Source organism: Hoplias malabaricus, chromosome 11, assembly GCF_029633855.1.
Source record: "Hoplias malabaricus isolate fHopMal1 chromosome 11, fHopMal1.hap1, whole genome shotgun sequence".
Taxonomy (NCBI): domain Eukaryota; kingdom Metazoa; phylum Chordata; class Actinopteri; order Characiformes; family Erythrinidae; genus Hoplias; species Hoplias malabaricus.
Genome location: NC_089810.1, coordinates 22,484,557 through 22,623,645, shown reverse-complemented (window position 1 = coordinate 22,623,645; position 139,089 = coordinate 22,484,557). Strand labels below are relative to the sequence as shown.

Sequence of the window (139,089 nt, the reverse complement as noted above, 5' to 3'; positions counted from 1 at the left end):
TAGAATTTTTTACTTTTAAAACTCTTGACAATGTTACAAAATTTTATAATGTGATAATTACTGATAGTAATCAATCTATAAAAATGTTTTGTGACAGAATTTATTCGTATCACTCAGGCCTAGGTGCAGGGTGGTATTTCTCCCAGAATTCATGGGTTGCTGTACATCTTAACGCCACCAGGTGTCTCCATAATCTGAGAACAGACAGCAGCGCCTGCGTCGTTGAAGAATGTAATGAACCGTTGAACAATATTGTAATCGTTGAACAACATGCTTAACATCCATAGAAAATTTTACAAACATTTTAAGGCACTCTAAGACTTTACCATTCCGAAAATATTAACTTTAGCTCCCTGGAAAATGACCCACATTTTTAAACTCGCTCGTGTTTGGAGAGTTTCATGTGCAGAGAAGCATTAAACAATTACTCAGTAACATATCTGACAAACCATGAGAGGCACGTGCGTTTACGAACATCTGTTGTTCGTGGAATTCTTCTGGATATCCTGGAGTTATTTTTTTTCTGCATAACTCTGAATAGGTCTCTTGAGAAAAGCTCTAAATCCATGATTTACAGCTTCTATTGCTGACACCATTACGGTGTAGAAATATAGAGCATGATAACGTTGGGTTAGTGTGTAAGCATGAATAAATGTGTTACTGATCAAGCGAGACTTGGAGCTGTTAATGGTTGGCCATCTCACACCACGCCGTTGTACTCCAAGGACACGATGACTGGGTTCCTCTTACACTCAGATTTTCCATAAACTCTTCCTGTCTATCAGAGACTAAAAATGTTCCTAATCTAAATATAATCAACACACAAATTTAGACTCAGGACCTTGGGGAGCAAATACAGAATGTGAGGTTAATTTGTCAGTCATCAGATACCGTGAGGAAATTTAATTTCTTGTTTAAATTGATCAAATGGCTGCAGTTTATCTCATACAAAGCATGGAATGACAAAAATGAGCCTGTGAGTCTATATTGGTTCACAGTAATTGACTTTGGCCTGTGCATAAATGCCATTACCTAAGATGCCCTAAAGGTGATGTAACATTTATACACAAATGAGTTGAGTCAAGGCAGAAATGTAAGATTGCAATTTTTTTTAAACAAATAAAGCACAGGGATCAAATTATTTTCCATTTCCTCATCACAAACAAAGTTTCCAATACAAGCCAAACAGACAATTTTTTTAATCTGCATGGACTAGAGAACACATCTATTTTGGCTGTGCTGTAGTGTGGCCTGCATCTCCTGTTCTGGTTAAAGGTAATAGTGCTGACCTGACCTTGCCCTGTAAGTATGAACATACAGTACAGTAGGTCAAGCTTGCATCTGCAAAGGCTAAGGGTGAACTACAAGACTTAGAGGAGGTATGACATTTTACTGCAGTTGTCTTCTAGTACGATGTTTATTCCTTTTTCACTCATTTTTACAGTATGATTAAAAGCATTCTATCATTTTTGGAGCATGCTATAATTAAACATGGCGGCACCTCACACATGGCCACGTTATGTCTCACATGGTAGGCCTAAGCATATTTGAGGTTGCAGCAGAGCAGTTAAGGTTAGGGGTCTGCGCCATTTTTTACTCCCATTTTGACAGACACGTGACTGGAGTTAATGACTAAAACCTATATTATTTTATTAAATATGCTTTTAGTTTACTCACATACAACTATACACACCAGTTTGTTTCAGATTCATAGTGTTTCATCAGCTCCATAAACATAAAGTTGTTAATATAATGACCACTGAACAACAGGGTAAATGTGAGCTAAAAGTATACAGAGCAACAGATGGACTACAGTCTGTAATTGTAGAACTACAATGTGCACTTATATGTAAAGTGGAGCTGCTGAAATGAGTGTAGAAAAAGAGGTATTTTAATGTTATGGCTGAGTAGTGTATTTTGCAGAAACCAAATCTGAAAAAAATAAGTAAATGCAAAAATAAATGCCATTAGCTAACAGACAAACCCTACATTGAACTTTACATCAGCTGCTCTGGAAATAAGTACAGGCCCAGTGTCATACCTAAAGCTGGAGTTGGGCAATTTAAATCCATGTGAGACAGGGGTGGGTATAACAAAGAAAAAATACGTAAAAACCAAGAAAGAGTGTGAATAATGAAAATAATTCCCTGGATGTAAGGCCGGACCACACACTGGACAGAGCGCCAGCCCATCACAGGGCACCCCACACCTGTGGACACTTTTTCACAGCCAATCTATGTACCATCATGTGTTATTTTGGACTGTGGGAGGTGACTGTAGCACTTGGTGGAAGCCTATGCAATTTGAATAAGATAAAGTGTTCACAGACAATGTAGGAATGACTGAATAAATTAATCACCAAAGCTCTGTCAGTCTAGGAATTGTGCTAGTAAATCTTCCCACTACATACAGTGCATTCCTAAAATACTGCTGATACACAATGGGTTTTCAGTCCCTGGTATGTTAATGAATGTTAATATATGCTACTGGCATGTATACAAGCTTTAGCTATGCAGTAAGCTGGGTTTAAAAAACTATTGGCTTGAGTAAGACATGAAGATAGTATATCGGGACACTGAACACTGAATGACCGACTGATCCATGTTTGAGTAACAAAACAAGAAACTGGTTGTTTATCAGTCCATACCCTGGATCGCCAGGTGCCTGTTCTGGTCAAAACAAGTATTACTACAACAACGCAAGCTGGACATAGTGTACTTAGACCTGAATGTGAACAAACAGTATCAGGTTTGCATGTTTTCGCTCTGCTGTGCGAGACCCTAGCAGATTGCATGTGTAAGGTTGACATGCAATCGTGCAATTAGGCCAATCATAAAAGCAACATCTATTTCATGTAACTGTGTCCCTTTGGCTGACTGCGCAGTGAAGGCCACAGACGTCAAACGGTGATGTAAATGGAAGATTCTGTACATTCCTAAGGAGTGCTCCTCTGATGTATGTCCAAAGAAAACTGCACTGTGCAATAGAGACCTGCTCATTACCAAAAAGCAGAGTGCTAAAGAGCACGCGCCATTCCTGCGCAGGCGCACATAAACGAACGCATCAATCACCACTTTTTCTTCATTTCAGCTTTGAGTTCATGTGCACTTGTCTCTAATCTAGAACATGTTGGACTTGGAAAATCTGTGGAAAATTCCCTCTCAGTGACCCTCAAAAGCGATTATTCGCACGACAACAAACAACACGCGCGAAAATGTGCATGCCACGTGCAAACGCGAGCTCTGCTTTCAGCTTTACGCAACGAGCTGCAAGTGCACGCGCTCTCGCTCCCTGTCCAGCGCCTGCATCCCATCATGCCTCCCTGGGCCCCGCCGGCTCCGCTGGGGGCCTTGCACACATTCCGCAGGCCTGATGCTGATCTGGAAGCCATCGGCCAGTTCCGCCGCGTGTACAGTACAAAAAAAAAAAAAGCCCGCGCTTACACGCAGCTGTGCTGACAGAGGGAGAGAGACAGAGAAAGACAGGGAAGGAGAGAATGAGAAAGCGAGAGGGAGAGGCAGAGAGGGGTGCTGGAGCCTCTTTGGAGCAATGTGCTCCACTTCAGCACCTCTGGAATGTGGCGTCTGTGTTGGAGGAGACCAGTTCTGTGTCCAAAATCACATACTTCCACTTTAAACATTACGCCAGATTAGTAGCCTACTCCTCAAAGACAAGAGCGTCCAAACACTTCAAATAACACATAAAACCTTTCAGTCCTTCACTGGAAATGGAATTAATGGTTAGCATCAAACTTCACACACATTTTAATGCCATAAATTGAATCTAGCTTTGTTATCATCATAGCATCACTTGCTCTTCTTGACTTTCATTTGGTAAGTAAACGAGGCCAGCACGCACAGCGTAAACAAATAAACCCATTTCTTTATAACAAGAGAAATCAAATAATCAGCTGCAAAATCATGTTTTCTTCAAATAAATCAAGAGAGAAAAGCTCAAGTGCGTAAGCTTCACTTAGATCCAGTTTCCTTATGGATCTAATGCAGAATTAGCATGTTCCTTCACATTCTTTTACACATGTAAAACGGGCAGTTTCATTTCTGTATGATACAGATCTCCATGACTAAAAACAAGCAGAAATTCACAGATTGTACCATTTTCTGCAAACTTTGTGAATCACAACCGTTTTAGTGTTTTTACCGTTTCTCTTTGGATTTTGAAGTAACAGCTTGTTTTGATTTCTCATGATGGAAATATGAAGAAAGTTCTAGAGAAGCACTATGAATGCAGCCAAACTGTTGACTGCTCAAACAACTCAGCTTCCCCCTGGAGTCACAAAGATCAGTCGATCTTCGTAAAATGTCAATATTCCATAATTAAAATGAATCATTTTGAACAGCCACTCCCCATGCCTGGAACTATACATTCCCATATGTCATCTATGCCTGGAAGAGTACAGTCAACATGCATGCATTATTTATTTACACAAGCCTGGCCTGTTGTAGTTGGGCTGTGAAGAGGACCCTGAATGTCACCTTAATGGAAATGTTTGTTTCATATCCCCTACCTAGTGCACTACACAGGAAGTAGGGAACCATTTGAGATTCAGCCACTGTCTCACGAACATCTGGTGTGAGAAAAAAATTGGATGCTTCATTTCAGGATGTACGACCTCTGGATTTAGCAAGCTGTGAATTAATCATCATTAGGTAATGGTGTCTTATACGGTTAAATATCATCACTGTAAAATATAGGTGCAAGTTATAGTTGATGTTGGCAAACAATCTCATTTCTCCTTATCATCCTTCAGGAGCACTGGATTAAGGCAAAGATCAAACCCAAAAATTCTCTATGTGCAATGCAAGGCTGAACCATTTTCAAAGGAAAACCTACAGGGCACCAAAGCCACCCTTTTCAATTGTTCTCTTTGGTTATAAATGTGCTCCAGGACCACTCTGACCTTTCTAATAGAGTTAAAAAAAAGTACTGGTGAGACAAACAATAGAGAAGTGGGGAAACGGTTTCATGAAGACAGTTGTGTTCTATAACTTGACTCCTCTATCTGTCTGTGATTTATCAGCCCCAGAGGAGCATATGCATGGGACAAAGAGGACTTATGCAGGAATGGTGTATGTGTCAATAAGAAGGAAGCGTGTTATTAGCTGCAGTCCTACTTCATCCCTGTTCTTCCTGCTCCAGCACTGAGGAATGTGCGGAAATGAGCAAATATAAAACACCAGTGCCTCAGCAAAAAAAATGTTAAACAGCCCCCCATGGCTCTAGCATCTCCCTCGCCAACTCACCACAATCTGTGTCTCCTTAGAATTCCTCTGGCTGGGTTGTCTTGTCTGGCTCAGCGTGCTGGAGCTCAACCAGAGCATTGTTTACCAGCATCCTTTATGAACAGCTTAAAATAGCAAAAGAGAAAGAAGGAGAAAGATTTTTATTGAGGTTGTCTGTTGAAAAGGCATTAGTTTATTGAGGTGAAAGGGCATTAGTTTGGTAAAGAATGAGGGATAAGGAGTCTTTTTCTAAATATTCAGATACCCTTAAGCCAGAAAAGGAATGAGTATAAGCCACAAAAACTCATATGAACAGCATGAAGTGCAGGGTAAATGTTTGCAAATCTAAGCATAAAATACAGTATTTCTATTTTTCTAAACCTGCAACGCATTAAATATTTACTGATGTTTTCTTTTTCTTTTAAAATGGAATGTATCTAATTGTGTGCCTGGAGTGATCAAATACTTTTCTTATTGCTCACCATTTTACAAGCTTCTAATTAAGACAATGTGATTCCTCTGATCTCTCTCAGATGATGACAAAAACAAATCTCCATCATGCAATAGTGGCATGCAGAGTCCTCTCTGACATTTCAGTGAGAATAAATCACTCCCTTACCCCATATGGACAGATGTGGAAGAGAGCCCACTCCTGACCTACTGAGGAAAGCCTGGACAGGCTCGTGCTGTGTCTGTACAATGCAGATAAATCACACTTTGAATGTGGCCGAGGCCCCTAGCATGGCCTGCTCTTTTGGGCTTAGTTTTTATGACACATAGGAGACCTATCGTCCCCTTCTATTGCAGTTTAAAGCTTTAAATCATGATCCAATATATGTAGAATGTGGGGCACGTTTGTGACTCCTTCTTTTAGTAGAGAGAAATAGAGGAAAAACAAACAGGGCACAGAGATTTATAAATTAGCTGGAAAATGTTGTGCAGACTTTGGTGTTTTCCTGGACTTGAGGAAGATTTCATTTTGGTCTCAGTGGCTTTGATATAAGAGACTCCTTGTGCTGCTCTGATCCATATTTTCCCTCCCTCTGACCCAAAAACAGCTCAAGACGAAACACAGAGAAATGATGCTTTAACAATCTGTAAGATGATCAAAATAGTAGATCATTCTCACCATTCAGAGTAAACTATTGGGATCCATTAGAGTAAGGCATTTTTCTTTGCTCCTAGACACTGTCCATGGTGCTGTTTAATAGGTGGTCTCGGTAAAGACACACTGATTTGAAATAATCAGAGTATTCAGTTGAGTTTCATGCCCTGTATAACTACAGAAAACAAGTGAAGTAGAAGGAAAAGCACAGCGCTGGGTTATCGAGTTCAATTTGACAAGTCATGCACTGAAAATTCAACTGGTTATAAGAGAATAATTTAAGAATTTGTGACCTTAATTAAAATCAGCATAAAATATATGAAAGATATGGCATTGTTATTAACTTTTTAATTTTGAAACCAGGCCACAAAACGTATTGAATATGTAGACATATTCTAAAGAGGAACTCACCAAATACCTTCTTTCTTTTTATATTACTGACAATTAGCTGATGAAAATAATAATCCTTAGTACTGAAAATGTACACCAGTAAAACCCAACATTTCACCGGAAATGGCTATGCTACTAACATTTATAAAAATATAAGGAGGGATAACACCCCTCAGCTTCTCTGGTAAGGTCTATGCAGGGGTAATAGAGAAGAGAGTTAGTTAATAGTTGAACCTCAGATTCAGGAGGAACAATGCGGATTCCACCCTGGTCATGGAGCACAGAACCAGTTCTTCACACTCGCTAGGATCCTGGAGGGGTGCATGGGACTTGTGTGTGCTCTGGGAGTATGGGGTACTGGGCGCTTTGCTATAAGCTATTCTGTCCCTGTATAAACAGAGCAGGAGTCTGGCTCGTATGGCTGGCAGGGAGGCAGTTGAAGTTGGACTCTGTCAGGGCTGCTTGTTGTCACCGATTCTGTTCTTAACTTTTATCGACAGAAGTTCTCTGTGGATCTTTCTCTAGGGTTAGGAGTTCAGATATCCAGGATAGACTCGGAGTGGAGCCGCTGGTCCTCTATGACCAGAGGAGCCAGTTGAGGTGGTTCTGACATGTCCAATGGGGAGGATACCCTGGGGAAGGCCCAGAACATGCTGATTAAATTTTAGACTGGTCTAGGAATGCCCCTGTATCCCCTCAAATTGTGATAGGTGAACAACTAGGTTACTGCATCTCCAAAAAGGCAGGTCTTTTGTGGTGTTTCAGCTTTGCAGTGATCAGCATCAGGAGAAAGGACAACCAGTGAACTGGTGAAAGTGACATGGGTGCCAAAGCTCATTAATATGCACAGGGAATAATGGCTACTCCATTGAGTCTGATTCCACAGAAGAGCTTTTATAGCACAAACTGCTGAAAAGTTTAATGGTGGTTCTGACAGAATGGTGTCAGAACACACAAACCATTGCAGCTTATTGGGTATGGGGCTGCAGAGTGTACATGTATCTATTGTATTGTATTGTCTGTATTGCTATTCATTGTCTGCAAGCGCTTATCCAGTTCAGGGTCGCGATGGGTCCGGAGCCCACCCAGAATCACTGGGTGCAAGGCAGAAACACACCCTGGAGGGGGCACAATTCCCTCACAGGGCAACACACACTCACACATTCACTCACACCTATGGACACTTTAGAGTCGCCAATCCACCTACCAACATGTGTTTTTGGACCGCGGGAGGAAACCGGAGCACCCGGAGGAAACCCACACGGACAGTCACCCGGAGCGGGAATGAAACCCACAACCTCCAAGCCCCTGGAGCTGTGCGACTGCGACACTACCTGCTGCACCACCGTTCCACCCCAATATATAAATTGCCTAGACTTAATTATTCGAAAATCCTGTTTTTCAGGTAAAGTGAAACTCAGTCCTGATGTAAAACGTTTGTCATCAAAACAAATTTAGGATGCAATTGAATACATTGCTGAATGTGCTTGGAACTATGTATTTATAGGATTCTGCCCAGTTTTGGCAATGAGAATATTGCCATAACTCTTTTCCCTTTTAGTCACCAATGCACTTTGTATTAAGCATCTCTTTTGCATTATTGGATTTGAATAGTTTTTGCATTTATTTTTTCTTCTATATGTGAAAAAACATCTAAGAGGAGACAGAGAATGGACACTCATTTGTTAAAAAGTTTGTTTCAGTTATTACTTCAAATATACATAAATTAAAGCACAGGTAGTGACCAAATTACTAAAACGTCACATTAGTGCTAATCATGTCCCACTGCACATCACAAGAACTTATCTGGCATGGAACGGTCAAAAACATAAATCTTAGTGGTCTCCTGCTGCAAGTGATTAGGAATATATTAAAGATGATGAATAGGGGAACTCTATACAGGCACCTCTGGCCCTCTGTGGGTCAGCAGCCAGCTGGCCCAGGATGAGTCTCATTCAAGAACTGGAAATGCCTAAAATATCCCACCACTTCCAACTGACCTCCAAATTCTGCTTAAGGAGAAATTTAATAATGACAGCTATTTGCTTGACTTGCAAAATTCAGTAAACAGCGACTAAGGAAAAGAAAAAGAAAAAAAAAACGCAGCATCTGTTTTTAACACTGGACAAAAAGCAGATAAAATAATAGAGTTGAAATACAGCAGAGAGGAAAACAATGTGCTGATATTGTCACTTGTCACAGAAAGATTTTCCTATTGACTTTATCTTAAATTGAAATATCTTAACTGAAAACAGACATGCCAATGCTTCCATTATCATTTTTGATGAGATGAGCATATTTAGCACAGACCTGGAGCAAATATTCACTATGATTGCACTGATTATGGAACATGGTTGAACTCACATTTCAGTATGATGTATAAATTCAGCAGGTGCAACTGAGATGGTTGGCTTCCCAGTCTAAAGACACTTAATTTTCCAACGTAATAATGATCCCAGAGGCAACAAAAAAAGCACAAGTTTTTAAAACAAACACTTCAGTTTAGCATGTCACCCAAGATCAATCTTAAAGAGAACCTTTGAGAAAGCATAATGCAGAAAGTAGAGGAGCGCAACATGTCAAGCATAGTGGCGCTAAAAAAAGCCTGAAGAAATGGGGCAACACTGGCATTATTGAGATAAAAGAGGCTTATTGCTGTAACTATTAAAAAAAATAATTAATTAAATTGAGCATAAAAAATAAATATCACTGGTGAAAGTCAAGAGTTACATTTGTGGCAGATCATTTTAAGTTTAAATTTATTTCAATCCAATGCACTTTTGTTAAAATTCAGAAAATATTTCTCATGGTTCGATAGCTCTGATCTGTTTGTGCTTCTGAAAAATGTCTGGTGTTCATACTCAGTCCCAGCTCTATAAGTGGAGTATTACCAAAGTGACTCGGACTGAGAAACACAACATAGAACTTCTGGAAGAGCACTCAGGGTAGGGTTGTCTTTGCCTTGCTGTTGTAGTTTAAATATCAACAGTCATCCTCTATTATATTCAGAGCTTTTAATATATGAACTTCATTACAGTTTCACCAGTTGCTTCAAAAAAAAAAAAAGTTGCTTCAATCATTTCCATTCCACTGATGTTTTACTCACTATTGTAGTAAACTCTATGTTTTGTATTCTTGTTTAAGCAAGACAACAAGGTGGGCTAATTACAGTGTCAAACAGTCTGTTTTGCACTTCTCTTCTGACCTTGAGGGCCTTGATTTTGTGTGTGTCAATGTTACAAACTCTGTCCGACTTTTTTCCACAGTTAGAATGGTGGCTATAAACAACAGTGTAAAGGACGCAGTCTTGGACACAGTCATGTCAGAACCATTTAGGGTGTTCTGGTATACACAGACCTCCATGTGTTTGTAATCCATTTAAACTGGGCTTCAAAGATAATTGACTGCTAGCCATGTTCCAACCACCAATGCATTCTTTCTTAGCAAGAATCCTATTTAACGTACTAAGAAATTATAGAGTCCAACACAGTTTTTTTTTTTTTCTCCAGATAAACTGTGTTCACAGATTATATTCGGTTTGCTTAATTTCAATTAGCTACAAACTAGGAATGCATCTTCACAGTTTTTCCAAATGGAAAACCTTGCATTTAGGGATTCTAAAAAGTGTGCTCAAATTCTCATAAACTGACTGGTAATTTTTAAAGCTGGGACTATGCTCATGATTTAATCTGATTTTGGTTTATGGTGACATGACACATCATTCATTCATTCATTGTCCATAACTGTTTATCCAGTTCAGGGTTGTAGTGGGTCTGGAGCCTACACAGAATCACTGGGTACAAGGCAGGAGCACACCCTGGAGGGGGTGCCAGTCCTACACACACACACACAACCCCCCTTTGCATTTTCTTTGCCCATTTCAGCATCCAATATATTTCAAAGTTGTGCCAAAATATGTTCTAGATAAACCTTATTTTTTTCCAGAGAAGGGGAAGCACAGAGCCTAATCCATTTGTGACATTTTGTAGACCAATAGTTATATAGTGATCTGCCTATATCTGAAACATGATGAAAAAAATTAATTAATCTGACTCTGTGCTACACCTTACATAAAAAGAGAATACATTTTATTGAGTGTTTGAGTGTCTTTAAACACAGAGCTGGAGCTCTGTTTATGGTAAGAGTGCAAAGACACTCCCAGCATCATGAACAACAAAAACACTCATGAAAAATTCCTAGAAATATTCTACTAACAAATCCTGTTATAAGAACCACTGAAACTGAACCTTCAGTTAGTGATGATGGATACTAATAAGAAGGTGCAATACAAAGGAAACTAACTTGTCGCTTAACACGTCCCTTCTGTTTCCTAAGACAAAATTCAACAGTTTGCACATAGTTCCCCAACAAATAAAATCTGGTTTCTTCGATCGATGTCCTGTTTATGTGTAGTGGAATGAGAAGTAGAACTGGAAACATCCTGTGGTGGTTCTGAAGGATCGGAACAAGATAGGGCTGCAGTCGGTCTCCCAGCGGGGCACTCAGCTTCTGCATACTTCACATGCCTGTCCCTCTAGCCCCTCTGACCGCCAGCTCACTAACCGCTCTGGTGTCACTTGTGTAACAGTGATGGGACAGCCTGGTGTAACAGCACTGACAAATTGCTTCCGCCTTATCACAAGTGATTCAGGGTGCTACTCACACTTTGGTTTCCCAAAGATTCTTTCATCTGAGAGGTTTCAGAGCTTTTGAAGAACAAGTTTTCTGAGTCTGAAAAGTTACTTCTGGTAACTGAATTAGTTTTTTTAAATTGCCTCACTCCTTAATTGCATAACTTTTTAATAAGCCAATTTTTTTTTACGCACAACAGATGCGTATTTGAGTACCTAAAAAAAAACAAAGAAAAAAAAAACAATAAATATAAAAGTGCCAAGGGACATGTACTAGGCACTTTGCCACTTTAGCTAAAATTAGATACATTTTGTGTGGTGTAATCAGCAAACTGGATAAAAACCAAATTCTTGGCAGACAGATAAAGGTCATTCACATAAATTAAGAACAGTAGGGGCCCCAGTATTGACCCACGAGGAACTCCGCATTTAACAGTCTGTAAATCAGTTGAAGTTTGCCCACATGACACACTGTTTTCTATTTATTAAGTAACAAACCCTGTGTTGCCACAGTAGTTCAGCTTCTCTACTAATATGTCATGGTTAACTGTGTCAAATTATTTGCTTAAATCTAAGATACTTATTGTTGTCAGATGCCTTTGAAATATATTTCTATTAGCTGAATAATAGCTGTAGACATGGAGTGTTTATTAGTCAGGAAATATACAGGTGGTTAATGATTGTTTAATAATCTGAAGTTAAGGCTTAGAGATATTTCTGAAATATATCCTGAGGATGTCTGGTCTTAGATCATTAGGGGAACTTAAGATTTTTATTAGGTCATTCACCTCCTGTAATGTTGCCTGATGGAAAGCAAATGTATTAAATTAAGTCACTGAGAATTCCGCTAATTAGCAAGGACTCTCCAGTCACATGGCGCTACAAAGCTGGGTGGGTAAAGATTAGCAGCTTTTTATTAGATATGCAAATACTAACATAACACCTATGTTAGTATTTGCATAATGGCTAGATTAATGTGTTTGGAAAAGAACACCAACTGCCCAGATGTGCCATGCCAGCCAATAGATCCATTGAAAGAAAGGCCTATTCTCCTTTTTCAACTCCTGGTCTTAGAGGCATCACTGGGATCAAACTGGCAATCTCCCGATGATGAGGCCAATGTTTTGACTGCATCATTTAAGAATAGACAAAGATAAGAAACAGACAATGTACTATACTACACAGTACTTAATGTGGTTGTAGGTTAATTTTGGTAAAATCTCATGGGTTCATATTAAAGTGAACATTTACCACTGCAGCGAAATGCAGTTCTCTCAGGTTTTTTTTTTACATTCAGAAGCTCCACATTTTTAAAGTGGGACAGTATGTTTGATGGAAAAAATCCACTCTCGTTTGTACATGGGTGAAGTTTAACCTTTATGTAAGTTTCTATTCACTGTTTGATTCACCATGCGTTGTTTAGTTTTGTGGTACTTTTGGTAACGCAGTTAGCTGTTTCCCAAATTTGGAAACATTTCCATATTAAATAATCCAAAACCACAAAAATAAGTCAATATTACCCACATATGGGGCAGGAATAGAGCAAATTCCTTATCTCAATTTGTGCTTTTCAAAAGAGTGAGAGAGACATAAAGAGAGGAAAGCCTAGCATACCAGACTGAGACCGTTTATTTTATTACTTATTTACTGACACTGAGGCTTCATAAAGACCATTAGGATGGCTTTGGGTTGAATTTTACATAAAGTGTTACTTGATTACGATCGTAAACATCACATTTAAGTGTCTTTTTGACACCACAATGAGGTAAGGGTAGATTTAGGTCTAATGCAAACAGCTGCATACTCATGTTTTGATTATATTTGATTTATAATATGTTTTTTCCCCTCAAACATACAGTTCTACCTTAAAAGACACAGAGCTTCTAAACATAAGTAACTGAGAGAACAGTGTTTCCCCACAATAATAAATGTTGCCTTTAAACAGGTACTTTTAAAAACGGTTTCTTGCTTTTGAACAAAACCGAGAAAATGTAAAATAAGCCCTGCATGGTAACAGTATGCATTTTAGCCGTTTAATCATAAGCCCAAACACATGTCAAAAAATGGTTTTCAGATTATTTAAGATATGAGAAGACATTTAAGATGACTAAACCACCCAAAATGAAATAATGGAATAAATGTGTTTGCCTTATAAGCCCATCTTGTGGTTTTTGTCATTTGAAAAATAAGCTCTGTTTATCCAAAACAGCTGCAAAAAGCAGGGCCAAAATCATATTTATGACCCTGAGAGATAACAGATCCTTCTCAGCCAAAAGTAAAGAAACTGCAAGAGAACTAGGAGAAAGAGATGTACAGCTAATTTGTTTTCCTTCATTTTTAAAGAAAAGACACATTTGAACTATCAACCAGATATTCCTTTTTTTTTCTTTAAATTCATTACTTTTGAAATAATATTATCTGTAACTTACAAATGTATATAAATAAAAAGATTAGATAATAGGAAATGAAGACAGAATTAGATAATAGGTGATATTTTTTCTGGAGATGGCTGCATATATTAAGAACTATATTCTAACCAATTGAGGAGTAATCACACGCTGAGTTCAATAAACTCATTTATATTCTCAAACTGATCCAGTCCATTATGTGGTCAGTTTGTGGCATTGTTTCGATGAGAGACAGGACCTGATTTAATGCCTCTAAAATGTGCAGTGTCATGTGACCACCAGCCTGTCATAATTAGACAGCAGAATACTTCCCTAAATAGCAATGTAATGATGTGAGGTTACTTTAGGACACTATGAGTGGTTTCTGCAGTTCCTTGTCATATTCCATTTGGTTAAGATTTTTTTCAATCAATGAAAATCAGCACAGCTAGAATGTACTCTCACATTACTGTCCTCATTGAAGTCAATGGTTAAATCCTCACATCAATCTCAATGACCTGTTTTTCCACATATGCTTGCAATGAGAAAATTCTAATCGATGATGTATTACCATCAAGCACAGCATGAAGAGTCAAGGCTTTTGTAAAATTTTATGAGAACAGTTAAAGAAGTACTAACATACAGTGTGGCAGACAATGTGTGTAGTGCTGAAATTAAAGAACAACAGATTACTATAATAAAAGTAGCCCACTGACAAATGGCCATAAATCTCAGATACATAGCCATGTGTTTGGCATATTTAAATCAATAAAATATTATTGCAAATGCAACAGCCCTTGTGTCATGCTGTTGTAAAGTCACACATTTTTACCATTAAACTCATTTAATTTGGAATAAGCATATAGTATTTTGCTTATGACCAATAAAATCTGTGGCACATCATCCTAGAGGTAATCATACCTGAAGATTCAAAGCCTTTTAAACTGCTTTAATATAATATAAGCTTACTTCCAAATGGATAAACAAGTATTAGTCCTATTTCACAGTAGCTACATTCTTCTTTTGCATAGTGTGGCCATGCAGAGCCACATGAGGCCTGAAGCATTTTTAGTTCAGAATTTAACATTTTGTCCCTGGCACAGCAAAACTTGTCTCTACAATGGTAACTTTACAAGAGAAGGAAAAGTTATTCATAAATTCAATGAAACGATGCAGAGATGCAGATGCTATGCTTTATTAATTAAACCAAGTCATTTTGGTGCATTTCTACCGGTTCGGTATTTTGACACCATGTAAAAGGCAAACAATTACATTTAAAAGTATGAGCATCCAATCATTTAGATATTAATAATATAACTTTTCAAAGAAAGACATTCCCATTACAAGCCTACAAATTCAAATAGTTTGATCATATCAGATTTAGCTATCTTGATAGTTCACATTCATAATTGTAAGTCTACTGTATCTGTCTTTAATGTGAATGAATCTGTCTCTGAAAAGGCATGCATGCGCACATTGATGAGCTCATGTGTGCATTGCATTTTGCCCAGGAGGACAGCAAACAACTCAACGAGATAGGATGAGGAGGTGAAAAAAAACGTTGTCAGCTTTTACTGCTGTGCCAAGAGATTGGCTGAATCCCAACGTTCTCCACACACTAGTTGTAGTGCAAACTGTCATAAAATAATGGTTTCTGCACTCATATTTTGTGTTGTATGTCGAGTGTAAATGTTCCAGTACAACTAGTGCCCTGTCTGCGTGTAGTAGTTTTTAATAATCCTATGTAAGGAATTTGGTACTATTTGGGACAAAGCCTATAGCCTCTGCTCTACTGTTGTTTTGCCACACTACCGGCTGAGGAAACAGCTCTAGCCACATACATACAGGCAAAAAAGACTGTTAACATTCGAGGGCGGCATGGTGGCGCAACAGGTAGTGTCACAGTCACACAGCTCCAGGGGCCAGGAAGTTGTGCATTCGATTCCCGCTCCGGGTGACTGTCTGTGAGGAGATGGTGTGTTCTCCCCGTGTCTGTGTGGGTTTCCTCCAGGTGCCCCGGTTTCCTCCCACAGTCCAAAAACACACGTTGATAGGTGGATTGGTGACTCAAAAGTGTCTGTGTGTGTCTGTGTTGCCCTGTGAAGGACTGGCGCCCCCTCCAGGATGTATTCCCGCCTTGCGCCCAATGATTCCAGGTAGGCTCTGGACCCACCGCGGTTAACCGCGGATAATCGGTTACAGACAATGAATGTTAACGTTCGTGTCGAAACAGATCTGTTTTCAAGCTAATATCAAAATTCTGGTAAATGTGAATGTAGTACCACACGCTACAGGGTGGCACGGTGTTGCTCTCACACAGCTCCAGGGTCCTGTGGTTGTGGGTTTGATTTAGGTTACTGTCTGTGTGGAGTTGTGTTCTCCATTTGTCTGTGTGGGTTTGCTCCTATAGTCCAAAAACAGGTTGGTAGGTGGATTGTCCATGAAAAGTTGTTCCTAGGTATGAATGAGTGTGAGAGTGTGTATTGTACTGCGATGGCCTTGTTCCTGCATTACAATGGATGATCCTGAGTTGGCTCCAGACCCACCGCAGTCTTAATCTGGATTGAATAAGCTCTTACATACAATAATTACATAGATTACTACATGCTAGGGCTGGACAGTTAATCGAAAAATAACCAAAACTGACATTCAGACCCTCTAATCAACATGATCTTGCCTATATCGGGTATTTTGGTTTTTAAATTATGTTAATCCTTTTCCTGCAGTGCGTGTTGATGTACTGTCCCTTTAAGAACACACTACCATGTGTCTAGTCACATGACTCATCACCATCCAGCCTTCAGCTTCAAGCATCATAGAGGAGAACTTAAATAACAGAGTGCGCAGCTTGTACCAAAAAAAATGTGGTGTCTGTTGTTTGGGCCCCTTTTGGTTTCATAAACCAAAGGTAACCCTAACCCAAGGCAAGAGACTGACTGGTGTCCAGCATCAAGCAACTTAAGAAAGCACTTAATCAGCAGTGCTCTTTTGACATTAATACCCTTGGCATTATTTAAAACATTGTTTACAAGAGATGCAAGTAATTTTGTACTTTTGACATGACTTAAAATAATATTTGTTTAAGGAGATTAAAGGTATTTTCTCATTTTTGCTAGCCGGTATGTAAAATTAATTTTGTTTAATTTCGCTTAATTTTTTGTTTACAAGTAATGCAAGTTATTTATATTTTTATATTTCAGAGATATTAAAACTAAAATGTGAACTTTTACAGAAGGTGTTTTCATTTCAAGTGATGTGTTCTTTGATTACATTCATTCATTATCTGTAACCGCTTATCCAATTCAGGGTCACGGTGGGTCCAGAGCCTACCTGGAACCATTGGACACAAGGCGGGAATAGACCCTGGAGGGGGCGCCAGTCCTTCACAGGGCAACACACACACACACACACACACACACACACATACATACACTCATGAGTCGCCAATCCACCTGCATCGTGTGTTTTTGGACTGTGGGAGGAAACCGGAGCACCCGGAGGAAACCCACACGGACACAGGGAGAACACACCAACTCCTCACAGACAGTCACCTGGAGCGGGAATCGAACCCACAACCTCCAGGCCCCTGGAGCTGTGTGACTGCGACACTACCGTTTTATTAGAAAATATCAGCTTTAATATTTTAGCACAAGCTGTGTTAGTAAACTATGAAAAATCGTTCATTATTCATAATCTAGGAAAAAATGTTCAATTAATTGTGATATTGATTTGAGGTCATATTGCCCAGCCTTACTATATGCAGTAAATTACTCATATCTTTCACATAATTCATATTGTTAAATGGTCCATATTACTATGTAATCCTACATTACATGTCCATATTTTGTTCTGAACTCACTAAAGTTTGCTTGGCTAATTGCCATTAAAAATTAGCAACAAAGTCCCAAATTCTCAGCTAAAGTCTACCCAGAGAATTTAGGGCTACAATGGCAGTAAAGGGGGAACAAACTATCCTTTAAATACTTGATTTAAAAAGCAGGTGTTGGGTAGGTGACCACAAACCTTTGCAATCCATTATATATTATTGCTGTCCAAAGAAAAACATGAATCTCCATTTTTGTAGAATTTTAGTTTACTACATCATTTGAACACAGCAGCAGTCCTTCACATTGTGTGAAAATGTAATGATGAATTGACTAATAAAATGTTTCAAAATTACAATTCTTTATTCTTCATAAAATCTTTTAGCATTAGATTCAGTAGAAAGCTCTGAGAAGATTTTAATCTTCTCCTATAAACTTACTATTTTGGAGATAGATTTATATGAATATATGGATTTGAGCTCTGCTGGACAATTCAGTGCTGCAGGTAAGTTTCATAACATTGTTTTTCGGTTTTGTTGTTTCCAGACCATTAACGAAACAGAACCTCTACTGGAAGCCAAAAACTTTACTTTCATGTTGAGAAAATGTGCAGTCCCAACCACCCATGTCACCACAAGCTCCTCAAACTGGAGCTGTCACTAATTATCACAGTCATCAAATACAGGAAAAAAAAACTACTTCTTTATCATGTTACATAAGTGATTTTTGAGGTGATGACAGTCATATGCTAAAAGACAAGAAAAAATAGATCTTAGGTCAACAAAAATAGAAATTGGAAGCATGCTATTTGGAATGCTTGAAATACGCTTCACGTCTCAAGTGAACTTTCATGAAAACATATCCTATTATCTAATGCTCTAATGTGATGATGAGCATCAAGAGGAACATTAATATAAAATTCTACATTTATTTAAATTACATTTGTGAAGGTGATCTGGATGTTATAGCAAAACATTTAAAATGAGATATGCTACTTTTTACTTCAGCTAAAAGGATAGAAATGCTTATTATTTTAGTATATGCTGGGGTTTAAATGTAATGGTAAACATAGTATAAAAAATACTTAGATATAAATCAAAAGTGTCTGGCAACTGGTAGTGTAGGGTGACTGCTAGGAATGCCACTATCACACATTGAAAGACATTTTGCCCAGTTGACAGACTTTGAGAGGATGTGTATCATGGGACTGAGAGAAGCATGACTACCATTAAGGCCATCCTGACCAAACTGTTAAGAGGTGCTGGGAGCAGTGGTGTCATGATCAGTCACCAATACACTCTCAGAAAAAAGGTAAAGTACAGGTGCTTTATTGTCCCTAAAAGGTACAAACAGTGTAAACGTACACTGTAAACCCTGAAGTTGAAAAAAACAACAAAAAAAAACAACAGGATTGACCAATTCAAAAATAAAATATATTAAAAAGCTTAACTTTTAATATATTTAGTATTGAATCGCTCAATCCTGTAAATTATTTTGATCTATAGGGTTTACAGTGTACATTTACATATTAACTTTTTAATTAATATATTAATATTAAGTTACACTCAATTTATGGGGACCAAAGTAGAAGCATACACGTTGCGATCTCTGTCAAGTGATATTTTTAATATCGCTTGCGAATTCTACCAAACACATTTGAAGCTGAGCCAAAAACAAATTATGTCCAGAAGCCAAGCAAATGACAGTAACCAGTCAGCCCGGACCAGGAAGAGAGGCCAATGCCCACCCCCAAGGCCATCCCTGACCATCCCTGAACGCTGCAGGACTGTCTGCAACTAAAGAAGAACTTGCTGCAGTAAACACCATAACCATAAACACCCCCGTCCACGAGTGGAAGGCATGACTATCCTCACAGAAATACCACATGAGAAATATGGAAGCGTCATGCTAGAAAAATATGGAACAATCAAGTCAACATTAAAGAACAATGAAAACAACATTGAGGTCCTAAAGGCTAAGTTAAGAGGAATTATCATCATCACCTTTATTTACAAACCTATACCCAATACCTTTTCTATCATCTGGGAAACCAAGGATAGTGATTGGAGACTTCAACAGCCACAGCTTACAATGGGGATATGCCAGTAACAGTGCAGATGGAGATGCAGTGGAAACATGAGACAAAACCAGTCATCTCAACTTGATCCATGATACCAAACAACCAAAGTCCTTCAATAGTGGATGATGGAAAGCAGGCTACAACATGGATATCGTGTTTGTCAGCAATAGTATATCTGGACTGAGCAGGAGGTCTAGTACTGGAGCCACTTCCAAAAACCCAACACCACCACATTAACCTTACAGTCAATGCTGCAGTTACCCCAGCCACAGTTCCTTTCTGGAGAAGATTCAACTTTGGGAAAGCGGAAGATCTTGAACGCGGAAGATTGCTCACCTTCCGGGGAACCCCAAAAACTATGAAATCTTTATCAAGCTAATGCACCAGGCAGCTCGAAAGAACATCCCAAGAGGCTGCCACACTAAATACATCTCTGGCCTCATTGCACTAAGTAGCAAACTATATGAGAAATACCAACAGCTCTATGAATGTGATCCCTTTGCTGAAAACACCAACAAAGTTGGTGAAAGACTCATGACATCACTATTAAAAGGCCGCCAGCAGAAATAGCAAACTCTGCTGGAGACAGCTGGTAAGACAAAAAACAGCAAAAATGTATGGAGCCTCATCCGGAAAATTAGTAATGACCCAGCAAGCACAACAGTATGCAATCATGGCCAACCAAGTTGCCCATCAGCTGCTGCTCATTGGGAAATCCATCAACAAACAGCCAAGAATAAACATAGACCGACTACAGCACCTCCAAACCATCAGACTGACTGAGTTGTTCTCCCCTGAAGAACTAAATATCAGCATCAAAGCCCTCAAGAACAGCAAAGCCATCAGCCAGGACATTTTTACAGAGGAGATCAAGCGTTTTGGGCCTCTGATGCAGAAGTGGATCCTTGAACCAATAAACAATTCTATGCTGACAAAGAACATCCCGAATATCTGCAAGAAAACCAGAATCATTGCTCTCCTTAAACCAGGTAAAGGTCCAGCACATGCAAAGAGCTTCCACACAATCTCTCTACTATGCCATCCCATAACAATCTGGATTCTGACCTGGCAAATCCACACCAATCAACTTCTGAACACAGCAAATTACCTCATCCACCCAGCTCACCTAGAGATCCAGAGCTTCAAGCTAAACCTCCGTACCACACAGAGGTCAGTGACATTTTACAGTCCATCGACAGCAGATTGAGAGGTCTTTATACAAGAATCTCGTTTGTCGAAGCTCTCCACAGGGAGTTTAAAGCATTATGTGACAGTCTGGAGTTTAGCCAAGAACAAATCACTGATCTATCCCAACAAAACCCAATGTTACAAAACTCGGCTCAGAAGCTTGAAGCATGAGAGAAAATCCAACTGAAGATACGGAGAAAAACATTCAGGAATTCTTAATAACTGAACTCAAACTGCCCCAACACAACTAAAAGCATAACACTGTCTCGATAGAAAAATGGACAGAAAAAAAGTCCAAGACCCATTGTTGCCAAAGTAGAATACAAACACAAACAACTAATGATGAGCAAAGGAAAGGAACTCAGAGGAACTAAGTTTTCATCAATGACCAGTTCCCTCACAAAATATTGTACAGATGCAAAAAAATCTTAATTACCAGGAAACAACTGATTAAAGAAGGAAAAAGAGCAGTTCTCTGTTGACAGACAATTATTCAGAGACAAAGAAAAAAAAATGGGCTGACTAATCTAATCTGACCAACTAACAACCTGTTTCAGATTGTTCAGGTTGTAACAACCCTGAAAGGCACAAGGTCTCCAATATGAGTTTCACCAAATATCCTCTTCATTCTCCTTTCTTTTCTTTATAAATACACCTCTTAATTACCACCTTTTAATTACTATTATTTTTTAAACAATGAATGTTTGCTGTGTCTCACACTATAAACGCTCAATCACCTATCAATATTTAACACCAACATATAAATCTAACACCTCAAATTCTGACTGGCATATGATATCACACACACACACACATTCAGACAGTCAAATATTAAGATGTACAGGTGCTGGTCATAAAATTAGAATATCATGAAAAAGTTGATTCATTTCAGTAATTCCATTCAAAAAGTGAAACTTGTATATTATTCTCATTCATATACACACAAGCTGAAATAAAAGTGTTTATTTCTTTAATTAACTAATGAAAACCCCAAATTCAGTATCTAAGATAATTAAATTGCTTAAGACCAATACAAAAAAAAAGAGATTTTTAGAAATGCTGGCCAACTTAAAACTATGAAGTGTTGAACTATGAAAACTATGAGAATGCACAGCACTCAATACTTAGTTGGGGCTCCTTTTGCCTGAATTACTGCAGCAATGTGGCGTGGCAGAGAGTCGATCAGTCTGTGAAACTGCTCAGGTGTTATGAGAGCCCAGGTTGCTCTGAAAGTTGCCTTCAACTTTTCTGCATTGTTGGGTCTGGCGTAATGCATCTTCCTCTTCACAATAATCCGTGGGGTTAAGGTCAGGTGGGTTTGCTGGCCAATTAAGAATAGGGAGACCATAGTCCTTAAACCAGGTATTGGTAGCTTTGACACTGTGTGCAGGTGCCAAGTCCTGTTGGAAAATGAAATCTGCATCTCCATAAAGTTGGTCAGCAGCAGGAAGCATGAAGTGCTCTAATACTTCCTGGTAGACAGCTGCTTTGACCTTGGACCTCAGAAAACATAGTGGACCAACACCAGCAGAGGACATGGCACCCCAAACCATCAATAACTGTGGAAACTTTACACTAGACCTCAAGCAACGTGGATTCTGTGCTTCTCCTCTCTTCCTCCAGACTCTGGGACCTTGGTTTCCAAAGGAAATGCAAAATTTACTTTCATCAGAGAACGTAACTTCGGACCACTCAGCATCAGTTCAGTCCTTTTTGTCTTTAGCCCAGGGGCGAGACACTTCTGACGCTGTCTCTTGTTCAAGAGTGGCTTGACACAAGAAATGCGACAGCTGAAACCCATGTCTTGCATAAGACTGTGCGTGGTGGTTCTTGAAGTATTGACTGCAGCTTCAGTCCAGTCTTTGTGAATCTCCCTCACATTTTTGAATGAGTTTTGTTTCACAATCCTCTATTTTAATAGGGTTATCCCTATTGCTTGTAAACTTTTTTCTACCACATCTTTTATTTTCTTTCGCCTCTCTGTTAATATGCTTGGACACAGAGCTCTGTGAACAGCCAGCCTCTTTACCATGATCTTTTGTGTGTTGCTCTGCTTGTGTAAGGTGTCAATGGTCGTCTTTTGAACAACTGTCAAGTCAGCAGTCTTCTTCATGATGTGTAGCCTATAGAACTAAACCGAGAGACCATTTAAAGGCCTTTGCATGTGTTTTTAGTAAATTAGTTGATTAGAGTGTGGCAGCAGGTGTCTTCAATATTGAATCTTTTCACAATATTCTAACTTTCTGAGATAATGAATCTGGTTGTTTTCATTAGTTGTCAGTTATCATAAAATTAAAAGAAATAAGCACTTGAAATATATCAGTCTGTGTATAATGAATAAGTATAATATACAAGTTTCACTTTTTAAGAATGGAATTACTGAAATAAATCAACTTTTTCATGATATTCTAATTTTATGACCAGCACCTGTATAACCTTCACATCACATTCAATAAGTGGACATGTCACAGCTAAAAATGAATGGAATTGGATCTCAGGAATAAAAATTAAGTTACAGAATTACCTTGATTACTTAAAAGCAGATATATGTCTATAGGAAACCCACTTATCTAAATCTGACCAAACAAACTAAATTTACTTATATATTTTCAGTTCACTATAATTCTAAATAAAGAGAGGTAGCCATTTTAATAAACAAAAAAAAAATTCATTCATACATAATGCCACTATTGCAGGCCCTGAAGGCCAATTTATCATAATAAATATTCCCATTAACAACTGTACAATTACTATTGCAAATATCTACGGTCCCAATACAGACAACCCAATATTCTTTCAAAATGTTTGTGAACAAATCTCCAAAGTTCTAGACTCCCCAATTATAATTGGTCGTGATTTTAACACAATCATCAACCCATTGTTAAACAAATCATCCAAATCAAGAGCTACATGCAAGGTCTCAGAAACAATAAAACAGTTTATGAGTGATTCTGGTCTTGCCAATGGTTGGTGAATAAAACACACAAGTTCAAAAGAATTCACATTTTACTCACTGGTCCATCATTTATACTCATGCGTAGATTATTTTCTTATCAGCAACTCAATAAATCAAAACATCACACAAAAATTCACCCTATTATAATAAGTGACCATGCTCCAGTATCAATCATCTGGAAAGAAAAACAAAACAAACCAGTTATTAGATGGCGTTTCAATACATCCTTTCTTACTGATTCCGAATTTTTGATTTTTATCAAAAGAGAATGGGTATCTTTTCTAGAGATAAATGATTCCAGTCTACAACTCTATGGGAAACTGTGAAGGCAGTAGGGCTGCAACTAATGATTATTTTGATAATCGATTAATCTGTCGATTATTTTTTTCGATTAATCGGTTATTAATCAGATAAAAAGGAAGACAAGCCAAATTTGCTTTCCTGTATGTTACTAGCATATTCAGGATACCATCAGTGAGAACAGCTGCTTGCTGTGGTGTGTAGATCTTCTTCAAAACATAGTCAGCAATGCTGGGCTGTTTTTATCTGAGGTGAGAGAGAAAGTGTAGATATGAACATACACCTTTTCTTAGTTAATAACTACTGATTTAAAAAGAAGTGATGCTGCCATGTGCTGAGAATAAAATGGAAATTCATCTAACACATATAATCAGACATGGTTAAGGTATTTAAGATTTTGTAATTTTAAGATTACAACTAATGTTGTAATTGTATAAGGAACACACAACCTACCATTATTAAAAATTAGCGTTTACATGAAGAATTAACCCAACCATTACATTAATTTTATATTTATCAATATTTAACACAGTGTATGTAATGTAATATACACTTATAATGTAATATACACTTGGCTGTGATACTCAAACACTAACACGCAATGCCAGTCAGAAAAGACCTTGAAAAAGGCTTTAAATATATTGTTTTAAAAAATGTTTGGATTTTTTTTTTAACTCTGAATGTAACTGCCGCCACATTTAAGGTGGAACGGAAAACTCGCTAAATACAAGATTGATATGTTTACTAAAAATGAGACATCTTGTTTAACTACTCTAGCAGGCTCTAGTGACATTGAGTGAGAGAAAACCTAACGTTGCTAACGTTACCTTGACTAAAACTACGGCTTGTTTTGGAACTGCTGGTCGAGCTGACACATTTAAGGTGGAAGAGAAAACTCGGGGCGGATGCTGAGGCTTGTTCTCTAAACGCGAGTGTAATATCAATGTACTAAGAAAACAAATGTTGTTTAACTACTCTAGCAGGCTCTAGTAACATTGAGTGAGAGGAAAAAGTAGAATTAACTTACTATACTTCATCTCTTTCACACATAGCTCCAACAGGCTTCATTTTCAGATGCTCATGGAGTGATGTGCTGCGTGCCATGAGAGATCAGCTGTGCACATGTTGCACCTAACGCTGTTCTTTGAAGGCGTTAATGTAAAGTGTTCCCATACTTTTGATGACTTGGGTCTAACATTTTTCTCTCTGCTTGTGCTAACATTATCCTCTGCTGTGACCGCCTCCGCCATTTTTTAAACCCTTCTTCCAGAGTTCGTCACGTGTAGCAACTGTACCTATGTGTATAATAACTTAGACCCAACTAATCGATTATTAAATTAGTTGCAAACTATTTTAACACTTGATTTTAATCGATTTAATCGATTAGTTGTTGCAGCCCTAGAAGGCAGTTTTAAAAGGAAAAAAATATCATATTTTACATATAATAAAAAGAAAAACAAAGAAAAATGAGCAAAATTAGAGGGGGAAAAAATCAGTGAAATAGAAAATATAATAATAAACAAGCCCACAGAAGAAATATGCAAAGCTTAGAAAGAGCTTAGAAACTACAAATGCCAACTTAACAAACTGACAAATAATAGAACCAAGTTTCTATTACAAAGACTAAGGCACAAAAACTTGAATACAGTAATAAATCTAGCAAATTTCTAGCAAATCTCATCAAAAGAAGCAAAGAAAAAACAGTAATACTGAAGGACCCAATGGGAGAAATTATACAGAAATCCAGAAGAAATAAACAAAACATTCTGAAATTATTCTGGAAACCAGAATGTGACCCAAAACTGGAAGACATTAATACATGTCTTAATAATACATTACAAAAACCAACAAACATTAGAAGAACCAATCTCAGTTAAAGAATTATGTAATTCATTAAATCAGATGCCAAACAATAAAGTGCCAGGTCCTGACTGTTTTCCTGTTGAGTATAACAAACACTTCTGGCCAATCTTATCCCTTTTCAATAAATTATTAACAGAAATCAAGCAGAACACGAATCTTCCCAAAAACATGAATACTGCAACAATTTCCCTCCACCTCAAACCTAAAAAAGATCCCACCATACCCTCTAGTTACTGTCCTCTATCACTTAATACTGACACAAAAATTATATGCAAAGCACTAGCAAATAGAATAGAAATAGCAATCGCTTACCTAATCCACCCCGAACAAACATGTTTTATCAAAGACAGAAATTCTTCCACTAATATGCGCAGACTAATTAACATAATTAAATATACTATCCAACAAGAATCACAAACAGCCTTCATAACTCTAGATGCAGAAAAAATAAAGTAGTTGATAAAGTAAGGATACCCTCTCTCTCCTCATTGGTTTGTTATATTCATAGAACCATTAGCCTCAGCAATTCATCAAAATATAAATATAAAAGGAATTCAGACACCACATAGTGAACATAAAATCAGTTTATATTATAGTATTATGACATCATACACTTTGTACAAAATCCATTATCTTCAATAAATGACATTATTAAAACTATCGAGATTTACTGTCAAATTTTAGACTGTTCCATCAACTGGTCCAGATATGGGTGTTAAAATTTCCCCCCAGCTATCAGAGTTGTCCAATCTGAATTACACACCCCTTCTCCAAACAATATCTGACAATCTTCAACGATGGGCAAACCTCCCGATTTCCCTCATAGGTAAGATAGCCATAATCAAAATGTCAATATTACCCCAAATTAACTACTTATTCTCAATGCTTTCTGTCCAACCCCCATCAACTTGGTTTGAGTCATTAGACTCCACCATGTCAAAATTATATCAATATATCTTGTCCACATAAATGTCTATCAAAAATATATAAAATAATAAACATACCAGACCCAAAAATAACTTTACCAACCAAACAATGGGAAGATGACCTTTCCATCACCACAACTATAGACTTCTAGATAAAAATATGCAAAAATAACTTCCACAAATACCTCTAAATACCAACCCAAAGCTTATACAATATAAAATTATTCATAGAACACACTACACTGGACAAAAGATGTTCAAGATGGGATTCACTACTTCTGAAATATGTACACATTGCATGCAGAATTTCACTGATAACTACATCCACATAATGTGGCACTGTACACCCATAAACCATTTCTGGAACGAAAATAGTATCATGCTTAAATGTCACTATCCCTCTATCTCCAGAATTATGTCTGCTTGGAGCCATATCAACTCTCTGTTCTCTGTTCTGCTTACATCACCAAGAAAACTATCCTCAGAAACTGGAAATCAAGAAACACCTTTACTATCAGTCACTGGAAACATCTATTAATTGACTATATATCTATGTGGAAAATAACAGCTTCAATAATTGAATTCCTTCAGCAATACTTTTCCAAAATTCAATTTCCCAATTGAATTGATAGCAGGTACACTAAGATCCAACACCAAATTCCCAAACCACTTTATATATGAAAAACAGCAAACGATACCTTTTTCAAGTAGTTATCTTTCAGCAGCACATATACTATATTGTCTGACATAATATAACTATCCACACACCTGTACATAACTATAAATAGTTGGTATTTTTTCTTTTCTTTCACCCCCCCATCATCCTCCCCTCAATCCTCAATTAGTATTATTATAAATGTAATTAACATTACTATTGTGTAGCTATTTTTCCTTTTTTTCATATCTGTTTCATTTATGTTTAAATGTCCTCTCTCACAAATTATATATATCATAAATAAAAATAAAATTTTAATAGTCCTCCAAAGAGGGTGTGGTGGCAGGCAAAAAAAAAAAAAACAGCTAGCCACAAGGTAGTGTTCTGGCCCAACTACTATATGACATCTTCACAAATGCCCAGCCAATGGACTGGAACACTGAGTGGTTCGTCTATGCTGATGACCTCGGTGTAACAACTCAAGAGAGTACGTTTGAAGCCATAGAAGCAAATCTCATTGGATGAGCTACATATCTACTATGACCACAACCAACCGCACGCAAACCCTGCGAAGACCCAAATTTGGTTGTTCCATCTCAGTAACCGGGAAGAAAACCGACCCTTTTACATCACATGGTCAGGAACACCTCTTGAGCACTGCATCAACAACCCTGTCTACTTGGGTGGAACATTGGACCGTACTCTCTTCTATAAGGCACACATCAAATATACCAAACTGAAAGTTAACTCCAGAAATAACATCCTTCGGAAGTTGATCAACTCCAAATGGGGACCCATAGCACACACGGTAAGCTCTATTGTTGTGGCTGTATGCTACTCCTCTGCAGAGTATGCGTGCCCTGTCTGGGAGAGATCATCTCATGCCAACTCAACACTGAATAACACCTGCCGCTTAATCACTGGTTGCTTGAAGCCCACTAACATAAACAACCTGAACCTCCTCGCTGGCATTGCACCTCTGATGTGAGACTGGAAGTCGCCAGCCAAGTAGAGATGACAAAGGCCACCAGTGATAAAGGCCACCAGTGATAAACGCCACCCCCTCTATGGATGTGTACCCTCGGTCCAATGGCTGAAGTGCAGAAGTTTTCTCAGCCATATCCAGCCCCTACTAGCATCACGGGAAGGAACCAAAATCCAACTATAGAAAAAAGGTTCAAGGATGACACTCCTCCCATTAATATGGGGATCCTCCTTCTGAAGCCCTCCCTCTGGGCTCAGAAGCATCATGGGTCCAGTGGAAAACGCTCAAACGCCTGAAAACAAGAACAGGGCAATCAAAAGCTACCAAGGCAAGATGGGGCTTTGAAACTGGCCAAACCACCTGTGAGTGTGAAGAAGATCATACAATGCAGCACTGCCTTGTCTGCCCCCTACTACCTAATATGTGCACCTCCAAGGATCTCGCAGTGTTCAATAAAAATGCAAAGGATTGCGTATCATATAACCAATAAGCTTCAGAATCAATTTAATAAATCAACTATCTTCAACAATCTCTTCTTTTTGAGTTTGTGAAACTGTAGTTATTTGATTTAGCAGAGTCTTGTTTGTTCAAATTAATTAACTGGATTCAGTGATTCTAACTTCAATATATTGAAAAGTTGCACTCAGTTTAACAGTTAAATTGTCTTCAAAAATATCTGGGGTTGTTTTGAGTTTGTGAAACTGTAAAGTTTTTATTTAGCAGAGTCTAGGTTTCACAGGAATGTCTCTGCCAGATTAAAACACTTCCTTGGTCTTCCTGGTCACCAGATTTATCACCAACCATTTATTACCAGTATTTATGGGACTAGCTGGGACACCAGCTTCGGCAACCTACAAATAAGCAGGATACGCAGGCCAAGCTGCAAGAACTGTTGGCAAATGTGCCGCAGGATGCTATACGGAATTTGAATGTCTTCAAAACATAAAAATGTATCATGATTCAGTCATTAATTATAATTTTTTCTTTGTTAATATACCATATATTTATTATAGAATACACATTATATTCATATGAAATCTATAATAAGCAGGAATTCTCACTGTACCCACATGTAGTAGATATGAATATGTTTTTAATTGCATTTCAAAAACAAAAATGTTTTTTTTTTTTATGGTGGTGTATTAGACATGAAATAATGATACATAATGACTAAATTTATGACACATTTCTGTTTCATCATAATGGGATATTAATTTATTTATTAATCACAAATGATGGTGAGGAATAAGTAGTAAAACCTAAATTCTAAATAAATGTATAAGTTGCTGTGGAGACATCTCACATCTTAATTTTTGTTCTCTGCTGTAATTAAAACAGATAAACGGCAGTAAACTCAATAGAACACCAGACTTTTGCTATGGCTGGTCAAAAACACTCCCTGATTCACAACTCACCAATTCTGGAATCTAGTTGGGAGGAAATAATCGTATTTGTAATACATCAAAAAACACACTCTATCCATAACCTGTTATTGTATCCAAATGAAAATTATGATTAAAATCAAGGATGCTCCTTACATTTTTTTTTTGCTCCAGAGCTGAGCAGTACTGAATCAGGAGCAACAAGCCTAATGGCAAATGACAGCCACATTCTCTTACCCCGGCCCAATGTCTTCAATTACAATGTGTGCACACTTACGCAACTGAACACACATGTTTTGCTTCAAGCACAAATATTTTTAGCAACTCATGAGTTGTGGTGGTGGTGTCTGAATGGTGCACGAATGGGGCAGGACATAGAAAGACTGCAGGGCATTACTAGAAGTGCGATTGTATGACACAAGGCCAGAGTTCAGTATGGGATTAATACTTGAAGAACGCAACCAATCAAAATGACTTAACATGATAACAACATGATGAAGTTTAATTTGTTTGGTTTATTTAAGTTATGCGTGAATGCTCCATCTAATGCCAGGGGTTTTATACAGAGTGTCCCTGCAGTGTTTGTGCACTGTCTATTTATGTGGAGAAAATACCATTGTTACCAGCGCACACACTAGAAACATCAATTGGAAACACATGGAAGCATCCCTTCTGTATGAGGTGGTTAAACACTTCAATCTGCTGTGCAAAATAACAAAAGTATACGCCAAATGAAAGTACAGCATTCCAGGCCCAACATTTACTCATGCATTTTTATTTCATGGCAATTTGGCTGATTATAAAAAGAGATGGCTCTCTCTCGTGGTTTGGTGTGTTGGAAGCACATGACAGTGTCAATGCAGGGGAGACCAACCATTACTGACAGAGTGCTGGTTGAATGCGCAGGAGGAAATGGGTGGGAAAGAGAAAGACAGAGAAATAAGCATTACAGGTAGTGGTTCTTAGTTTATTCTGCCAGCTGGTATTATCTGAAGGTTAACTGTAACTACATTGGTTTAGTTGTTTTCATGAAAATTACAGTTAATGTTAGTCCAGTAGACAGGAAGCACAGGTCAGTGTAGCAGCTTTTTTTGTTTTTGCTTTATCCAATGTAAGTGTCTCTCATCTTTGCTTGACTGTACAGTCCACGCAACAATAATGGTCTGACGCTGTTTCTTTCCAATCCACTAACCATGAGTCATTGCTAAGGGTCTGTTATGCTGGAGGTAAGCACCAGCCACTCAACTCAATAAACCACAATGTAGATGCTCAGGCATGAAGTATGCCAGTCTGGAAAATGATTCCTATCCCTTTTTGTTGCTGTGAGAAAAATAATGATGCAGTAACATTGAATATACAAAACCAGGGTAAAATGAATTATGAAAAAAAAATAACACCAAAAAATAAGGGGAAAAAAGTTTTAAATATAAAGCCAATTTCAATTCCTCATTCTCATATGCATAACTACACTGTAACTTAAAGTGCTGGAGATAATTCTTATTGTCATTACTGTGAAAAGACCCACCAGTTATATATTTAATGTGGTTTTAAAAATAATTTAGAAATATAAAAGATAAAAAATAAAATAAAATCAGATTTTCATAATTTTATAAATTATTTTTTAAAATAACTTTTACCAAATAAATTTATAATTATTGTGCTGTCAGAGATTTGCACTCTTAATAATAGCCTTAAACAAATAATTTATGGTAAGCCTTAAAATCAGCCAGATATCCTAACTTGTTGTTTAAAGAGTTATGTAATGTTGTAAAAGGCCTCAAGCATATGTTGTGAGAAAGACATATGAGAAAAATACAGATATTACTAGTCACTTATTCTAGTTGAATAACTGCACTCTTTGACTTTTAGTGAACTCATTAGTGCACGGATAGCATAACAATGAGTGCACTTTGAATCACTGTAAATAATGCTTAATAAAAGGAAGCAGGAAAATCCCTTGAATGCTAACAATATTCTTATAAATCAGGTGAAGGGGAGAATGTCTTTGTCCTTGGTCTCACCTTGGTGCTGTGTGTGTGTGTGTGTGTGTGTGTGTGTGTATGCGCGCACACTCTCATTTATGTTGTGCCTCCATCCTCCCCCGCAGTCTTCTCTGAGAGGTTGTGATAACCACCCACTGGCAGGTGCTTCCTCTCTGCACATCTGAGCAGACACACTATGATTAGGACTTATCTACCCTCACTTTGGCATTTATTTTCAGCTCACTACCAAGTACTGCTGCGGTGCTTTCCGTGAAACACAAAACGGGGAGCACGCTCATTGTCGCTCCCTATAAACAGTGATGAGAAACAGTGCTTCAGCAACAAACACAGAGGACAAAAACATGAGGAGGTCAAACTTTAGGCTACATTAAAGTGCAGTGGGTGTCAGATTTCTGGGACAAAGCCAAACAAATGCATGGTACAGCTCATCCTGTAAAGCTTCAGGAAGGAAGAGAAGGGGGAGAAAATAAGAGAAACAGACTGAGAGATATCACTCTCATGTCTTTTCTCATTGGGCCCAGAAGAACCTAGCATTCTGAGTGCATACATTTGTCTCCTTTTGTCTTATTTTTCCCTTCATGGAGCTACATTCAACACTGAATCTCTAACTGTAGGTTGGCTGCTGGAAATGAACTGAAATAGGTGAGGATTTTTTAGGGTATATACGCTGTCAGTTTCATATAGAAATGTAGACTATGGGCTACACAATGCAAGCACAGAAATATGGCATAAGGCTGTAGCACAAGCCTGTGAAGGTGTAGCAAAAATGCAGACTGACATTTCGAGAATCAGCACAGATGGAAAAATCTGGAGTAAATTGGCACAATCCCAAAAATAGTTTTGCTCAGGCCAAATACTTGCTAAGGAGGTGTGGTTAGCCAATATTCAGATTAATTCCTCTCATCCCCTTTAACATAACAGTGGCACCAGCAACATAGGACAGTGACCGTTTCCTCACAGCACCAAAAACTATTCAAATATTAATGTCATTCTTTTTGCATCACAGATGCAAAATTGGCAGATGTCTACATCCCATTATATAAAATCTCCTACTGAGTTGATTATTTAATATATATGTGCCAAAAACCAGGTACATGTAGCAGCTGTTATAAGAAAATATTATTTTTGGACTTATAAAATTAATATAGCAAATACAGACAAGATGGCATACAAAGGTGCAGCCCTGTTCAGAAATGCTAATATATGCAAAATACCCACATATGTTGCAAAGAATGTCCTACATCCATACATAAAAGTATGAGCTTTACCCTCAATGTGTGCTAAACATGTCAGTGAATCCATAATGATGTCAGCAATGTTAAATATAGGGTAGTTAATACAGCATTTTGACTATGCTATGGAAGATACAAACCGGATTCCAAAAACGTTGGGACACTAAACAAATTGTGAATAAAAACTGAATGCAATGATGTGGAGGTGCCAACATCTAGTATTTTATTCAGAATAGAACACAGATCACAGATCAAAAGTTTAAACTGAGAGAATGTATCATTTTAAGGGAAAAATATGTTGTTTTAAAATTTCATGGGGTCAACAAATCCCACTGTGTGGCATCCCCCCCTTCTTCTTACAACACTCAATAGACGTCTGGGGACAGAGGAGACCAGTTTCTCAAGTTCAGAAATAGGAATGCTCTCCTATTCATGTCTAATACAGGCCTATAACTGTTCAATTGTCTTGGGCCTTCTTTGTCGCACCTTCCTCTTTATGATGCGCCAAATGTTCTCTATAGGTGAAAGATCTGGACTGCAGGCTGGCCATTTCAGTACCCGGATCCTTCTCCTACGTAGCCATGATATTGTGATTGCTGCAGAATGTGGTCTGACATTATCTTGTTGAAAAATGCAGGGTCTTCCCTGAAAGAGATGACGTCTAGATGGGAGCATATGTTGTTCTGGAACCTGAACATAGTTTTCTGCATTAATGGTGCCTTTCCAGACATGCAACCCCATATCATCAGTGATGCAGGCTTCTGAACGGAGCGTTGATAACAACTTGGGTTATCCTTGTCCTCTCTGGTCCGGATGACATGGCATCCTGGTGTTCCATAAAGAACTTCAAATTGTGACTCATCTGACCACAGAACAGTCTTCCATTTTGCCATACTCCATTTTAAAAGACCCCTGGCCCAGTGCAAACGTCTGATCTCGTGGAACTTGCTTATAAATGGCTTCCTCTTTGCACTGTAGAGTTTCAGCTGGCAACGGCGGATGGCACGGTGGATTGTGTTCACTGACAATGCTTTCTGGAAGTATTCCTGAGCCCATTCTGTTATTTCCTTGACAGTGGCATTCCTGTTTGAGGTGCAGTGACGTTTAAGGGCCCGGAGATCACGAGCATCCAGGAAGAGTTTTATGGCCTTGACCCTTACGCACAGCAATTGTTCCAGATTCTCTGAATCTTTTGATGATGTTATGCACGGTTGAATATGATAACTTTTTTTATATTTCTGCGCAACAATGGTAGAATTGGTGATCCTCTTACCATCTTGGCTTCAGAGAGACACTGACACTCTGAGAAGCTCTTTTTATACCCAATCATGTTGTCAATTGACCTAATTAGTGTTAATTGGTCTTCCAGCTGTTCGTTATATGCTCAATTTCCTTTTTCCAGCCACTTATTGCTACTTGTCCCAACTTTTTGGGGATTTGTTGACACTGTGAAATTTTGAATCAACATATTTTTCCTTTAAAATGTTATATTTACTCAGATTAAACTTTTGATCTGTCATCTATGTTCTATTACGAATAAAATATTGACATTTGACATCTCCACATCATTGCATTCAGTTTTATTCACAATCTGCTTAGTGTCCCAACGTTTTTGGAATCCGGTTTGTAATTATAAAGGAGAATATATGGTGCACTAGTCATTTAACAAATCTCTAGCTTTTCAAGAAGTGTGTAATTTATAGATCAGATCTGGAAGGTATGTAGATGGCTCAATGACACTACATGTTTATTCATTCATTCATTCATTATTTGTAACTGTTTATCCAGTTCAGGGTCGCGGTGGGTCTGGAGACGGAATCATTGGGTGCAACATCCTGGATGGGGCACCAGTCCTTCACAGGGCAAATGCATGTTTATGTCCATTGTAGTTCTTTTAAACCATGTAAAAGCATGTGAGACAGTATATTTATTAACAACAGATCTCAATTTTAAAAATATTAACACTAGAAATATTAAACCATGCCAAAATTGATTTAACCAGCAAAATATTACCACTGCCTAAGGCAACCTTAAACATATTCTATTAATTGAATAACATCTTTTCAATACTAATTTCTCCAGATGTCACACAACATAACTGAAATAAAGAAAAATGTAGTTCAAATGTCAGGAGGCTTTTTACAATTTTACCATATTTTATTCTCATTTTTGACACTTGACATATTCTGAATTTATCATTATAAACCCCATGACAAAAATATTAAGATGTTGAACACATTCTTATACAAAAATGACACTTTTTTCCTTACGTCATTTGAAAACTCTTTTTTCCTCTGACCAAAAAATTCTATTTACAATTTGATAGTGCCAAAGCACCAATAACTGAGTAGGACAGGAGGATGTATGTCCCATGCAAATACATTTCTAACCTTCATTTTCGGTTAAGGCTAAGGCAAAAAATGTTGATCCTTGTACCATAATATACTTTATTTAATTTAGTTTGCACATGAACAAATGTGACAAATCTGTCATGCTTTACTGTCACACTAATTAAAGAAGCCATCTAAACTCACCAGCAAAAAAAAAAACCTGTCTCCATATAAACCAAAGTGACATCCTTTGTGCTGCTATAACGTGCATTCCATAGAGAACATAATTTTTTCCATTGCTCATTCTTTTCTCTGTGTTTACAGCATGTACTTGTGCCCTATAAACAGTCTGAGCAGGCAAGCTGCACTAGTTTAAGCTGCTTTGCATTTTTTTGCCTGATTCCCTGGTCTGCCGGGGGCCATTAACTCAGCATTAATCAGATAGCGTAAAATGGCTTGTGGTCTGACAATGAAGGAAATAGCAAAAGCAACGCAACTGTGTAACCTTCTTGAATTTAGCACGTAACACACGCTTGCACTGATGTTGCATGAATGATGAAAAAAATAAAAGGGCTCCAATTATAGGAAAAAATGTGGTTTACAGGTTCAGAGAGTTAGGAAATATCTATCCAGCTGTTTGGCTGTACATTTTACTGCAAAATATATATAGATGAGAAAAACAGACCTAGTATTCAGGCTATGCTCCCTGTTTAAACTTTGCCACTTCCAGCCTCACGGTCAAAGTGAAGCTCCAAATTTTGGCCATGGATGCTCATGCCTCTCCAGTTCCCCTACGCGTACACACACACACACACACACACACAGACACACACGCTGCTCCAGCATTCCAGCGTCAAGGTCTTTGAGCTGGAGAGCCATTCCTCTGGAACCCCCCACCCCGCCACTGCTACATTCCTGATTACACTAGGGTTCAGACTTTACTATCTGCTGGACTCCAACTACACTGCTGTTGCTGCAGTAGATGGAATGGCTCAAATAACTGAGAGCTGAAAATATAAATGCATTTTACTGATTTGAGGTATACATTCCTTCATAGTCCTTTGACAGGCCTTACGTAAGTGTCTAGAACATTTAGAAATAATTGTTACATTAACAGCGACAAATGAGATGGGAGAGATGTCCTGAATCAATAGACCCTTGACAGAGATATATTACTCTTCGATCATATATATATAAGTTTGAGTACAAACCTTAAAGTTGCCATGCAACTCTTCACTCTGTACCATCATAGGTGACATCATTGTTGTACTTGCAGGTACGTGCTTAAATCTACAGATCTTAATGTCAGAGAGCTTGAAAAGCTTATGATGTACAAGGTAATGGAACAAAAGTAAAGAGAGGAGAGATGAAAAGAGAAAAGTAATACTGAGAAAATAAGCCCTTTTGTTAAAAGGAACATCTGCGATTGTGGGGAACCCCAGTTCCATGCTCCGCATTTTTTAATGTGCAACAGTGTGTTTGAGGGGAAAAACGACAGTTGTTTGTATGTGGCTGAAGTTTATCTTGTCTTTAAGTTTTTATTCACGGGTTGAATAACCACCCAATGTCCTTTGTAACTTGAGTTGTTTAGTTTTTTTGCATTTTCGGTAATGCAGTTAGTCATCTTTGGAGACATTTCCACATTAAGTGATCCAAAACCGCAAAAATAAGTCAATATTTCCCACCTATGGAGCGGTAATAGAGCAATATTCCCATTCCAGTTCATGCTATTATCGTTACAATTATATAGCGCCTTTCTAGATACCCAAGGAAGCTTTATAATTAACACTGCTCAGAACACCATTCCATTCAACACTCAATCCAAACACACTGGTGAAAAGCGGCAGCCGTCCACCTGGAGGACTGCACCCAGAATAGAGTGCCAATTCATATCTGGGCACATACACATTCACTCATTCACTCCCACACATACACAATCATATCAGGACAGTTATTAGGGAAGCCAATTCACCTAACCTCCATGTTTTTGGACTGTGGCAGACTCCAGAGGAAACACACAGACACGGAGAGAACATGGAAACTCCACCCAGATAGGATTTGAACCCAAGATCCGAGCGCTGGGAGGTGAACACCCCCCACATTTTCAACATTTGGTGTTCAACATTTGTGTCTCTCCAGATGCCACTGCCATGATCAGAGCGAGAAAGAGAAAATCTAGCATACTGGTCCGAGACATTGTTTTTTTTTTTTTTACCCATTTAGAGACCATGAGATTTCATAAACACGTTAGACCCATTTTGAGCATGCAAAGAGATTGATTAACCAGCAAGTGGTGAGGAAGGTTTTCTTAATTTTATATAAGGGTTTTTTTATTATTATTATAATCGTGAACTATGTCTTTACGTATTGAAATGCAAGGCCAAAGATCCTGAACTATGGCCTGAAAAAATATTTGATACAAAGACAAAAGTGGAGAAATTTTGAAAAAGAAACAAGCAATGGAGTTATTATACTCAATGTGTCCCCTATTCAAACAAGTGTTTAGCCCCCTAAAGAAAAAAAATAACTTCAGTTTTTTCATAGGCCATGTTTTCGTATGTCAACTGTGCTTTTAATATTGTGTTTAAAATGGATGCAAATCACACGCAATCAATCATAGGAAATTATTTCTTCACCCCCTGTAATAAAAAAAAAGATAATTGTAAGGGGACTGTTGCAAATTAAATAAGCATGTACAGAGAAAGTTTAATAAACATTAAAAGAATGTCAGCCACTCAATTTACATAAGCCATGTTTACTCTGACAGGGCTTAAACTCCAAAATAGCAAATATTTGTCTTGCCAAGCATAAAAGGTGATTGTATCTATTACCAATCCAAAAAAAACTTTAATCATATATAAGGCAACTGAGGAAAAAAAGTGCTGGAAAACGGATGTTTCAAACATTGCTGTGTGTGGCTTTTAACAGATATATGTGTACATATTTTTCAGATTTGGGAATAGATTTCTTACACACAGCACAATAGATTTGCAGGAATTTTGCTGGATAAAGTTTTCCTATTTTCTTAAGCTTTCAACCCATATATATAACCTGTAGCATTTCTAGCAGCACTTGGAATAAACTGTGTATCTCCTTATGCCCTCATCCAGCATCTACTCCAAAAACCATAAAGCCCAGAATGAAAGAAGACAGTGCGTTTAATCACTCCTGCCATCAGACACCTCCAGCAAGAGCCCAACAGACAGATAACATTCTCTGGACTAGTTCTGGCATCATATAAGTTGTGTTTATTATACCCCATGGGCCCTAAGGAATGAAAGTCTAATTCGAAACAGAGGAGACGTTGTGGAGTGTCAGATGTACTAACTGCCCGATGTGTCTGTCTCTTTTTATTTCTGGATTTTATCTAACCTTGAATACACATGGTCATAAACTGTTAACTGTTTACTTTGCTTATCAATTTAGGTTTGTTTCAGTGATGGCACCCTTTTTGTCCTGTGCAAGGGAAGCTGTGGTTCTGTGGAAAGTATTAAAAACCCTGTCAACACACGTGAAGTTCAAGACTGTGCAGGTCCTGAGCTTACGGTTTGTGTTCTCATCTTTGTTTGCCAACGCCTATGTGAGAGTGTCTCCATGGAGACAGCAGAAGCCCAAATCAATCAGACCTTGAAATGAGCACACACAGGCTGGTGAAGGAGTTCATCAGACAAAATGCAAGTAAAACCAGGATTACTGTGTCAAACAAAATCAAAACATGCTGTGCTTAGCTGCTTAATAACTTGAATATAGGTAAATATGATACTTAGCGCTAAATCTCAGACAAACAGAATGTGGCTGTAAAATCAAAAGCACAACAGCATTTCATTAATTTACAGTGAGTCTGTCACTGTTGATATTACACATGCCTTAGAGATTCTCGTAAAACTGCCTGCTGAAGAAATAGAGGAAAAATAACTTTTTCCTCTGTCACTATTTAAGAAAGAATACAGATGTTCCATCTGTATAAGATACAACGAAGCCAAAAGTTGTACCAGTCATTGTCCTTATAATCCAACTAATCTCCAAAAAACGTAATGATGAGATGAGATATTCTGGGATATATGTTTATTATTCTTAAGAACTGAGCAAGTTACACAAATCCAGATGATTCATTTTCTATTTTTACAATCCCTTCAATACCCCCTCCCCTGTGTACAGATGTTTAAGAGATGACGCAGCAGTATTGTAGTCACAGTTTGCTTAGCTTTAGAAGAGGAGAGTTTTTTGAGGGTTTAGGAAATAAAGTCATCCCTGTTCTCCACACATTCACTACAATCACCAGCCTCATCTTTGACAGTGAACTCCAGCACTCAAACTGTTCAAGCCACAGACACTCTTCATTATTCTCCCCCAAATTCAAAAACTGTAGGGGGGCCAGAAGATCCAAATGACAAAAGAGTAGATGCAAAGTTCTGGTTGAAAGAATGTGTTTGAAGTGTTGATTAAAAACAGCCAACAACAGTATAGAGACTTGTGATGATATGTGATATATAACACATTTGAACATCACTTTTGACTGATTCAAGGACATGATCAAGCAAAAGAACAATTTGCTAAATCACAAAAAGCGCCTAAAGTGAAAATTTAGTATAGAAAATTTAATATAGACAGTAAACGGAATGACTATCACCAGAACAAACTAGCTGTCTGGAGGGTACAAGCAGCTTTAGATCTGCGTGAGTTAAAAACCATCACACTGGCCCCCAGCGCTTGCCATTCTTTTGACTTTTGACACCAGAGTCACCATAAAGCTAATACCATACATTCCATGTATACCAGGTCATTTTGATTAGACCCACATGTTCAGACTGTATCTGCTGTCTCATTTCAGCCAAAAACAATATTTAGGGAGTAAACAAAAAAATGCATCTACAGAACACCTAAGTCATGCATTCCAAGACAATCATTGTAAATTAGTGTAATGACAAAAATAAGCACCAAACATATGTTTTGCATTTGAAACTCACATGTGGAAAGCAGCTTTTTAATTACCAAATGACCCCACCTGGCTCCATAAACTCTGAAGAGCGTCAATACTTCAAAGCTAGTTTCATTCTACAATGGATGAGAGCAAAACAGCAATCCTTGAATATTTCATATTCACATAACTGTAATGAGAAACAGATAGAGAGACAGAGTACATTGGATATATCAAAAGAGATAGAAAGAAATGGCGTAATATATGCCACATATTATTTTTCCAAAATACATACAAACATTGTGTTGTCCTGTGAAAGGTGCTGCTGTTCTGTGTTGTGCCATGCACCTGAAAAATGAAAATTCATAACAATGTATAAAAGTGGAGACCAATTGATTTTGGGGGCATGGTATATATAATTTATTTATTTTTTTAAATATATGGCCCATAGACATTACTGATGCTTGTGTGTTTCATGGCAGTTTGCATGGTACTACTCTGCTCAGCTCTACTCACTTGGTACTAGGTTGCTTTCCACTATAAAGCTTCCGCACCCCAAAATCCATCCATCCATCCATAATCTGTAACCGCTTATCCAATTTTAGGGTCGCGGGGGGGTCCAGAGCCTACCTGGAATCATCGGAATACAAGGCGGGAATACACCCTGGAGGGGACGCCAGTCCTTCACAGGGCAACACAGACACACATTCACTCACACCTACGGACACTTTTCGAGTTGCCAATCCACCTGCAACGTGTGTTTTTGGACTGTGGAAGGAAACCGGAGCACCCGGAGGAAACCCACGCAGACACGGGGAGAACACACCAACTCCTCACAGACAGTCACCCGGAACGGGAATCGAACCCACAACCTCCAGGCCCCTGGAGCTGTGTGACTGCGACACTACCTGCTGCACCACCGTGCCGCCCGCACCCCAAAATGTTGCAGCATTTCTAACAGTAATTGTGGGCTTTGGAAACGACAACAATGGCCATAACATTAAACGTTATTTAGTCATCGGATATTTGCATGTTATTGTTTTTTAGGGCGGAACACAGCTCAGTGCCCCAGTACATACAGGTCAGTGGAGCTGTTCTGTTCTTTGATGCTCCATCCAGGTCTCGCTGGAGTATTTCATCTGACTCCAATCCAATGAGCATTTACTCCTCTTTAAAAGACCACTGTGTAATTTTCAGGGGCTGAGGCTGTGAATCGCCACTGTAGTTAGGATGTTTTACAAGCAGCTAGTTTGTGCTGGAGGTCTGCATTTGACAGATAATATTTAACTATTTTTATGGAAACTTAATGTGGCTACTGTTATACTCAAATGACCATGCTTATTGCGTTGCCCTAAAAATATTTTACATTTTTAACATATTGTGACTTCACTCCAAAGGCTTTGATTGTGAAAAGATGAAAAGAATGAAGCCCCTTCCAGAGCATGTTCCCACCATGTGACCAATGATTCCAGGTAGGCTCTGGACCCACCACGATCCTGAACTGGATTAAGTGGTTACAGATAATGAATGAATGAATGAATGAATGAATGAAGAAATCAACTTCTGGAGTTACTTCTGTTTTTTTTCACACAAACATCAGGCCAAGTGTGAATAGTAGGGCCCTACTAAGTCCCCGCCTCCACCTCAAAATTCAATTTGATTTTTTCCCCATTTTAATTGTTTATGGATTTATTTTCTCACTATGTAGATTTATAGGACTTAAAATGTGTAATTATCTAAGAACATAATTACAGTTAAACAAACAATAGCCCAATGGCATATTTGTATTCACTGAAGTTGCTGGTAAAATTTAGCAATAGCAAATACATTGTTTTTATTTAACCAGTATGTACAAACCAAACACTGTCTACAAAAGAATAAGAAGAAACACCTTTATTGATCCCCGTAAGGAAATTGCTTCTCTGTATTTGACCAATCCATGGCAGTGAACAAATAAAACACACTAGTGAGCAATTCTTGACACACTCACTAGGGGCAGTGAACACACGCACAACCAGAGCAGGGCAGGCAACCATCTCTGTGCCCAAGAAGCAGTTTGGGGGTTAGGTGCACCAACGTGGTTTTTCTAACAGTTCATCATCAAACGGTCCTACCAGAGTTTATTTTGCATGGGCACATCATAATTCTGTAGGTTTTTAATGTTGATTCAGTTTTAGTCAAATATAAAATTAAAACTTACATGAATGTGTGCATGGTAAATCAAAATCAACAAATGTAACTCTGTTCTATCAAAACAACCTATGTGTAGTTTTAATACTGGCAGCTTATTCTGATAACGATTTCACCATTTATCATACTACCACACCAGTAGTTTTATCACTGTGAGCATTATTTTATATATAGATCTCCAGCACGGTAGGACAATTCCACAGAACTGGAATTGGTCAACAGGTATAAATGCTGTAAGGTAAAAGCCTACAGTTGACTCTAGCCAGTGTTTGACCCAGAGACCTGCAGCCAATTATGGCCTACACCTCAGATTGGCAGACACAGATGACTGGCATGCGAACGTAACCAGAAGCATTCCAGATTTGGCTATAGCGCTACAGGGGCTAACAGCACATTTTGCTGACCACACAGCAGAATCTCTACAAGGGTGGTACTTTAAATTCCATGATTACCTCAATTTTCCTTCCAAAGAAAAAGTACTGAAATTAAGAATAGTTTAAATGATCTTTTTTTTTCCACTCTTTCTCCTAACCTTATTTACTTACTTTTTAAAACAATTTAAAGGTACAAAAGTTTGGAATGGGCTTTCTCACTATGATAAAAATGTTAATCTATAAAACATTATAAAAATGTTTAAAGACCATTGGGTACAGGCATTCTAACTGTTTGTTTTTTATGTTACATTTCATTTTTAGGAATTGAGATATTATTAATGTAGAGGCTTTATATACACTTATATGGAATTTTTGCCTGCACCTACAATGTATCTTATTATATTATATATATCTATATATCAATGTATCTTATCTTATATTTCAGTGAGTATTTTAAATCGTGTAAATAAACTAAACTAAAACTAAACAATTAAAGCTGGGAATTTCTTTGAAGTATCAGATCAGACACATGTAGATGGTTCCATATGTCACAGCAATTGTGTAACTAAGTAACTTTGTTAACTACATATGATTTTCTACCAAGAATTACTTCGTAAACAGAAATAAAATGCATAATATTGAAACACTTTTGTCTGATCAGTTATTGTACCCAATTTGCATTTCTTTTGTCTTATCAATTAAGTTATACTCTAACTTCTAATACCTTGGCACTTCAATTTCAGGACTTAAAACATTAATGATTGTTAATTAAAACGTTCCAGAAATGATCCCATATTGTCCTGTGGTGTTGTAGCCGAATGCTAGCACAGCAACGAACACAGGGAAGCGGTCATCTTGTATCCCCAAAACACAGATTTATTCAGGTGCTCAGTAAATTTTAATGAAACATAAAGAGATGCATCAAAAAAAAAAAAAAAAAACTTAAAAAACAACACTGAGGCTACTACCAGTCTCTTAGAATGGGATTATAACCAAATTTATACTCGTCAATGAAGTAAGCCCTTTGGGGACAGCACTAGGTTCTACACCCAGCCAGTCTCACTAATGCTCCCCCAAGTAGCCACATGCTGCCTGGAGGCTCCTCCCTTCTCTGGAGCAAACAATCCCATGGCTACCTTGAGGGATTATGACCAAAAAGAATAAAAAACAAACAGTTAGTGCATATCACTACACCCAACCTCAATGACATCATATTCCTATGAGCTCAGCATTCACTGTTAACTGACTATTATTTTATTCTATTCCTTTACAGGAACTGCTGACCGAGGACCCCCCCCCCCCCCTTCTAGGAAACAACCCAGGTAAGTATCAACACATACAATTCAATTATCTTATTTCCTGTGCATGCATTTTTTCCTAGCTGGCTTCCTATAACCCAGAAATTTATTATTAAGGTGTGGAGTTAATATAATGTAGATGGAGATGTGTCTGGCACCTAGACATCATCACGAGTCCATACACTGAGGGTGTGTATAAGGAATTTGAAATTACAGCAACAATGTGCTTTGCTCTAAGTGCAAAGGGTCATCAAATATTTTATCCTCACGCTCACCTACAATCCTTTAGTATCAAATGAATGCAGAACTGACAATCATTTAACTAATGTTTCAGCCCACACACTGAAAAATCCTGTGTTGCATAGAGACTTGTGGACAGAACTACAACCTGTTCAAAAACCTGTTTTAAATAATAGCAGAACAAGGTTTATTTATTTGATCATTTGGCAGCATTTTAAATTATCTCAGTTTTTGTCACGAAATTGAAACTTCATCTGAATGCAAGTTTGCTTCAGATGTGCTGCATAAACATCAATATCAAACCTTAGGTGCTGAGTCAAAACTCATCTGGAAAACTGAATTCAGTCACAGACCATAAATACTGGACTGATTTGTATTAGGTCAAGATGTGCATGAGGAATGTGGTCAAAGATGAAGTGTGAGAAATAGTATAAGGACAGTTAATCCAAAGCAGGTTTTGAAAAGGTCTGTTCCGCAAGTGATTAATACACACTAGAGTGTGCCATCTTTCAGAAGAAAAGGTGTTTTCCCCCTCCTAGCTCTACAACCATTGGCCAACATACGCAATTTTGTTTTGGCCAAATACTGCAAGAACCTAATGGCAACAACACACAAATTTGTAATACAAGGGGTCTGATTTAAAGCCCCCCAGAAAATCAACATTGGCAGAGGTGACTCACCAGTTCATAGACACAGAAGATTCAAACACTGTCCTTATTCCATCTGATCATTTACTATCATGTCTAGAATCCTGAAGTGAAGATTCAACTGAAGACAAGCTCACTAGCATATACTATCAGGATTAGTCCAAAAGCATATTCAAAATCAATACTGCCCACAAAATAACAAACAAACATTAAATCAATGCATGATCTGAATAGTTTCCCCTCACAAATGTAGTCTAATGAGGTTCTACACAGTCTGTGTTTTACAGTAGGGCTTTTAGCCATGCAGGGTTGGGGACCGCTTGAGATAATGGATTTTCAGGTGTTTTACAGGGGTCTAATTCAAATCGCATGTGGCAAGTTTTGGAATTTCCAAAATGCTTTTCCCCTTTACTCTATAAACAAAGGAATTCCTCACATTCCAATAAGATGGACTTTAAGCAATTAAAACCATGCGTGCCATTACCCCCAGGATGATTACAACTTATATGCTCAGCATGGATCAGTGCCTGAACATAAAATAACATAGAGCTTTCCTATTACAATTCTCCCCAGATTTAAAACAAGAGTACTGAACTTCTGTCAGGACCTATGCATGGGTTGCTGTAACTTGATTGTAACTTTTTTTGTTGTTTTGTTTTTTGCCATGGGCCCCATCCAGTGGTTGAGATTTGGAGGATAGCATTAATGTAAATAAATGACAAAGGGGCTTGGCATAGTGGTGTAACAGGTCGTGTCCGCGTTGATTACGTTCGAGTGCTCTGGTTTCCTCCCAAGATCCAAAAACACACATTGGTAAGTAGACAGGCACAAAAGTGTCGATAAGTGTGAGTGAATATGTGAGTGAGTGTCACCCTTCAAAGAAGTTACGCCAGTCAATCTCAGACAATCAAGTTGGCCAATTAAAATACTGAAATATTTTTGTAGTTCTATTCTGTATAAACCTAAATCAAGGTTTAACTGAATTAACAAATGGCACCTTGTGTGTATAAATAATATACATTTATTTAAGGTAAAAACCCTGCACTGTCCTTCCTATATGTGTGCTTTTAGGTCCTTTACACCTATTTGCTACACATGGGAAAACATGGGAATTTCTTTTTTTTACGTTTTGGCATAGCTGAGATGAGGTTAGGTACATGAGCTTTGCCTGACGTAAACAAGGACTACTGATGTGCGGACTGACCAATTAAATGTTTAAAGAGAACGTTATCGACCGATAACGGTAGCTCTACAGTCAGACCGTCCAATCAGAAGATTTTAGGCTACTTCACCACGCCCCCTTCTCACTCAAGCGAACCAAACGGAGTAGGGGAGGGCGGGACTAGTTTGTGAACGAAACTCTTCTCGAAATTCTATGTAAGTTCTAGAACAGGGGTCGGCAAACTTTACCACTCAAAGAGCCATTTGGACCTGTTTCACACAGTAAAGAAAACACTGGGAGCCACAAAATCCTTTTGAAATTTTATATGAAATAACACTGCATTTAACAGGGTTTTTTTTGCCTTTGTGCTATGTATAAACAAACTATACTGTGTTACATTTATGAAATTAATGAACGACTGCAGAAAAATGAAATAACTTTTCTGCATGCAACAAAACATTTTTATCTCCGAAAAAAAAGACGTTGGGTTGACGGTTAAGTAAAATAGTCAATGTCTATGTGAGTCCTTGTAGTAATGGGGAAAAAAAAACGCCGAACTTGAATTATCCACTGACAGCAAACAACAACGCTGACCTCTCTCTGCGTGCCGTCATTATTTTTTCTGGCACCGTGCAGTCAGCGGTCAAAAAGTTCAAGAAACCGCACACTGGCGGGTGTCGCACGTTGGAAGTTGTGATGTGTATTAAAAGCGACAAAATATTTTAGATGTTACAATATCGCCATAATCTTCATAGAATTACATTTTGAAAATGAACGAACTAAAATAAAATACATTTTAATTAAATACTCAGTAATTATTTTCAAAAGCTGAGCCGCATCAGAGGGATCAAAGAGGGGTTGCCGACCCCTACTCTAGTAAAACAAAATCCGTTTCACGTTTGTGAAATTCCGCCCGGACATTTTTTAAGTCTAAAAAAAGAGGACATGTCGGGGTAAAAGAGGACGTCTGGTCACCCTATAGAAACTACAATATAACGTTGTAACACACCGCACTATATTCAGCCAAATGTTTATTTACAAGGACTCACATGCCACACCTGAAGCGTACTCTGGCTTCTTATCCGAATTTTCAGCTCCACTTTAACTCGATCAGCGAAAATCCGGCTTCTTATGTCTTTTTCACACATGAACTCAACACAATAGGATTATGGGTCCAGAGATGTTCCAGAGAGTTCGTTCACACATCCAGCTCACAGCGGAGGTTTTCTGCGTGGGGCGCGCTCCCGCAACGAAAAAAGAACCAACCGTTATAGGCGTGGCGCAGCGCCTGGGCTTCGCATTCAGACTCGGGTTTTACTCGGAGTATTTATTAGGCCGCGAGGGGAATAAAGGTCGGGTAAGATCCGGGACCAATGTTGCAGGTAGACGCGTTCACACATACAACTCTTCCGGGTAAACCCCAGAACATTTCTGGATTACCGTGTGAAATGGGTCCATCCATCCATTATCTGTAACCACTTATCCAATTTAGGGTCGCGGGGGGTCCAGAGCCTACCTGGAATCATCGGGCGCAAGGCGGGAATACACCCTGGAGGGGACGCCAGTCCTTCACAGGGCAACACAGACACACACACATTCACTCACACCTACGGACACTTTCGAGTCACCAATCTACCTGCAACGTGTGTTTTTGGACTGTGGGAGGAAACCGGAGCACCCGGAGGAAACCCACGCGGACACGGGGAGAACACACCAACTCCTCACAGACAGTCACCCGGAGCGGGAATCGAACCCACAACCTCCAGGCCCCTGGAGCTGTGTGACTGCGACAGTACCTGCTGCGCCAAAGTATGCAGTGTCTATCTCCGAATTCAGATACATTATTCAGTCTCATATTTTGAGATGCAAAGTCAATATATTGGGATACTGTCAACATATTTTGAGATTGTATCTCATTATATTGAAATACTAAGTCAAAGTCAATATGCTGAGATAGTGTCTCATTATTTTGATATGCTATCTAATTATATTGAGATATTATGTCAACTGAGATAGTGTGTCATTATTTAGAGATACTATCATTATTTTGATATACTGGGTCAATATATTGAGATATTACCTAATTATTTTGACATAGTATCTCATATTGAGATTCTAGGTCAATATATTGAAATAGTATCTCATTATTTTGAGAGACTAAGTCAATATTTTGAAGTAGTATTTCAATATATTGATTAGTATCTCAAAATAATGACACACTATCTCAATATATTGACTTAGTATCTCAAAATAATAAGATATTTCAAAATTTAAATTTTTCAAAATAATGGAATTTTAAACCTCATTCTTTTATTTCTTAAATAGGGGAACCAAACCCATCCTGGAGCTAAAGCAATATGCAGATTTAGAAGTGTCCAATATGTTTTTTTTTTATTTCTATGGTTAGTTAGTATAATCTTTGGAAGGCAATTTTTCTCAACCCCTAGTTATAACATTCATTTATTCATTCATTCATTATCTGTAACTGATTATCCAATTCAGGGTCACAGTGGGTCCAGAGCCTACCTGGAATCATTGGGTGCAAGGCGGGAATACACCCTGGAGGGGGCGCCAGTCCAACACACACACACACACACATTCACTCACACCTACGGACACTTTTGAGTCGCCAATCCACCTACCAACTGTGGGAGGAAACCGGAGCACCCGGAGGAAACCCACGCGGACACGGGGAGAACACACCAACTCCTCACAGACACCCACACCTCCAGGCCCCTGGAGCTGTGTGACTGCGACACTACCTGCTGCACCACCGTGCTGCCCCTAGTTATAACAATGAATTATAATCATGAACCAAATTTCAGGGTGCGTGGTGAATCTTGGCAATTTTGGCATGTGAATGAGCTTGAAAACAAAACAAACAAAAAATAAACTCAAACCCACGTTTTAAATGGTTTTGAGCTGAGCTTTTTTTATATACTTGAAAACAACTATTATTGAAGGCAAGATGCTTGCGCTGTATTGGCGCTGTATTTTTTAAGTTAAAAATGCAGTTTGGATGACACATCTAAACACAAACGTATAACAGACTATATTTAGCTATGCTTAAATCCTGGAAAATTACAAACCACATAACGGAGGGTTAAGGAATACTCAGATATGTCCAAATATGTACTACTCAGGAATTATTATAACTGGCAGTCTTACTGGCATTAAAATGACATTAAATAGAAACTTCAGTGTGTCATGATCTAGAAAATCATTTATTTAACATTTCATCATTTCAGTAAAAATTAATATTTGGAAGGAGAATTTTAATGCAAAAATCAAAGAAGTACCAAGACAAAAATATACATAGGTTTCCATATTTATAAACAGTGTAGGTTCAGATAAAATGAGTCAGTATGTTAGGTAATGTGACACAAATCAAAAATTATAAAGCCATTATTTAATTTTGGATTATCATAATTAAATTTTGCCCTTTTAATGGGCATCATCTTTCAGATAAAGGATAGTTTTTAACTGAAAACTGACTGATATGTTTATAGAAGTTTTACAAGTGATTTGATTAGCTCAAAGCCAAATGAATTCATGTTCAGATGATTAAGATAAGCAAGGCATTATTCTGTGGCAACTCAGCTACTGAAGTCACATAACACTCACACTGAGCCCCTGAGGTCACTCAACACCCATAAAAGGCCTTTTAAATGCATTTGGTGAGTTTGAGTGACTGAAATACTTAAAGACACATGACTAGAGTACATTATTAACCTGATGAGGTAGTGAGACCTCTGGACCTGGGACACAGTCAAACACAGTCTTTTTTAATGTCACTATCAGGATGAAATATTACCTACTGTCTCCTTATTAGAAAAACAGAAATGATCTCATTTCTTATCTGTTTTTGTCTAATGGTGTATAGAAGATCACTTTGACTCATTTAACAGGCCCTAACTGAATTAATTCCTTCAGCACAATTTAATTGTGAAAGAACGATTTAGATCAGAGGCAAGGCTCTTGTTTTCCATAAACACTGATGGTAAACTCCATAAGTAAGCAAACTTTAATTGAAGGGACATAATTTACATAAAATATCAAGCATTCAGCACATGTTCAAATTAGAGATGCCAACTTATATACTCTCAAGTGGTGCTTGATGCTTGCATAGGCTTTATTAAAGGGGAAAATTAGGGGGAATGACACTCTAATGAGGAATAGGTCCCCTGAAAAATAAGTAAAGAAGAACAACAGTGGGAGAAACGTTGAAACATTTATATATCCCTCTTACATGCAATTGTAAATATTACAGTGGGCTACAATTTAATCATCTAAAGTCTCCACAGGATAAACAAGCAAGATACTGTAGACGTGTGTGCCTGTTGTTTCCTATGTTCCCTTCATGTCTTAAACAAAACAGCTGTCATTGTACAATTGTACATTGTACAATTTATATTTATTATCTGATTATGTGATTGAAAGTTTTAGTAATTTATATAAAAAAATCAGATGTTAAAGCATTACAATGTACAGCTTTTGAATAAAAGCAAGTTTCCCTCTATTTGCTGCAGTAACAGTGGCTTCTCTTTTGGCCTGATGTAATGCTGGATGTTTTGAACATTTCTGTGATGACTGGATGGCTTTCAAACATACAAAACTTTAATGAGGTCAGAATGCATGTATGGATGTGTGCTGATTAGTTTTAGATCACAAACATCACTCCAGCTCATCCCAGAGATATGGTATAGTTCTCTATCAAGTCTAGAGTGAAAGTTAAACTGCTCCACAGCACAATGTTAGGCTAGTTTATACCCCTCTACACAGTCAGAAAAACTGTAGTGGTACCCTTAAAGGTACATATTTATAACTTTAGTTAGGGAACATAATTGTACCTTGTTATATAATATTTGTAGATTTTAAAATTGTGTTGATTTCCCACGACCCATTTCATCTCCAGGGCTTATGTTATCTTTTCTTTTATACAGCTCTATTATGAAATCTTTCAAATATACACCTCTCCTTCTGGAGTACAGAATGTAATGTACCTTTAGGGAACACAATTGGACTTTAAAATTTACATTCTTTGCCCCTTTAATGACCAATAATGTACCTCTACCGTACCTTTTTTCTGAGAGTGGAGGTAACAGCTAGCATTGAACTTTTCTGCCTTTTCTGCAGAACATACACTGCCCAATTGCTTTTTCTACTAGTGGCTGTATTATATAATGATATAAAATATGAAGTGTCTAGTTTTAGGATTATAGCAAATTTATTGTATGTACAAAGGCCACTCTGAACAACAAACATCAAGAAAAAAAATCTGACCTTTATTTTATTTGACATATTGTTGCTGTATTATTAAAAATATTTTTCTCCTAAAATAGTAACTAAAATTTCAATGGAAGTCAATGTAAAAAGATTTCATTACAACAAATTTAGAAGCATTTCTATTGGTCCATTCATCATGAAATTTTCATTCAAACTGAAGGACAGCTACTATGTTTCAATGATGTAGTAAAGTAAAAATCCACAGCAATGGAAATACATGATTTTAATTGAACAGCGACAAAATCTTATTTCATTTTGGAATAATTACTGAAATACTCAATAGGGCATAAGCATGCTTAAAATCATTGTCATAACCAACATCCATAATCTTAACTCTACGCAATGTGGTGTTAATGAGTTTATTCCTTCAATGCCTTTGTTAATGGTGGAGGGTGAATGCATGACTAAACATCATGTAATAAAAACATGGACTCTCACTAATGTCAACAACATTTCAGTGACCTTCCTAGCAGCCTTATATAATAGAACTGGAACATACTTGGTATAGGCTTCTGCATTTTAAAAGTGCCATTCGGAGCAAGACAAGGTTATGGATATAAAGAACATGAGCACACATAGACAGACAGTGTCCAGGGGGGATCATTTTGGAATTTCCTAGAATCCTTGCTGAAGACATTTATTCCAAGGCATAAGATTTCCATGCTGTCACATCCTGTTAGACACCTAACTGAGTCAGCCGACCTCCACAGCCTTTCTGTTTGAAAATCAGATTAAGGGCAACAATCACTGACCAAGCAAAACTGTGGTGTACCCACAAGTCTAAATAATCACGACGCCAGACAATAGCGGTTTAGATAAAACGTCGCAAAAAAATTAGTTTTAAGTGGTTCCAGGGAGTGGAAACAAAGTGATGACATGACTCCAAAATAGGGCAGAAGGGAAATGACCAACATAGGGTGCATGTAATAATAACACCTACATGGAAGTGATGGTAAAGTTGGTCAGCTTGGCTTACAAACACAGTTGCTGAGCCGGAAGGACCTGACAGCACAATTCCAGTGTTAATGACTGTGTTCGTTTGAACTGTGTACATAAGAGCGTTACATTCTTAAAAACAGGTGATGCATCATGGCTTCTAAGAAAACTATACTAACTTGGTGTTGAAAAGCTGTTGCCAGTTTAAGCACAATGGGGAAGCGTGAGTCCAATGAGAGGTTTTGATTAATGAAACTGTTGAGGTGTAGCAGCGTGTGCTGGAGGCTTTTGGGGAGCAGGAGCCAAAAGAAGGTGGTGCGTGTTCACAGAGAGATAGTTTTAAGCATGTGGAAGTATTCGCATCTCATTTGGAATGTAGCTCATGCTTTAAAAGGTTATGCAACTGTGAGTGAAACACTGGGGCCTTCACGTATCAGTGAGAATCAGACACAGGTCATTGTTCAGTGAAGTTTCATTTGTACATCTAATGTATTTAAAATGACCCATATTATGTTTTTATTTTATTCCAATTCCGGCACGTTGGCGCTACAGGTAGTGCTGCTGTCACACAGCTCCAGGGTCCTGGGGATGTGGGTTCAAGCCCTGCTCCCATGTTTCCTCAGGTTTCCTCCCATGATCCAAAATTACAGGTTGGTAGGCAGGAAAAAAACCCTGCCATATGTGCGTGTGTGTCGCCCTGAGAAGGACTGGTGATTCCAGATAGGCTCCAGACCCACTGCGACCCTGAACCGGTTACAGACAATGAATTAATTTATAATGGGTGAGTGGGTTATATTTAATTTTATTGCATTTTATTTTAGATTTCCTCCCAGAGTTAAAAAACACACAATAGTTTGTCGACTGGCTTTGCAAAAGTTTCTACAAGTGAGAATGTTTGAGTGACTGAGTGAGTGTTATGCCCTGATGGATTGGTGCTCTGTCCAAGGTGTTTTCCTGCCTTGCTCACTATGATTTTGGCTAGGCTAAGGTGTCTTTGAGATTCTGAACAGAATGAAGTAGTCATAGAATATGAATGAATGAATCCTTTTAAACCCTCTTTTTATTATTTCTGTGATTTTAAGTTAAAGTTATATACTTTAAAAGTTATATGAGATCATTATAAATAAGTGATTTCAGCTCTGATTGTAACTTCTCATTCAAAGAATAATCTGGGCAGAAATATCTCCTTAAACACCTAATGTGAATGTGTGTGGCTAGCTTGAAAATGTTTATTGATATATGTAAATAACTATGTTTGCATCAAATTCTTTTATTTGCAAAAGTGATGAATTTGTTTTCTATCAAATAGGCCTTTGAAGTTTCCTAAAGCCATCAATCATGTACTAGAACATAACATGTATTACACATAACCTTGGATAAGCTATTCCACTTGTCTGTTTCTAAAAAGTTGCAATCTGCATCTGTTCGTTATTTTTCCTAGTGCACGAAAGCAGTGTTCACACATCACCAGGCAGGAATTGTAATAGCAAAGAGAGACACTTGCTTTTAATCAGACCCATTTCACATCCTCAAATGGATGCTTATATAAGCGGACCACAAGGCAATGAATATTGATCAGCAAATGAATAAAACAAATAAATCTCATGTGTTCTTAGATTTCTTAGCCCATATATGACAAAGATGAAAGCTTACAAAGAAAATCAGAAAGGTCAAACGGAGTGGCCTTAGTACAAAATACCCTTGTGAAAGTTAGGATCCTTAATTTGAAAATGGGAAAAATGAAAGAAAACATCTTTGCTACAGGCCTCTTCGTATTCACATTACATTTATGGAAGGGATTCCAGGGAACCTGGAGTTCAGAGTAGTCCGTGATAGTTTTTTTTTTTTGGGTAATATAATGGAAGAAAGGCAGAAACAACAGACGATGACACATTTATGACTGGAAGAAGAATATAAGCTCACTCTAACCATGTTTTTGGCTTTTAGCCCTGAACGGTGATTAATCAGTCATGATGCAGACTGTAGACTTCCATCACTCTCAGCACAACAAAGAACAAGTAACATAGCAAAACCACTTTCACTTCCACTTTATTCCACTAAGATTTCTGAAGTGGTTGTTTGTGTGGGTGTGGATTTTTGGGGTGTGTAAGGAGGGGTAGGTTGGGCTTTTGTATCAACCTATGTATCTAGACCTCATTAACAAGACAGCAAGTGAGAGCCAACTACATTTAGCTATTTCACCGACAACTTTGGCTTAACAGTATATTATGAAATATATCATAATACCACACCATCCTAGTGGAATCTATATGTATGCTACATGTATCATAAAGTATAAAATAAAATACAGTGCAAAATGTCAGAGACCAGGACTCATTCACAGATTTCCAGTCAAAACAGGCATAAAGTCCATAATTTAATATATTCATTATATTATTAGTGTCAGGGAACATAAATAACAGAAACAGAACAGACAACATTAACAACTACACTGAACAATCACTGGATCAGGAACACCTACCTTGTATCAACACTCATTGTCCTTAATATTGCAGACTATAGTCCATTTGTTTCTCTACATTTCAGTGGGTTCATTAATTCATTCATTGTCTGGTTCACTTCAAGTTCAGGTGGGTCCAGAGCCTACGGAATCACTGTGCACAAGGCACACACTGGAGGGGGCGCCAGTCCTTCACAGGGCGACACACACTCACACATTCACTCACATCTATGGACACTTTTGAGTCGCCAATCCACCTACCAACGTGTGTTTTTGGACTGTGGAAGAAAAACAAAGCACCCGGAGGAAACCCGCGCCGACAGAGGGAGAACACACCAAACTCCTCACAGACTCCTCCAGGTCCCTGGAGCTGTGTGACTGTGACACTAATGAGTTACCACTGCTACAAGTAAATCAGACATAGTAATGCTGAGCAAGTCCGCTTACTGTCCAATCTGTTAGACACACCTACATTGTTTGTCCCCCTTGTAGATGTAAAATCAGCGACAGTAGTTCATCTGTTGCTGTTGTGTTGGTTATCCTGTAGCTCTTCTTCAGTGGACACAAGAAGCCTCCCACAGGATGCTGTTGGCTGGACATTTTTGGTTGTTGGACTATACTCAACCCTGCTGTGACACTGAGAGCTTTAAAAAACCCCGCAGCACTGCTGTGTCTGATCCAGTCATGTCAGCAGAACACATGAACACAACACAAACACTGCAGAACTGAGAATAACCTACCACTTAAATCATACCTGGTTTTTGGTGGTCTTGTATAGTCAGTGGAGCTAATAAAATAGACAAGTATAGATACAGGGTAGGTGTTCCTAATCCAGTGATCATTCAGAGTATGATCATTCTCACAAATAACATAATAGCAAATTAAAAGTGGCAACTACCATTTGCACAGTAATAAAGACTTGCATTACCGGCAGACTTAATAACTATTCTGTTGTCTGACAGAATGTGTTCAGTAAAGTGGAGATGTAAGGAGCTTCATAATTCGTTAAAAGCTTGGTAGGTCAGTATCAAGTAATGGCAATAAGTTTATCATAAAACCTAACGAAATGCTGCTTTTTTACCAGAGCTATAGTAGAATAATATGCAGAGTGGAGGCAGCATAGGTACGCCAAGTCCTCCTGGCACCAAACAATCATTTGTTACTTTAGGCCCAGAGAAACAAGGCAAGCACAAATATTGTTTAGCCATAAGCCTGGTGGTCTAGCAATGGCCAGAGATAACTCAATTAGTAATTTAAATCAATTAAGTCATTAGGTGTTTATTTCAAAAGGGCATTGTGTGATATACAGTGGTAAATGTATATTTATTTAATTGGGGAGAACATAAATAAGTGTATTAAATGTTTGGGAGGACTAAAAGGCAAGATGAGGACATTCACTGTCTCAGCATGTAAAAAAAAAAAAATTACCAGTTGTTTGCAATCTTTCCAGAGACTTCAGCGGAACTTAACGTGATGTTGCCATAGTCACATGAGGCACAAAGCTTATTTGCATTTCCATTTTAATGCAGCAGAGGAGGTCACTTAAGCCCAGCATGCTGGAACACTGCATCTATAACACTAAACACAAGTGTGGTGAGCATAAACAGGCTTCATTACTCAGAAAAACTGCTTGGAATTGAGCTAATCCCCTAAAATAGTGCACTACTGTTTAAAGGTTTGGAATCTTTGGACATATTCATACTAGGCATATTAAGCATTTAACTTAAATTTGTTAAAAAAAGTTCCAGCCAAGTAAATCAACTGACCAAGACACATTCCTTAATTAGGGATCTAGAGTATAACAGCACTGTTAATTCAAATTATAAATGCAGCATGTTCTTTACGTAAGAGAGCTATTAAATCATTAAGAAGGGTCACAAAATAGGGCATTTTATAAAGAGGAGTGCTACAGCATGACTGCTTCAAATAGAAAACTTTCCATTCTCATTGATATATCTTTCTTGAGTACAATAGAATCATCCTCAAATCTTTTTGTCTTCTAAATATCCTATTTTTTCAACTTCTTTCTAATTCTTTGATATGTTTAACATCATAGTCTATAACTACAACACAGCTGGGTATAGTGATATAAGTTTGGATGTAAAAAAGTCTCATTTGAATGGTGTCAGATTATGAAAAGTTACTTAGATTTATTAATTCATGGATGAACAAACTACAATTGACTGTCCATCAGTCCTGGGTTTTGGTTCACTATACCTAATCACTAGTGTGTGTCTCTTTGTGGTCACTGCCATGGATGGGTAGAATGTCATTGTACAGACGATAAAACATGTTGATTACGTTTTCATGTTTCATGCTTCTTAAAGTTATTGGTGATTTATAATTTTGCCATACATAATTCTAACAACACTTACATGCCAATGTTGTTGAATCATTTTGCATAGTCAGCTGGTGTGAGATTAGTTGTTCTGGATTTAGTAATGGGTACATCCACATTCCTTACATAATTGCAAAATGCGTAGGTGGCTGGAATGCAAGTGTCCAAAGTTACTCCAACCCTAGCTGAGATGAACTCTAAAAGACCAATTTACACATGCATTCCACATGCACTACAATGTTTATGACATATATTCATTCAAGAATATCTGCAAATGGTAAATGGACACTATTGAAATACACAACTTTATTTTGGCTCCAAGAATCCAAATTCTCTGACTTCATTCTTTGCATAGAAGAAAATATACCATGAAAATGATGACTGGCCCTCTCCTGTGCATAAATAGCATAAGACTATTATTGGGCCAAGATATTTTGATAATGTGTAAAAAATAAACAAGAATCTTTCTGAGAATTTCTGGAAGACACTTTGTCCCAATAAGACAGGGCATGTAGAGTTGTTGGTTAGTTTACAATGGGGATGTGGCTGGCTGTCACTCAGGCTTGCTCCCGCCTCCTCCCACCCCCTGTAAAGTATAAAAGGCTCCCAGGTTTGCCTTTTACACTCAGAGCATTGGTAGAATTACAGCTAAATCCTTATCTACCACACAGAGAAAAGTGGTTATTGTTTGGGAAATACCTGTCTCTGGACCATTCATCAGATTTGTGAAGTCAGACGTAGAGCTCTGTAATATCCAATCAAGAATAGAGCTTCTCAGGTATGTACACTTAGAAATCTGCTCTAAGATAATTATCACCAGTGGGCTTTTATTGCATTTCGTCAAAGGTCAAAGCCTGAAAGTGTTTAGTTTAGGAAGACATCCGCCTTTCAGCATTGTGGTTGTCATCACTTTGCACAAGGCTGCACTTATCAACCCCCAGCAAAGTCCAGCTCCAAAAGAGCATTTGCTTCCTCACTTTCTGCTATTTAACAGTTTCAACAATGTCACAAATTTTAGGCAAATTCAGTGTATCTGCACTGTAGTTACTTGAGACAATATTGTTACTTTATCAGGAATTATGAGTACATTATACTGACATACTTTCTCCACAGGTTCTGGTCAAAATGAAGATGGTACTTCAGAAGATTGTGCTTTACTGTGCGCTGGCCACATTCTTGCCTTGTGTTCTAAGTGCAACACTTCAACTGAACCCTGGTGGAGGAGACAAGTATGCTAAATAATGATTAGTTTTTCATTTTTCTATCTTTTTATAATGTATGTATATCTTTGAATCTGATTTGGTTGTGCTGATGTGTGTGTGTGTGGCAGACTGAAAGTGTGGCTGCAGAGCAGGTTGAGAAGAGAGCTGTGTGTGCCGGACAGTGAAGAACATTCAAAAGAAATAACCTTTCAGGAGAGTGGGGGTACAGACCCAGTTTCACACAGGCACAGGTACATTTCCCATTTCATCCACCCTGAGCTGAGTCTGAATGTTTGATGCTGCAGGGAATGGCTATGAACAATGAGCTTTAATGAGTGATTTCAGTTAGATCATTTTAATAATTAATTTCCTTTTTTTTCTTTATTTTTTTCTATCCTCATTGCTTACTTCTTCCTTCATTCAATCTTTCTTTTTAAAATTTCTTTCCTTCTTTCAACATTTCTTTATGGCTGCTTCCAATCTTATTTTGCTCAATGTTTTTATTCTTCTTTCTTTTCATTTTCTATTAAATTTAATTTCCTCATTTCTTTTTTTACTTTGTTTCCTTTTTTGTGCTTCTCTCTCTCTCTCTATGCAGTATTCAGAATGAGAGAGTGAAGCGGGGTTGTAAACTGCTCACCTGTGCTGTGCACGATTTGGTCCACCATCTCACCCGGATCAGTGAGAGGCCAAACAGTGCCCCTGATATAAAGATCAGCGCTCATGGCTACGGCCGCCGGAGGAGACGTTCTGTGCCCCAGCCCTCTGCTGCTCTGACCACTGGTCAGGGTCATGTAAAGCTAACCTGGTTCCAACCCCAGAGACAGGGATCACCTAAAAAACGGACTTAAGCAGCCACCTGTGGTTTGTCCTGAGCCTTTTTTCTAATGCTGGCTCAGTCTGCTAAAATACTACTGACAGATCTATTGCTAAACTTTAGGGTGTCCTCTCCAGGCACAAAGGTGGGGGACAAGCGCTACACCTGCAAGAGGCTGGAACTCCTTTCTCCAACCTTTATCAGAGAGACAGGACTGAGGATAAGGACTCGTGTCACCTGGCAACAAAGGGTGTTTGTGTAAAGTGGGTCAGGCAGTTCTGTCTCATAAGAAGGGGGAGCAGGAGTTCGAGTCAGATAACAGGGAGGGGAGTGTGTGTGTAGTGTGTGTGTGTGTATATGTGTGTGTGTGTATGGGAAGGGGGGTAAATGGGTAAAGAGCAGCGGTGTAGCAGACAGTCAAACATTTCTGGGTGCATGGGTTTGGGATATTTCTCATCTGAGGGAGCTCTGGGTCGTGATAAGGCTCTCTGTCTCTCTCCCAGCGCAGGATGTGCTTCATCTTCACCATGTGGAGGAACAATGGGCTTAACCAGGACTCTACAAGCAGCTCCATTCTTTCTAACAAAGGGGAACAAAGGACCATAAAGGGAAAAAGGAGACTTAAAAAGCTAAAAGCCTAATCAAAAACCATATGGAACAGAGAAATCTTGCAATAATTGGATTTGACACAATATCTGCTAGCGGAAGATGCTCACGTACTTGAAGCTGGACATATATATACAGAGGGAACTGTGCAATCTTTTCACATCAATACGTGTATACGCTTATTCAATGTTTATAAAATGCAAAAGGTATTATGAAATAATCTCATGTTACAAACCCAAATATTTATGCATTCCATAATGTTCTTGTAATCTTGAAGATTAGACTATTTTTATAAATGTAATAATAATATGGGCATTGTATATTTTAGCTATTGCTATTTTGAAATAAATTTTGAAATGTATTTTAACCCGTTTTTTAACTGCTCTATTGATAAACCCATGTCTTTGTGAATGATTGGTATATGAAGGCAAAATGTATGATTAACCATTAAATGTTTGCAAGAAAAAGAATGAAGGTGTCTGTCTCATTTCTAGAGCAGTATTCAGTGCAAGAACATGGTTCAACACGTTTGTGTAATATAAAAGTATGAAGAGAAAATAACTTAGTGTTATTTGGAATGCTACAATTTACATGAAAGACAGTAGAGAGAACAACGGTAGAACAGAGCACACAAAAGTGCAAGGAGACATGCATAAAGCAGACAAGCAACACGCCGCATGTAGAGCCATACTTTTTTGGAGTAATGTCTGGTGGTAAAGCCAAGCATTTAAATATACATCTAACGATTCAAAGTGTTATTCAAAATGGATTCAAACCTTTTGTAAATGGTGTGGCTGTACTTTTAGTCCTAAGGTTCCGTAGACACTAGATTCAGTGTTTCAGCTAATGGCCTGTATTGTAAATTCTACCGTATCTGGTTTAGTTTACAACACGAGAATTCATTCGTTAAAAATTCCACTGAATCAAAGTTCGTTCCTGGTTTATGAACAATAGCTAGTGCTGTGCTGCCACCTACTGCTCAGTCAAAATCAAACAGTCTCCCACACCCGAAGACATCCCTTCTGATGTTTGACACTACCGATTTTACAGACATTATAGTTGTACGGGAGGTGTAAATTAAAACTTTTAAATCCTCTGATTGGCTAAATGTACCTAATCAGTCAGTATCAGCGGCGTCAGTGCAGTGGAAATAGAATTATGTTCAAGATTAAAGTATTATTTCGCCACCTTAACTCGTAAATGAGTTTCCGGGTGTGACGCGATATGTCGTCTTTTATTGTGAATACCGCTCAAAATATCAACTGAATTGATTTTCTGTAGCTGAGTTACAAATATTCAAACCTACCTTAAAATTCAGCCTGAAACATAAACTCGTCAGCTCTCACCCATAAAGTGTACAATTGTAATTGGAATTTCCACCTGAAGAATCTGAGAGAGCAGTCCATTGGTTTAAAACGGTCGGCGCACAGTGCGCTGGTCTGAATAATATCTAACGTTATAATCTCCTTTATCTGATTTTAAATTCACAGGGAGTTCTGGAGAGTTGCTTGTACTAATATATACATATATATATATCAGTGGCGATTGCTCTAAGACTGCAAGGGAAGCTCAGCTTCCCCTAAAATGTAAAAAAATAAGTGATCAAATATATACTGTTGTGTGTACATGTCATTGAATAAATATGCACTACAACGCGCTCAACTTTTGTTCAGAATCAGCTTCTTATCACTGGTAAAGACGCGGCTTTTCTCTCAATCATTCGCGCAGTTTCACAGTGATTTAAACAGGGTTCAATAGCGAAGCAGCCAAGTGCAGGGAAACGAGACGAGTGATTGGATAAATGCTGGGCTTTGTCCCGCCCATCGGACTCTCAGCGTCTCTGGGGGTCTATGGGGCAGTGGGCTGGCCTCGGCTGGCCCGGATGCTCAGCTTCTGCATGCTGATTGGATGATCTGTCTGAGGCGGAATGCCTTTTTGATTGACAGCGAAATGAGCGAATCAGCGATCCTTTGGTGTAGAGATCCGTGGGAGCACAGGCGGACACACTTCACATGGGCCAAGGCCGTTTAAGCAGCCTAGCTCTGCGGGCCATTGAGAGGAAACTAGTCAAGTCCCTGGAAAAGACGCCTTGTTGGTACGACAGGGTTAAAAAGCATTTTCTTAAAAAGGAATGGAGGGTAGAATTTGTGTATAAATAAACCGACACATTTTATGATGTAGGCCGAAATTGAGCTTCCCCTCCTTGAAAGACCCGCATCCGCCACTGATATATATACTGTGCTGTATTATAATGATTTATTAGTCCAATTTACAAAGAATAACAAAACGAATGAAAGAAAAGTCCTAAACTGTGATATTAAAAAAAACGCAAATGGACAACTTTGCCCTCAGTTGACCAAACGTGCTCCACTACTATCAGGGAGCAAAGTGCACAAATGAGTATTTAAAAATGTATTTATTATTTTTTTGGCTGGTCCGTATTACAAATTCCATATCAATATGCAGCCAGTAGAGGGAGCGCCAGCCTCTTCTAAGCTTCTGGACGCGACGCCATTTCCCTCTCTAACAATAAGCAGTGTTTTCATGTTGTTTTGTTAAAAGTAAACCTACAGAGCCGCGTAGAATAAACCAGACCTCAAGTTTTAAATATTAACACTGTTATGTTTATTTTTTTATAAATACCTCCCACACTTTCGTACTTTTATTTATTCCTTATAATGATTATCATTTATTTATTTATTTATTTATTAAATTTTGCTAATCTGGAGCAAAACATATAAGAAACATATGTTGTCATTTACGGTGCTGTGCTCATCTGAACCAGCCGAGTTCTTTCAGGGTGCACTTGACAGTTACATGGGGAAGTGTGTCGTTATAAAGTAGCTCCTGTTTCCTGGCACTATTGCGAGATTTTGACAGGAATTTAGAAGATTTCTTCTACAAATATGTTTATTGGAGGAATCGTTTGAGCCACTCCCACAGTGAGAGGACAAACTTGATGCATTTTTCTGTTGACTTCTGTACCTTTTAAAAGCTGGCTCACTTGTCGCAGAGAGAGAATTAAAGCTGTGTTAAAGCCACTTGTAAAACAGCTGTTATCACTTAAAGCTAGCAGCTTATCATCAGCCCCAAGGAAGTCACACAAGGGACCCTGTATAAGGAGGAGACAGACAGAGACAGACACACAGTACACAGTACACATACAGGAAAGGCTTCTAGAGAAGAAGAGGTGAGTAGGTCTATGTTGCTGTGACATAAGTTTCAGTTTCTAATCCAGTCTGCTGCATAAAGATAAGAGCTAGCTTCTGAAGTGTATATTTGTAATGGAGTGTGGAGTTTGTCCTTTTGGACAACAAAAGTGCCTTTTAAAATGCCAAGGATGTGGCTATTTTGTTTGAAATATGTACTGCCAGTATGCTTTAGAACCTCACAGCGAAAGCATGCTTGAAATTCTCTACTTTAGTAGGATCTGCAAGTCTCAGCGTGTTCACTAAACATACCTACATTATACTCCTCTTCATCTTCTGTTCTTCTCATGCTATTAAATATGTGCCTTTACTTAAGAATACAAATGACAGTGTTTGGCTAAGTAGTGTTTTTTAAGGAAGTTAATAGACTCTACCCTTGGCAAGCCAATTACCACCAATTTTTGCCATGGCAAAAAAAGGAATAACATTTCTAAGAAAAACTGTGTATATGTGCAAGTATAAGAAATAAATTGCTCAAACTTTTCTTTTACACTGAGGACTGCTGGATGTAACATTTCATGGCACTTGCCCTCATCTTAAACAGGAAGTTAACTGGTGTTCAGTGTGGTAAAATGACTAAGATGTACTCAAACTCACACTAGCCTCACACAAAAGTTGCATTTTCCTTTTCCTGTTAGCTGACAAAACGGGAACTTAGCTTTCACTACCTGCTAACATGATAAATATTTATGACTTGACATCTTTATGGCTTGAATCTTTATGACTTTATGAATTGTTAATCAATTACAGGAGTATTCAGTTGCGTACACTCCTATTTATATAATATTTAAAGTCCTATTTTTAAAAAATAAATTCTTCACTGTAAGGTGTCTAAATTTAACTGCAAATGTCTGATCCAAAGCATATGCACACCATTTATTGTTTGACTGAGGCCAGTTGAACACACAAACTAAGGTGTGCTCTGACTGGAATAGAGAACATTGATCCACACTAGCCCTTTGTTGTAAAAAAAAAAAAAAAAAAAAAAAAGTGGGACATCCCTTATCTAAAAGTACATCAATAAGTTATATGTCAATTCTTTGATCTCTCTTCTTATGCATTCCTTTGAAAGATCATGGAACAAAACCCGCTAACTGTGTTGAGGAGGAAGACAAACCCTCTGAACAAGCAACAGTCCACTCCTGCTTTGGGAAAGGGTAAGTGCACAGACAACAAACATTTACAAATAGTACAACAGGAAGAGAGATACCAACTTGTACATAAACCACACACAGCAGGCTGTAGTGGTAGATTTCATATTCTGCCCAATTAGTAGGTCTGAGGGTTTCTTCCTTTTTTTTTTCTCTTTCCCCTTTTTTCCTCCCATGTCACATGTCTGAGAGCTGTCTTTTTATTTATATTCTAAATCATTCACAGTTGTCATATCTTAAGTGGGGATGTTTATCTTATTAACACACACTAGTAATCTGGGAGTATGACATGCTCCGGTCAATGTTGAAGCAAAAAATCCCAATATATGATGTGCTTATTGGGGAAAATAACACCTTGTGATGAATTAACAAAATATATAGCAAAATTTGTTAGGTTAAGCCCTGCCTTCTACTTAGATCGGGTAAACTGCTTATAACTGTGAAAGTATAGACTGATAGGATTTACTGAACAAAAACAAGGTTAAAATAAAAAAGAAAGAATAGGTTTGTGGTGCCTGTGCAACAATTTCTGAGGCTGTTGTGCCTTTTTTTGATACAATGCTCAATTCATCCAATGCAGTGGTTACACCTGCAGTAAGGAAATGGTGCATAAGGCAAATATACTAGTGTTAAATGTCTTATAGAGCTTTATTGGATTTTTTTTTAAATAAAGATGTGCTAGTCACACTATTTATAAAAGCTAAAGGCCTATAGTGAAGGTTTAAATTGATGTTTTTTCCCCAAAAGGATTCAACTTGAAAATAAAATGTGATTTCTGAAATTCTGTCCCCTACTTTAATTGTTAGCAGTTAATCCAGTGTGTTAACCCACTGCCACAATGGGCTGTTGCCTTGATGATTTTCTTTGCTGGTTTAACCGCTGTTTGTGACTAGTGACTCCGTTATTAGTTAATTTGTTTTTCTATTCTATTTTTCCCACATAAATTCTTATGCAAACAAATTAGCCTCTATTTTGCCTAGCAAATTTTAATTACATTTAAAGTGACCTCAGGGCTTTTTTTTTTTCCCTCTTCCTCCTCTCCCCCCTCTGTGATCTGCATAAGTCTGAGGAAATGAGTTTTCTGATTTTATGCTGCGTCTTACTTCCATAGCAGACACTATTTACTGATTTGTCCAGCCTCCTTGTCAGTGTCTCTCCGGTCACACCACTGGGCCCGTGTTTGTGAGAGGGCAAATATGAGCTAAAACTGAATAAAACGGAACGAGCACAGAGTATAAGAGTACTGATTAAATATGGAGAACCACATGAACACTATGTTTCTTGATGTATTTTGACAAAAGCTTGTCATAGATGTTTCAATAAGGCCCCAGAACTGTTTACTTGTGGATAAAGGGATCTAGCCTGTCCCATTTAAGACATTACTAACAGGAAAGAAATCATGGCTGTATTTACAGATATCAAGACAAAAACATTCTGATTGGAAAGTTTTATTATAAGGTATTTAAACAATTTTCCAACTATAATTCACAAATGAAATTTAAATTAAGATTAAATACAAATGATGATGATAAAAACATTTAAATATAAAAATAACAAGGTTTTAGAGAAATGGATAGTTATAAGAAGACAAAGGCCTTTAGGGCTGCTCCTATGCAGTAATTTAGCTGCAGGCCTAATGTACAGTCATGCACACTTATCAGCAAATGTCCAATAGCCACAAAAGCCTAATTAAGGGCAGAGAAAATAACCGATTTTTTTTTTTTTTATTAACTGGAAAATGAAATGGCTAAGCTGAAACGTTACTGTAGTAATCTTGTGAATATTCATTCATTCATTCTTTGTCTGCAACTGCTTATCCAGTTCAGGGTGGTGGTGGGTCACGGGGAGAACACTGCTGTGCCACCATTCTGCCCTTCTTGTGAATATGTACTTTTTAGTAACTTTAGTAAACACTGAACAATAGTGTTCTCAGTGAATGGGTGGGACTAGGTACTTAGTACATATAGTATAAAATGAGTAGGCCTGTGAATTTTCTGCTTAGAAGCCTGAACACAGGGAAGAGTTCACTTGGTTCAAAATTACAATGCAATGAGTAACTGTGCCAGAGGGTGTGTTTTTTAACAATGGCGTGCTATATATAAATAAATGCACAGACTGAGCATCAGTGTAAAACATTAGTATAAGTGTGCTAAGTAGCTGTTTTTGAGGTAACGCTGAAAAGCCATGTTCCAAGAACAGCTGCAATGACCCATTGTTGCAATGAATTGTATTGTTTTCATATTTTTTTTTTATTGTAATGTTATTTTTTAATATGTTGGTACAGTAACCAACCGAAATGTTGCCATATCATTTAATGACAAAGACATTTTTGGGACTGAAGACTAGTCCCACACAGTCCCACACAGTAATGAGGTGTTTCGGGTGTTTTTCCAATTCTACCTGAAAACAAGTTTTAATGTGTGCAACACAACAAGTTATTTGTAGCATTGGGTGTGTCAGCGTGTCATTCTTTGTTGAGGCATGTCAGGACTGTAGTCATGCTAATCCTACTCAACACCTGATTCTTCCAATGATATGCTTTTGTAATGTGTGCAAAATATTTCGGTGCACCTTTTAGCGTTAATGGTGCAAGGGGCACTGGGAAAAGTGAGTACCATGAATGACCCTGGTTTTAGAGTTTTTCCTTAAAGTCTGGAAGATCATTTTCTTTATTCTATAGCACAGTTCACACATGCAGTTCTTTTAAAAACTACTTGAAATATTTACACAGTAAATATAAGGCATCCTTTTGGCACAGCAAAGTTGTAACTGGCATTTGTGGATGTGGCTATGTAGTGCTTGACAATGGATGGCCAATGTAATCCTGAGTCCATATGATTGTATTGATTAGAAAAGAATGATTGTTCTTTATGCAGTCTGAGATCATGGTTATTCAGCTTAGGCCTGCCCCACTTTTATTACACACTTACATTTCTGCACAATCTGTGAATCTTTAGATTATTCTTGGCACTGTAGACAGTGGTGTTTGCAAATCTCTCCCTTTTTAAAAATGCCATTTAGCTTTTCTCCTGGATGATGCATTGTACCAAATCATTATCAAAATGACCTGTTGAAAACACCTGTTTCAAAACACAATATTAGCATGGTCTTAAATATCTAATATTATATAAAGTTAACCAGACAAAACACAAAATCTTGGATTCATCTGACTGCCCTGAAATACAAGTCAAGGGGTGTGTGGGTGTTTTAAAGCATTCTGCATGTAATTCTAGCTTTTTCTTATTTGGGGTATTAAGTAAACAATGTGCATTCCAGACAAAGATAAACAATTTGGTTTACTTTGCAGTTGCAAGCTCTGTGTTTTGACATGGGAATATGGCCTACATTTTAAAGTAGTTTTACACATACAATTCAGGCATGCTCTATGCTGTAACTGGTACATTTTACACTAAAATAATATTCATAAATTTGTAACCAAAAGAATTAACAGTAACAACACGGTCTTCAAACAAATTCTAAAGTCTGAGGCTATGAACTAGTAAGTTATATGGTTTATTGACACTCAGCCTGGCTTCAACTCCAGTTGCTGTTGGTAAAGTTCAGCTTCAAATAGCTAAACTGGGTTTGCTCACATCTATTAACTAGTTATATATTAAAGACCTGGAGTAACAGGCTGCATTAAAAATCTGAGTTAAGTTGGATGTAAGACTATATATATATTTGGTTAACTTGCTGTTTAATCTTCTGTTAAATTCAAATTAAGGCAACTAGGTTTCTTTGTATTGTTACTGTTTTAAATAAAACAAAACCCTTTTAGAATAAGAAATTTAAAATTGATGCCAAGTCCTGTTTTATTAGTAGGAACTGTCAAGAATAATGAACAGACCTGTTTACGTATTTAAAATGTAATCTGCCTATATTTCTAAAGCTTTCTCATTTGTTCTAAAAATGTTACTCTAGTCAATATACTTAGTGGTGAATATCTTGTGGCAGATAAACTATTATCTGCTGCAAGATAATATGTATAATAATAATAATTAGATAGATAATGAAGTTTTTATTCACATGCAAAATGTATTTGGCAGGGTTAACTTTCCAGTTAGAAACAAGAGATGATATCTGCTTTCAGTTTGTTGAGGAAGGAAATGAGGGCAAGTCAGTGTGAATGTGTATGAATTGAAAGAAAGAGGAGGGGAAGGTAAAGTTTAGCAAGAGAAGGAGGTTGGTGCAGGCCATTGTGGGATGGTCAGGTGGACAGCCAAATCTACGTGTTTAGGCGGAGTCATATTTCTCCCAGTTGTTTCCTTGGAAACTTTGGAAAGGCTAAGAGCTAAATCAAACGCCCTGTCCTTGCACTCACTTTCATTAAACCCTACGTACACCACAAGGCAGTCAACCAAAGTGAGCTACAGCATATCCAGGTAAATGTCTTTCTTACTGAAGGCCAAAATCTTTATATCTGTATAGAAGTAGCATTACAGTGTGTCTAGAATTCCTTCAGATGGTGTTTGCCTGTAGAATTCCTGGGGCGTTGTCTGTAAATGTGGAGGCATAGTCACTCAGTGCAGGGCTGTTCAGCACTTGATGAAGAATAACAGTCCTGTGAAAGCAGGGAAAGTGTGACGGGGTCATTTATTTTAAGCTTACAGCTCATCGTGTCTCTCCGCCATATATTCAAGGTCAGAAAAGAGCTAATCCTGAATGCAGCATTGCAATGCAGACTGGGTTAGGCATTATGAACAATGTATTCTGCAATGATATGTTTGTACCAGTGTGTTCTTTATAGATGGTGAATTTGACTGGATTAGATGAAAAGTAGTAATGATGCACATAGAGAGTAAGTGGAAGCTGTCAAAAGTAGAGAAGTAAAATTATATACTAGGTCAAAAATAATGAATAAGCTGTATAAAAGTTATTGTGGACTGCATATAAATGCCAAGTTGTGTGCACAGTAGGCCTCGGTTTGGGCAGGCTAACTTGGTTCCTATAGTTTTGCCATGAAGTATGATAGCAATGCAAATAAGATATAATTTTTGCATAGTAAAATCTGTCAGAGATAAGTATTGAAATGTACTTCTTTAGAACGTTGTTTCCTTGGTTACAGAAACCTACCTCCCTTTTTTGTATTTGCTTTTGCGTTAGTGCTCATAATGCTAATATTTACAAATAAATTTTTTACATTGTTGGCTATTTAATTTTTTTAAAATCTTATACGCTTCGAATTTGTTGCCACCAAACTTCAAACAAGTTTCAAAAATTTGTTCTCATCATGACACGGTCAGTTCTTGCTCAAAATGCTAAATTTTTACACCAAATTGATCCCTGAGTGTCTACAGTATGTTTATTGGTAGAGGGTTTTTTGTGCAATTATTTCATTATACAATGAAATTTGTCTTCCGTATTTAACCCATCTATGGCAGTGAACACACGCACAGTAGTGCACTAGGGGCTGTGAACACACCCCGAGTGGAGGGCAGCCATCCCCATTGCCCGGGGAGCATTTGTGGGGGTTTAGTGTCTTGTTCAAGGGCACTTCAGCCATGGATGTTCCTGCCTTTCCTGGGGATCGAACCGGCATTCTTCTGCTACCAAGCCTGGTCTCTAACCATTAGGTAAAGGCTGCCCCTTTTATATTAAAAAAAAAAAAAAGACTTAATTTGAGGTGGAAATCTAAATAAAATGAGCATATTAAGGTGGAATTTTAAGGAAGGTGTCAAAGTATATTGGCAGTCTTTTTAAGCTAGTGGTATTTTAAAGGTAGTATTGGATAGATCTGTAAATTTAACATTAACTATTAAGCAGCATATAATCTAATGTTGCAATATGTGACAGCCAAATTCACAAAAGTTCATTAACTTTCACGCTCTAGTTGTAATTATAAATTATGTGCAAAAGTGTCCACAGTGGTGTGTGAGAGCAACTGGGTGAATGTGTGGTGCCGTCTGATGGTTACTGTCTTGCAGCCAGTCATTCAGATTGGGCTTGGACCCACCATGACCCTGGGCTGTATATAGTTGCAAAATCTAAATTTATAAATAAAAATTTAAATGGATTAATGTATAACTGGTACTTATAGGGGAGTAAAATTACGCAGATAAAGTAGCATATTCCCATTCCAGCAGTTAGCTGTGTGGGGTAAGGACACCTTGTCCCCACAAAGTCAGTGAGCTTGCTTCATGCTCAAGCTCTGTTACAGAGTACAGAACGTCAGGGAAATGGAACCCTGTATCTACCCCAGTTCTGTTAGCTGCCAGCATTTCAGGTTTCTCTTATTTGTCACTCACATCTCCAGAGGATTGCCATTTGTGACATATCGGAAGGGCTCAGTGTCCTCTCTCAATATGACAGTGTCAGCCTCTTTAAATAGAGAACTAGGTGATATTTAAGACAGTAACCCACTGGAGCAGGCTCCCATACACAGACAAGAAACGATCGGTATCAGACCGCAACAAGCTACTCCAGTACAGAGTCCCAGGCAAACACAAACAGGCACTGATGGCCACAGAAGGTAAGAGACTGTGCGCCCCTGCAGTGGACGACAGTAGAGCTTGTTAAATAGAAATATAAGGATCAGTTATGATCAGTAGTATGGGAGATTGTAAATCAAAACAGTGTTAAAAATGACTTTTCCTCCGTGTAAAGTTGGTACATTGAGGTGAAGTGTTTTGAAGCAGCCCACCTGATGAAATAAAAAATAAATCACAATACACAGCATTACATATTCTTTACCAAGTGAAAGATTGTTGTATTTATTTTGTTAACCAGAGTGATCACAGATTTAAAAAAAGAAAAAAAATTACAACCAAATCTTGGTTAAGAAGGCAGCACAAAACGACCAACAGGACAACTATTAATAAACTATTGTAAATTCATGACCAGAGCAAGGAATATTTTTCAGCAGCTACATTAAAATCATTATGCTCTCATTTGATTCTCAATCTCATCACGGGGCGGCACGGTGGCGCAGCAGGTAGTGTCGCAGTCACACAGGTCCAGGGACCTGGAGGTTGTGGGTTCGATTCCCTGTCTGAGGAGTGACTGTCCCCGTGTCCGCGTGGGTTTCCTCCGGGTGCTCCGGTTTCCTCCCACAGTCCAAAAACACACGTTGCAGGTGGATTGGCGACTCGAAAGTGTCCGTAGGTGTGAGTGAATGTGTGTGTCTGTGTTGCCCTGTGAAGGACTGGCGTCCCCTCCAGGGTGTATTCCCGCCTTGCGCCCGATGATTCCAGGTAGGCTCTGGACCCCCCGCGACCCTAAATTGGATAAGCGGTTACAGATAATGGATGGATGGATGCTCTCATTTGGTTTTTTTTTTTCACTCTCATATGGTATTATCACATTTGTGTGACTAATGAATTTTTAACAAATTTCAACCTCATTTTTAATTCTGATTTGTTTTCCTTTTAAAACTTTATGGACTAAAACACATCCTTTAAATTTGCCATTACTACTACAGACTGAACAGGTAGCTATGTTTGTCTTTTTGTGTGGGTCATTCTTTTGACTCTGTTTGTGGCAGAATATATCCAGCAAGTTTAGGGCCCATTAAACTATATCAATACCCATCTCTTCTAGACAATCTAGCAGCATATAGAGAGTCTACCTGGAATGCAGGCTTCATAGATGTGCTGCACTGGGAAGTCTGGAAGTGTCCCTCTCATTTTCAAACCTTCTGCTGGAAAGTGCCAAGATTGTTGACGGGGTTACATTGGGTCCTGTTACATGTCAACAAGCAGTGAGAGTCAATAGAGAGGCATCTTCGCCCTCAGTCTTCCAGTCTGTTCTTCATCTGGATGAACTAATGTTTATAACAGCTTGACAACGTTTTAAAATCCTTAAGCGTTTCCTACCTTTTTTAGCCTTTATACACAGGGCATCTAAAATGTGACTAAAGTGGTTCGGGAACTTGGTTTCAAACCCTGTATAAAGATCCAGACAACTTCTATGAAAGCCAAAGAAAAATAAACTGCTTCAGAGATTTGTACTGTCATGGAAAATCAAACATTTTCAAGCACTGCATGCCAGTAATATCTGGAATGAAGTACATGGGAACTGGAATGGTACCAGAGCACAAGCAGTGTACAGGCCAGTAGATAAATATATACACTATATAAAGACAGGAAAAGTGCCCAGATCAAGTGCTTGGTCTAACCTCATTCATTTGGAATGCATGGCCAACTGTGTCATAACATTTATGACCATTCATAATATTTACATTATAACCTGCCTAGTGTAAACTATCTTGAATAGTACTAGAGCACAAATGGTATTGTGTGTGTGTGTGTGTGCGCTTACTGTCCCTACTGCACTCATGCATCAGTTTGTTTTCACTGCTACAGAGGGGTTAAATGTATATGTACTGTTCTAAGACAGTTAAATCATGTTTACATTATGAAATTATGCTAATCAAAAAAATGTAGACTGTCACACTTGGACACTATTAGACAAAAATTAGTTAATTAGTCAAAATTAAGGGTTCAAATAATTATCCCCTGTCAGGAGTTGGCATGTTGATATTGCATTTATTAAATTGTTCTACCAATCTATTTTACAGTAAGAAAAACACTTGAACACAGCATGTCAAACTGATATACATCTCTGTAAATGTCTGTACTCTTATTGCCCATTGATCATACTTCCCTTTTTATACAAGCAGCGTTAACGTCTTTTTAAGAGCCCTCACACCTCTCTGAGTGCTAACTTACACGAGTAAGGCGTGAGGGACACTTGGGCTGTGGTGCTTAGAGCACGGCCAAAGCTAACAGCAATGCGCAGCCTGGCACTTAATAAAGCATTACGTCTTTTTGAGGGTGGGTCCCAGGGGACTCAGGAATGCCAGCGAAGGCTGTGTCATGATGTTTACAGAAACCAGACCTGTGTACACAAACTGAAAGTTGATCTGTATTTTGGGACACATGAGGACATATTTACAGCCATGATCTGTGCAAAGTGTTTGGAGATCTTGCATCACATACTTAACCTAACCCTATGTTTCTTCCACATTCTTTGGATCATATTACTAGCTTTATTCATCGTTTTACTTCCTACTGGGGGAATACTTGATAAGCAACAGGTTGCAATATGCTAATTGGCAGGGAGTATATGAGCTTTGCAAGGGAAACAACATGTAAACATGCTGTGTTCAGCAAGAACTTCACCACATAAACAAAATATAGTGCAGTTGAGGACATGTAAATATAATATATACATATGGACTATACACTGTAATTTCAAGATACATTTTTCTTAACTTTAAAATAGAAAATCGTACTGTAGTCAATATTGCGACCAGTATTCCATTCTTTATGTAAGAAAACAATATAGATGTAAAGCAGTACATGAAAGTGTGAACCCTGTAGAATTTTCTATATTTCTGCATACTTTAGGTTAAAAGTTCTTTAGTACAGTTGGTATTGTAATTATGTACACCAGTGGCGATTGCTCTAAGACTGCAGGGGAAGCTCTTTGTAAAAAAAATAATAATAATAAGTGATCAAATATATACCGTTTGGTTTACATGTCAATGAATAAATACGCGCTCAACTTTTGTTCAGAATCAGTTTCGTATCGCTGGTAAAGACGCGGCTTTCCCGCAGTTTCACAGTGCTTTAAACAGTGCGGACGCTGAGTGTCCACAGAGTTGAATAGCGAAACGAGACGAGTCATTGGATAAATGCTGGACTTTGTCCCGCCCATCGGATGCTCAGCGTCTATGGGGCAGTGGGCTGGCCCGGACGCTCAGCTTCTGCATGATGGTTGGATGCGCTGTCTGAGGCTGAATGTATGAAATGTAAAATAATAGTCACTTTCATTTTATTAAAAAAAAAATAAAAAACTTGCTATGTTTTCAGTGTTTCTTCCTCCATCTCCAACTTAATTTGTTTTGCAGACATGCCGCGGCTTTTCCAGAAGATGTCCTTCCATGATATGGATGAGAGCGTGAAGCGGCTCGCTGAGAAAGTTTATGCTTCAGCGATAAAGGAGGAAACCACCAGGGATGCCATGTCCATGTTTACAGTGCCTGAAGACTGTCCCATTGGCCTACACCAGGCCAAGGAGCAGGAAATACGCAGAGAACTGGCTGAGGAAAATTCTGCAGAGACTGTAAAAAGGTAGGAGCACTCAGAGTATGAGTAAGGAAAGATCTGCTCAGTAAGCTGTGGTGTTTGTCACTTATATTGATTTGGCCTTCTCTAGGAAGAAGAGTTTTAGACTGATGAGGTCCCAGTCAATATCCCTCCAGATTCCTGGAGCTGCAGACTGGGCCCTGCCTATGCTCACTCCTGAAACTATCGAACCCCCCATCCCAGACAACATCCCAGAATACCAGAGGGTCACTATCAGCGGAGACTACTGTGCAGGGGTAATTTGTTGAGTTCAACCTCAAATGTCTCATGTCCGGCAAACCTGGAGCCAGAAGTTGTTCGTCTTCACATAGCTAAATTTAATCATCTTGCTTTCAGTAGTCTGTTTTGCATTACAGCTGATGTGTCCTCTTTTTTATTTTTTTTTAAAGGTAAATTGAAACTCACTGCAATGTCCAGTATTAATAATTGTATTTTTCTTTTCATCAGTTCCTAGACTTGGAATTGGTTTAAAATAACGTGAATTGCATTAGTATACATTAATCTCTACTGTTGTGTATGTTTTATAATATTAGAATAAGTATTTAAGTATAATGTGGAATACACAATCAAATTATTAGTAGAACACAATTAGATTTATTTATTTATTTTATGACTCTGCCATTTTATTCCAGATCACAGTGGAAGACTATGAGCAGGCAGCAAAAACTCTGTTGAAAGCATTGTTCATCAGAGAGAAATATTGTCGTCTGGCATATCATCGTTTCCCTAGGACCACTGCCAAATTTATAAGAGCTGCCAATAATGAGCAATGGAGCGAGGAGGAAGAAGTTCTGCCAGGTAAGCAGCTTAAAAGAGCAGACATTTTATGCAGTGACTCTTCTTCATGTCATGAAAAACCATTATACCAGGGGGGGTCAAACCAAATCCACGGAGGGCCATGTGGGTGCAGGTGTTCTTTTCAACCATGCAAAAGCCCCACACTACTGAAAGTCAAGATCTATTAATTAGATCCAATGATTTAAAAACGGGTGGAATGAGGTGTGGCTTCTGTGTGGTTGGAAAGAAAAACTGCACCCACATGGCCCTCCGTGGATCTGGTTTGACACCCCTGCATTATACGTATTAACATCTAGTGCTCTTGATGATAATGATGAAGGATCATTCCCAAGTGGGTTACTACAAGGCACTACAAAGCAATTTGATTCTTTATTGCTGGTTAGTTGCAATTTCCAAAATTAAATATATATAATTACTATTATAAAAATTGTTTGCTACTTTTAGAATTACTTGTCTTTTAAAAGACGTATTTATTAATCCTTGGGTTAACTGTGATATTCTATATGGTTTATTCATATACAAGTGCAGAAATGAAGCTATTATTTCTTAGGTGTGTAGAAATGTTTGTGTTGGTACCTTCTGTTGATTACAGACACCATTTCTTGCTTAACTGAGGGCCAAGATCCATACAGTGAAATGGACATCCCACAGGACCTGAACTATGCCCTGAAGATGAAGGATGGGATCATATATGTGTACGATGATGCAGAGGCCTTGACTCAGGACAAACCACACTGTTTACCTTACCCTGATTTGGAGACCTTCGCTATTGACATGAGTCATGTACTCGCCATGATTGCAGATGGACCAACGTGAGTGCAATACTCATTATCTGGCTTTACATGTCTCAGAGGAAGAAGAAGCTAGTGTTCACCCTGCCGTCTTAAAAGCATCAAGAGATTGGAGTAGTCTTAACTAATTGGTCTATGCATACTAACTAGTTTGTGTGATTATACTCTGGACTCTGTGTATACATGTCCTTTTGCTTATTTCCAGAAAGTCCTATTGTCACAGAAGGCTAAATTTCCTGATGTCTAAGTTCTACTTGCACGAGATGCTGAATGAAATGGCTGAGCTGAAGGAGTTAAAGGGTGTTCCACACAGAGACTTCTATAACGTCAGAAAGGTATGAAACATAACATAACGACCCAAAAAAAAAAATCCTTCCTTAATAATGTCTTTGTTTCTTTGTACACAATACTCAGTTTGGCAGGAAACTGGATCAGATATGATTTTAATTCTGTTCAGGTGGACACACACATCCACGCAGCCGCCTGCATGAATCAGAAGCACCTGCTCAAGTTCATTCAGGACACCTGTAACACAGAGGGGGAGCGGGTGGTGATGGAGAAGAGCGGGAAGCAGATGACCCTCCAACAGGTGTTTCGGAATCTGCGCATGGATCCTTACGACCTTACTGTGGATTCGCTGGATGTTCACGCTGTACGTACTCATGCACCAGCAAGGATTTCATGCATTTACTACTAACATGGTATAAACATTACTGAGTCTCTTTTATATATCCCAGGGAAGGCAAACCTTTCACAGATTTGACAAGTTCAACTCTAAATACAACCCAGTGGGTGCAAGTGAACTTCGTGAGATCTACCTCAAAACTGATAACTACCTCAATGGAGAGTACTTCGCACGTCTTATAAAGGTAGTGTACTGAACTGATCCAAGCCTTGATGTTAGAATAGAAGAACTACTCATGAAATGCAACCTCAAACACCATTTTAACATTTGTGAGTTACTTAGAGCAACACTTGGTTTTAATTATTTATTTTAAAATTTTAGAATCATTTTGATGCTTCATTGACCTGTAATAAGGAGAATAGAGCCTTTGTCGTTCCTAGTCTGGTTTCAGCACTGCAGAAACTTCTATCCTTTTCCAAAATTTAAAGAATGCAAACTATTGATCCCCCCCCTTAATTTCAAGTCTGTAGTGTTCCTTTAAGAACATGTTAAGTACTAGGAATGGGTATTTCAATCTATATTTGTAATTGATTTTCCATGGCTTTCATTGATAAATTATGTTCTCAGCTGACTAACTGAGCTTGCTGGGTTTCTGCTCTTCTTTACTTATCAGACTAGAACCTAAATATTTTATATTTTTATATACCATTAGGATTGATATGTAAATCACTTCTGAATGATAGTGCCCATTTTTAGAAGCTCTTGGTATAACAGCAATGCAAATGTGCAGAGCTAGACTGCCTTAGGGTAATTAGTGGATATTGTTAATGCATTGTTTGTTGTATCATCCCAAAAAGATTCAAAATGGGCTGTTGTCACAGCTCATTTTGTATATAATGACAGTACGGTCTGAGGCGTTTATATTTGAAGTGTTATATTTTTACAGTGTTAATGCTTATATAAAGTAAACTGTTAGATTAAAAACATTGAGGTGTATGTGATTTTCTGACATGAGATATTTAAACAGATTATTCTAAAATATAATCTTGTTAAAGTTGCTAAAATTATTATGAAAACTTTGCTGGTTATATAGTCCAGATATGACTGGAGCTGCTCTGTGATATGATACTCTATATGAACACTTTGCATGTTGGTGGTGTTTAATGGCGCATGAACTTTAATAATAAATTTCCACAATGTTTGTCTGTATAGGAGGTGGCTCATGATCTGGAGGAGAGTAAGTACCAGTATGCAGAGCCTCGCCTTTCCATATATGGTCGTTCATTAGAAGAGTGGGAGCACCTGTCCAAATGGTTCATCCAGCAGAAGGTTTACTCACCCAACTTAAGGTGGATCATACAGGTGCCAAGGATCTAGTAAGTGTTGGTGTCCTACTTTTAGAAACTGGCATTACAAAAATGTATTTGTGCAGATCTTATGCCAAAACCAAGATGGTACAGACATTAACAATGACGTCAGAATACTCTAACCATATCTGTTTGTAACTTTACTGCATACCTTGTCACTCAGTGACATTTTCAGATCCAAGAAGATAATTACCAACTTTGCCAAGATGCTGGAAAACATCTTTCTCCCTCTGTTTGAGGCAACTGTTAATCCACAGAAGCACAAAGAAATACACATTTTCCTGAAATATGTGAGTACATGCTGCTCTGCTGGTGAAAGGAGATATCATGCTAATGTTCCATGACGTGGTCTGTAGGTGTAGGTATTTAGTTACAATCTTCGGGCTAATCTGTAGCTCTTAAAGTTTTACACACAATCAGAAATGACTAGATTCACAAAAAGTATCAAATGTCAGGATTAACTGTGACTCAGGTTGTATCAGATGTAGAGGTATACCATAGTTTTGTTTGAATATAGTAAAATGAGCCTAAATAATTCACGTTAACAATCTTAGTTAAAAAAAATCCCTGAAATGTTTTACATGTTTGTCATACCTCTATATTTACAATGGTTTGCCTGCAGGTGACAGGGTTTGATAGTGTGGATGATGAGTCCAAACACAGTGATCACATGTTCTCCTACAAGAGCCCCAAGCCTGAGGAGTGGACAGTTGAAGAGAACCCACCTTATAGCTATTACCTCTTCCATATGTACGCCAATATAATGGTGCTTAACAATCTGCGCAAGTACGTTTATCATTACGTTCTGCAAGTCTGCATTCCTCTATAATTTTTAAATAAAAAAATATATAGTGTATATATATATATATATATATATATATATATATATATATATATATATATATATATAGTAAAAATATTTACTATAGCATATCCAGTACATTAGTGTTTGAACTAGATATTATGAACTATTAAGATGAGAAATTATATTTAGTCTTTTGACCAAAATTTTTCATAACTGCAATAATTCATTTTCCTGTTTAATGAAAGACCATATTAAAATGTTTTGCAGGGAGCGTGGCCTCAATACATTTCAGTTCCGTCCCCATTGTGGTGAAGCAGGATCCATCACCCACCTGGTGTCAGCCTTCCTCACTTCAGATAATATCTCTCATGGCCTCAACCTGAAGAAGGTTAGTCTTTTACCTAAGTGCCCATCTACCAGTCTAACAGGATAGGACAGCGTTTGTGTCAATAAAAAAATGAGAGAAGGCCAGCAAAGCCTATCCCTACAAACAAATATAATCTGTTGATAATGGAATGACTTTGTACCACTTTGTGATTGTTTCTGTGTCATATGACAGTTGCCATTCCTTATTCAGCTTTTCAAATGCAAATTAAATGAATGGTGCCAACTGGCACCTTTTCTCCTTCCCAGAGTCCTGTGCTGCAGTACCTCTACTACCTGGCCCAAGTTCCCATTGCTATGTCTCCTCTTAGCAACAACAGCCTGTTCCTGGAGTACTCTAAAAACCCTTTCAGAGAGTTCCTACACAAGGGCCTGTGTGTCTCCCTGTCCACAGATGACCCAATGCAGTTCCACTACACAAAGGTCAGTGACTTGTATTGAATTGATAATAGTACCATGTCTAATTACTGCAGAATGTAAATTCTTACAATTACAGGCCTGAGTTGGTTAAAGATCCTTATTTCTGGACAGGCATTCCAGAGAATCTTAGGGATACATGTTGAAAATGTGTTTTCAATCTGAGATTTTTGTTGTTTTCACTTGTAGTATAATGGTTTATTAAAGGATTCCCTATCATTGGGAGATTACAGTCCGCAGTGATGACCTTGAGCACATTGAGTGGGTAGGATAGCACCCCCCTTCTCAGGATGCTAGCCAATGAGAACATCTGCTAGCTAACATTACAGAACTAGGAAATTGTTGTTTGCAAGCATGTTGACCAGTCCAGTGATGTTGCATTGGAGTCAGTTTGACAAGAAGTTGTAGCTGACATTGCCATCCCAGAGGATGTAGGTTTTGTCTGCACCCTCCAAGCTTGGTGGCATATGTTTGGAGGAGTCTTGGTGAGCAAATTAAATAGTCTGTGGCTAGAGGTAATTGGGTATTGGGATGATTTTTATGGCACAAAATCGTTGTCACTAACATTATGGTGTCCAACAGGAGGCTCTGATGGAGGAGTATGCTATCGCAGCACAGCTGTGGAAGCTTAGTACATGTGATGTCTGTGAAATTGCCAGGAACAGTATCCTACAAAGTGGTCTTTCACATCAGGTAAAACCTCATTAACATATCTACTCTGCTGCATGTGTTCATATATTCAGATAAATCCATACTAATCATTACTGGTCATGAGACAAGATTTTAAATGGAAACGAGAAAAAATAGACTTTCTATTAATTATTTAAAGTGAGTGCAAGATGACCAAATTGTGTAAATGTTTGGACATCTTGGGTCCATCCATGCTCTCTGAAAATTAAAAAAATCTTTGTATCTGTAATAAAGATGGGTGTGCTGATAAGTGGGTAAAGTATTGGCAGAAAAATTCAGGGACTTATTAATGCAGGGACTTAAGTGTTGACAACAATGGCTTTAAGTACTTGGTGTAATAACCCTAATTAAAGAAATTATAATGGAACAATTTAATTAATCCTGTCTGTGAATTCTCTTAAATCTGTATCAATGCCAAATATTTGCTGTGAAAGCTTAAACATTCCCTGACGTCTGTGGTAAACACAGGTGTGTCTGCAGTAATGTTAGGTTACCGTCAGGTTCTCACCAGAAGAATTTGATGGCCTGCCAGTTGTGGGTAGATTTATTTATCTCCTATACTCAAGCAAAGTATTGAATAAAATGAAGGCTCAGGTCAAAGTAAGAGGTGCTAAGCAAAAAAATGATCAATCATGTACAAATACAATAGTATCAAGTCAAAAATGACTTAAATACTTATTAACTTTTAACTTATTGAAGGAAAACTAGGTAGTATTTTTACAGCTTCAAATAATGGAATAGAACCTCTGTAATTGCTAATCCAGACTCGGCTCTACAGAAACTGTACTATGTAACTTGTGAATGGTGCTAGGAATAAACACCCATGCCTTCTGCAACCTTGATTTTAAGACAGAGTTTTAAAAGTGAATTACACTCTGCAACAGTAGGGTGAGCTCTGGAGCAAAAATACCAAATATTACAAAGGCTGTAGTACAGCATCTATCATCACAGGATTTGAAGTAGAGGTCTGCACAGAGAGGGCTGTACGTGGGTGGGATCAAATTAGCAAAGTATTACTATTTCATTTGTAACTTGTCATTTTCTCTTGGCCTCTAACAGGAGAAGAAAAACTTTTTAGGGGAGAACTACCTGCAGGATGGACCAGAGGGGAACGATATTCGGCGTACCAACGTTGCCCAGATCCGCATGGCCTTCAGACACGAGACCCTGTGCAATGAGCTCAGCTTCCTGGTGGATGCAGTGAAGTCTGAGTGTGTTGCTAAACAAGGCGTGTGAACAAGCTGAAATCCACATTTACCTGTCCCTACAATATGCCAAATAGCCAAGAGTCAAGCCAGAAACCACATTAGAAGTGGGATCCTAATGTGAAATAATATCTGGTTGAGGGTGGCTCTGGAACTCCATTGTATCTGTTTAAAAAAAATAAATAAAATAAAATTGACTTCCTTTTAAAAGAAATTATGATTTGAAAAAGTGCTTTAATATACACACCTAGACTCATTGTTCATTTTATAAACTCCACTGCACATGTGGCCTATATTGCACTGTACTGTTAAAGGTGATGAAGCTCTAGAGGATGATCTAAAACTGTGCAGCAACACCTGAAGTGCTGTCTCTGACTTTGCATCTGCAAGGTATACCAACAAGTTAGGTGTTTCCAATACAGTGATCAATCAGTGGACAGTTGTTTAAAAACTCCAGGTGCACTACTATGTCTGATCCACCAATACCAGAGCAACACACCACCACCACATTGCTGAAGCACTGAAAATTATCCAGAACCCAAATAATGCCTGTTCTGTAGAGGTGTTGGCTTTTGAAAAACATGGTGGAGAGGGTAGGGTAACAAAGTATGTAGTGCAACAAAAATGGACCACAGTAGGTAAATGTGGCATAATGTCCTGATAAAATGGGCAATGAGTGTAGAAATATAGAGATTATTTTAATATTGTGACTAATTGGTGTATGCCATGTTCTTGATAGGATTTAAGGTATTTTATTTAAGAAAACTCAATTCTTGCAGTGTTTCAAATGTTTTCTTAAATTGTTTTGAGTATATAATTTGCATGAGTGGGAAGTTGGATTCTACCATGTTAAACTTTTAAGTGTCAGAAGGTGGACATTTGTTACAGTAGACAATGTTTTCTTTTTTAGCATCAGTAGTTTGTGATAAGGTAAAAAAAAACACCACCATGATATTCTTTTTGTGAGGCACACAGTCAATATAGATTAAACGTAGTTTTGTTTGCCTGCATGTGTGTGCAATCTGTTTTTACCTCTTCTCTGAGCTGCATTTTTTAAATAAAGTTTTATACTTGGGTAATATTTCTGGTGATAAAATCTCTTAATATTTCTGTATGGTGACTACATTTAAGATGTTACGATTCACTAAAGTGTAGTAAAGACAGATCTATACCAAATGTATACAAGGGGTAGTTTTATTGATCCAGCTCAACACTGAAATCTGGGGGAAGGGTTGGTTTACAACAGCAAAAGTCTATACAATTGCCAGTGTTTAAACATTTAAAAGCATAAGGATTAATAGATTATGATAGGATGTCAAGAAAAATATACATCTATTTAGTCTTATAATAGTATTTCACAGGGCACACTTATGAAACACCAGAAAATGCATGGTCAATTGGCTCTTTGTAAATGATTAAGAAAAACTAAGAGAAATTCTTAAGGAAACTCTCAGCCACTGAATGTGTAAAGAAAAATATACAGTACAAATAATTTCCCTAAAATACACAGATCAAATTGGCATTAAATCCTTAGTTTTTTTCTTAATCTGCTGAATAATATTGGCAATATAGTGCTGTAGGACCAAAGTTTATAAGACCACATGAAAATTCAGACATACATAAATGTTCATAATGGTTTCACTTAAAAATACTGCACTCTTTTTACCATTTATAGTTTTGCTACAGCAATATGTCACAGTCATAAACTAAATCTGTGGATACAAAAAAAAAAAAAACAAAAGTTCAATTTCCATTAAAGGAGATAATGGAATATGCCTTCAGAGCTATGTCATATAGCCTTGCTGATATTCTACAGTATCATTATATTTTGCTTCAAAAAAAAATTCCCACAGTATAAAGACCTGATTATAATTAGAGTACCAATATAAATTTGTCTAACTGCTCCCCCTAAGATAATAAAACCAGAGTGCATCTCATGCAGAGTGCATGCATGTACTTAATTAGAAAAGCAATGACACTTTAGGAACTGTGTCATGTTTAAGCACTTAGAAATTTTCAATTAACTACTTTCTAAGGTATTACAGTATTTAGAAACTGCAAAATTTCTTTGTATGGTATTGTTTTACACACAGACAGTGGATCGTGGTCTCATCTAGTTTCAGCTCCTGGATCAATTAAAATAAAGGTTTTATTTTTCTAGTACGTGCAAAATGGTTAAGTCAGTCTCATTCTCATTTTTAAATCCAATACAATTTACAAGTCTCAATAAGCTAACTAGAACCAGCATTTTTTACCCCTCTATCCTTCACACAACTATAGGCAGATTAAGTGCAATACTGTGTTAAAACTTAATGAAAAATGGAAACAGCAGGTGGTCAATCACAGTTGACACCAATTCCAGAAAGTTCTATAGCGTGTAATGCCTTTTCATAATTTGAAAACTTAGGTAAGTGGAATAAATGAGAAAATTGTAAATGACAAAAATGAGTGATTATTGCTGCCAGTGGAAATCATTCAAAACAGTATTTTACAGTCAGCAAATGAGCCTAATAATGAGAGCAAGTGAGAGTGTAAGTGTCATAGTGCTTTAGTTTAAGGTCTGTGAGGGTGCCCAGCTTCATCAGCAAGATTGAGAATGTAGCTGGCTATGTCCTCCTCTGTAGGAGCATCGGACATCACCCATGATTCATTGGCAGCAGTCACTTGAATACGACAGATGGGACAGTTTCGACTTTGACCACTCCTGCAAAACAGAGACAGCAAAAAAAAAAAAAAAAAAAAAAAAAAACATGAGGCACAGTTACAGTGTCAGCCGTTCTTTAAGGGAAAAATTGACTGACAGCAGATACCCACCACTTATCAATACATTTCTGACAGAAACTGTGTGCACACGGCAGAATAAGATCTGATTTCCCATCCATACAGATACAGCACTCTTCTTCATCAGTTAGCTGCTTCACCCTGAAACATTCATTGTTACAGGCATGTTTAATGATGGTACACATCATTACATTTCTACAAGCTAAAAATGGCCCATATCAGGAGAAAATGCTGGTTCGGAATTACAAAAAAATATATCTGACATATTCATTCAGTGAAAAATCGTGTTTGTGTGATGTAATATTAAATGAGTATGTAGCCAGTCTGCCAGGACTTGTCTGGCGTCCAAATTTAAATCTCCTCAGTCAATGTGTTAAGCCAACCATAAAATACAGGTCTCAATTGTCACACAATTCGTTCATGAATAGTCTGCAAAGTCCTGTCAAATATACAAACAAACAACTGTATAATATTGGCCAAGCTCGTAAAATTTACTGGAGTAAGGAAGATTAGTTTGTCTGGACTTTGTGACAATTTGGCTGGGAGGAAGGCTCAGGGTATTGTCTTGAGCTGTCATCACATCAGACACCATTTTCTTCTACTTGTGTCTGGCACTTGCTCTCAAACACCCATGTAGAAGACAAATAGATATTCCTTTATGTCAGGAGCCAGCAGATTATTAATCTGATAGCCTAACTGCTTAATTTGGGTACTGTGTTTTATACTGTTTGTGAAATAGGTTGTATATGTTAGGTCTGTTTTTTTTTTTTATCTTAATGAAATACAAAATAAATATACTTCCCTTTGTGATTTCAAGAAATTGAACATGAACTTCTCTGAGGGCAACATAGGTCTTGTACTCAATTCTGACTTTCACCTGTAAAATTTGCCTCCCATTCATGTGTATCACAAAGACATACAGATACTTCAGGTTTTCATCTATTTATAAACAAATGTCTTCAGAGTGAAAATTTAAGTTTAAAGATCATTTTTAAATAAAGTAGCAATAGAAATCAAATATGTTCTAAAGGGGAGGTAGAAAACAGCAAGAGCTTCAGCTATGTAGTCATGCTTTGCTAAGGTGTTTTATTTATTTATTTATTTATTTTTTTTTGCAGTAGGCCTGTAAGTGTGCCCTACACCATATCAACACACATAACCTTAATAAAGACCAGGATTTCAGAATTTTGGGAATGTATTTACAGAAAATGTGACTTGACGGCTTAAATACATCTGGCAAAAGAGGAAAAAATTCCACTGAATCATACCTTTAAATGAAATGCTTTATTTAAAAATAGCTAATAGCTAATATTTGTTTTTCCTATTTTTCTAATGTATTTAAAAATAAATAAAAAGCCTACTTGATTCTTATTGCCTTAGTTTGAATATCTGTATTTGTACTGGGGGGGAAAAATGTAATATTGTGCCATCTTTAATAGAAAATAGTGTTGTTACTAATGTGTATACTAGCTGCTCCTAGCTAATGTGTATAACGTCTATGGTAGTTTGCTGTCTTTGTGTTACCTGCCCATCCACATGCTGGCCTGGCAGGATTCTGCCGAGGAAAGCTGTCCAGAGCATTCTGCAGCGCCCTCTGCTGCCAGCACTTCTGCTGCTTGGCTAGTGATGTCTTTGTAAAGCTGGATAAACTGGTACAGGTTCATAATACGTGAGGCCTCCACCATACCATCTTCTTTATTAATCTGTATTTATAAATAAATAGAACAACGCCCTTAAATATGAGGTCATTGTTTGCATTGATAACAGTACAACTCTGTGCAGAAGGTACTCAGAAAAAAAAAAAGAACAAAATGTTCACGACAATATGACTGGGAAAAAACATCAAGTTTTGAATACAATATTCAAATAATAAACAGAGGTTTCTTGCACACTGTCATGGGAGTGGAATGCCCTCACCTTAGTGCACACTATCCTCACTACCACTTTCCAAAGTGCAGATGCATCAGATCCAGGCTGAACTTCAAAAAGTAGATGCTTCTGTTGGCCTGCTGCCAGCTTAGCAGTTCTGCCATGAGTGAAATAATAATGAGAAACATAATGGTTTAACATCTGATTAACAAACATCAAAAATAAATAAATAAATAAAGTTTTAAGATGACATTAGAAAACACTTTATTAAGCCTAATGGAAAGCACACTGCAGAAAAAGATGCGTTGCCACAAGAACAGTTACAAATCACTCTAAACTTTCATTCATATCTTATCCAGTTCAGGGTCGTAGTGGGTCCACAGCCTACCTGGAATCATTGGGCGCAAGGCGGGAATACACCCTGGAGGGGGCACCAGTCCTTCACAGGGCAACACACACACTCATACTCATACGGCACTACATGCTGCACCACCGTGCCACCCACTCTAAACTTACAAGATAAAAATATTTATACTCATGTGATATATACATACACCACAATTTACCAAAACATTGAATTGTTTACGTTTTCAATAATTTTCCATTCTTTCAAATCCACTTACCTTGTCAGTGCACTCTGTAGTTCTACAATTACAGGCTGTAATCCATCTGTTGCCCTGCATCACCTGTTATCATCTTTTCATTCTGTTCTTTAATAGTGGAACCCCACAGGACCAACACAGAGCAGGTATTATTTGAGTTATGGATCATTATCAGCATTGCAGTGACACTAAATTATTGGTGGTGTGTTGTATTGTGCTGGTACGATTTGAGTTTTTAAACTCTCTGTGCAATGCTGAGAATAGTTCTTCAAACAAAATATCCAGCCAAGCATTTTGTAACCACAGATAAAGGACTAGAGTATGACTTGCAGATGAGCTACTGTCTCTGATGTTACATCAACAAGATGGATCAGCAAGGCGGGTGTGTCTAATAGAGTGGACAGTGGACACCTTGTTTAAAATCTCCAGCAGCACAACCATGTCTTGTCCGCTTATACCAGTGCATCACACACTAACACCCCACCACCACCACCTCAGTGTCACTGCAGCACTGAGAATGATCCACCACCCAAATGATACCCTGCTCTGTGAGGGTCATGACCCATTAGGTGACAATTTCAGAAATACAAAGTGCACCTAGATGTTCAGTGGAGCAGAAAAAATAGACTGTGTCTAGTGTATAGCAACACAGGGGTCATTTTGTGGCTGGTTGGTGTACATACAGAAAGCATCCATATGTATTGTACCAATAAAGGCTTGGTGTTGTGAAGTCAATTTTCAAGTAAGCATAATCAATATATTTCAGTTTAAAATGGATAGTGAAAGAGCACCCATTACTAAAAAAAAGATATTTCTTTAGATAATTACTACTACTTTACCTTTAAAACATAAACCTCCTACCTGTGTAAAATCCTTCATGTGTTCATCCAGATTGACATGCATACATACATATGGCAGGCCTATCCATCCACACTTTTTCAATTCCATGTAGTGAACATGTTTCACATACATATGAGTCAAACACAGATTTCAGCAAGTGATCACATGCAAATAGTGCATCTAAAGACATGACGTGTATAAAAAAGGCAAAATAAAACACATTTTAGCCTGCTGACTGGGAACTCCTTGAAGACAATTTAAACCATTAACCATTAATCGGCAAACACACACCGCAAATTGTGATGTGTGCAGCACATGAGTGTGTTTTCCTCTTACTGGTATCTGGCACACATTGTTCAGGGTTCATGCCAGAAAAGTCATATATGATGTGGATGTGCTGGTTTTCCTGGCCAAAATATACTTGGACTTTCACTTATAGGCAAAACACTGTATGCCCACAAGTTTGTGGGCATTTACGCATCCAACATTTCATTTAAAATCAAATGTAACTTATAACTGGTTTTGTCACCTTAGTTACAGTAACAGCTTCCCATTTTCTGGGATGCCTTTGGATTTAATGTTAGAATGTGTCATTCATCAATCGTCTACAACAGCTTTATACTTCTCACAGTATCAGTGGGTCCAGATCCTACCTGGAACCTTAGGCACACAGCAGGAACACACCTTGGAGAAGGCAACAGTCCATTGCAGGGCACCACACACTCAAACAGACACTTGTGCATAGCCAAACCAACAAATTTTGGACTGTGGGAAGTCACAGAAGCTGACACGGAAGAACACACCAAACATTTCACAGGATGTGACACAATGGTTTGAACCCAGAACCCCAGAAATGTTAGATAACAACTCTATCGACAGGGCCACCATGATGCCCCCTGAACATTTCAGTGAGGTTTTAACTGCATTCAGCCACACAAACATGGATAAGGTACTGATATTAAATATCGCTTACATATTGGGTGATGCTCCATCAATAAAGAGAATGCAGTTCCACTGCTTCGCAACCTGATATTAGGGGGGTTCATACTATACTTGCCCACACTTGGCTGCTCCCCAATGCCTTTAAAGCTTTTCTACAGCAAACATACAAGCTGTGCACACTGTGAATGTCTGTGTACAATGAGTGGTTTGGGTTAGTGGTTAGAGGGTTAGGGATATCAAAAGATATCGACAAACCTTAAGAAATACAGTGCATCTTCCTCAAATTGTCATAATATGGGCTCTGCTCACTTAATGTGAGGTTAGGTGAGTTCAATCTAATACTTTTTAAATTGATGCTTACACTTCATTGAGCTCTGCTACTCGTCCAAGGAACTCCTCGTAGGTGAGGTAGCCACTGTCCCGCACTAGCCAGGCATGTTTGACCAGCTTCTCAGGCAACTTACTAATTACCGCCTGACCAGAGATCTGCTGGCCCATCTCAGCTCCTCAAAGAGGCCAACAGCAAGGAAACACTAGCCCTCATTCAGCACTCAGGATCCTGGTCAGTGAAAGGAAGAACAGTAAAGTGGAAAAAGCAATAGAAGTGATGACATCAAAACTCTCAATGAAAGGTTTTCTGATTTTATGCAACCTAACTTGAAATGACAAGTTCACACTTGTAAAACAGTCAATGCACAAGTGACATCTTTGTCTTGGAGTTGAAGTGTCAGATTGAGTGTCCCAGTGTTTATGCAATACTCATGGCCTCAGTGCCTTCAAAAGTCCCCCCACTGGAAATACATTCTAGACAGAAAAAATTATATAAAATGAGTAATAGAGACATTTGATTGATTAGTGGATGTATACTTAAAATAACTGCTTTCATCATTGCAGAATTGTATAATTTGTTACAATACATCTTTAAAAGTGGCGCTGGATACCTGTGTCTTTCAGAATCAATTAAAAAAAAAAACTTCTGCTGAACTTTAAGTGTTTGCATGGTCTTACATCTTTTTATCTCAGGAGTATGATTACTAGGCTTGTACCCTCAAGGGTCCTCAGATCAGCTGATAAGAACATGCTTGTTGTGTCCACAACTTAAACCAGCACAGAGGCTGCCATGACTCCCAACTGTCTCTTCCAAACAACCTCTCTTGATGATTTATAAACTTTGAAGAATAATGCAACCTCCTTTAGCTATATTCATTTAACTAGGCTGCAACGTTTTCATTTTTAGTTCAGTTATATTTTGCTTCTGCTCTTATTGTAGATTTTTTTTAATTTGCTAATTTTTAAATTTGGTTCTTTACTCCTAAATTTGTACATTTTATTTACTATATTTTTACACATTGTGCCTTTAATTTGCAGGCAATACTCTGCAGGAAATTTAATTTTTTCCTTTTATTAATCTTCCATTATATATTTAGTTACTGTAAAGCACTTTGATGAAAAAAAATGTATTACTGACAAATATTAATTTTCCACCTTAGAGTTACAACAGCTGTTATACTTTCAGAGTCTATCATTCTGACCAGTGATGGCCTGCAAACAGACATTGGACTTAAATCAATGAACAAACCAGAAAAAAATAAAAGCAAAAACTCTAATAATATCAAAGCCAAAAGATAAAAGCTTGAAAACAACTACGTTAGTGAATAACCATGCATAAGGCTTAAGGCTAACTAGCGATAATTTTGTCGACGTTGAAATTGGCTTCTTGTTTACCAGCTTCTTGTTCGAAATGACTGTTCCACCTTAAATGTCCATAGAGAGAGAATGTAAGGGCTGCACCATTTAAGGTGGAATGGAATAATAATAATAATAATAAAAGAGCTTGGCGAAAATGAAACCATATCATTCAGCTTCAGCTTCGATAACGAAAATATTTAACTTATACTAGCAGAACAGGGGCCAGAATCGATTAATAACAATGTTAATAATAAAAGTAATAATTGTTATACATTTCGTATGTATAGACTCTATAGGAGATGCATTAGAAATGCATAAAATGCAGATAGGACTACTGACCTGATGCCATTTGTTAAATCCAAGTAAATACTGCTGAGAAACACGGAGAGAGCTATAGACATTCAGCGTCCAACACGCTGTTGCTGAACGACGAGACTTTGGAGACTTTTAATTTGAAAAATTCCCGAAACACTATCTCTAAAATAAAATTATAATATAGAACAAAACTATTAAAAACGAAGAAAATATCGTGTTTTATTATTTTATTATGAGTTACTTCTCTGATACCTTCTGTAAACCGTTCCAGGAATGGTTATATTTTCTTACATTATATATGTTTGATTTATGTACTGAACTTTCAAGTTATTAAACGTGAAAATTTTCGTACCATGGTTTTCAAGTAAAATTGTAATAAAATTTAATTTTAATTTAAAACATTTTTACAAATATTTCAGTATTTTATATCAACTTTTGTTTTCATTCACTTCATTATGCACATTAAATATTATCTGCACACTTAAAATATATTTCTTAGATCATTCTTAGAAATTTTACAAAGACTACCTGTTCCTGTATTATGTGAAACTACATGTCATTCATTTTCCTTAATGGCCACGTGTCAACTGTCTGAATCTATTGGTCTCCAACACTTGTAGATCTGCAGACAGCAGAATTCTGTTATATTTGCACCTTTAAATAATATGAAATTTATTTTTGTTAAAAAGTTCAAGGTAGAAGTTTAATATTATAGAAATTGTAAAATATATTAATACACAAGTAATTATTGTTTGCTTTAAAAACAAACTAATTATTACTTTTGTTTATATATTTAAACATATTTTTTCACTACTTATTTTGTTTATATAAATTGTAACAAATACCTGCCTAATATTTTATATAACATGCTGCCAGGCGTGTCGAGGTGCAGACCTCTGTAGGGGTTCTGTGGTGCCTTGTAGCAAGATGCAGATCCTTTAATTCTTGCAAGTTATAAGGTGAGGCCTCCAATGATTTGACATGTTTTTCCTGCAACATGTGATCAATCAGATTGAGCTCTGTGGAATTTGGAGGCCAAATCAACATCTTGAACTTTGTGTCATGTTCCCCAACATGACAGTTCCTGAACAATTTTGCAGTGTGGTAAGGAGCGTTATCCTGCTGAAATATATGTTGTTTTACATATATATTTGTTTGAATTACAATATTGTTAGGGAATACCATTGTTACGAAGAGTTAATACTTGTTCTGTTGTAACGTGTTATATGTAAATGTAACATCCTCTTTAATGCCAAGACTCAAGCTTTACCAGCATTTCCTCAGCTTACCTTCTTCTCATAGTACATCCTGTTGATGACTCTTGCCCAGGTATACACTCATGATGTCTCTTGCACCCATGCCCAGTCATCCACATGATGTAAAAGAAATCAATTTCAATTAAACCAGACCTAATCCTTTCAATGCCTTTATTATTTAATCCATTTAGCAGTGGATGAATCTGCATGGGCAATATGCCTGGAACTTTGTAACCACATAAACAGCAAGTGTTGTGACAATTTTCTTTCAAAGCCAGCATTCATATTTTAGCAATTTCTCTGTGACTGAACCAGAGAGCTAGCATTCACTCCTCTTATTGATCCTTGGCTGTCCATGACATACCCATGTATATTCATTATAATGTTGTCAGTATCTCATAGATCCTTACACTTGCCAATTTTTCCTGCTTACAACATGTCAGCTTCAAGAACCAACTGTTCATCATTGACAGGCTCCAGTGTAAGCAAATAATTAAAATGTATCACTTCACCTGTCAGTGGTTTTAATGTTGTGGTTTATTTATGTACACTGGAACTGTCCTCATCCACGTACAATGACACAAATCATTTGTTCATTAAATCATTCACCATGGTGGATCTTGAGCCTACACAGAAACACTGAATGCAAGGCAGGAGGACACCCTGGCAGACAAGGCATTCTTCACAAATAAAAGTGAGTCTATTTACGATCTTAACAGTTCTCCAAATATAGAAAGCTGTTATGTTTAAAAATCTGGAAGGACTTTGACCTCAGGGTGACTCCTCTTCCTCCTCTATGTCTTCTTCCAGCTGCAGAATTATGTTATCTGAAAAGTTGTTCTTCTTTTTCTGTTTGCTAGAATGCCGCTGATCTGTGTGCTTCCACATCTCAGTCTCCACCATGTCTTTGTGTCCGATTCTGACCCAAGGAGGAAGAAGTTGTGTTCGTTTTCTAAGAGAAAGAGAGATCACACTACACATCAGGCAGTAAAATATTTACAGGTACATTATTGTTCTGCTTGTTTTCATTAACTGCTATGGACAATAGGCCTAAGTGGATATTGTCATTATGTAAATAACTTTAATCAACTGCATAAGGGAATAAAGAAAGCATAATTAGCCCTGTTTGTTTGTGTTTAGTGAATTTAGTGTAGTATACTATCACTGTTAGAACAAACCCTTGTATTGTTTTACTTTTTCCATCCATCCATCCATCCATCCATTATCTGTAACCGCTTATCCAATTTAGGGTCGCGGGGGGTCCAGAGCCTACCTGGAATCATTGGGCGCAAGGCGGGAATACACCCTGGAGGGGACGCCAGTCCTTCACAGGGCAACACAGACACACACACATTCACTCACACACTCACACCTACGGACACTTTCGAGTCGCCAATCCACCTGCAACGTGTGTTTTTGGACTGTGGGAGGAAACCGGAGCACCCGGAGAAAACCCACGTGGACACGGGGAGAACACACCAACTCCTCACAGACAGTCACCCAGAGCGGGAATCGAACCCACAACCTCCAGGCCCCTGGAGCTGTGTGACTGCGACACTACCTGCTGCGCCACCGTGCCGCCCTGTTTTACTTTTTATAGAACTTAATTTTAAAAGTAATTACCTGATTTTCTCCTCAATAATGCCAGCCTGCTAGGAATTTTAAGGCTGAGACATGAGTAATCAAGTCATCTGGGATAGAACACATGATGTCCTGTTGCTCGGGCCAACACGTAACGTTTGTGCCACTGAGGACCACCCAGGACCATTTGAATTAATCTGATGATTATAAAGTTCTGACACGATGCAACACACAAAAGGAAATGCTAGATTTTTGTGCATAAGTTACAAGAGGAAGTCTTGAAAACAACAATGGCAGTTATTAAGTATGGCACTATTCGTGAATTGTGTTTGATTCAAATGTTTTAATGCCTACTGTGTAACAAAAATATGGTTTTAAGTATCCTGATATGATAATTTTCACAATTATGCCAAACCCAACATTCTCTATATCTGTATTGAAGCTTTATGATATTCATATTTTGATTGCCTGCTTTTAAGATCGTTTAATACATACACTTGAAAATACCAAACTGCACCAGCCACTGCCATCAGGACCAGCACGGCGACAATGATGAGGCACGCTGTAGGAACTTCTGCAAATACAAATAAATAATAAGTGCTTTTCAGCACACTCTACATGATATGTATTTAGTTTAATTTACTTAGTGTGTAAATATTTTAGCTGTATAATTATATACAGTTTAAAGGGTCCTTATCAACTGAAACTGAAAATTGTCTTGGTTGTTTATCAGAAAATAATGCCATGTATCAGTAAACATGCCTACAGTTTTAAAACACACTATATATTCCATAAAAGAGTGTTTCAGGACCACTTTCTGAATGAGACATATAGAATAACCTATAAGAACAACACTGGATTAAAAACACAGTAACAAAAACATCTAGTAAAAGAGAGATCAGGGGATGGTCATGAACTCAACCTCCAAAGGATTCTGTTGGTGGGGGATGTACAGGCTGCTCTGTTTGATTAGACGAGGTGTTTATAAAAGGAAAAAAGGTTAACGGATGTGAAGAAAGAATGGAAGGTGAAAAGGATGTGGCAGGAGCAGAGGAGGAAGTGGAGAGTGGATTGTGAGAAGTAGAGGATGAGAGTGATGGAGGACTACTTGTAGCTGCACTGCTGACAGTGGAATAAACGAATGTGGATGATACAGGGGAGCTGAAAACAAAGGAAGAAGGGGCAGATGAGGAGGTAGAGAGGATGTTTGTGTTAAACAGAGTGGACTGAATGAGCGATGGAGAGGTCGTTTTATCTCGTGGACCCCTGTCCTCTGCGGTGGTCATTCTGGGAGTGGTGCGTGTTGTTGCCTTTGCTTGACCTTCAGGAAATAGAAGGAGACATATCTCACATTAGACTGTCCATGTGCTAGTAATTCATTAATAATCTGTTCAAGGAACAATGCACTTCAACCAGATATGTTATTCATTTCTTAAACTTCATTCACTGCTTTTTGTAAATTTTAATCAAATTAGTCACATAATACAAATTACAAATCCCAACTTCTTAAAACATTGATCCCAACTTCTTAAAACATTGATCCCAACTTCTTAAAACAAATCCCAAATTCTTAAAACATTGGGACAGTAGGTGAAATGCAAGTACAAAACAGAATGCACCGCTTTGTAAATCCACTTCAATTTGTAGCTTAATGAAAGCAGAGTGTGTAATTTGTAAGGAGGTCTAGCCAGTCAACTTTCTTTGCATATGGAAATAATAGACATTCTGCTCTCAGAGCCAAAAATTCCAATTAGACTGTTACCAGCGTAAAGTTTAGAAATCATGCTATTTCATGGTATGGAGGTGTATTTGTGCAATTACCTACAAACTATACAGGCATTACCTCTATTTTTTTGTACTTTTTAAAAGATACAGAAGTGAATAATTACAGCTTTCTGTTTTAAGTAGCATGTTACATACTGTTATGTTTTGGCTTTAACGGTTATATATTACTATTTTTACAGATAATAAAATAAGATAAATAAATAATAATAATAATATTAATATTAATAATAACAACAGCATACCAGAGGTATTGAAGCAAAACACCTCAAAAGGTCTGCTCACTGGAACAGCCCAAGTAATGACTCCAACTCTTTTTTGACCACACTTCTCATTAGCCACAATTCGAGGAATAACAGCAATTTGTTCCTTAATCCAACCAAATCTGTGAATATAACATATACAAACATAACAGGATTATTAATTTAACCAAAACTACCATTTTAAATTAACTATATGATTTCTCATCTAAGATTGAAAGGCACACAATTCTTGAAATCATTACATTTTAGTTTTACATTCAGTTTTTTTGGTAAAAATATCAAATCTGCTCAGATTTAAAAAATCAGGTAACTCTGCTTATGTTAACTTTGAACCTTTTTGTTGCTCACACCTATCTGATGCATTTTAGATGTGCGGTACCTGCAGGTCTGTAAGCCATTGCTGTGTGCCGTTTCCACTTCAGCTTTTGTGGCTATTCTAACTCTGAGAGACATGCACACTTCTGCGGCTACAGTTGCATTGAAGCTGTATGCTTTGTCCTTTAGCATGACCATAGAAACACCAGATATTCCACCATTCTCTGGGTAAACTGTATTAAGATCAAAGGCATGCAAGCATAAAAACAATCATTAGAAATCTAAGATTAAAAAGATAGTTGATTGAACTTTTCTCAATATTAATGTTAACATGAATCTATTTTATCACCTGAACACCAGAACTGTGCAACATATTGTGTGGATTAAGTGGACAGAGAAATTATTTATATAAAATTCTGTAAAGTTTACATTTTCAAGACATACTCGATATTTTATTATATATATATTTTTTATTATTGAGAGGAATGATAACGGTCATATCTTACCTTTGGTTTGGTTAGGATCTAGACCTACTGTGCACAGCACCAGAGAGAGGAGAGTAGAAGCCAAAGTAGAACCCACTGTAGGCTTCATTGCATCTACTCTGAGTTCTTGTTTTTGCTCCCTGTGTAGTGAAACGGTTGATTACTAGGGGAAATGAGAAACAGGAGGTTGAGGAAGATCTGTTAGGAGACCTCTAGAGTGAGGGCAAGAGGCTTTGTAACCACAGAGCAACGGGCAAAATGACAAAAACCTATAAAAGTCAATGCAGAATACAGCAGCTTCTTTAAAATGTGTGTGTTTTCTAGCAGGTTTAAAAAGAATTTCCAGCTGTAGCCAGCAAATTCCAGATGTGTAGGTCGGAGTGTAGAATGCACACTAAGGCCACATTTTTTGCTTTATGCACATCATCCAAAGTTTACATAGTGCAGTTTCTACAGTGCTGAGCCCAGAGTAGCAATGACAAAGGCTCTATTCTTCCTATTATAGGTCAGTGAACCTGCCATTTTAAGGTAAAAACCTGTTCAGTTTTCTTTTAATAACTGAATCTAAATAAATACGCAATTGCAGCTAATGTACTAACCTGCTGTATACAAACACCTTTCCCAGCTCCCATCTGTGTTATAGCTGGTTCATTCCTTTATCTCAGTCAGCCCAGGATGTACCAATGACTAAGGATCTAGGCCTCCTTGTTTCTACTCTCATTGTCCATATTATCAGCTTCTCTTTACCAAATAGCAACAGATGGGCTACATTCTGTAATAGTAGAACTACAAAGTGGACTTGTATGGTCAGTGGAACTGATAAAATGTAAAATGGGTATAGAAACAAGGAGGGTAGTGTGTGCAGTAATTAATCACATATTACTTATTTGCAGTAACGGATAAAAACTGAGTAGAATATATATTGTATGGGTTATATCACAGTGGTGAATTGAGACATCAAGAGTGAAAAGCGAGAATGAGAGGAATTTCCTTATTTTGTTGAACTTTTCCACATTGTCCAGGATAGTTCCTGATGTTTTTGTGTTGCTGATGTTCCTCGGGGATTGATCAGCCCTTCTATGAGTAGGAGTTTATTAGCCTGGTCTTCACTGACACTCACAAGAGATTCTGCTGAAGCGCTGCCCAGGCTTGCCTTCCTATTATCTATTGTTTCAAACAGGAAAAGTTCTTATCAGTGGGATTTATTATCACATCATGGTGGATGAAGTGCAGCTATCAAGCATCTGATCCAGAGGAGAAACCTGCTGCACTGCTGTAATGAAACATTTAATTATCTCTCACTCTTCGTGGAAAAAATAGGAATCACCACATAAGAGCAGCAAATCCTATCCTTTATATTTCTGTGATTTCTTCTAGAAAACAATGAGATCAGATGTAAAGACAAAGGATACTTTAGCTTAAGTCTCTTTCTGCCTAGATATTCCATCAGAAATCTCTCATGTCTTCTCATGGACATCTGTCAGGTCACACAGGCTAAGCTAATACACATGTTTATCTGCAACAGAACTGAAGATAGAACTCAGAACCATTTCCCGTTTTAGACATATTGTACATGTTTTGAAGCTGTAATTGTGTATGAAGATTTTATCATTTTCCTTTAGAAAAAGCACACTTAATTTCCTGAGACACAAACAAGCTACATCTGAGCAATAAAATTCCACCTATCTCTGGTAAGTAAGTCAATTTCCTAATGTTCCATCTGACCATCTCTCAGCTGTTAGAATAATCAGTAGCGTGTCCATATCACCCACTAATACATTTTTTCAGCTTTGAGACTGTGTCTGTTCCCTGCAAAGCTTGTTATCACAGACGCCCAAAAATCAACAGCCTAAATAGAATTAACACCAACATACTGCAGCGAATGCAAGGCTTCAGCACCTCCAGTATTAAATTAGGGCTTTATATATACAATCTCTAGCATCTAAAGCACACATTGTCAGTGATATAATTACTGATAACAAACTTTATGCATTATGTCTCTGCGAAACATGGGCTAAACCCAATGAATACATTGCCCTGAATGAGTCCACTCCCCCTGGCTTCAGCGATTACAGTTGCCCATGAACATCTGTTTGTGGTGATGGTGTAGCCACAATTTATGTCCATACCATAGACACAATACAAATTCTGGCTATGACGCTAAGTCCTTTGAAGTGCTTACTTTTAAAGTTACTGCATCAAAAAGGGAGCACTCTTTTATGCTCATCACAGTCTATCGTCCTCCTGACCTTTATACAGAATTTCTTTGTGAATTTGCAGATTTTCTCTTAAGTGTAGTTATTGCTTCAGAAAAGGCCTTAATTGTTGGTGATTTCAATGTCTTGATCTGCTAAAATTGCATTTGAATCAATTTTGGATGCGCTAGGGTTCATTAAGCATGTTATTGAGCACACTCAATGCAACACACATTGGACCTAGTGTTAACACAGGGCATTGAGATAGAGAATTTATCCAATCTCTCGCTACATGAGACCATCTCTGATCACCATCTAATCATATATGAATATGCTTTAAATCATGATATCTGTCCACAGCAACGCTATATTAGAAAGCACACTATAACAACCTCAACTGTCAGTGACTTTATCAATAACCTTCCAGATCTTACCACAATTTCTTCCCCAGTTCACCCAAATGACCTTGAGCTCATTACAAACAAGGTACAAACTTAACTTTGTACAAACTTAGATAGTGCTGAATCAGTCAAGACCAAACGATTTAGAGAGAAAAAGCCAGCTCCAGGGTTCTGTCACAGTATACGTGCCTTAAAACTCATAACTATGAATGTTAATGGAGACACACAAATCTAGAATGTTTACGAATTGCATGGCAGCACAGCCTCACCGACTACAAACATGCCTTATCTAAAGCCAAATCACAGTACATCACTCCCCTTATAGAAAACAACAAAGACAACTCTAGATTCCTTTTTAGCACTGTCTCAGATCTAAAGGGAATCAAGTCCATTGTCCCCTCTGATTTCTGTAGTAAGGACTTTATCAATTTTTTTAATGATAAAATTGATTGCATTCAACTTAAAATCCAAAATCAGTCCATGGTCGCATTGGCTCAGACTTCTTCAATCCTGTCGATGATAATGACTTGCTTAGCTTAATTAGCTCATCTAAATCATCTTCATACTTACTGGATCCCATACTAACACAGTTATTTAAACAAATATTACCTAAAGTCATTAGACCATTGCTCACAATAATAACACAATAAACTCATCCCTCAACATTATATATGTACCTAAACCTCTGAAACTAGCGGTAATCAAACCAATTTAAAAACTCAATCTTGACCCTCTTGAGCTTGCAAACTACAGGCCAATATCAAACCTCCCTTTTATTGCTAAGATTCTAGAAAAAGTCGAGTCACAGCAGTTGTGCTCTTACCTACAAAACAATGACATTCATGACATTTTTCAGTCTGGATTTAGACCAAATCACAGCACAGAAACAGCTCTAACAAGAGTAACTAATGACTTAGCCCTTTCACTTGATAAGGGCTGTATCTCTATTCTGGTGCTGCTTGACCTTAGTGCAGTATTTGATATCATAGATCATGTGATGTTACTTGATAGGCTGGAAAATCTGATAAGAATAAAAGGATCTGTCCTCTCTTGGTTTAGATCCTACTTGTCTGACCGTTATCAATTTGTTTATCTGAATAATAAATCCTCACATCATATTTAGTTAAATATGGTGTTCCACAAGGGTCAGTGCTTGGCCCTGTATTATTCACACTCTATATGCTGCCACTGGGTTGACTAATCCATAAGTATGTTTTCCAAATCCACTGTTACACTGATGACACACAACTGTATATATCAACCAAATCTAATGATGTTGCTTGTCTATATAACTGAAATTAAAGACTGGATGATGCAAAATTTTCTAATGTTAAATTCTGATAAAACAGAGGTCTTACTAGGTACATATACTCAGAAGCATTCACTCGGAAATGCTGCTATTAATCTTGATAATTCAACAGCAATACACAGTACCATCATTAAAAACTTAATTTAGCTTTTGATTCGACTCCAATACAGTCCTCGTATTATGAGAAACACTGCAGGAGGATTCCTTTTTTCTGGCTCTCTCATGCTTTGAGATGTCCTACTCCTGCTGCTCTCCAGGTGTTGCCCTGATCCAGCCCCTGACCCTGTGTATCCTGTACAAGTTCCTGGCCTTGTTTCTCCTACAGTATCATGCTTGCATAGATGCCATGCATAGATGCTGTTTTATCTCAAATTAACTCTGCACCTATTTTTACCTCCCACAGAATCACTGACCACCTCCTCCTTCCTCAGACTCATATCACTAATATTCTACATTCACATTACTATAACCAATTCATCTGTCATTAGTTCACTTTTACTTCTGTTTTGTTCTCTGTTGTGTCTCCAGTGTCAATCTGAGGAGGATGGGTTCCCCGTATGAGTCTTGGTTCCTTCCAAGGTTTCTTCCTCGTGTGCTGAGGGAGTTTTTCCTTGCCATTGTTGCCCCTGGCTTGCTCATAGGAGGCTTGGACCCGGACCTCTGTAAAGCTGCTTGGTGATAACTATCTATTGTGAAAAGCGCTATATAAATAAAATTTGATTGAATTTGATTGACATCACTGTGCTGATTAGTGTTTAATTATTTCAAAGCTGGGCATGTAGGACAAAAGAGGAAGGGCTGACATTATATGCTTGTGCATGGTCAGAGAACAGCCAAGCCACAACAAAACAAAACCAAACCCCAAAAAATAAAACACTTAACTGGGCCAGTGGAACTTACTCTACTTGTGCAGCTTGAATAATAGATTGGAAATGGAAGCGTTTGAGATTCTACCCCACAGCGGAAGGGGAACCAGTCATGAACACATGAGCACTGTGCTTGTAAACTATTCAGTGTATTCAAGGGTGATTGGAAACTGTGACTGTGATGTTATTTTGTGGCTTCACACAGCTGCTCCTTTATCTTTTCAATCAGTTATTATATTATTATTTCTAAATTAGATAGATTATAGATTTATAGATTATAGTTAAATATTTTATGAATGTAAGTCAGTGGAAAGTCATGGTCAAATGCCAGATTTTGTCAGTTTAAGTGAAATAAAGAATACATTTGGAATCACACATAGTCAGTAGTTATTTGATACATTTAAGATATATATACATTTTATGATGTTAGGTCAGTCATTGTTCATAAGGCTTTTTCCAGACACCTATCGATAAAACAAATGACATGAACATCTATCAGGCTTATTCCAACAAGGACCAATAGTCTTAATACTTTCTAGAGTGAAATTAGCTTAATGTATTCCTTAAATCCTCGCAACAAAGAAGCAAATCATCATTGTCCAAAGAAAAACATGTATCTCCAAATTTGTAACGCTACAGGAGAAGGGAAGAATCTTTCTTAACTTTTAATGGAAGTCAACATATAAAGGTTATATTCCAAGTAATTTTGGAGCCTTTCTATTGGTCCATCCATCATGACATTTTACACAAATTGAAGGACAGCTGCTGTGTTCAAGTGACGTAGTAAACTAAAATGGACAAGAATGGAGATATGTTTTTCTTTGGACAGGGATGATATATTTTTGTAAAAATCTTTTAAGTCTGAAGTCTCCATTGCCAAATCTGGTTTATTATTATTATTATTTTTTTTTTTTTGCCTTATTTGTTGTTGTTGTTGTTTAAGGACTGATTCTTTTAAAATTAGATTTGACAGATTTAAAAATGAAAGCCTTATAGGTGTATGTGCCATTGAGCTACATAACAAAAGATAAACTGTGAAGTGTCATATTTTTTAACAGACTTCTACTATATATAGTTTTGCTCCCTGTAGGTGACGTGTACATATTTTCACTTACAAAACTATCAAAAGTCATTTGATCACAGTGTTTGAACCTGTATGTATGTAAATTGCCATTTAAAGTAATATCTTACAATGCCAATGTACAGTTTATCAGCTCCAACACAGGCCAGTTTATTGCTGGACATAAAGCCAGAGAGACCATTGAATGTAATTAGTTAAGGCAGGAATAAGCTTTGTTTAGGGCTCTTTGAAAGCATAGAGTTTCTACTCCTGCTGAGCAGGTATCAGATCACCTCATGAAATATTAACTCAGAGAGTGGGTCTTTGCAAGCTGAAGCTCACACAGATGGGGCACATAGGTGAACTTTGGTTCAGCATCAGCAGCCCATTCAGGCTGGTTTAAGCTCAGTCTGCAAACTGGTCTATAGAGACAGCTCCTGCAGAAGAATGACCCTGAGGGCCACGTCTCATGGGGACCTCCAGGCCCTGCCTTTGTCCAAGCCTCCATCTCTTGACAACATGATGTACAAATCCTATTCTGTCAGCAGCAACAACATGGGCAGCCGTTTTGGGAAGGACAGCATGGAGGAGATCAAGGAGGTGTCTAAGCCAGTGCATCTGCCCCGAAGACCAGTACGAGCGGTCAGACCGGTCAGTGCCCTCACCAACAACGGCACATTCCTCCAGATCAATCACCTGCAAGGAGAGCTGGTGCGCAAGAGGAAGGTAAAAGTAACTAAAGAGGACAATGCAATGTCCAGAAAACTGAGGATAAATGTTTTATTTGTTACATGATTCTGATTAACATTAACATTTATGGCACTGGGTAGATGTAAGAAAATGCACGGTTAGAAACCTTGCTCAAAGTCTCTTATTGATAAAGCATGTTGTTCTTGCCCAGACTAGGAATTGAACCCTGCTCTGCTCTGTGGAGTTATATCAACTACGCTCACTACACTAACCAGAAGAACAAGCATGAATTATTATTGTGGACTAAACTACAAAATATACTGAGCTAGGATAGCTAGGATAATGGACTGGTTTAACAAACAGGGATTAAGCCTAGACTACTTGAGATTTTGAAAGGAGATTGTCTGTAGAATAAAAATACAGTCCACGATTAGGCTTGGGAAACCTGCCCTAAAATCAAATTTACTTTAGGTTTCTGCTTAATCGGAATCTGGAAAAAAAAGGCAGGTGCTTGCCAATATCGGCTACTGGAATCTGTACGTGTATTAGCTGTGTGTTTGTATTATCACTACAACGAAAGATAATGATTTAGGTAGTCAGTTTTGAAAAGGTACATGATGAATCAAAATCAGTTAATTTTTTAGCATTCATCATTCCATTTGTTTTGATCACATTCCATAGTGTGGCTTAAATCTTTGCCAGGCTCCAAAAGCACTGGTAATATATTTCACAAATAGTCTTCTTCTGAAATGATGGCATCTTCATGAAGCAGCATCTCTGTGTGAGACTTCTGCCCCCAGCTGTCACTTTCTGCTTCATGGCCTTTAGTAGAGCCTCCTGAAAGCTCTTCTTCTTGTTGCCTTTCAGCAATAAGGCTTTCACTTTCTTTCAAAACCACTACATACAAGACGGTTTGTCACATGCCTTTCTCATATGGTTTCCTTCTTTCCTTCTCTCTCTCTTGAGGAAATAACCTTTGTTGTTCTAAATATCTCACAAAAAGTTCAATAACATTAAATTATATATATATATATATATATATATATAATCCATTTAATATTTAATTGTATTTATTGTAATGTTATATTATGTTTTTACTACGGCATATAATGCCATTAGGAATGTGAGGACCTAAAGAAGGAGAATAAGTATCTGTCGAATGAGATTCACATGGAGAGGATCATGATGAGAACAGAGAGTGAGCTGACCATGAGGAACCTTAGAAACCTCAACCAGGAACTGCAGACCCAAGTTAAAGAGGTTCATTTCAACTAAAATCATTTCACAATATCTGAAACAAAACCAGCTTCTCAGCACTTTCATTTACACTCCAGTCCCGTGATTAATAATAGCTTTTAAAAGTTTATACACAGTGTACCATAGGCCAATAACTTTGGTCATGGAAGGCCAATGACCAGCACAACTGGATAATTCTGCTATTTTCTATTTCAGTTAATCAGTTAATCAGCATGTTAGATTGGTGTGATTGAGCAGGGAGATGACAAAATTAAAACTATGTTCCATTAGTCACACCCTTGTACCCTTGCATCCTTTATGTGTTTCTTTAATTTAGCAAAATTCTAGTTCCCATTTCTTTTTCCCAACAGGTGTTAGTCCCCATAAGCACTTGAAGGTGAAGTTTAGGTTTAAAAAAAAAAAAAGAAAATAAGTATATATATATATATTTTTTTTTCAAAGATGTTATATACACACCACAAAACTAAAAAACTATAATTACAAATGTGTTCCTGTGGTAATCCAAATAGTCAATAAAAACTTGATAAAAAAAAAAGAAAATTAAACTTCAGCACAAACTAACAACAGACATTTTTCTCCTCAAATATTAAAAAAGGTGGAGCCTCTGAACATAAACAAACCAGAGGGAACTGCAGTTCCCCTCACAATCATAGACATAGCTTTTAAAGCAGTGGTCACCAAACTTTTTCGTACGAGATCACCTTTTGAAATCTGACCAAATGAAACCAGAATAAATACCAGGCTTAGGCTACTTTAAATAAAAACATTGATGTATGTATCCCCATAGCCTGCAATAACATAAAACGAAACTGTTTACTTCAGCTCTTTACAGCTGAGTGTTGGCTGTGGTGGTACTCAGTGCTTGAGGCTGTACACTATCTACACTGTCTGCAACATCTGTCAACATCATCCATCATCTGTCAGTGGGCGGGCCTGACTCCGATCCAGTCAGATTGATTGGCTAGATGCGCAGTAAGGCAAGAGAGACTGAGCATGTACATTAGATTCATATTTCTGTTTACTAATGATAGTTTTCAGAGGACAAAATGTTGAAAGTAAGAGTTCAGGGTGAAAAGCTTTCCTGAATTTTTAAGGGGGGCTTCAAATTTAATTGAAGAACCATTTAGAAACACCCCTGCTGCTCCATTATCTTCCACTCAACCTGTAGTTAGCTCTAGCTAGGAAGGAAAATATCCTAGCGTTAGCCAATAGCAGGCTATTAATCGGACTGGATCCGAGTCAGGCCCGCCCACTGACGGATGATGTTCATTCATTCATTGTCTGTAACCCTTATCCAGTTCAGGGTCACAGTGGGTCTGGAGCCTACCAGGAATCCTTGGGTGCAAGGTATAAAAACACCCTGGAGGAGGCACCAGTCCTTCTCAAGGCCACACACACTCACACATTTACACCCATGGACACTTTTGAGTCACCAATCAACGTGGGAGGACCGTGGACTGTGGGAGGAAACCGGCACACCCGGAGGAAACCCACATGGACAGGGGGAGGACACACCAAACCCCTCACAGACAGTCACCCGGAGAAGGACTTGAACCCACAACCTTCAAGTCCCTGGAGCTGTGTGACTGCAACACTACCTGCTGCGCCACCTGCTGGCGCATTAAATAAATACAGTTTAATAATTAATTAAATCATACAATTTAAAACATATTCAAAATGCACATTTGAATAATGATGAAATAAATCACAAAATATTTAAGCTTTTGTTTCAAATATTATTAAATTAAAAATTAAATAAAATAAATATCCTTTTAAATATATCTTAATTCATATAATTATATAATATTGTCACAAATAACCCTCTATATGTAACATTTTAGGTTAAGAAGTGATTTTGAAGGTCATGCATTTGAAAGCATATGGAAAATCTGATTATGAGAAAATGTTTTATCTGTTAACTTATAACTGTATCCCAATTCTAAAATCAAGTTTGATGCCTTGAATAATGTCACATAATTTGCACTACAGAGGGTTTTAAATGCTTAGGGCAAGAATTGGGATCGGGCCAAACTTTCCTAACTTTCCTGTTGACCTCTCGGTTAGAGACTGAATAATTCACTGCCACCTGCTGTTTTCAGCTGAAACAAAAACTGCACCTGAGCCAGCAGAGGGCGACTCTGTGCTCCAGGGCCGTGGAAGAGTCAGACCTGTCCCGAAGCGAGGCTGAGAAGAGCCGGACACTGGCTGAGGCTCGCGCAGTGGACAGCAGGAAAGAGAGAGATGTGGCACTGGCTGAGAAAACACAACTGACTGAGGATCTGCAGCAACTCAGTAAAGAGGTCAAGTACACAACACATTTAAGTAATTCGCCCATTAAGATGTAAACGAATTTATTTGGATTGGTAGTGTGTCAAATGATGTTCTTCAAAAACCAAGAGCTTAACAGCGGTGGTAGTAGTAACCATTAAAGGGTCCCTCACTGAACGTTGTTACCTTATGTATGTAATACTTGGATGACTATAGTTTAATAGTTGGAATATGAGGTATTGGTCTCAAATTACTGGGAGAGGGGTAAATGCATGGCGTTCAGCGTCCAAATAAACATTATTCAGATGTTATATACAATTAACAATAATTAACATTATTTTACAATGAATATTATATAATGTATTCATGGGTTGCAGATGACGTCACAGTACAAAGTAGCTGCCGTATTGGGGCCTTACACACTATATTTACATGTTAAAATGGAAGACAAAATTATGGACCCCTAGCTCATTTATCCGTCACATTTGTGAATAGAGCTCTGTTCGTCTGTGTCAGTCAGTAGAGGAGCTCAGGTCACAAAGTAGTGCCATACGCCCTTCCTTCCAGTTTTCAGTAATCTTATTTCACTTTTGTTTTAGAGTGTAAGAGAGACACAAGCCATATATTCTTTTGTCCTGTTAGTGCTGCGCTCTGAAACCATTAGGTGTCCACGCCAGAATAATCACGTGATTGCAACCTATGAATCTGACATGTACTGTAGGCGTTATATTTATGGAGGACCAAACTGCCAAAACTAACAAATAAATAAATAAATTCAAAAACAAATATTTATAATATGTTATAACAAATATCATTATTATATTAATTTGCTATAAGATTATTTTATAGTGACATATGATCTAGATTTATGTGAGACCCATTAAAACACAAAGAAATTTGTACATGACCCTCAGCTTCTTCTTTTAAACCTATTCTCAACTGTCTTTCAATAGCACACAAAACTGCAGTTACTTCTGGCCCAGACTGAAAAGAACTACTTTGAAGTGAAGCTGAAGTTGGAGAGAGTGTCTGGAGAAAAACAGTTTCTCCTTGAGGAAAACAAGAGTCTGGAAGATGAGAGAAACACGCTGAGGCACAAACTGAAGGAGATGACAGAGGAAAACACCAAACTCAAAGAAAAGTGAAAACATGTTTTAGGAAATGAATATGTGCTGTGATACTGCTGTGTATTTGTGTAAACGGATGTGTCTCCATGTTTGTAGGGAGGTGAGCTGGAGGCGAAGAGCTGCAGCTGCTGAGGAACAGAGTGAGAGATCCAGTAAAGCTCAGCAACAGGCCGAGCAGGAGCGCAGACTGGCAGACAGAGAGAAAGAGGAGCGCATTAACGAGTGCCTGAACTGGAGGCAAAAACACCAAGCTCTAGCAGACATCTTCAGAGCCCAGGAGGACCTCAAATCTCAGAGGCAGAACAAAGCCGTAAGCGTCACAACACTATACTGATCACTGCCAAACGGAACAGATGTTGCTGAGATGTTCTTACTTCTTGTATACTGAAGAAAAGCTATTCAACTGTGCACGCAATTAACATGTTCTTTTCTGACCCAGTGTCAAGCAAACATCAAGAGCTATTTCCTGTGTATGACTGAAAGTGACCAGAGGGTTAGAATCCTCAAAAACCATGATGGAACTCCAAGGAACTTCACGGTATGATTTGGCACTTTACATTAAAATAAATAAATAAAGAGAGATAAATAATACACTGCCTGGCTAAAAAACCTGGATTTAACTAAACTAATAGGTAAGGGCCTCCCATTGGATAATTATTGCAAGGACGATTATGTTTCACCTGGCAACACGTTATTTAACCCTAAATGATGCAGTGAGTAGCTTATCATTTGTTAAAAAAACATGTCAAGACATCCTGTGGCCATGGAAAAGATGTAAATCTGTTTGAAAAGGGTCAAATTATTTGCATGCATCAAGCAGAGAAAATATCTGTGGAGTTTCCTGAAACTACTAAAATCGGGTTAAGAACTGTCCAATGCATTATTAAAAAGTGGAAGGACAGTGGGGAAACATCATCTTCGAGGAAGGAATGTGGTGGTAAAAAAAATCTTAAATAATTGTGAATGTAGAGAAGAAAAAAATACAGTATGGGATATGTTTAATAGTGAAATTAAGAGCATTTAAAGATGCACAATGAGAAGAGAACTCAAGGGATTGGAACTAAACATCTGTGCAGCCTTACGAAAACCACTTATCAGTGAGGCTAATCTGCAAAAACATATTCAGTTAGCTAGGGAACATATAGATTGAACTCTGGAGCAATGCAAGGTCATGTGGTGTAATGAGTCCAGATTTACTCTGTTCCAGAGTGATGGGCGCATTAGGGTAAGAAGAGAGGCAGCTGAAGTGATGCACCCATCATGCCTGGTGCCTATCGTACAAGCCTGCAGGGGCAGTGCTATGATCTGGGGTTGATGCACTTGGTCAGACCTGAATATACTGAACGACCAGGTTATTCCATCAATAGATTTTTCTTCCCTGATGGCACGGGCATTTTTCAAGATGACAATGGCAGGATTCAATGGGTTCAAATTGTGAGTGTGTGGTTAAAGGAACATGAGACATTTTCACACATGGACTGACCACCACAGTCCAGACATGAACTCCACTGAGAATCTTTGGGATGTGCTGGAGAAGACTTTGCGCATTAGTCCAAATCTCTCATCGTCAATACAAGATCTTGGGGAAAGATTAATGCAACTCTGGACAGAAATAAATGTGAAATTGGAGGAGCTTGTGAAAACAAAGCCACAGCGAATGCAAGCCGTAATCAAAGCCAAATGGCGGTCCAATGAAATGTTAGTGTGTGAGACTTTTTTTGGGCCAGGCAGTGTATAAATTTAAAAACTGTAAAACAAAATTCAGATATTCAACTTTTCCAGATTTCAGCACAACTTAAAGATTAAGATGTAAACTTATAAAATAATTTTGGGTGGTTTGATTAAAAATGCACCTTTCTACAGAAACATGTTATACAAATCTCCTTTTAAAAAATGCAAATGACTGTATTTGTTAATTGTTAACACCCTAGGAGGGAGATCCTGTGTATATTTCACCAACTGATGCCAGCACTGAAGATTCTGACAGAGGCTCAGGAAGGTACTCCCAAGGGTGTAGAATCAACTTTGCTCCATTTGTCATGTTTACGCCAAAAGGTTTATCAGATTCAAAGTCCTTGGTCAACCAAACTATTTACAGCTCAGTCTTTTATGGTTCCTTTTCAGAACTCTGCTCAGGGTAGCTGCACCCAGAGGGGGAAGAGACACAGGTCCATCTCACTTCAGTGAACTATCACCAATGGGAGGAGATGCCCCCGAATCCAGTGCTTTAAGGAGAAGTAGGAAAGTAGTTGAATATTTCTGGATCCCTACCGACGAAGAATAAGTCACAGAGATACCAGATATTTTCCTCAGTTTGAAGACTAAGAAACTGAGCTGCAATTTTCAATATAAAATAGCAGAAAAACATTTAAGCAGCATTATCTCATGAACGTGTTTTGTAAACTGAATTACATTATTTACAATAATGCACAACTTAAAAACAGTAAAGAAAAAAAAAGAGTAAAGCACAATTGGTGATTAAGTGTTTCTTTACTGAAAGTTAAGCAGTAGTTGTGTAGAATACTCAGCACTAAAACAATGACATGATTGTGAGCCACTGATATTCTTACATAGAGATAGCTGCAAACACCTCAGGAAAAAAAGTAATGAAACAAGGCCAATGCAACCCAGTCCTCTCAAATAAATTTTAAACACTTGTCAATAACGGATGGTCTGTGCATTGCTTACTGACAAGGGCAAAAGCCTTTCATTTTCTCAGAATTAAAAAAAAAAGGCAGAAAAAGGGGTCCTTTTAAATATTACATTTTCTTCTTTGTTGTAATGTAAAATGTTAAAACATTTATCTTACTGGATTTCGATGGTTATCAGAACTTTTCAACATGGGGCCATTAAAGGCCACAGTACGTTTATCAACAAGGGAATTCAGAGCATAAGGATAAGTGAGCAGTGGCTTTAGCTAACACCATCATGTTGATTCTTTTGACTTTACAACAATCAGAAGTCCCCAGCAAAGCACTTTAAAAAGCTCTTCTGAAAGTCTTGGAATTAGGTAGTGTGTTGTGAAACATTTTCTAGATTACATCTGATGTTTAGGATCTTAATTTGCTTTAAGACAGCAATCTAGCTCAAGCAATGTCTAGTTTTGCACTAAAAGCCCATTCAGGAGGTAGAAACTGACAACGGCTTAAAAAGTTACAGCAACAAAAAACATACAGTTTTCAGATTTTTTTCTGTCATAAAATGCTGAGGGATGAATCAACTGCAACCACTTTTAGATTACACTATGAAGCTGCCTCAAATCAGACAGACCCTTAACCACACACTTGAATTTGAAATGCTTCTTACAAACATTATGCCTAGGTTTAACCCAACAAATTATTGCAATCAAATCAGTTATGAATTTCTATTCCAAAAAAAAATTAGGACTACAGTCACTGCTGGAGTTTAGTGGTCGAAGGAACGCTTTTCCAAATTCCCACATGGAATATAAACCAGAAGCTGGCTACTATTAAAGCAAACAATGAAACTGAAGATGCCTAAGACGCTAGCGCAAATATAAAGGAGACAAATGAGAATTCATGATTTGTTTTGTATTCTTCATGGGTCTAGCAGCAGAGTGTGGTGTAGAGGTGACTGAGCTCATGTTACTGCAGTGGGTTAACTGGGAGAGCACTATGCTGCCTAGCAGATAACTCCTGGACTCTGTTACTAGGCTTTGGCTGATTCCTCAGTCACCCTCCTCTTCTGACTCTTCTTCCTCAGCTGTCTCCAGCCAGGTCAGCCACTGGTTCACCTAAGGAAAAATGATAAAAATATGATATTTTCATGTACGGGTTCAAATTTAGTCAAATTTTAATATCAAGCGGGAAAGCAGCCACTCAACTGCACTTGATTAATTCATCTTCTACAAGCCACATAAAGAGTTTACTGGGAACATCTTTATAGCACATCATAGAGCAACATCTGAATAACCCATGAAAGAAAATGGTGTCACTGTGCTTAGCTAGTTTGTCTATTTTTTATATATATACTGTGCACCTTCCATTTCTTAAAGTGAGGCAGAAAGGATCTCAAGTTACATCATTAACAAACAAAACACCCAACATTTACCTGAAATAAGGCTTTTCCTTTTCCAGGGAATTCTTGGGTAATATCTTCTTTCCATGCAAGGAAGGCTTCTTCTTCAATGATCTCCATGTCATAAAAGTTCACAAAGTAGCGTAGCAACATACCTAAATGGAGAAAAGGAGGGGTTGAATTATTGATTTTCTATATATTTACATTAAAGATTAAAGTGCCTGCAGCAACTGTGGGTAACACACCTTTTGGGAAGGCATATGTGTTGCAGTGCACCTGTAGAGCATACAAGGCACTGACTTGCAGGTCGGTGTGGTCATGGAGAAACTTCTGCATAACTGGCTTAAAAGCCAGCAGCAGCTGTTTTTCCTGGTCCAGATGCTCTTTTGTAGGGGCACACAAGCTTTCGTCACCCTCAGACAGACACAGCTCAGCTGAGATGTATTGTAGAAAGCTGTAAATAAAAAGCAATGCTATGTTAAAACACTCTAAAGCCTGCTGTGTTTCTAAGCATTATACACTGCAGTCCTGATAGATTATTGTATGCAAAAATCTATTGACCAAGTAATTTCACCGTATTAGTGAACTGTCTAGAATATTTACAGACACTGTACTGTACCTGGTCATTAGAATGTTGATGAAACCCTTGTCTGTGTGGAGTTTGGGTGAGATGTTGTCTTTGATCCACTTGTAAATACTCTGGGGGGCAGGGTCTGCTTTGATCTGCTTCAGGAGCTCTTTCTCCAGTTTCAAAAGGGGAAAGAGGAAGCTTAAGCCCTTCCCTTCCAGAATCTCTAACATACGGTCTTTATTCTGGTCAATTTCTGTAGAAAAGAATTAAGCTCATATTTGACATCCAGGTGAAGAAGCACTCTCTTCCCAAGCAATTATTTTACAAGTGATGGCACAATCTGTACTTCCACAGAATCAATAACACTCATGGTCACCCCAACTCTCCCCTTTCTCTGGGTCTGCTCAGAGTGCTCTGTATCTTCTTGTTAAGCCATCTCTCATCAGAGAATTCATTATCTACTGTACCCCCTTGCTTTCTAGAACCCCTCCCTATACCTCTAGCTAAAGTTTGATTTGGTCCCTCACCTGGATTCTTAAACTGTCCTTGTTTCATGGCCAATTTAAAAAAGCTGCAGTAACACCTGTACCTTTAAAAGCAATTTATAATATTCTGTTTCTGTCAAAAGACCTTAAATGAGGAGTTGTGATTTGTTGCTATTCAGCTCAAGGGATGAATAATGTTTGATCTATTTCAAGCCTGGTTTTCACTCATATCCCATTACTAAACCTGCCTTGGTTAAGGTTATCAATAATTTGCTGGTGACTGCAGATGCTGGTGGTCTTAAAATTCATTTTGTTCTGCTTAAGTGTTGCTTTTGACAAAGTTAGGCAATCTATTCTCCTTTCAAGACTGTGAGCTGGGTGCCACTGCTTCTGCCCTTGACTGGATCTTATCTAATGACACTTTTAAACTGCACAGTACCCACAATACTCCATAGCTGTTGTAAAATCTGACCAAGTGGAGCATGAAAGTAAAGAATATTAAAGATCCAAATGCTGGGCCATGAGGGGCCACCTGAGTGGCAGTGGAAATGACAGAACTATATAAAGAGAGTGACATTTGTTGTGATCAGGTTTTTACATATGTATTCGACACTGTTTTTCAAAGTGATACATACCAGGGAGCATCTTCTGCATGTTGACCTTACTCTGCTGAAAGAGATCAGCAAGCCACTCTCGGTCCTTCAACTTGGATGCTTGCTGCAGGCAAAGAAGGAAGAATGGGAAATGTGTGCCATTCTCCAGAGGGTGAGCCAACTCTGCAATGCTGACTAGCTCTGTAATAACAGCTCGGGCAGCAAACTGGGCCAAATAAGACTTCACCAGTGGGATGTCCACCTCGATCTTAGGACACTGGTCCAGAACATTCAGCAAAGCCTGGTGGTGGCAAGTAAGGAGATAACCAAGGAACTGGTGAGAAAGAGCTTAAACAGCATGACAAATAATACATTATGAATCCTCTAAATAAATTTATACAGATGCTTAATCAATAACATTTTAAATGTTAACCATTAATTTTTATTTTACTGACGCATACCTGCATGAAGTTCTCTCCTGTGGCAAGTCCCTCTGTGCGCAGAGAGTGAATAAAAGTACTGGCCTGTTCCTTATCCTCATCAGACCGTTCCAAAGAGCACAAGATGATCTTACTTAACATCTCAGACAGGAAATGTTTAGGAGCTTTCATCTCTCTCACAGCATTGACCGCATCCTCCAAATTCTCGCTGTTCAGATACTCAGTCACTATGGTTTCCTATAAGAACACACCATTTTGAGTTGTGCTTTTCTTCCCCTTAAATTACATTAAAAAAAATAATAATAACAATTCCCCCCAACTTTCTACTCAATATAGTCATTGTCCATTTCAGCTGCTAGCCAAGTCTCTTCCAATCACAAGGTGTCTCCACAACAAGAAGGTGACTGCTAACACAAGCTTCTTTTGAAACACAGCTGTTATCTATGTGTGTTTTGCTACTCATTTGGTATCCTTCCCCAATAATTCTGTAAACCAGAAAATAACCCTGAAGTTGTCTTATTCTCTGCTGAGGTGGCAAGAACTGTATATAAAAAGTGTGTTCCAAAACCACACCACACACACTTAGATTGAATTATATTTACTTACTGTCATTTTTAGCAATTCCTCTTTGGAAGGTGCCGGTTTTTTACTGGTCTTCTGAGGTTTCTCCTGGATCAAAGGAGGATTTGTTTTCAGACCAAGTTGTGGAGGCTTAGATGGGAATTAAACACAAAAACAAGAAACAGAGTCAGGAAACAAAAAAAGAGAAGCAAACACAATAACGTTATATTTCTTGTTACAAAATACATGCTAGAAATTGCAGGTTGTGGCACCTGTCCAAGTGGTGGTGTCTGAGTTCGAGGAGGCTGAGCACTGGGTGGCATCATGTTGGGAATCTGAGGCTGCAACTTAGGCACTTGGTTCTTATTCAACAAAAACGACTGAGCCGGTCTCAAACTGATCTGTGGAGGACACGATAAAACTGGTTAGTGCATATCAGACATAAGATGGGAGAAAATGATAAACAACTGCACCCTCATCTCTCATAATCGCAGTCAACGGACAAGATGTCAGTTTCAGAAAAGAAGAGAACAGAGAAGAATGAAGTAAAGTGGGGAACATAAGAGTAGAGAAAGACAGAAAACTGACATCCCCCATGTTCCTCAGAATAACGCGTCTTTTTATAATCACTGGGTGCATGTGTTCACAATAAGCTTGTGTTCCCTCTCCATGGTTTACCTCATCTGCATTAAGCTGCCCCTTCTTGAAGCGTGGCGGCATGTCCTTGGACTGAACTTGCTGCTGGGTGGAATGGTTCTGGTTTTGAAAATGCAGATTCTGTCCCTAATAATAGAAAATGTATATTAAAAATAATTTAAAAGTAACTCCATTTACAGATGTTATTCTGTAAATGTGGTTAAAGGTGCTTCCCTAAAGTGTGCAGGATTAGTTACCCTCTACTATGATCTATCAAATGACTTAATTATATGGCACATTTCCATGGTATGGTACGGTACCTAGTCAGCTTGGCTCTATTAAGCTCTTTTGTTTTTTCATTATGCAACTGGGTAGTATCTGGTACTGGGTAGTTTAGTACCTGCAGTCTTGTGGATACAAGCAAGTCATGAATTGGCCAAAGAGAGCTGTCAATCACAATAACTTGCAAACATCCAGCACAAACTAGACATTTGTATAATCCCCACGCTACAGTACAGTAGAGATCACATTTGTTTTATCCGACTCATAATGGGAGCTCCATAATTACGCCAGCGTTTTTGAAGCAATGCAAACTCTCCTTGGACTGGTGGATGATGAAAGACTCTAGAGAGAGCAACTAGAAACAAATTGATTCAGACACTGATTTATCTGAACTGATGCATGGAGCTGTGTTCAGTCCCAAAACACAAAGCCAATAAAAGACTAGTAAATAATTCTTAACATTACCACTGCTGCTGTTGTGGTTTCCAAGCCCACGGCTTAATTTTGGGGGTGCTAGTGGAAAAGCTACCAGGGACCACTGACCAAGCAAGTAGAGCCAAGTAGAGTAGATACCATGCAGTGGAAATGCACCATTAAACTGCTAAAACAATTCTTCTGACAGAGATACATACCTGATTAGACTTCATAAATGGCTTTATAGCCAAATCAAACTGTGGTGGTGGGTTAGCCATGTGTCCGTTGAAGAGTGGGTTTGTACGATGACGTCCCAGAGTAGGGGAGAATCTATCTTGAATTACTCCTGGACCAGTTCCTATTCCAATACCTACAAAAAGAAAGCATTACTTAATGCAAGGCATGTTTGATAACTCATCAGTTTCAACTGCTAAAATTTTTTTTTTTACTTTTTACATTTTAATGCTGAGCTTACCTGGCATCTGTCCAAACATGTCAGCCAATCCTCCAAGAGTTTCTCTGTCCAGTTTCATCCTGGCTGGCATGAAGGGCCCTTCCAGAAAGAAGTCCATTCTGATTCCTTGAAACATGGGTGGAATGAAGACACCCAAATCCTGGAAAAAGTAAAGACAATGCAATTTAAAATAAGAAACTAAACAGTACGAGAATACCACATATTCCCAAATGTGTTAATAAGGAGAACACTAATGCACCTTCACTGCATCCTGACGAATCTGGTTAATCGTCTTTGGTCCGTTGTCAATAAAAGCTTTGCGAGGAACCCAACTGTTCTCTCGCAGCTCCACTGTATCTTGCAGTAGGAAACGAATCCTGGCTGGCAAGTCCTTGTTGTTCATTAAGGATCGCATACGGCCAAAGTACTGATTCATTAAAGACTGTGAAGAATTAAGAAATACCGTTATTAGAATACTGAAAATAAACTACATTTTCTGTACCTTACTTGAGTAGCTTGAGGCAATGCTACTCATATTCTACTATTCAATTTTATACTCTAATCACACTAAGAAAATACGAGCACTCATGATAGCTCTTGGCCCCCTCACCTTGGCTTTTTCATGATCGAGTCTAGGCCCCACAGTTCTCATTATCTGACAGAGGCACTCCAGGTCCTCCCCCATATCCTTGAGTTGTATCCTCTTCTTCTTTTCCAAAAGCTAGAGAAGATATTAGTTCAGATTTCATTTTATCAACCTCTAAACAAAAAAGAGAAATACAAACAAATTTAAATGTTACTACTTCTACATACTGTTTTGATGCACTTATGAAGGATAGATTCATGGATGAGGTCAAGTTTGCCAAGTTCCCCAATGAATTTAATGTTTCCGAGCATCTTGATCTTGGCAATGGCACGCTGCTCCTCTTCCTCAGAAGTGAGAGGGCCGTCTTTCTTGTCATAGACTAAAACAGAAAAAGGTCAGTAAGAACCGAGTGTAAGCCATCCAACAATTTAAATCCAGAAACAAAAGGTGAAAATGTTAACATTTACTTTCAACATTTTTGGTGCGATTTTCAAATTCATCTTGGAGTTTGGTGATCAGAAGTCTTCTGAATGTCTACCAAAACAAAAACAAAACAGTTAAAATGTAACATGTTTTACTAAGGATAGAAACTCGTACATCTGGGTTAGATCTAAATTGCAAACTTACTGTGCTCTGCTTTTGAGTGGCTTGAATCTCAGGCGGGCCGTCAAAGTTTGGTGCATCCTCTGCCAAACGCAGACATAGCTGGGCATAGAGTGAGCTGTATTTTGGCTCTTCTAGGGCTTTGTCTACGATCTACAAAGGAGAACAAAATAATTTAATATATAACTGAATAGATACTAAACAACTGCCTAAGACTAATGTAAAAATGAAGAAAGTTCTGTTACATTTATTTGTATGAATATCCTTGATTTCTCATCTTTAACAAAAGCTGTGAATTATGCCCTTCAAATCTGATTTAATCATTTAGTATTCAATACATATCAGACTATTAGCTCAAAAAAGGTGCTATATATAGTTTGTTTTAGTGTCCTACTAAAGAGACTGCTTATAACTGATTAATGAACTAAGTACTACTATCAAAACTAGGGGTGTCACAAGAAGAGAAACCAAGTTAATATAAAAGGTTTTGAAACAAGGTAACTAAAGTTTACACAATATTCACATAGACTGATGCTGACATGTTCAGGCTTATGAAGTAATAGTATATAATCTGAGCTGTTTGCATTAATATAATCTAACAATATTATAGTCCAGCCTGTCAACATATATAGGTTTGTGTGTGGTCAAAAAAGAAAAACAGCATAATTATTTAATTCCTAGAGACATTGGAGACAATTCTCCAGAACTGGAGACATGTTATGTCAATTAAGTCATGCAAGTATGTTATTTCCTTGTTACCAGCTCACTGTGCAAACTCTCCAATCCCAACTAAAAATGGTACAACATCTACATTAGCCCAGTCACAAAGGGAATGTTCAAGAACAATTGTGGCCTGTCAGATTGAGAGTGCACCACTTTAGACAGGGCTGCTGCACCATTAAATTTTGTAGTAATATCATAAATCGTATTGAGTATTGCAGAATTTCAGTGGTACTGGTTCAGCCTACCAAATTTCTGGAATCATGACACTGCAAATCACTATTTAGACATTTTACACTTACCAGCAAGATGACTCCCTTGAGGACAAGCTTAGAATCTACACCCACATTGAGGAGCTCAAGGCATAGCTTGTCAAACTTTTCAGGGGTCAGTTTATTAAGTATCCTAAACAAAACAAAGACACAGTATTACCTTAAAACAGATCTGTAGTTATTGAAGCTCAGTAAGATCAGTTGACTGTTGACTTAATATGAAATCATGCAACACTACTTTATAACCTCTAGGGAAGTAATTAACAAAACCTTCAAATACTCACCCTCTTACTTTCCTAAATATTGCATCATGATGTTCTTTTTCATTTGAGGAGTCGACATCTCGTCTAGTGCTTCGTGAAGGAACCCATCTCTGAACGCTAGGCCCTGGGGTTTTCCCCAGGAACTCGCTAAAGTGGATGAAAATTTATTAAATGTGATATATCCATGTTTTGTTGGAGTTTTGTTACAGATATATTTTATAACCATATTATTCCTTTGTATTTTTAATTCCCACTACTTTGAATAAAATAACTGCAGAATGTGTCGCATACTCACCTGTTGCCGGCAGTCTTGGGATAGTGCTGAGGTGCACCCCTACCTCCTCCTCCGCCCGAAGAAGCACTTAAATACAAAAGAACAGAAAAAAGTCATTAACTAACCTGACAATTGCTAAAATGTTTCATAAGGGACTTAAAATATGACACAAAAAATATTATCCATAAAACCAGATGCCAAGTACAAGGTCAACCAGAACTCAGCACCTACATTACAGCTATGCTGAACGTGTTTACTGATTTTACTGTGTTACTGAATGTGTTTTCCATACAGCCACTACTCGTCAGGAAAACCCCTAAATATATACATGAGTAACACTATGTGCTGGGAGGCTGGGAGACAAACTTATAGTCAGGAATACTGTTCAAAACCCTTACCATGTTCAACCAGACAAGACAAGCACAACAGGGTAAATACATTTGTGTCTAATCTTTTGTTTTTGTTTAATCTTTGAGTCACACTGCTCTCCCTCAGCTGGAGGGAAGGGTAGATACTCCACTAAACCAAGAACGGACTACTCAATGGGCATCATTTTTATAATGCCAATCAGCAGCCAGAGTTAGCTGTCAATCGTTTAGTGCTGCTGCCAATGGAGTCACAGTTCAGGCTATAGGGGTTAGTTTCGCAGCTGCACTGAGAGAATCTGGTCAGTGCTGAAAAAATATATATTAGCACAGTGTCTTGAAGAAACTACATTTCATTTCTTCTTCAACACATTTGTGATGACAATAAAGCTGACTGACTTTTAGAAACGAAGTAATTCTTTATACATAAAAATAACATTAGATTTTATATAAGATTAAAAATAATATTAAATTTAATATATGAGCTGCTGGTGAAGACACTGTTATAAAAAACAAATAAGCAGCAGCTTGGATGCAGGCAATTTCTTTCTTAATGCGATCTATTCAGTGTCAAGCAGATAGACTGGGCTGATTTTAATAACTATAATGTACTTTAAGTGTGCACTGTGTAACAGTACTACGCAGGAAATCTATCTGACCGGGACTCTGTATCGGAATTCCCAACAGATGATTTATGACGATGAAACCAAATATCCACATACATTTTATGAAATTTTAAATAATTTTCTTAAATAAGCGCTTGCTACATTTCAAATTTCACCATTTCACTGTATCTCAATCAAAATATTAGCCACTAAATATTTCGCAAATGTCATTCTGCCCTAATCAAACATCAGTCACTCACCTGAAACGAGAAGCACCCCCTTCTGCAATCACACTCTCCACTTTGGCGGCTTGACAACGAAGAATCTTCAAAAGAATCAGAGTCAAAGGGCGGGGTGGAGAAAATCGGGCTGAGAGAGAGCAAGAGAGAGCACAGGATGAGAATCACATGCATTAAACATAAAAATACAAGAGCTGTGTTTTACATTCAGAAATAAGTCAAAGAACACCAGCAGCACTATTTACACAGCTGTCTGACAAACGCACTGCGAACTGAGGCCATAGTTATTCTACCCCAACGCCCTCCATCAGAGACCAGAATTTAAAAAGTATCAACAGACACAAAGCACCGCATATCTGAATGGTTATCATTCGATCTCCATGACGTTTTTTTTATTTCCAGCCAACAAGAAAATCAAATTTATCGTCAGAAACGTAATGCTTTTGGTAAACGAGGAACGTAAACGGAATATAGGTCAAATCGTCCTATTCCATTATACAGAAAGGGTGTGTTTCTCTGTCCTGAAATGACATGGCTCAATATGTGACTGCTCAAAGTTTAAAATATATTTTGGATACATCAGCTGTGTTATAACATAGCCACTCGTAGAAAAAGTCCTAAACTACAAAATTAAATATATATTTCATCCATAATTTTATTTTATATATTCGGTAAACCGTACAATTGTGGAAGGAACGAATAAGTGTATGTTAAATCCCAGTTTTAGTTTTCAAACTACCCTTTCTTTAGTCCATGGACCATACTGAATTTTCAGTTAAGAAAATATTGGTATAATACAACGTCTGATTGATGGATTTGTGAACATTGCTGTGTAACGCTTCTGCATTTCGTATTTGTCATACGAATGAATTTAAATATATTGGATAAAAACCTACAATGTTCAGGAGTTGCTGTTTAAGCAAATTTAGTCGGAGCCCAACACTTCCTCAGGTCGCTGTGATTTCTGCTCCGCCACAAACAGCAAACGTTGACTAGGCTTTTTATTTTCATCAGACATGTAAACCATATTTCCGGCTATTCTGTTGTCACAACCCGCAGCTACAGGTAACACACGCCGAGATTAATCAGCGTGTGCACCGTGTTTTGTGACTCAGTTAAGAGCAGCTTCCGAACACAAAGCCGGTATCTTTAAAGCTCCGAACACCGCGACGCCATTTTCTGCAGCAGTCCTCCTCGCCAGCGCTCTCAGCAAAACGGGGTTAGCAGCCATTTTGAAGCATTCACCTCAACTTCAAGACAACGAACCAGACTTACCTTCACCGGCGCAACCTCAGTTTTGAAGGTTGTTGGTATCCTAAAGGAGAAAAAGATGTAAATTGAAAAGAAAACGGGTGATTTACAGTTTAACCACCAGTCTATATTGTATAAACAGCCGAGGAGCACTCTGTTCTCGGAGAGTGTTGCTCTCTCTCTCTCTCTCTGTTACAGCCGTATGACTAATGACGTCACTCGTGAACCCGATCCGTGCGAGTCGGAGCCGCAGTAATTTTCCAGTTGTTGAAACCTGTGCTGTATGAAAAACGAGGAACAGAACTGTTCCTACACAACACTTTTATAAAACCGATAGTGTAGACAATACTTGCTTGTACCTGTACATACGCCCCCAGTTAGTTTTTGTTTCTTTTTTGAAACGTCAGACAGTGGACTGAATAGGCCTAAACTTGACAATAAAAAAATACAAATCAAAATGTAGCATTCAAATATATTGCTCAATAAGATATTTACTGACTATAACTTAATTTCTAGACACAATGTTATACTCATAGCATAAACATTTGCATTGGTACGTATTTGTAGCAATGAATATCCCCACACTTACAAGAGAATACTTAAGAAATTTTCATTCATTCATCGATCCATCCATTCATTCATTCAACAATCATGGGTTCAGAGCAAGGAAAGGACACACCATTAAGGCACTAACTTCTTTGAGCATTATTGAACGTACTGAGGATTCAGCCCAAACTAAAGCATGTTTTATGAACCAGATATTTGAAAGTGGTTACCAGTAAAAAGCAGGTGAAAACATTTTTATTTAGCTTAGCATTTTCTTAATAATTTCAGACGTGTTTCTTATTGCTTTTTAAACTTGTGATTTGTGCATTTTTTTAGTTTTAATATTCTGATGTAATCCTAATAGTCTGTAACTACATGTCCAGTTCAGAGTCGCGGAGGCCTGAGCCTACCCGGAATCACTGGGCACAGGGGGCGCCAGTCCTTCACAGGGCGACACACACTCACACTTATGGACACTTTAGTGTTGCCAATCCACCTATGAGCGTGTGATTTTTGGACTGTGGGAAGAAACCGGAGCACCTGGAGGAAACCCACTTGGATGATGAGAACACACCAAACTCCTCACAGACTGTCACCCAGTGGGACTTGAACCCACAACCCCAGGATCCTGGAGCTGTGTGACTGCGCCACCCATATTTGATTACTTAATATTAAAGTAAACATTTTATATTTTGTATCTTATAATTTTTAACTGCTTACATTAATTAGAATTTCTATTACTTGTTTTAGTTACATGCTTTTGCTGTTGATTTCATTGTGAATTTGTTTGAGCTGCATTTTACTAGTTTTAGGGCCGCAACATTAAAAAGAAATGATGAAATATTCTGAAAATTAAGTCAGAATAATTCTGAGACTAATGTAAAAAAAAATCAGGGAGAAAAAAATCTGAATAATTCAAAGGAAATACATTTCAGTGTAATTCTGAAACTAAAGTAGGAGAAATTCAGAGAATAATTCAGAGAATGAAACGAGTATTTTGCTGCATGTATAATTAGGCAGACACAACAGTTTGTGATGTAACTGAGGTACACAGTGTGTACAGTGTATTGTTGAAGTCATACTAACACTGAATTAGTTGTGCAAGAACACGTTTATTCAGAAATGAAAATGATCCACCCAGAGGGAGTGGAACAGTGGCGTGCCTATGATCCTCGATTGTGTTATGGTTTATGGACTTGTACAATAACATACCCAGCTATCACTGTGTCTTAAGATGTCTTGATGGGCTGGGCAAGATATCTTGAGACAATTTGTTATAGTAAGACGTCTCAAGACACACTGTGACTTATGAGTGAAGATGCCATCTCTGTCTTGAGACATGAAAGTTATAAGTTTGTGTGTCTTGAAGACAAGGCATGACTTAAGACTTCATATTTTCTTAAGACACCGACATTTTATGTCTTAAGACGGTTCAGTTGTGACCTAATAGTGTTTCTTAAGATGTGTTTAAGGGTGTTTTATATCAATACCATGTCTTAACTGTAGTATACTCTTAAAATCATTAATAATTTAAGGTTGTCTAATAATCTTTACATTCTTTAAACATTTCAGAATAATCAGTTCATGTAAATATCAATGTTTAATGAAGAACAAAAAGGTTTGGTTCAAAAATAGTTTTAACCAGGAAAACAATTAACAATAACAAAAATGAGATTTGATATTAGTAACATCAGTAATAAAATTCACAAAATAAGTTATATTAAATAAATTTCCAAATACTAAATCTAAGTGTACTGTTCTACAGCCCTCGTGGACATGGTCTGAGATGAAGCCCACTCAGCATATGATAGGGGGAATTCTAGCCTGCAGATAGAGGATGGGGAGAGTACAGGGGTAAGCAGACTAAAATTCAGTGAATGACCTACAACTGAAACCGCACAAATATTCAGTCTCAAAAATTCAGTCACAACTTTAGTCTGAATACCCCTCTATCTGCCCGCTAGGATTACCCCTATCATATGCTGGATGGGCTTCATATTCTCAGACCCTGTCCATGAGTTAATTAATAAATGTTAATTAATAAATTAAAAAGTTATATTGATATTATAATAAAATACTAAATCTCTAAATACAAATCTAAAGCTCAGAGTCCATCAATTTCACTGCTTCAGTTGCAGATTTCTCTGCATTTTCATTGGCCTTAAGTGCATCCAGCCATGTGCGAAAAAAAAACAAACAGTTGTTGTCCTGTAGCAACCTTCATTTAAGATGCGATCTTTGGCCAAGAACTGCTTGAAAGCAAGTCGGGTTGCCTTTGGTACCATGCAAGCGATCTCTTCTTCTGTAGTGGTACTTCTGATCTTCTTTGCTGCACGCTTCTTAAGCACACTGAACATACAGTATCTGAAATGACAGAAAATCTGTGTAAATATTCAGACATGAATTTTTTTTGTGTGGAAACTACCTTCTCTCGTTTGTTTACGTTCCGAAGTTTAGTGTCATTTAAGGCAGAACAGTATGTTTGAAGGGAAAAAAAACGGTTGTCGTTTGTACATGGCTGAAGTTGAACTTGTCTGTATTTGTTACTTAAGTTGTTTAGTTCTGTAACACTTTTGCTCTGTGTTTACTTTCATGCAGTTAGCACACTCCCGAATTTAGAGTCTGTTCCATCTACAGATAAAATAAGTCGGTGTTACTCCCGTATGGAACAAGAATAGAGCAATATCCTCATCTCATTTAATTCTTTTCAATGTTTGGAGTCTCCCCTTTTTCTAAAAAACCTCCAGATGCTGTTTCTCTGCCATGCGCAGAGGGAGGTCCTAGCATACCGGAACAAGACAGTTTGTTTTTTACAGACACTGGGTTCAAGCATGCTAATGCACTGGAGAGCAGCAAACGGTAAGAAACATCCTCTGAATGTTATAAAAAGTGTTTTTTTGATTAAAATTGTGAACATCCCCATTAATTACTATACTAATTTATACATTACTCCTGCATTAAGGCATACAGGAGACATGCTTATTCATTCATTCATTCATTCATTCATTCATTATCTGTAACCACTTATCCAGTTCAGGGTCGCGATGGGTCCCGAGCCTACCTGGAATCATTGGGCGTAAGGCAGGAATACACCCTGGAGGACACTTTTGAGTCGCCAATCCACCTACCAACGTGTGTTTTTGGACTGTGGCAGGAAACCGGAGCACTCGGAGGAAACACATGCAGACACAGGGAGAACACACCATCTCCACACAGACAGTCACCTGGAGGAAACTCACGCGGACACGGGGAGAACACACCAACTCCTCACAGACAGTCACCCGGAGTGGGAATCGAACCCACAACCTCCAGGCCCCTGGAGCTGTGTGACTGCGACACTACCTGCTACACCACTGTGCAATAATGCATTAATTAATACAATTTCTTGTACCCTTATTGTAAAATGTGGTACCAAAAACACACTGTTACTACAAAAAGTAGAAGCTTGGCCCAGTTTTAATACCTGCAGTTTATGAACCACTTGTTGACGTTTTTTATCGAGACCCCATCAGTTAGCAACTGCAGCTTTTCTTCACTTATGGTGCTACATAAAAAACAGATATCTTCATGCTCAAGTAGAGTAACGTTATTCTTTAAAATGTTTTTTCGTCCACTCTGTTTTGTCCATCTCTGTCCTTGACCCTCTTCTCCTTTCTGTTACAATGCAGTGACTTAGCTTTTTCACTTTTTTGTGGTACTGTTGTGTATTTCTTTATAATCTTTAAATCATCTTTTTGTCATCTTATTTTATTTTACTTCTTCAAGAACTTACTTAAGTTACTGATAATTTGTATAAAATTGACTTACACTGATTTATATCTATTGTGCAGTCTTCCTAGCTACCTTGGTGTTATTTTTGTTTATATATATATATATATATATATATATATATATATATAATTTAATTTGTTAAATTGTTCTCACTGTAGTATTTACTAGTATATATATATATATTTATAAAATGTTTATAAAATATGTGTGAATATAAATAATACTCTTATTCATCCTACATAGAATAAAAAAAAATAAAGATACTAAAGATACTTACTTATATATAAAAGAGTCCTTGCTATAAATAATGCATAATGTTTTAATATTCCCTTAAAAATATTTAACTGTAAATGACTTATTTTTTTATATTTTAGGGAAAATGTTTAAAATAAATTTTATGCATCCCACATCTTGAGACATCTTTGGATGTTATTATAGTCAAGACATCTTAAGATCCATGACTATAGACATATCTTAAAGACATTGTACTCAGATCTTAAGACATGCCACAAGATGACTTAAGACGTCTTCATAATGTGTCTTTAGACATGTCTTAAGACATCCCAAGACACGGTAATGGCTGGGTATGTTTGTGTTCCTGCACCCAATAGTTTCTGACAAAATCCTAAAAATGATCTCAGCTTTTGGCTGAATACACCAAAATTTGTGGCCATCTTTTATAACCAATTAAAATTAGGATACACAAAGTTTTTTCTGCAGGCAAGTGGTAAAATGTCAGGTTTGTAAAGAAATGACCTGACATTTTATATTTAGAAGCTCTGTGTGTTTTGAGGTGTAATGTTATGTTTGAAAAGAAAATGAATGTTATTTCTACATGGCCTAAGGTTAATTTGTCTGTTCGTTTTTATGCACTATTTGAAATACCACAGAAAGTAATTTGTACCTCAAGTTGTTTAGTTTTGTAGCGCTTTCATTTTCCTTTTCTTTTTTTTTTTACTGTCATGCAGTCAGCTGGCTTCCGAATTTAGAGTGGGTCCCTACCTAAACAATCAGAAACATCAAAAATAAGTAAATATGCACCAATGGAGCAGGAATAAAGCAATATCCTCATCTCTTTTCTTGATTTGAAACCTTTGGAAGGCTTCTGTGAGCATAGATAGAGGAAGCCTAGCATGTCTGACTGAGCTACGTTATTTTTTCACTTGTTTACTGACACTGGGGCATTGTAAACACATTAGACTAGTTTCCAGAATGCAAGCAGGATGGAGAGCTAGCAAATACTGAGGAAACATTTTCGGAATTTTATTGAAAAGTGTTTGCAATCATGAACATCGCCTTTAAATGCTTATGGGTAGCACGCAAGTGCACACTTGTTGGGGAAAATGAAAGAAATGGAACACATTAGAATTTTGCTATATTAAAGAAAGACATTTTATTTAAAAATACACTTTTTCTAGTATTCTGAAGGTGTTTTCTCACCATTTGACGCTCTCTAGATGGTTTTTGACCAGTGTAATGTGTTTACAAAGCCCCAGTGTCTGTAAATGAGGAAAAAAAGCAAAAAATGTCACAGCCCAGTAAGCTAGTTTTTTTCTCTCTGCTTGTGGCAGTGAAAAGGCAACTGGAGGTTTTTAAGAACTTCCAAACTTTTAAAAGCATGAAGCAAGATCAGAGTGCTAATTGCATGAAAGTAAGTGGGCAGATAGAAAGTGCTACAAAGCGAATATAACTCGAGTAAAAATGAGCTTTTCTGGTAGTTCAAAAAGTGAATAAAAACTTACAAAGTTGTATTTTTACCTCCAACATACCATTCCACCTTAAAAGTCTGTAGAACTGAACGTAAACACACCAACATTCCCTTTAACAACCTCAACTTTCAAGATCCCTCACTGTATTGTGCTTGAGATGTTTAAATGTTTAAGGTTGCAGGACAAACTTGGCAGTCTGGTGCATATTCATGAATAATCTGCTATTTATAATTGAATAAATGACTTTCATGAACACTACAAGACTTGACAAAATATTTGGACAGAGATATATAACACACTAAAGTCTTTGCAAATTTGTCAGTGTTCCTTTTGTACTTGTGAACAATTATTTCTTCTATTATCTGCATTATGTTATGTGTCACTTGATATAACATATACTCCTTAAAGCATGGTTCAGACCGTCATGAAGCACAATCATTAGCATAGCAATGGAGACATGGGGGACAGAAGTACATTACTAAAAATTGAAATCTATTTAGTAAATTACATAAGCTATTGGGATTCCTTGTGAAATATGGAATTTATTTATACACAGTATATCACTAAGGGCTTTTGGTCATTTTCACTCAAAGTTTTTGAGCAGCCAGTTTGGCATTGGAAGGAATCCCAACTACTCCACAAGGTGCTGCAACTGAAGAGGTTGCTCACCACCCTGGGCATGCATGTTTTCCAATCTAATGTGTGTGTGTGTGTGTACCTGCAATGGATGTGTCAAATGCAGTCAAAACTTCCCTAGATATCTAAGGATTTAATTTGCTGTCAGTTGTGAAATGCTGTGAATCAATTAATTTGACATTTAGCAAATGGTATCTAGCCTAAAATAGTGATCAGGGACTTTTTGCAGTCCACACATATGACAAATAATTGTGCTCTCCTGCCACTAGGTATTGAATTATACACTAAACTGCCAAAAGTATTCACTCACCCATCCAAATCACTAAATTCAGGAGTTCCAACTACCTAGACTGCTTCTATAAACATTTGAGAAAGAATGGGTTGCCCTCAGGAGCTCAGTAAATTTCAGCATGGTACCATAACAAAATGCCACCTGTACAACAAGTACAGTCATGGAGTTTTCTCGCTACTAAATATTCCGCTGTCAACTGTCAGTGGTATTATAACGAAGTGGAAGTGATTGGGAACGACCACAACTGAACCATGAAGTGGTAGGCCACTTAAAATGACAGAGCGGGCTCAGAGGCACATAGTGCAGAGAGGATGCACTATGAAGAACAGTGCATAGAGAGCTTCTGGGAATGAGTTTCCATGACTGAGCAGCTGCATCCAAGCCTTACATCACCAAGTGCAATGCAAAGAGTCTTATGCAGTGGTGTAATGCATGCTGCCACTGGACTACAACAGTGGAGAAGTCTTCTCTGGAGTGATGAGTCATGTTTCTCCATCTGGCAATCCGATGGATGAGTCTGCAAAGGCAGACGAGCAAATATATTTGGTAATATAGTGTATAATCGAATTAATTTTGGTGACCTGGTGTCCAGTTTGATACATTCTCAAGCAAGAAATACCAGCATTAATTCAGTAAATAACAACTGTTAATTGTGGTTTCAATATTGATAACTGGACCATAGAAACATTAATTTAAATTATATATTTAAATAAAAACTAATAAATAAATAAATACATTTAAAAAAAGAAGCACATTCCACCACATTTTAGTGTCTAAAATATGCAGCCTAACCACAATTCGGAAGACAATATGAAGTGTTTAGACCTAGTGGGGAAATGAACTAAATATAGCCTAGATACAGATGTGTTCCTATGGTGCAAAATTATTGAATAGTTTAATGCTCTTGAAGGAGAATGCCAACTGCCCAGTTCTTATATATTAGCAATATGACAGCTGCATTTGCTGGCATTGTGCTGACTGACATGGTGAGAATTATGTCCATCCTACTTATCTTGAGAAACAAGGCAGTTGCCCAGTAGCGTAAAGCACAGCTTTAAACTAATACATCTATGAATGGTGAAGTGAATTATACAATACCTTATTATGACGTAGTTCTGTGGCAAAGCAAGTCATTCTTTCCAAATCACATGGTAAAGACAGATACTTAGTCATTAAACCACATTTAATTCAGTAGGAGAGTGAATGCAGTTTTAGAATAGAAGTTCTAACTTCTTTCATTTTTGTGTCCTGTGGAGTTCTCATCTGAAACCTACTTATAACTGCATTGATTTGAAACTGGCAGTTTCACTCAGCACAACTGTGCCCTTAGCCTAAGAGGGAGGGGTGAGCGATATGGCCCTAAGATAATATCATGTTATTTCAGGGTATTTTTAGCGCTAATGATATTCTTGGCGATATGAAAAAACCATGAAAATACATTTTTCATTTCAAGAACACCCTATATCAACAAAATATGTATTATATTAAATTAATAATGTATTTAATTTCTTATTTAAATTATATTTAATTACATTTTATTTTAGTACAAATCTAACAATTTCAAACATTCAGAGGAACCAAAAATATGTAAACATTTGCTTATTTTGTACACAACCATAACTTACCAAGACTTTGTATAAAAATTATTTAGAATATTGGTATTTTATTTCCAAACCACCTCCACATGACTGACGTTTCCCCCGCACCTGTCTCTGTGCCTAAGTGACTTACGTAATGAGTGTACGCCATATTAGGTGTAACTGCATGACATCATTAAGTATACAAGTCAGAATATCAAGATAATCGCGATTGTGATACTATTGCACATGATACGATATTGCACAGCCCTAATGAAAAGCCAATAAAAAATCATCACTTAACTACTCTCATCAAGGCTGAAATTACATAGCAGCACTGTTGTCAAGAACACCCATTGCCTGACAGCATTTAGAAAGTAGTAGCCTTGTTCAAACATACTGGTGGAATAATAGACCTACTTACTAGTAAACATACAAACAAGCAATCAAACAAGTAAAACCCCAAATCAGGAAACATTGGGACATTAGGGAAAATACAAATAAATAAAGAAGGCAGTAATTTGTAAATTTTCTTTGACATGTATAACATTAAAACCAACAAAACAAAACATTATTTTTTAATTTCTTTTTTTTTTTCAAAATACAAAATTATTAAACAAAGAAAAAAACCTCTTTATAATTCATCTTCCAAAAAAATCCATAAGATATAGAATAGAAAACAGTCTCCATTGCAGCGTTTTACATTCCAGAATACAATAAACACCCTCTTTTGGAGAAAAGGTCCGGATTACAGGCAGGCCAGAATAGCACATGCACTATTTTCTTCCACAGCCTTGCCCTTATAATGTGTGAAGAATGTGGTTTTGCATATAATTATTGAAATATGCACTGACGTCACTGGACAAGACAGTATGTTGTTGACATGTATGTTGACAGTAGGTTGTACCTTTACTGGTGTGGTCAAAGAAGTTACATTTGACACAGTCCCATACTATGACAGACCATGGCTTTTTGACTTATTGCAATCTCTGGAATTCTTTGGTCTAGAGCACAAGGCATCCATTTTTTTAAAGAAGAGAAATATTGATTTTTTCTGAACACAATACATTTCCAGTGTGCAATGGTCCATCCCATGCACCTCAGTGCCCTGAGATGTTAATGGTGCTCCTGGACACAGTTAACATAAGGCTTCTTTTTTTTAACTGGATGTATATTTACAACTGAAATAAATCCCACCATAGAGAACATTATATTTACTTTCAAAGTAAAATGAGAAAACTCATAATAATTTTATTATTGTTATTATAATTATTGCATTCTCCTTAACATTCCAGCATTACTGGTTTTGTAAAGAAATTAAATACATGGGAATAGTACCCCTGTCTAATAAAAATAAATTAATTCATTCATTCATTGTCTGTAACCGCTTATCCAGTTCAGGGTCGTGGTGGGTCCAGAGCCTATCTGGAATCATTGGGCGCAAGGTTGGAGGGGGCACCAGTCCTTCACAGGGCAGCACAAACACAGACACACATTCACTCACACCTACGGACACTTTTGAGTCACCAGTCCACCTACCAACATGTGTTTTTGGACTGTGGGAGGAAACCGGAGCACCGGGAGGACACCGGAGCACCCGGAGGAAACCCACACGGACATGGGGAGAACACACCAACTCCTCACAGACAGTCACCTGGAGCAGGAATCGAACCCACATCCTCCAGGTCCCTGGAGCTGTGTGACTGCGACACTACCTGCTACGTCTCCATGCTGCCCTAAATAAAAATAAAGGTGATACAAAATCATGAAAACAGACGAGGATATTGCTTTATTCCTGAATGGATGAATTTGTGTTTAAATGATGCCAAGAGAAAATGCCCAATAGAGAGAATAATGTTCAGCTGGAGTGTCTCTTAACAGTGCTCAGTAACACTAAAAAATATTTGATTATTCTTTGATTTATCAGTCTATTCAGGCTTTAGCAGGAACTTTATTATTTGTAAAGATATCATTTGTCAAGTTTCTTTAACTAGTTGTTTGCCACACAACATGAACTGATTCAAACAATAATTAAAATGAAAAAAAAAAAACCATTGCTAGCACATTATTTTAATTAACACTGAAAAAAGAAGGCTTCATTTCAGTTTTCTGTTTTGTTTTGCTTTTTGACTGCATGCGGATGCAGTTGCCAACCCGGCCAATGTTTTAAATAGTAGATTTGGCAGAGGTTTTATGAAGGATGCTCTTCCTAGTGGATCCCTTCTTTTCCACCCAAGCTTAGGACTGAAATCAGCAGTGCATAAATGCAATGCAGTGACTAGGCAGTGAACACAATAAAGTCTACACTGACAGTGACCCAGGGTGAGGCTCAAATCCAGGCCCTCACAGCGCTGTAGCTGTGCGGCAGCAACTTCACCTGAAAATAAGAAAATGTGCTTTAAATTCACTCAACTGTGAAAACGTGTACACAATGCAAACATACATTTTATTTCATTGTCAAAGAGGAGGGAGCTTTTTGTTGATTGCAGCAGTTGGGAATTGCTACACAGCACCAGTAGGTGAGGGAATCGTTTCCCTCGCTGATGGACAGACACAGTGTTTATGTCCACCACTTTCTGTTGGAACATTCATTATTTACATTATCAATAATGCTGACTGAACTAGTTTTGGAAATAGCTGTGCAAGGCTGAGCTGTGAATGTACCACAGATAAAATCTTGCTGTTACTTGCCATTTTTTCTCTTTCATTTGGATGAAAAATATTCCCTGTCTCATCTTTTCAGAACAGCTTGTCCCAGAAGTCTTGAAGTTCACTTCTTTAGAGCTTTAGAGCAAGATTTACTAAGGCCTTGTTGGTCTTGGTGCAAATATAGAGATTGCAGTACCGTGGATAGTCCCCAGTGACAGTTTACAGGTAGGCTAACATAGACAACCGTGGTCAAATAACATGTTTAAATTATAATATATATGAAAAGAAGTAAATATTTTTAACAGCAAACACATTTCAATATGGTACTTTATACACATTGTAAGACCAAGAAAGCCCACTCTTTTGCATATAGTTATAAACCAACATATATCCAGTAAAAAATATTCTCTACAGTGTTACTGAGTAGAATCTGATGATGGACCATAACCTCAGACCTCACCTGCTATTTCTGAATGAAAGACAAAAGCGTGTCTCTTCTGCCTGAGGGATGGACATTAGTGCTGGTATAAAACAATACACATCTAATCAAATAACTCAAATTATCAAATTGCTTCAATAAATGAAAAACAGGCAAAACAATGCCATATTGTGCACGCTTTCTGGTAACCAAACTATATATTAAATAATCATCAAAAATATTCTAACTTAAAACTTATCAAATCTCTGCTCTGAATAAATGAAATAAAAATATAGCATTCAATGAACTCTTGATGTATATTAAAATGACGTATAATGTAATGTCCACATATGCATATGTTATTAAGTGTGTGCAGCACATGGAATGACTTATTGTTCTGAATTTAAATGTATATAGAGATTTGTCTCTGAGAGAATGGGATGTTAGGTTAAGCTTCTTTCCTGGAGGTAGCCGAACAGGGTGTCCTTACCAGTTATCTTTCTTTTCCAGAACAGGAAGTGATGTAAACAAAAGATATACCATTTACCTTATGTAGACACAAACCAACCTATACAATGAAGAGTGTAGGAGAAATGGAGAGAGATAACGAGATACGGAGAGATGAATAGAGAGACAAATGGAATTTGCTGATTCTCTCTCAGCCTGTTTGTGCTGTTCTTTTGTGAAATTAAAATGTATTTAAGACAGTGTCTAGTAGAGATTCTTCATCATCGCTCACACCACAACACCCCAGAAGGAACACAACACTCTCTACGTCAGAAAACAGTTAGACGAGGCTTTGAAATCACGTATTTCATGACTCATGAGTACAAAACGTGTAGGCTATGCGTTATCGATGCATGCTCTGTGTATGAAAGCGGGTGTGAACCCCCACCGCCCTTTTTTTTAAAGGAAACGTCAGGCCTGTAGCCACGTAATGTTTTCAGCGGCGATATAATATATAATGTTAAGTGTTGAGGTTAATTTTGCACCATACAACGTCAGGGATTGCACAAACACTGTCATTACCTGTCTGCCTAATGCTGCGGGTCAGAGGAGAAGTGTTTAGCAGCAGTTTGTTGCTAACCGGAGGAGGAGGGAGGAGCAAGGCGGGAGTGGACGCCGCGAATAATATCGGAGCAGAATTCTCACAAGAACTCAAATAAAGGCCGTCAGGTAACAAACACTTTTGCGGGGGAATGAATGGGGGAATTGATGACAGAGAGGGTAATTTTTATTTTTAAATATTGATGAATGAAGAAAAAGATGAATGAATGAAGGCTCCAGCAGAAAGTGCACTTTTCTCATCCGGGGCAAAATGGCAGGTGCTTGAGAACCACTATCTGTGCACGTGCCTGATGTTGGGCATATCAGTTCTTTTTGCTAATTGTCCATGACACGTTCAGATGGTGCCCCAGAAACACAACAGATTGCTGCAGATTTCCCATGAAATGCTCATTCTGTTCTTTCCTGAGACATTTTTACTGCTCTGAATTAGTTCATGACCAGTAAAATAAACTGTTCAGTCAAATCACATATGTCTAAGATGAAAAATGATAATTTGAAAGGGGTGTTATTATCTAATTCCTAGAGGCTTTTAACGTCTCACGTCTCCCATGTGCTGCAGTGTGTATTAACAAAATGACAGAGATAATGAATGCAATTTCAGCACTGACATAAACATTTATTTATGAATGTTATTCTATATTTAAAGACATTTAAACCAATCATGTTTCTTTGAATTCCTCTAGCAAAAATGCCCCAACAAGACAATGTACTTCTCATTTATTGACACATTCATAATGTGGCATTCCATGCAAAGATAACACTGGAACACTTTGGACAAACAGTACTCAACAAACTCAAAATGCAAAAAGGAAAATATGATTAGTTTCTTATTTAATCCAATAGACTTTAGAGTAATAAAACAATATTGATGCACTGTAATGCCTCAGTCTGTGACCCCTCTGAATAGTTTTTGGAATGTTAACTGATAATAAAAAAAATTATAGCAATATTCAATACATGCCAATGTAATTTGGGTTGAAAATTATTCTCTGGACATTGTCAACCATAAAAATCCTTTCAAGCATAATCTGTATTGTGGTTGATACCTCGGCTACTGTATAACCTATTCATTTTTGTCTGTTTAAACCTTTAAAATCCCTTACACTCATCTAAAATGCTATGATTAATTTATTACAGTGCAATAAATAATTACAATTTGACAATTCTTAAATTATAGTAGTGTATAATGAAAGCTTGAATCCCACACATTCTGAAACGTATTAAATAAATGAAACTGATATGAATTGTTTTATAGTAACTGATATATAACTGTATATTTCTTTAAGCATACTCTTTAAATCATGTGTAGCCTGTAGACTGGGTGCATAGCATTTACAGCATTTAGCAGATGCCCTTATCCAGAGTGACTCACAAAAGTGCTTAGCATTCAGACAGAATGTGTATACTAGCTAGTGCAAATAGGTTTGGATCTAAATTCCCTCTGAGCTCAGACTCTTGTCAGAACAAGGGCCAGTGCTGATACCTAGAAAGAATAAAATGTAGTAAGAACCAAGTTAAGTGCAGTATAATTGCAAAAACAGTCTGTTTCAGTGAGCACTTAGGTTAGTGCTCCCCTAAGTGGGTCACAAAGAGATGGGTCTTCTGTCTTTGAAGACTTCAAGAGAGTCTGCTGTTCGGACAGCCAGGGGAAGTTCATTCCACCATCTGGGCAGCAGGACTGAGAAGAGTCTTGACGTTAGACCTCCATGTGAATTTAGGGATAGCGGGTCAAGTTGAGCTGTGAACTTGAAACTCGAAGGGCTTGAGGCTCAGTCCGACTCTTGACCGGTGCCATAAGGTAGGGAGGGGCTGGTCCGTTCTTGGCTTTGTAGGCAAGCAGCTAGCTACAGGAAGCCAGTGAAGAGACCACAGCAGTGGAGTGACATGGGTGAACTTTGGAAGATTATAGACATTCCATACATCTACATTCTGGATCAGCTGAAGGGGTCTGATGGGCCACAGAGGAAGACCAGCCAGGAGTGAGCTACAGTAGTCAAGCTTCGAAATGACTAGAGACTGGACTAGCACCTGGGCAGCCTCCTAAGAAAGAATCGGATCTGCCAGATGTTGTACAGTAGGAATCTGCATGACCGAATCAAGTTTGCGATGTGGGCATTAAAGCATTAAGGGTATTCAAGCATGAAATGAGTGTATTTCGTGTAGCTCACGGTACTCATAAACACAATGAGGACCACACATACTTATTTCAGGCTGTAGTTAACATTTCATCCACTAAGTGGCAGTAGAAGCACAGCAAAGAATTCACTCATAACAAGTTCAGGTTTAGCATGAATTTCAGAAACAGCACATCCATAAAATGTAGTATAAATAATCACATAAAAGGTTTACATAACAACAAGTATCCTTTATTTAATGTGCAGCCATTAGTGCTATGTACCTGTTTTTGACTATTATTTGTGCTAGCTGCTCTTGTGTTGCAGAGCTCGATATTATTTTCTAATGATCTGGTCCAAGCTTATGAAATCATGCTTATAACCAGTCACATTGATCTTACTGGTAAATCATTACACGATGGTCAATTTGCAAGCAATCTCCAGGAAACTTGGGGGGTGCAATAAAATCTTTCACTGATAATTCTTGTTAAACGGTGTCTCGGGTATTAGGCAACATATTCCAATTACTTCAGTCTAATAACTTTTTATGAGGGAGCTTTTAGGAGTGTTGAGCACATCGGATGTCTAGTTTCTAACACCACCATTGTAAAAAAACAAACAAATTCTGTTCAGCTATGGAACATTTCACACCACACTAATATACTGTTGTTTTATCTTGCAATTCCCTATAAACATAAACACATTTGCTATTTATCAGGTAAAACATGTTCCAATTCGGATTTAGGCCAAATTTAATTGCAAATATTCACAGAGTACAAAAATGTGAAAACTGCCCAATTATCTTGTGTGATCTGGCTTGTGTATAATATTCCCAATTATATTTTTACTGTGGAGTGAAAGTTCTTTTGTGAGTAAATACAGAGACTGAGCTCATTAATCTTTATTTTAAAGTCCTGGGGCATACCCCAAAGCTTCCAAGCAGACAAGTGCCCCCAAACCCATTAATTCATATCAAAATTTGTTTTCTTTGTTTGTTTTCTATTCTTTCAAAGAACATTTAGTCCTCATGCTCATCATGGAGATTTGAGGTGTGAAAGTGTATGTGTATAGTATATTTTCTTTTTAATTACTGCTTAAGAGTGAGCCAAAGAAAGCAATTTGTAGAGTTCTTATTACTCTTTTAGAACACTTTTATTCATGATATATTTGACATGAAATGCAAGTGGGCTTTACACAGAATTATCAAAGTGAATAATAAGACCTATACAGAAATACAAAACTAAATTCTCTTATACATCAGCTGTTATTTTTCTTAACTTAGTTTTTCAGAAACTTTTATTAACTAATTTCATAGATTGTCTTTATTTTTTAATTCAAACACTTTCCCTGCTGTTCTATATAGTATGTCAAGGCCAATAATGAATATATTATTATTAAAAACACGTTCAAAGTGGAGTGAAGTCTCTGGGGTGTCCTCTGCAGTTTGAGGCTTACTGTTTATACTGTAGGCCCAATCAACTTGAGTATAAGCTCATAGGACAAAAAATAGACAGTTGAGGCTCACAAAGAAACCTGTGTCCATACAAAGCTTTCTGGAAGCTCTGATTCAGCTGCTATAGAGCAGGGTAAAGGACTTAAGGAGGTATTTTGGTTTTTAAAAAATGGCCATCCTATTTGTTTAGCAGTGTTTTTCCTCTGGAGTCATTTGTTGAAGCTGAGGGTAAGAGTGGCTCCTCTGAGCCCTTCATCTGTGGGTAATTGGTCTCTATGCACTTCTGTGTTGTGCTCCTTTGTTACCTTTAGCGATGCAATGTAGGTCAGTGAAATTGGCCGTATGCGCTTCCATCTGTGTGCTGCTTTATTTTGACATTTACAGCTAACAAGGTGAGCCAGTTTCTCTCTCTCTCCCTCTCCCTCTGAGGCTCAAACACTACTTTAAATGTAAAAGTGACAGTGCAGGAAGCTGGTCTCAGCCACAGAAAACTGCACAATTTTTCTATTAACTCAACCAACAACAGAGAGGCAGAACAACTCACCAAGGTATTCATGAATATTTTTTATCATTCAGCTCATTGGAAGCAGAAGTAACACCAAAAACTTTTTGCTGTCGTGTGGTGGTTCTGTGTGTGTGTGTGTAATGTCATGTTGTTGAGACCAAAATATCTTATACATTCTCATATTGTGGGGACTTGTCTTCTTTGTGAACCAGCTTGGGGTCCCCACATCATAAATCACGACATTTTAAAGTGAAGGAAGTTGTAAGGCTAGGGATAGGGTTAGGTTCAGGGTCAAGGTTAGGATTAGGCTAGTAAATGCAAATATGAAAATGTGTAATTATTTGTTATTGTATAAAGTACACCCACTTCCCCTCCACACACACACACACACACAATTGCATTGGGGGCAGAGAGCACATATCCAGGTTGGCAGGCAGCCATCCTCTGTGCCCAGGAAGCAGGTGGGAGTTAGGTGTGTTGCTCAAGGGCACCTCAGTTGTGATTTGAGGGAGGAGGACACTGCTGTTCCTTCACTTTTTCCACAGGTTTTCTGACAGTCTTGGGAATTTAACGCTGCCTTCCAATCCTAAACCCCCTTCTCTAACTATTAGGTCACTGTTGTCCCAAACAGAAGTAGATGTGGTTAATGTTAGGGAAAATCTCCATATAAGATATGGAAGTCTACGAAATGACTGCTCAAAGAACTCACAGAAATGAACACAAGCATAACTTTTTAATGAGTGCTGAGTTGCGTGTGCACCTATGAAATGGATAAAAAAACCCAGCTCACTCCTGCTTTTGTATATTATACACATTTTCATCAGAATCAGAATTACAATCAAGCTTTACAGGCCAAGAATGCATTTTTGTAGACACAGCTTAACATAAGCCTCAGAGTGACAGAGTTTTTATTCATGTTACATGTATGTATACATGTGGGCAAATGCACTGTTAAGTCTTACCCAAGGACTCGTGTTGGTGTAGCATGGTATGCTAACCTGAACAGAAACGTGTAGTTGTCTGTGGTAGACAGCAGTGTTTGAAGTTATGTAAAGAGTTGTGGTGTGATGTAGTGGGTAATATCACTGTCATCTATATTCAGTTCCCTATCCTTGGGCAAGACACCTAACACTAGACTCATCTACCTCTGTAATAGGATTAGAATTGTAAGTCACTCTGGATAAAAGCCCCTGCTTAATGCCAAGAATATAAATGTAGTCATGTTTTTTTCGCCTAAAACTGTACATTCAGACCAAGAACCATTTAACAACCTGTTTTTTTGAGAGTGTAGCCCCAGCAGATTAGCAGAGTGGCCCATGTGATA

The 139,089-nt window shown here is 37.8% G+C and overlaps 6 protein-coding genes and 1 non-coding gene across 8 annotated transcripts; 3 read left to right on the top strand and 4 right to left on the bottom strand.

Moving 5' to 3' along the window:
- Nucleotides 1-57,968: 57,968 nt before the first annotated feature.
- On the top strand, nucleotides 57,969-60,260 carry admb (adrenomedullin b). Its single transcript, XM_066685696.1, has 4 exons — nucleotides 57,969-58,105; nucleotides 58,441-58,556; nucleotides 58,658-58,780; nucleotides 59,128-60,260. The coding sequence occupies exons 2-4, from the start codon at nucleotides 58,453-58,455 to the stop codon at nucleotides 59,378-59,380; spliced, it is 480 nt and encodes a 159-aa protein (XP_066541793.1). The 5' UTR covers nucleotides 57,969-58,105; nucleotides 58,441-58,452; the 3' UTR covers nucleotides 59,381-60,260.
- Nucleotides 60,261-62,950: 2,690 nt separating this feature from the next.
- Nucleotides 62,951-82,555, top strand: ampd3b (adenosine monophosphate deaminase 3b). Its single transcript, XM_066685040.1, has 16 exons — nucleotides 62,951-63,142; nucleotides 64,234-64,318; nucleotides 74,163-74,385; nucleotides 74,471-74,636; nucleotides 75,033-75,198; nucleotides 75,791-76,010; nucleotides 76,195-76,324; nucleotides 76,447-76,641; nucleotides 76,727-76,858; nucleotides 77,827-77,990; nucleotides 78,145-78,271; nucleotides 78,604-78,767; nucleotides 79,054-79,174; nucleotides 79,420-79,593; nucleotides 80,170-80,280; nucleotides 81,337-82,555. The coding sequence occupies exons 2-16, from the start codon at nucleotides 64,237-64,239 to the stop codon at nucleotides 81,511-81,513; spliced, it is 2,352 nt and encodes a 783-aa protein (XP_066541137.1). The 5' UTR covers nucleotides 62,951-63,142; nucleotides 64,234-64,236; the 3' UTR covers nucleotides 81,514-82,555.
- A 110-nt stretch (nucleotides 82,556-82,665) lies between these two features.
- Nucleotides 82,666-90,657, bottom strand: rnf141 (ring finger protein 141). 2 transcript variants are annotated; one of them, XM_066685738.1, is made up of 6 exons: nucleotides 90,545-90,657; nucleotides 88,878-89,075; nucleotides 86,181-86,289; nucleotides 85,788-85,966; nucleotides 84,297-84,404; nucleotides 82,666-84,186 (listed from the first exon to the last, which is right to left on the bottom strand). In XM_066685738.1, the coding sequence occupies exons 2-6, from the start codon at nucleotides 89,012-89,014 to the stop codon at nucleotides 84,036-84,038; spliced, it is 684 nt and encodes a 227-aa protein (XP_066541835.1). In that variant the 5' UTR covers nucleotides 89,015-89,075; nucleotides 90,545-90,657; the 3' UTR covers nucleotides 82,666-84,035. The 2 variants fall into 2 exon arrangements, with proteins under 2 accessions (XP_066541835.1, XP_066541836.1); XM_066685739.1 differs by lacking the exon at nucleotides 90,545-90,657 and adding an exon at nucleotides 89,174-89,266.
- Nucleotides 90,658-91,948: 1,291 nt separating this feature from the next.
- lyve1b (lymphatic vessel endothelial hyaluronic receptor 1b) lies at nucleotides 91,949-105,361 on the bottom strand. Its single transcript, XM_066685631.1, has 7 exons — nucleotides 105,308-105,361; nucleotides 96,224-96,365; nucleotides 95,782-95,950; nucleotides 95,385-95,524; nucleotides 94,280-94,678; nucleotides 93,853-93,931; nucleotides 91,949-92,728 (listed from the first exon to the last, which is right to left on the bottom strand). The coding sequence occupies exons 2-7, from the start codon at nucleotides 96,309-96,311 to the stop codon at nucleotides 92,548-92,550; spliced, it is 1,056 nt and encodes a 351-aa protein (XP_066541728.1). The 5' UTR covers nucleotides 96,312-96,365; nucleotides 105,308-105,361; the 3' UTR covers nucleotides 91,949-92,547.
- On the top strand, nucleotides 102,481-109,774 carry LOC136709312 (golgin subfamily A member 6-like protein 26). Its single transcript, XM_066684460.1, has 8 exons — nucleotides 102,481-102,759; nucleotides 103,843-103,983; nucleotides 106,080-106,280; nucleotides 107,202-107,389; nucleotides 107,472-107,685; nucleotides 107,815-107,913; nucleotides 109,307-109,374; nucleotides 109,500-109,774. Exons 1-8 carry the CDS (start codon nucleotides 102,481-102,483, stop codon nucleotides 109,657-109,659), a joined length of 1,350 nt encoding a protein of 449 aa, XP_066540557.1. The 3' UTR covers nucleotides 109,660-109,774.
- On the bottom strand, nucleotides 109,699-120,058 carry eif4g2b (eukaryotic translation initiation factor 4, gamma 2b). Its single transcript, XM_066684459.1, has 21 exons — nucleotides 120,022-120,058; nucleotides 119,798-119,906; nucleotides 118,589-118,654; nucleotides 118,315-118,440; nucleotides 118,061-118,163; nucleotides 117,063-117,191; nucleotides 116,903-116,969; nucleotides 116,663-116,814; nucleotides 116,460-116,570; nucleotides 116,109-116,291; nucleotides 115,871-116,009; nucleotides 115,614-115,765; nucleotides 114,742-114,846; nucleotides 114,336-114,464; nucleotides 114,109-114,213; nucleotides 113,524-113,739; nucleotides 113,105-113,363; nucleotides 112,033-112,237; nucleotides 111,659-111,867; nucleotides 111,447-111,568; nucleotides 109,699-111,129 (listed from the first exon to the last, which is right to left on the bottom strand). Exons 1-21 carry the CDS (start codon nucleotides 120,056-120,058, stop codon nucleotides 111,064-111,066), a joined length of 2,790 nt encoding a protein of 929 aa, XP_066540556.1. The 3' UTR covers nucleotides 109,699-111,063.
- LOC136710159 (small nucleolar RNA SNORD97) lies at nucleotides 114,533-114,700 on the bottom strand. Its single transcript, XR_010804598.1, has one exon. It is a non-coding gene; the product is annotated as a small nucleolar RNA SNORD97 (small nucleolar RNA).
- Nucleotides 120,059-139,089: the final 19,031 nt, after the last annotated feature.

Coding starts and splice junctions, on each gene's coding strand:
- admb (XM_066685696.1), top strand. CDS start 58,453: ATGAAGATGGTACTTCAGAAGATTGTGCTTTACTGTGCGCTGGCCACA. Junction 58,557..58,657: donor AACCCTGGTGGAGGAGACAA/GTATGCTAAATA, acceptor TGTGTGTGGCAG/ACTGAAAGTGTGGCTGCAGA. Junction 58,781..59,127: donor CCAGTTTCACACAGGCACAG/GTACATTTCCCA, acceptor CTCTCTATGCAG/TATTCAGAATGAGAGAGTGA.
- ampd3b (XM_066685040.1), top strand. CDS start 64,237: ATGGAACAAAACCCGCTAACTGTGTTGAGGAGGAAGACAAACCCTCTG. Junction 76,011..76,194: donor ATGATTGCAGATGGACCAAC/GTGAGTGCAATA, acceptor GCTTATTTCCAG/AAAGTCCTATTGTCACAGAA. Junction 78,768..79,053: donor GTGCTTAACAATCTGCGCAA/GTACGTTTATCA, acceptor AATGTTTTGCAG/GGAGCGTGGCCTCAATACAT.
- rnf141 (XM_066685738.1), bottom strand. CDS start 89,014: ATGGGCCAGCAGATCTCTGGTCAGGCGGTAATTAGTAAGTTGCCTGAG. Junction 85,967..86,180: donor TGAGGATAGTGTGCACTAAG/GTGAGGGCATTC, acceptor TTATAAATACAG/ATTAATAAAGAAGATGGTAT. Junction 84,405..85,787: donor GCCAGCATGTGGATGGGCAG/GTAACACAAAGA, acceptor TGAATGTTTCAG/GGTGAAGCAGCTAACTGATG.
- lyve1b (XM_066685631.1), bottom strand. CDS start 96,311: ATGAAGCCTACAGTGGGTTCTACTTTGGCTTCTACTCTCCTCTCTCTG. Junction 95,951..96,223: donor AGATCCTAACCAAACCAAAG/GTAAGATATGAC, acceptor ATCTTAATACAG/TTTACCCAGAGAATGGTGGA. Junction 95,525..95,781: donor AATGGCTTACAGACCTGCAG/GTACCGCACATC, acceptor TTATATTCACAG/ATTTGGTTGGATTAAGGAAC.
- LOC136709312 (XM_066684460.1), top strand. CDS start 102,481: ATGACCCTGAGGGCCACGTCTCATGGGGACCTCCAGGCCCTGCCTTTG. Junction 106,281..107,201: donor TGCAGCAACTCAGTAAAGAG/GTCAAGTACACA, acceptor GTCTTTCAATAG/CACACAAAACTGCAGTTACT. Junction 107,390..107,471: donor AACACCAAACTCAAAGAAAA/GTGAAAACATGT, acceptor CCATGTTTGTAG/GGAGGTGAGCTGGAGGCGAA.
- eif4g2b (XM_066684459.1), bottom strand. CDS start 120,058: ATGGCCTCAGTTCGCAGTGCGTTTGTCAGACAGCTGT. Junction 116,970..117,062: donor CCACTCAAAAGCAGAGCACA/GTAAGTTTGCAA, acceptor TTGTTTTGGTAG/ACATTCAGAAGACTTCTGAT. Junction 111,868..112,032: donor ATCAACATTCTAATGACCAG/GTACAGTACAGT, acceptor TTTTATTTACAG/CTTTCTACAATACATCTCAG.